General features: G+C 43.4%; 1 protein-coding gene across 5 annotated transcripts; it reads right to left on the reverse strand.

Annotated features, from left to right (window-relative positions):
• Positions 1 to 3275: 3275 nt before the first annotated feature.
• On the reverse strand, positions 3276 to 103877 carry sidt2 (SID1 transmembrane family, member 2). 5 transcript variants are annotated; one of them, XM_060846691.1, is made up of 26 exons: positions 103129 to 103877; positions 96307 to 96428; positions 74394 to 74558; positions 71223 to 71268; positions 67576 to 67677; positions 65659 to 65742; positions 63656 to 63755; positions 62642 to 62707; positions 58047 to 58140; positions 54318 to 54373; positions 42771 to 42848; positions 41098 to 41169; positions 34311 to 34426; positions 31315 to 31388; positions 29802 to 29868; positions 26948 to 27021; positions 26252 to 26375; positions 23726 to 23843; positions 21656 to 21792; positions 18397 to 18505; positions 16177 to 16253; positions 15895 to 15941; positions 11385 to 11490; positions 9058 to 9168; positions 8674 to 8787; positions 3276 to 5864 (listed from the first exon to the last, which is right to left on the reverse strand). In XM_060846691.1, the coding sequence occupies exons 1-26, from the start codon at positions 103375 to 103377 to the stop codon at positions 5802 to 5804; spliced, it is 2571 nt and encodes an 856-aa protein (XP_060702674.1). In that variant the 5' UTR covers positions 103378 to 103877; the 3' UTR covers positions 3276 to 5801. The 5 variants fall into 5 exon arrangements, with proteins under 5 accessions (XP_060702674.1, XP_060702675.1, XP_060702676.1 ...); XM_060846692.1 differs by lacking the exon at positions 65659 to 65742; XM_060846693.1 differs by lacking the exons at positions 54318 to 54373; positions 63656 to 63755; positions 65659 to 65742; ... (3 more) ...; positions 96307 to 96428; positions 103129 to 103877 and having other exon boundaries at positions 62642 to 62709.
• Positions 103878 to 107696: the final 3819 nt, after the last annotated feature.

A 107696-nucleotide genomic window follows, 5' to 3' on the forward strand; every position in this document is an offset into this window, starting at 1 on the left:
AGAAATGTCTCCATATTTTCATTCTAAATTGACCCCCTCTAATTCTAAGACTGTGCCCATGGGTCCTAGTCTCACCACCTAATGGAAACAACTTCCCAGCTTCCACCCTTTCTAAGCCATGCATTATCTTGTATGTTTCTATTCGATCTCCCTGCAACCTTCTAAACTCTAATGAGTACAATTCCAGGACCTTCAGGCGTTCATTGTATGTTAGGCCTACCATTCCAGAGATCATCCGTGTGAATCTCCACTGGACAAAAATCTGTCACTAGTAATCTTCAAAATTAGGTTTGAGGGACAATACAGCATTTTAAAGGTTACTAGTATCAAAAAAGCTGGGAACTAAAAATAAATCTCAATTTGTGCTTGAACTTCACTGATGGAGACTCCCACAGCTACCTAGACTACACCTCCTCCCACCCTGCCCCCTGTAATAACGCCATCCCATATTCCCAATTCCTTCGTCTCCGCCGCATCTGCTCCCAGGAGGACCAGTTCCAATACCGAACAACCCAGATGGCCTCCTTCTTCAAAGACCGCAATTTCCCCCCAGACGTGGTTGACGATGCTCTCCACCGCATCTCCTCCACATCCCGCTCTTAAACCCCGCCCCTCCAATTGCCACCAGGACAGAACCCCACTGGTCCTCACCTACCACCCCACCAACCTCCATATACATCATATCATCCGTCGTCATTTCCGCCACCTCCAAACGGACCCCACCACCAAGGATATATTTCCCACTCCTCCCCTATCAGCGTTCCGAAAAAACCACTCCCTCCGTGACTCCCTAGTCAGGTCCAAACCCCCACCAACCCCACCTCCACTCCCGGCACCTTCCCCTGCAACGCAACAAATGCAAAACTTGCGCCCACACCTCCCCCCTTACTTCCCTCCAAGGTCCCAAGGGATCCTTCCATATCCACCACAAATTCACCTGCGCCTCCACACACATCATTTACTGCATCTGCTGTACCCGATGTGGCCTCCTCTATATTGGGGAGGCAGGCCGCCTACTTGCAGAACGTTTCAGAGAACACCTCTGGGACACCCGGACCAACCAACCCAACCACCCCGTGGCTCAACACTTCAACTCCCCCTCCCACTCCACCAAGGACATGCAGGTCCTTGGACTCCTCCAACGCCAGACCATAGCAACACGTCGGCTGGAGCAAGAGTGCCTCATCTTCCGCCTGGGAACCCTCCAACCACAAGGGATGAACTCAGATTTCTCCAGTTTCCTCATTTCCCCTCCCCCCACCTTGTCTCAGTCCCAATCCTCGAACTGAGCACCACCTTCCTAACCTGCAATCTACTTCCTGACATCTCCGCCCCTACCCTCACTCCGGCCTATCAGCCTCACCTTACCACCCTAATCTTAACCTCCTTCTACCTATCGCATTCCCAACGCCCCTCCCCCAAGTCCCTCCTCCCTACCTTTTATCTTAGCCTGCTTGGCACACTTTCCTCATTCCTGAAGAAGGGCTCATGCCTGAAACGTCGATTCTCCTGCTCCTTGGATGCTGCCTGACCTGCTGCGCTTTTCCAGCAACACATTTTCAGCAGTGATATCTGAGCCCCAGTCAAGCTCATTAAGGTGATAAAGGAAGATCTTTACCTCACAGTGGAACTGTGCTGGAAATGTTAGAAGATCTACAGCACTGAGGATGCATTTTCCATGCCCCTTTCAGTGTTAAGAAAGCATGGACATCACTAACAAGAAAGAAAACGCATTTCTGGAAATTTCAAGATGTTCATGCCTGGTTCCTCACCTGACCATCAACAATGAAAGAAGGAGTTCCATTATCTACCCTTGTTGAGGTTGAATGGTTGAGATCAATGAGTTTTGAACAGTGAATATTGAAATAATCAACTCTGTGATTATTAATTGAACATTGAGCATATGTAACACTTCACTGGTTAAGGTCATGAACCTAAAAAGTTAGGTGGAGATACGGAGAAAGTCCAGGTAAGTGGCATTGAAATGCCCATCATCCATGGTTGAATGGCGGCGTGGACGTTATGGGCTGAATGGCCTTACTTCCACTCCTATGTCTTATGGTCCTCATTTAATTACACAACTAATTATGGATTTTTATGATTGAAGGGAGTTAGATGTTAAAATTCAAATACCAAATTAATCTTACAACATTTGCTGTACAAACCTGACTAACTGCAATCCATCAATGGAAGTGCCATGGTTGTGGGTCAACTCTTAACCAGTACCCTTTTAGCTAGATGAGGTCAGCTCCATAAATCTAGATGCAAGGAATAAGCAGGAGACAGAGTCCTGTACTTATCTCACTGGCAGAGTATCTGCATGTGATCGATCTGGCTATAAATGAACATTGGTACCACTGCCCCGAATAGCAGAGGCCATGAATATAGAACATAGAAAAATACAGCGCAGTACAGGCCCTTCGGCCCTCGATGCTGCACCGATCCAAGCCCACCTAACCTACACTAGCCCACTATCCTCCATATGTCTATCCAATGCCTGTTTAAATGCTCATAAAGAGGGAGAGTCCATCACTGCTACTGGCAGGGCATTCCATGAACTCACGAATCGCTGAGTAAAGAATCTACCCCTAACATCTGTCCTATATCTACCTCCCCTTAATTTAAAGCTATGCCCCCTCGTAATAGCTGACTCCATACGTGGAAAAAGGTTCTCATGGTCAATCCTATCTAAACCCATAATCATCTTGTACACCTCTATCAAGTCACCCCTAAATCTTCTTTTCTCCAATGAAAACAGCCCCAAGTGCTTCAGCCTTTCCTCATACGATCTTCCTACGATACCAGGCAACATCCTGGTAAACCTCCTCTGCTCCCGTTCCAGTGCCTACACATCCTTCCTATAGTATGGCGACCAAAAACCAATAGCTCTGGATCTGACATCGATGTACGACATACATATACTAAAGGGAGAACAAACCTACATTCTTGTCACAATTTGCAATGAGCCAGTCAATGTGACTACTCCAATCATGGAAACAAGTCCTGATTTCCTTAACTGCATTTTATAAATCATACTTGAACCCTTTTAAAAGCAACCACTAAACTAATTCAGTTCTAATGCATTCCCAGTCCTGAGTTTGATTGTTTGCAAACATCTGAAAGAATATATCACAGTCTGCCAAAGGAAGACTGACAATACCTGATGACTGGATCCATGCCAAACCCATCCCTCAGGCCTCTGCTATTCGGGGCAGTGGTACCAATGTTCATTTATAGCCAGATCTATCAAAGGCAGATACTTTGCCAGTGAAATAAGTACAGGACTCTGTCTCCTGATTATTCCTTGCCTTAGTCTAGGTGAAGGAGCTCACTCTCCTCCACACCAAGTCTAGCCAACAAGTTACAGCCCTTACTCTGTCAACCCTCTATGTGTGGTGTTTAGAAAATGGCGATTACACTTAAGACCCTCAATAGGTGACTGCACAAATGCCAGGCACTATAATCTGTAAAATATTCCAAAGCATTGTACTGAACTCAAAAGGAAGATTTAAAATAAAAATCAAGAAACCTGCTATCTGATTCCTTGAGGTAACCCAGAGTAGAATGTTGTTACTGAGTAGCTTGACACTTCACAATGACAGTAGGACGGTACATTAAATGTAGCAGCATTCAATTATGGCAGCAATTATTACTCATTTCATTTAAAGATCAAGTCTAGCTATTTGAATTATGATTAACATTATTGTTCTTTGCAAACAGTAGCTTTATAAGAATCATTTTCTAACACTCTGAATCGACACATTCCAATTATTATGAGTCTAATGTGTGAATATGGATAGGGAAAAAGCAAGTGCCATGGCAAGAGACCTGAAAACACGAACAGGTGATTGCATTGTCCTTGGGGAATGGGTTATCAAATGTTGGGCAACATGTTGTATAACACTTGGCAAATTTGGAAGTTTGAAGGATCTCTTGTCACTTGTCGTATGTTGAACTAGAGATTAAGTGCAACAATAAAACGATATATACATCCAAAAGCACCACTCTAGCCCTTCAGTCACATGTCCTAGTGGGTGAGCTCCTTAAAAATACACTGTCATCGCCATCAATCCATTTCAAATGGAGTTGTATCATCACTAAGCTGAGTAAGCTGGTGTTCTAAGTCTTTCCAAAAGCTAGACTCTGAGTTACAAATGCCTACTACATAAAGCTCAATATGAAATTATCTGCCATTACAGAAAATTAGGGACATTGACCAATTGCAAAGTGCACTTGATTTAAATGGATAAACAGATGTTATTTGTGGTGTAATGTGTGTCTGCAACTGACATATCGACAACATGTAAATATTCTAAGTAACTGGAAAGGTTTAGGGAGGTCACCTGAGCACATTAAACAGTGTACAATGATAAATCCTAGATTAATTATGTGCTTGCTACAATGCAGAATGTACAGAAGGCAATTCCCTTACTGTCCCACACCCATAACATTAAGATGAGTAAGGAAATATTTTCGTACATTACACTGAGTGATAGCACCAAGTATTCCCAAATTACACACAAATCAGATAAAATGTAAAGGTACACTTTCACTATCTGCCAACTGGACATTGGATTTTCATTTACATGAACTCTCAGTGTCGAATTCAGCCTTCATGTCACAACAGCACCAGTAGAAGTTTTTGTTTATTGTGGATCGTAGCTTCCTTATTCCTTTTTAGACACGCAGGAGGCTGGAAGAACACAGGACTGAAGAGGAGTTACACCTGAAAAACTGACTTCTGCACCTCCTGATGATGCCTGGCTTGCTGTGTGTCCTTCCAGCCTCCTGCCTGCCTACTTCGCAGTCCAGCATCTGCAGTTCTTTTGCCTCATTATTCCTTTTGGCAACATTGAGCATTGGTTTTACATCCGAGTCTGGATTGAGATGTTTCACTTTAGGTATAACCCCGTAACCTTCTACAGAGAGGTAATTCTGCCTGAGGTAATGAGTATGCAGGGCTAATGTTGTGAATTTACTATCCTTAACACTAATTCCACGCCCAAATCCCCCAGCAAGCCACCCCTCACCTGTACCTAACTAAACTTCTAGAACTCTGGCTCAATTCCTCTACCACTTCTAAAGCTAGTGCTTCCCCAGCAACAGGAACTCTATTGTGACTTAGCTATGGTGAACAGGGTCATCAGTCTTTCATTTGATGGTTGTATTCAGCACAATAGCGGAGTGTAGTGCCAATCTACCATCAAGACATATGTGCGCAAACACAGGGACATTACCAATGGAGTAGCAAAGCCCAGAAAAAGCAACTTTTTGCTTTCAAAACCAGGGGTGCCTTCCTTTTCCTCCATTAGTACAGTTTTGGGCAGAACTGGCAAAATAAAACAAGTGCAGAAAAATTGTTTTTCCAGCGAAGAGCATTCATTTCCAGTAGCCACTCAAACCTGCTTTTATTCCAAGTAATTATGCACGAAATGAATGTCAAGAGCCATTTCTTAAAAGTAACCTGGTAAAGGAGAGGATGATGATGCTATGCCTTACAGGGTAAGGGACTGATCGAGGCAAGAGAAGCCAATAGGCTCTCCATCTCTTCAGCACAGCGTTTCAAGTTGAAGGCCAGTGCATTGGCACAAACATCACCACTAGCAAATGTTGCTCTCAATGCCAGAGCTGGCAGCTCAAGGGCTACTGCAGTGGGACTGGCACTTGAGGTCTCCCATCGCCTCCTTAGTTCACTCACAGCAGCAATGCTAACCCCATGTCTCCTTTTCTCCAGAGGAACAGGCTTCAGGTGACAAAAGGCAGAAAGTCTGCTGTGCGGTCACTGTTTCCTCCACTAGGAATTAGAAGACATAGATTTTGTCTCTTTGCACGTGATCCAGGTCTTCATCCAGAGTCAACAAGATCTAAAGGAGGAAATGAAAGGCACTAAGACTGACAAAAATGAAACCAGGTTATCACCACCAGGAAAGGCCAAATACTTCAGTCTTAAAAAAAAAGCGAAGACCAAGAGGTGAATTGAAGGATGCATTTTAGACAATGTAAAGCTTGGTAGGAGAGAGAATATTGTTCTTTTTGTGTGGAAGACCAGAAGCAGAGGCTTTAAGTACAAGGAATACACTTTTAAAAATCCAATTGAGATTTCAGAAGAAACTTCTTTACCCAGAGAGTGGTGAGAATGTGGCACTTGCTACCACTGAGTGCAGTTGAGGCAAATCACATGGATGTATTTCAAGGTATGTGTGACAGGCACATGAAGAAGAAATAATTATAAAGTCATGTTAATAGAGTTCGATGAAGATTGGTGAGTGGAAGGTCATGCTGTTGGTGAAACCAGGAACTCTCTCTCTCTCTCTCTCTGTCTGAATTACCATCACCGCCCTCCATCAGAGTAGCTGCTCCCTCATGATTTTTTCCCTTTGTCATCAGTGTGCTAACTCAATCATTCACTAAAGCCTTGGCTTCTTATGTTCCAGAGTTCTAAAGTTAAATTCGCAGCATTAATCAATGCGAGCTATGTCATGCAGTTATCTACACTGAATACCACACACAAAAGGAAAGCATGAGTTGTGAATCACACAGAGATTCCAGGGCAAAGAAGGGGAAAAAAACTTTAAAAAGTTTGATGAGAGTTGGTCACATCCAACAATCGTTGAACTGACACAGTAATGGGAAGTGTATTTTTAGTAGTATCTGAGCAGTTGGGCAATTTACAACAACTTGCAACTATATAGTGCCTGTAATGTAGCAAGATGTCTGCCAGAAGTTTATAGAACATAGAACATAGAACAATATAGCACAGAACAGGGCCTTCGGCCCAAGATGTTGTGCCGAACATTTGTCCTAGCTTAAGCACCTATCCATGTACCTACCCAATTGCCGCATAAAGGTCACCAATACTTCTGCCTCTGCCACTCCCACAGGCAGCGCATTCCATGCCCCCACCACTCTCTGGGTAAAGAACCTACCCCTGACATCCCCCCTGTACCTTCCACCCTTCACCTTAAATTTATGTCTCTTGTAACACTCTGTTGTACCTGGGGAAAATAGTCTCTGACTGTCTACTCTATCTATTCCCCTGGTCATTTTATAAGCTTCTATCAAGTCACCCCTCATCCTTCGCCGTTCAAATGAGAAAAGGCCTAGCACTCTCAACCTATCCTCGTATGACCTATTCTCCATTCCAGGCAACATCCTGGTAAATTTCCTCTGCACCCTCTCCAAAGTTTCCACATCTTTCCTAAAGTGAGGTGACCAGAACTGTACACAGTACTCCAAATGTGGCCTTACCGAGGTCCTGTACAGCTGCAATATCACCTCACAACTCTTGAATTCAATCCCTCTGCTAATGAACGCCAGTACACCATAGGCCTTCTTACAAACTCTATCCACCTGAGTGGCAACTTTCAAAGAGCTATGAACATAGACCCCAAGATCCCTCTGCTCCTCCACCTTACTAAGAACCCTACCGTAAACCCTGTATTCCGCAACCTTATTTGTCCTTCCAAAATGGACAACCTCACACTTGACAGGGTTGAACTACATCTGCCATTCCTCAGCCCAGCTCTGCATCATATCTAAGTCCCTTTGCAGCCGACAACAGTCCTCCTCACTATCCACAACTCTACCAATCTTCGTATCGTCTGCAAATTTACTGACCCACCCTTTGACTCCCTCTTCCAAGTCATTAATAAACATTACAAACAGCAGAGGACCAGAACTGATCCCTGCGGAACGCCACTTATAACTGGGTTCCAGGCTGAATATTTACCATCTACCACCACTCTCTGACTTTGACCGTTTAGTCAGTTCTCTATCCAACTGGCCAAATTTCCCACTATCCCATGCCTCCTGACTTTCCACATAAGCCTACCATGAGGAACCTTATCAAATGCCTTACTAAAATCCATGTACACTACATCCACTGCTCACCACTCATCCACATGCTTGGTCACCTCCTCAAAGAATTCAATAAGACTTGTAAGGCAAGACCTTCCCCTCACAAATCCGTGCTGGCTGTCCCTAATCAAGCAGTGTCTTTCCAGATACTCATAAATCCTATCCCTCAGTACCCTTTCCATTACTTTGCCTACCACTGAAGTAAGACTAACTGGCCTGTAATTCCCAGGGTTATCCCTATTCCCTTTTTTGAACAGGGGCACAACATTCACCACTCTCCAGTCCCCTGGTACCACCCCCGTTGAAAGTGAAGACGAAAAGATCATTGCCAATGGCTCTGCAATTAGCTAACAAGATTTACTGCCAAGGATATTGAGGAGGGCATCAGATGATAATTTGAATGGAAATAATATGCAAGGGAGTGGGGAAAAGACAGGAGATTAGCACAAAGTCATAATGCTCATTTAAAGAGCTAGTGCAGACATGATGGGTGGAATGGTCTCCATCTGCATCATGACCCTTCAGTGATTCTGGGATGTGTAAATTAAGCACAGGAAAGGCTTATGAATATTCATATGTCAGGCAGCATAAGTAGAGAGAAACAGTAGAAGTTTCCAATCTTTCATCAAATTTGTCTGGTCTGAAACATTTACTCTGTTCCTCTCTCCACACATGCTGCTAATCCTGAGTATTTCCAACCGATTCGGATTTTACTGCCAACGATATTAGAAGAAGCCAAAAGTGAGGCAAAGAGGAAGGTCTCAAGGAGAATCTTAAAGGAAGAGAGGGAGATGGAAGGTAGGCTAGGTTACTTACCAGGAAAGATCCAAATAGTGCTATAGAGGACAAAAAATGCCAAATGTCATGATCATCAAAGAAGTCAAGCAGGATACATTCTCTGTTGTGCTCCCTGGACTCTGCTGGGGTTTTCTGTAAAATAGGAAAAGAAACAAATATTTATTCAGCATTAGATAGTGGGAGATGTTAAAATGATGACATTAATTTATTGAATCAATAGATGAAGACAGTTGTAGAAACTGGTGCTCAGTTGTGGAAGTAGCTTGTGCCAAAGGAGAAATGTAGGGATAACATCTCAGGTTAAAGTCCTAATTTCACAATTGGATGCATGTTAGTAGGAGCTACAGGAAAATAAGCGGACACTGAATCATGGCCCGCTGAGCTGATGGAGGATGTGCTTACCTGCCACGTACTGAGGCCCTGAAAGAAGAAAAACAGAGCAAATCCCCAGACGACAGCTGTGCAGATAATACAGATCAGGGGAATGGGCCTGATTGTTTCACCACTTCGGAGCTGGGGACAGAGAGAAAACAGCAGTCAGCTATAAAACATGCAATAACTTAGAAAAACACTCAAAGAAATTGTACCTAGGCAGCTTCACTTTACTGATGTGCCTTAAATTCCAACAAAAGCAACTGTCACAGATTAGACAAATAATCATCTGTTTGGACATGGGGTGACTGCTCATCAGATCTTCATCTTCTTAAACACCCACCAAGCTGAAGATGGGCAGCGTGATGGCTCAGTGCTTAGCACTGCTGCCTCACAGCGCCTGGGACCTTGCTGGTTAGGTGAATTGGTCGTGCTAAAATGCCCATAGCATTAGGTGCATTATTCAGGGGTAAATATCGGGTAGGAGAATGGGTCTGGGTGGGTTACCTCTTCAGAGGGTCAGTGTGGACTTGTTGGGCCAAATGGCCAGTTTCCATACTGTAGGGTGTCTAATCTAATCTTGCTTTGAAAACATATATCTTCTCCTGATTCCTCACCTTTCCTGAGTCATGACCCATCCCAATCAGCTTCCAAGCCTCTGTGAAAGCCTACTCTAGGTCTCTAGTGTATGTTTCATTCATCAGATTTCTTCCCCAGCTCTCTACACAGAGCCATCTGGAGACATTAGCCTAGTGGTATTATCACTGGACTGTTACTCTGAAGACCCAGCTAATACTCTGGGTGCTTGGGTTCAAATCCATCAGGACTGATGGTGGAATTTGAATTTGATCAAAAATCTAAAATTAAGAGTCGAACGATGAACATGAAACTATTGTTGACTGTCAGGAGAAAACCAATCTGGCTCACTCCTTTAAGGAAGGAAACTGCCACCCTTATCTGGTCCACATATGACTTCAGACCCACAGCAACAGTGACCTTTCATCAGAGTGAGATTTCTCCTGATGCTAAATCAGAAATGCGAACTGTCACCCTCTCTCTGCATGAAGTATTTCCAGCACTTTCTCTCTCTGCCTGTCAAAACCCTTCACCATCTTAAGAATATTATCAGGTCACTGTGCAGTTTTCTCTTTTCAGGAGAAAAGACCACTAAACATAGGTGCACACTCATCTATGATTGAATAAAACAAAAATCTGCCTGGTGCCTCCCTCTGGTGACATGGGGTAAATAAGTAACCCATGGTAAAGCTTCAGCCTCCCTATAATTTGCAAGAACAAGCGAGCTGAGTGGTCTGCTTCAGCCCAGCGGGAAAGTAAATAGGATCAGGTCTGATGTAGCATTTTATCTCCCATTGACTTCAGAGGCCCATTTGACCCTCAGTTTCTCAACGGTTGAACTGAGGTAGAGTTACTTTCACTGTGGCAATCCACAGCAGAAATTAACTTAGAACGGTTAGTCAACAAAATACCAACATAACTAAACAAACATAAATAAGTCAGCAGTATAATTGCTTAAGCAAATTGATTTGAAAAGTGGAGATAATAATTAGTACAAAGTGAAGACTATGACCACCTAGTATACAGAGAGGTGCATTCAATAGAGACACCGGACACCTAATCAGAGAACACACTATTTCCCAACAGTGTTCAATGTGAATCAAGCCAACTATTCTGAGTGTTCACGTATGTGGTGGCCTTTTCTCTTGACCTTTTATCAGTGACCTGATAAAATTCTGAAGATGGTGAAGGGTTTTGACAGGCAAGAGGGAGAAAGTGCTGGAAATACATCATGCAGACAGAGGGCGACAGAGTTCACATTTCTGATCTAGCATCAGGAGTAAGCTCACTCTGACGAAAGGTCACAGAAATGGGTCTGGGTGGGTTACTCTTCGGAGGGTCGGTGAGGACGTGTTGGGCCAATGGGCCTGTTTCCATATTGTAGGTAATCTAATCTAATCTAAACTGAAGGATTAAACCTAGTTCTCTTTCCACAGATGCTGCCAGACCTGCTGAGCATTTCCAGCACTTCCTGTTTCTATTTTAAGATTTCCAGCACTTATGGAGGGAAAATTTCCTTGAGGACTGAGCGAGGCTAGAACCAGTTGGAGTAAATCTTTTCGGGAATTTAGGATAAACAACTTTAGCAGACGGCAGCTACAATGTAGACATGCTACACTGGGACAAACAGCAAAGATATGTTTAGAAGAAAGTTATTTAAACACATGGAGGAGATTGCTGAACGAAGTTGGGAAGATGTGGAGCATAGCTATTAGTAGAAAGCTGACGGGGCGAATGGCCTATTTCTGTGTTGCAAAAACACTGGTCAGCCGTTCTCTTACCTTCATGATGATGTAAAACGCGAAGTAGAGGAGCAAGTTGCAGATTCCTATTGCCAGCAGATAGGATGCAAAATCTTTGGGTCTCAGAATTAGTCCGTACGCAGCTCTGAAAAATAAACGTCAGCTAATTGACAGAATGCCAATGTCAGGTGATGAAACCACACAGTGTACTACAACACGTTCAACAGCCAGTGGGCTGTTTCCTCACACAATCACCTTCCTTGTCCCATCTTGGGGATAGGCGTGCCATCCAGAGACCAGAATCAACTTGTGAGCTCCCATCTATTACTGCTTTTCAGGGAGTGAGTACAGACAGGACAGCCCTTCAGTAACCAGAGGAACATCTCAGTTTGAAGTTTTCCTTTTGACAGGGTGCTGACCATGACCCTCTCAACCCAGAGCAAGCAGGTCATTTGTTTATCAACGCTACATTCCAGAGGCTGGAGCACAGAATCCAGGCTGCAGTAGTGTTGAATTGAGGCCGCCTCGGAACACTTCAACCCCAGGGCATCAATGTGGACTTCAACAGCTTCCTCATTTCCCCTTCCCCCACCTCACCCTAGTTTCAAACTTCCAGTTCAGCACTGTCCCCATGACTTGTCCAGACTTGTCCAACCTGCCTATCTCCTTTTCCACCTATCCACTCCACCTGCTCCTCCCTGACCTATCACCTTCATCCCCTCCCCCACTCACCCATTGTACTCTATGCTACTCTCTCCCCACCCCACCCTCCCCTAGCTTATCTCTCCATACTTCCAGCTCACTGCCTCTATTCCTGATGAAGGGCTTTTGTCCGAAACATCGATTTCGCTGTTTGTTGGATGCTGCCTGAACTGCTGTGCTCTTCCAGCACCACTGATCCAGAATCTCCAATTGACATAAGCAATCCCATGATAGTGCTCTAGGTATGGGCAGGGCAGTTTGTTCTTATTCCCAGGACAGTACTAAGCTGCACAACTCAAGCAGTTTACCCGACTGTTAGCTACTCAGTGTTGTATGTTGAATCATAGAATCCCTACAGTGTGGAAAGAGGCCATTTGGTCCATCATGTCTGCTCTGACTCTCTGAAAAGCATCCCACCCAGACCCAGCCCTCCCCACCCTATCACAGTAACCCCCATTTCCCATTGGCTAATCCTCCAAACCTGCACATCCCTTGACAACTCAGACCAATCCACCTGTCCTGCACATATCTGGAGTGTGGGAGGAAACTGGAGCACCCTGAGGAAACCCATGCAGACATGGGGAGAATGTGCAAACTCCACACAAGACAGTTGCCTGACACTGGAATCGAAACCGGGTCCCATGTGCTGTGAGGCAGCACTGCTAACCACTGAGCCACCGTGCTGCCCCACTACTTGTGGGAGCTTTCTGAGTGCACAGGGGTATGCTGTGTTTCCTAAAGTGATTCTGGTTACCATACTCCAAAAGGGCTGTGAAATGCACTTCCTCAGATGAAGAAAGGTGCTATATACATACAATTCTTCTTTTACTTCTACATCACCTTTACTTCAACTAGAACTGTCTCTCCATTTACTCTGCCAACTGACATAGGGGCACATGAGCTGCTCCAGAAGACCCTCTCCTTTGTGATAGAACAGCAAGAGAGAACAATCTCACTTCCTTTCTGTGTCTCCCCACTCGGATCAGTTTGAAATGATAAAATGTTGACACGGGGAATCTGCAGCTGCAAGACACCTCTTTACTAACAAGACATTAAAAGTTTGAGCAAGATTTCCCTGGGGCTGGGGAAAAGGTTTAGGATGAGAAGGGAAAAATATAAAAGAGACCTAAGGGGCAACTTTTTCATGCAGAGGGTGGTATGTGTATTGAATGAGCTGCCAGAGGATGTAGTGGAGGCTGGTACAATTGCAACATCTGAGAGGCATTTGGAGGGTATATGAATAGGAAGGGTTTGGATGGAAATGGGCCGGGTGCTGGCAGGTGGGACTAGATTGGGTTGGTATATCTGGTTGGCATGGACGGGTTGGACCAAAGGGATAAGTGTGCGCTACAGTGCAGGAGTTATAGCTGGGGGCAGGGAAATTATGATGTGGTGAGGCATGACTTAGGATGTGTGGATTGGAAAAATAGGCTTCAAGGGAAGGACACAAATGATATGTGGAGCTTGTTCAAGGAACAGCTATTGAGTGTCCTTGATAAGTATGTACCAGTCAGGCAGGGAGGAAAGGGTCTTGTGAGGGAGCCGTGGTTTAATAAGGAATTGGAATCCCTTTTAAAAGGGAAGAGGGCGGCCTATGTAAAGATGAGGCGTGAAGGTTCAGTTGGGGCGATTGAGAGTTATAAGGTAGCCAGGAATGATCTAAAGAGAGAGCTAAGAGCAGCGAGAAGGGGACATATAAAGTCCTTAGTTGGTAGGATTAGGGAAAACCCTAAGGCTTTCTATAGGTATGTCAGGAATAAAAGGATGACTAGGGTAGGTATCGGTCCAGTCAAGGATAGTAGTGGGAAGTTGTGCGTGGAGGCGGAGGAGATTGGAGAGACACTAAATCAATACTTTTCGTCAGTATTCACTCAGGAACAGGACATTGTTGCTGATGTGAATATTGAGTCACAAGTGATTAGAATGGATGGCTTTGAGGTATGTAGGGAAGAGGTCTGGGGAATACTCGAAAGGGTGAAGATAGATAAGTCCCCTGGGCCTGATGGCATTTATTCTAGGATTCTCTGGGAAGCTAGGGAGGAGATAGCGGAGCCATTGGCCTTGATTTTTATGTCGTCGTTGTCTGCAGGAATAGTGCCAGAAGACTGGAGGATAGCGAATGTGGTCCCCTTGTTAAAGAAGGGGAATAGGGACAGCCCTAGTAACTATAGGCCGGTGAGTCTCACTTCTGTTGTGGGCAAAGTCTTGGAGAGAATTGTAAGGGATAGGATTTATGAACATCTGGACAAGAATAATGTGATCAAGGATAGTCAGCATGGTTTTGTGAAGGGCAGGTCGTGCCTCACAAACCTTATTGAGTTCTTTGAGAAGGTGACCAAAGAAGTGGACGAGGGTAAAGCAGTAGATGTGGTGTATATGGATTTTAGCAAGGCATTCGATAAGGTACCCCATGGTAGGCTACTGTTAAGATTACGGAGGTATGGCATTTCGGGTGCATTAGAGGTTTGGATTAGGAATTGGCTGGCTGGAAGGAGACAGAGGTAGTAGTTGATGGTATAGGTTCATCTTGGAGTGCAGTTACTAGCGGTGTTCCACAAGGATCTGTTTTGGGACCATTGCTGTTTGTCATTTTTATAAATGATCTGGAGGAGGGGCTCGAAGGCTGGGTGAGCAAGTTTGCGGATGATACGAAAGTCGGTGGAGTGGTGGAGAGCAAAGAAGGATGTGGCAGGTTACAGCGGGATATAGATAAGTTGCAGAGCTGGGCAGAAAGGTGGCAAATGGAGTTCAATGTAGCTAAGTGTGAAGTCATTCACTTTGGTAGGAGTAACAAGAAGATGGATTATTGGGCTAATGGTAGGCTACTTGGTAGTGTGGATGAGCAGAGGGACCTTGGTGTCCATGTACACAAATCTCTGAAAGTTGCCACCCAGGTAAATAGTGCTGTGAAGGCGGCATTTGCGTACTGGGCTTTATTGGTAGAGGAATTGAGTTCCGGAGTCCTGAGGTCATGTTGCAGTTGTATAAGACTCTGGTGGGCCCTCATCTGGAGTATTGTGTGCAGTTTTGGTCGCCATACTATAGGAAGGATGTGGAGGCATTGGAACGGATGCAGAGGAGGTTTACCAGGACGTTGCCTGGTATGGTAGGAAGATCGTATGAGGAAAGGCTGAGGCACTTGGGGCTGTTCTCATTGGAGAAAAGAAGGTTTAGGGGAGATTTGATAGAGGTGTACAAGATGATTAGGGGTTTAGATAGGGTTGACAGTGAGAACCTTTTTCCGCGTATGGAGTCAGCTATTACGAGGGGGCATAGCTTTAAATTAAGGGGGCGTTGGTATAGGACAGATGTTAGGGGTAGATTCTTTACTCAGTGGGTTGTGAGTTCATGGAATGCCCTGCCAGTATCAGTGGTGGACTCTCCCTCTTTATGGTCATTCAAGCGGGCATTGGATAAGCATATGGAGGTTATTGGGCTAGTGTAGGTTAGGTAGGCTTCGGTCGGCGCAACATCGAGGGCCGAAGGGCCTGTACTGCGCTGTATTTTTCTATGTTCCATGTTCTATGTTCTATGTCTGTTTCCATGCTGTACATCTCTATGACTCTATATGAGCATGTTTGGATGTAAAATCGACCAAATTACCAACGCCACTGTAATAAACATCACAGAAAGCCTGTAAATATGGGTGGCTGAGTGAGTGGACAGGACTGAAGGTTTGGATATTCTCCCAATGCCTATCACACACACACATTTAGAAAGCAGTACAGACTAATTTTAGAATTTAGCATTCCTAGCACCAATTCTTTTTCAAGGTATTCAGAGATTTCATGATAACAATGAGCAAGATGGACATGGATTAAGAGGCAGTAGACAGTCTGATACTCACAGTGACCAGTTCACAATATTCCCCATAATAAGTAATACCATCCGATCCTGAGAAGAGAAGATGAAAGATTTTAGCAAGAGATGAAAACGGAGAATCAAAGTTCAGACCATTCAAGTCCAACCTCCCACCTGCTGTACTTTGTCAGGAATAGTAATTTCACCGCGTCATCTCTTTTTGTTTGTTTGCTTGTGTAGTGACACTCGTCGCTCTTGCATCACTGCCAAAAGAAAGCAATCCTCTTTGCCAGCAATTGTGAACGAAGAACTCTGAAGAAGCACTTACTATGTAGGCAGGTCCGCTGCACTGTCGGATATGGTCAGTGTAAATCACATGAATAATCCTTCGGCAAATCCCTGTATCTGTAAAAAAAAAGAATCCAAGATTTGAATATTACTGCAAAGAAAGATATACGGCCAAAGCAAAAATTCTGAATTTCAAACTAATACAAGTTTCAAAATTTGTTGTGATTATTTGAAATTTGGCATTATTGCATTTGTCCTGATAATTACAATCCAAGGTGCTAAAACGATCTTTGACGATTACACATTTGTAGGGAATACATACAGAAACAGGGTCAATTACTGAAGTCATACAATCCATGATACTGTCAGTCTTATGGGAATTACACACACTCCTGGCTAACCCCTGTATCTTAACCATTTGCATCTGCAGGACCAAGTGTCCTCTGGGGGACTGACTGGGGTGGGAGAGGTGAACGATTATATGGGGCAAAAAGTCGTTTTTGAGAAGATCTTGGAGAGGAATTTAGGTAAGAAAATCTCAGCACTCCTGGAGGGTGAATCTGCTCAAGATTTGTTTAGCTGCAAGTAAGGTTTCTGCTGAAATTATTATTGAGTGTGCAGCAGCAAAGCCAGGTGGAATTTCAGCTTTCTGGGGCATGTTATAACTGTGCAAGGTGTGTCATCCTTTTGGAATGTTATTTAGATAATTTTACAACATGCTTTTTTGACCATTATTGAGTTGTGCCCTCTGCATTGGCACAACCTTATGCATTGCTCATATCTCTGAATGCTTTATACAAGGTTGACGTAATGCTGCATTTGTAACTTGTAGAGAGGTTTCAGAATCCATATGGTTATGTGCTGCATATATTCACTCCAAAGCAACACAGAGGAAGTAGCATGTCTCGGATGGGAAGTTAAAATAAGATTGTGTTTGTTTGCTCTGGTGCCTCAAAAAATATTAAACATACAAGATAATCATCTAAAGAAGAACAAGGTACACTTCAGAAATCCCCCTGACATTCCCCCTTGCAACAACGTCAAAGTTGCATTATGCTGGGCAGTTCACTGTGATGAAAATATGTTGCTGGAAAAGCGCAGCAGGTCAGGCAGCATCCAAGGAACAGGAGAATCGACGTTTCGGGCATAAGCCCTTCTTCGGGCTTATGCCGGAAACGTCGATTCTCCTGTTCCTTGGATGCTGCCTGACCTGCTACGCTTTTCCAGTGACACATTTTCAGCTCTGATCTCCAACATCTGCAGACCTCACTTTCTCCTCCAGTTCACTGTGATGTCTTAAAAGATAGTTAAGGAGTAACAGTTACTGCATGTCTGTAACAATTGTAACTGCATTTTTAAAATGTATGTAGTTTCTCCCTTCCAGGGAAGTTTGACAATGTTTGAAGATGTCAAATAAAAGCAAATACTTCTTTCTAAATAAAGATTTCTTTTGTGTGTAAAATGGCGGTATCCAGATCGCATCCTCTGTCTGGGAGTACTCAGACTCAGTGATAGTCTGTGATTCTTCACCTGGTTCTGGGAATGCTAGGGGGAAATGGTAGTGGTGTGGTAATATTACTAGACTGGTTTCCACAGGCCTGGGCTAACGGTGTGAAATATAGCTTAAATCCCACTTTGACAGCTGGGAGAATTTCAATGAATTAAAAGGAAACCCCCTGAAAGAAAGTTAACCACAGTCATAGTGACCTCAAGGAACTGTAATCAATTGCTTTGTTAAAACCTATCTGATTTGCTATTGTCGCTTATAGAAGGAAATCTGCCTTCCTCACCTGGTCTGGCCAACATGTTACCCTAGGCGCACAGCACTGGGGTTGATTCTACTATTTTGAACTGAAATTAAAGATGCCTCTAACCTTTTACATTGAAATTAAACCTCACTCTACTCTTTTAAACTGAAAGTAAGGTGTATGGGTTGACTCTATCCTGTCCTCTGTGATGGTCAAACAAGACACTTTATTTAAAGTGAATTAGGGATGAAGGAGCAAACACTGGCCAAGCCAGCATCATCCACATTCCCTCAAAGAATTAAAAAAAAATGAAATTTGTCTTGGATGGAGATGCTGACCGGATAACTGGGCCCAGATCCTTGTTTCACCAGCTGGTAAATTGCAGTAGAAATGACAAGAGGTCGTAACAGCATTCCTCTGGGTTTGACATCAAAAAAGAGACAGAGCAGATGGACAGATAAAGAGAAGATTTATTTTCTGTGCATTCCCAGCGAAAAGGACATAGTAATTACCAAGTTTCCAGCGGCCCATGTAGTACAGTTGTATACTGAGCAAAAGTGTTGCCAGGATGTGAATAAAGGAGAAAACAGCCCAGAACACGATGTAATCCTTCCCGAAGACCTGCACAGAAGGAAGCAAAATTAACCAGAAAGCCTTAATGTTGATGTTTCCTTCTTCCCAGTTTCTGTATTGCTCTGTGAACACTACTCTCTTATCTGACCCCCCCACCACTGCCTTTACCCTTCCTCCCCTGAGCCAGATGGAATCTGCCTCCACTTGGTGCTGATGGTCTGGTCAAATCATTGGCCCTTCTGCAATCTCAAGACTAATAGCCTTATTGGCCATTGTACCTCTAATGTTGGAAGGATTGGTACAATAGACAGCAGGGCCTGTAACAAACTGGCTTTTTAAAAGAATACATATTTGGTCATTGTATGTGAATGTTGTTGGGTTAGCATTTATTTCTCATCCATCCATAATTGCCCCATGAGTGGTTTGTTAGGAACACTTAGAGGGCAATTTAGAGTCATAGAGTTGTACCGCATGGAAACAGATCCTTCAGTCAAATTCATCCATGATGACCAGATATCTTAAATTAATCTAGTCCCATTCTCCAACATTTGGTCCATTACCCCCTGATCTCTTCCTATTCATGTTCCCATCCAGATGCCTTTAAATGTTGCAATTGTACCCACTTCCACCATTTCCTTTATCAGCTTCATTCCATACACGCATTACTGTGTGCGTGAAAAAGTTGCCCCATAGGTCCCTTTTATGTCTTTCCCCTCTCACTCACCTTAAACCTATACCTTCTAGTTCTGGACTCCCCCACCCCAGGAAAAGACCTTATCCATGCCCATCAGGGTTCTATAAACCTCTATAATAAAGTCATCCCTCAGCCTCTGTCACTCCAGGTAATCAGCCTCTTCCTAAAGCTCAAATCCTCCAACCTTGGCAACATCCTTGTAAATTGTTTCTGCACCCTTTCAAGTTCCACAACATCTTTACTATAACAGGGCGACCAGAATTGAATGTAGCATTCCTAAACAATGTCATGTTGAACCGTAGCATGACCTCCCAATTCCCAGTACTCAATGCGCGGGCCAGTAAAGGCAAGTGTACCAAACACCACCTTCACTGTCCTGTCTACCTGTGACTCCACTTTCAAGGAACTATGAACCTGCACCTCTAGGTCTCTTTGTTTGGCCACATTACCCAGGACCCTACTGTTAAGTGTATGAATCCTGTCCTAATTTGTCTTACCAAAAAGCAACACCTAACATTGATCTATTCAAATACATTCAAGTAGCTTAGGCAAGGCCAACAGATTTCACTCCCTAAAAGAGCATTAGTGAACCAGATGGGTTTTTACAACAATCAACTCATAGTTGCACTTGGCCAGCTTTTAATTCCAGATTTTTATTGGATTCAGATTTCACCAACTGCATTGGTAAGAATTGAACTCATTGAAGATTTGAACAAAGCTAAAAAATGGTATCAATTTCTTCACATGAAGGGAAGAGGGAACAAATCAATTGGACACAAGGTCAAAACCTCCAGGAATATGTGCCAGCTGTCAATGACCTCCGCTATTGTTGCATTTAAAAGGCTAGTATTTGGTGAGATTCCTCTAAACTACAGGTTAGCGCACTGTAGGAAGTCTCTGCCCTTTGATCGGTGCCAATGCAAGATGACCCTGGGTGGGAATGAGAATAGATTTTGGGAAGGTGTCTCAGGGATAGCCCAGCACAGAACCATTCACCCAGATACACTCTTGAACAAACACAGATAGTTCCCTTCAGTTTTATATAATGGAATTTTAAAATCAACGTGCTGCTTGACCAAGAGTTCATTTGGTGGTGGTGGGGGGGGAAAGAGATGGGGGAATGGGGTGGGGGCGAGGGTTATGGTGGTGGTTGGGAGGCTTCAACAGCTCCCAGTGATCAGGGCCTAGCACTCAGGCCCAGCTGGACTTGGGCTTGGGCAGACCCAGTCAGGGCAAGTGAGGGTCCAATTCCCTTGGGGTGAGTGAGGTTTGTTTCCCTCAGCACGAGTGAGGGTCCGATTCCCTCGGGATGAGTGAGGGCCCGTTTCCCTCGGGGTCAGTGAGGGTCCGTTTCCCTCGGGGCGAGTGAGGGTCTGATTCCCTCGGGATGGGTGAGGTTTATTACCCTCAGCACGAGTGAGGGCCAGATTCCCTCGGGGTGAGTGAGGGTTCATTTCCCTCGGGGCGAGTGAGGGTCCGTTTCCCTCGGGGCGAGTGAGGGTCTGATTCCCTCGGGATGGGTGAGGTTTATTACCCTCAGCACGAGTGAGGGCCAGATTCCCTCGGGGTGAGTGAGGGCCTGTTTCCCTCAGGCGAGTGAGGGTCCGTTTCCCTCGGGGCGAGTGAGGGTCTGATTCCCTCGGGATGGGTGAGGTTTATTACCCTCAGCACGAGTGAGGGCCCGTTTCCCTCGAGGCGAGTGAGGGCCCGTTTCCCTTGGGGCGAGTGAGGGCCCGTTTCCCTCGGGGCGAGTGAGGGCCTGTTTCCCTCGGGGCGAGTGAGGGCCCGTTTCCCTCGGGGCGAGTGAGGGTCCGTTTCCCTCGGGGCGAGTGAGGGTCCGATTCCCTCGGGATGAGTGAGGGCCCGTTTCCCTCGGGGCGAGTGAGGGTCCGTTTCCCTCGGGGCGAGTGAGGGTCCGTTTCCCTCGGGGCGAGTGAGGGTCCGTTTCCCTCGGGGCGAGTGAGGGTCTGATTCCCTCGGGATGGGTGAGGTTTATTACCCTCAGCACGAGTGAGGGACAGATTCCCTCGGGGTGAGTGAGGGTTCATTTCCCTCGGGGCGAGTGAGGGTCCGATTCCCTCGGGATGAGTGAGGGTCTGATTCCCTCGGGATGAGTGAGGGTCTGATTCCCTCGGGGCGAGTGAGGTCCTGATTCCCTCGGGGTGAGTGAGGGTCTGATTCCCTCGGGGTTAATGAGGTCCTGATTCCCTCGGGGCGAGTGAGGGTCTGATTCCCTCAGGGTGAGTGAGGGTCTGATTCCCTCGGGGTTAATGAGGTCCTGATTCCCTTGGGGTGAGTGAGGGTCCAATTCCCTTGGGGTGAGTGTTAGAGAACATCTTGCTTGGCATGATGGCCAGTGGGACCTGGGGCCTAAAGCAGGGATTTCTGACCTTGCTCCTGCTAACAGGTGAATGAGGTCAGTGCAGGTTCAGACACAGGCAGCAGAGCTTTGGCTGTCCCCAAGTTAGAGTCAGAATTGCTTCGCAGTGAAAAGCTGTACTCACCACTCCCAGCACAGAGAAGAATATGACTAAGGCAAGACAGGCATAAGCAGAATAGGCACTGGCATTAATGTCCGGGTGTCGCTTCTCATACAGTTTCAGCATACAGAGGCCTGCTATCATGTACATGAAAGATGTGTCTGTGTGTCAAACAGAAACAAGGGTCAGAACACACTTACACATTCCTAGATCAATACTCATTCTCAGTAAAACGGATCTGTAGTGGCAATTGCAGCATTCGCGAGCAGGAACGTCGACATAAGCCCTTCATCAGGAGCGAAGAGCTTGGTGAAGGGCTGATGATTGAAACGTTGATTCTCCTGCTCCTCGGATACTGCCTGAATGGCTGTGTTGTTCCATCACCACTCTGACTCTGATCTCCAGCATCTGCAGTCCTCACTTTCTCCCTGTAGTGGTCATTGTTGAGTTTTCTCAAATACACCAAACCTCTATGTGAGTAATGGAAGTTTTATCCAACGTGTCCTAACAGTTGCTCCCTTCTATTGTCAGCATCTTGCCTACAATTCTGTTCCTTTTTCTCTAGGTGACCACACCCAGGCTTAACCAGTTGCACACAGAAAACAAAATACCAGACATACATAATCGAATAACAAATGGTTGAACTCTCCAGTCTTTAAAAGAATTCTCCAAGACTAGGTCCTTACAGTGCAGACCGAGGCCATTCAGCCCATCAAGTCTGCACTGACCCTCTGAAGATCATCCCACCCAGACCCCCCACCTTTTCCATGGCTAATCCACCTAGCCTGCACAGTGTAGGCAATTTAGCAAGACCAGTCCACCTAACCTACATATCTTTGGATTGTGGGAGGAAACCCAGACAGACATGGGGAGAATGTGCAAACTCCACACAGACAGTCAGCCAAGATTGGAATTGAACCTGGGTTCCTGGCACTGTGCGGCAGCAGTGCTAACCATTGAGCCACCGTGCCACCCAAGAACAGAAATGCAGCAGTCAAATTATGTGATGCGCTTAACTAAAAATTTCAACTAAATCTTCAGTCATTAGAAACGACACAAGCATGATAAGGCCAGTGATAATCAAATATTTTAAAAGATGTTATACATGTTAGCCCAAACACAAGTCTCTCTGAGTCTGAGGTTTGTTGGTCCAAATGCTGGTCTGGGGTTTAAGATCAGCAATGAGGGCTGACCCACATAAGTGCAGTGCTGAGGGAATGCTGCACTGTCGGTCTCCCCTCAGGTAGTGGCAATAAACCAAGGCCTTACTTTCCACTTCAAGTCAACATGAAAGATTCTGTGGCTCTACTTCAATGAACAGGCAGAATGTGATCCCCTCAATCAACACAACCAAAACAGATCACTCTCTCATTTATTAAAACTGATTAACTGTTACAATACAACAGTGACAACACTTCTATAGAACTTTACTTTCTGTAACGTATTTTGTGAAGTCGGTGGTCTTGGAAGGTGCTACATAAATGAACATTCTTGCTTTGCTTACTTTGAAAGATATGTCTGACCTTTCTCCAGCCATAGCTTTGTCCAAATATACTGGACCAAGAGTGACCTGTTGTTATGAAGAGCTACTAAAGGTGCATTTCATCAATTAATTATTCTGTTGCAAATACCAAAAAGAAATCTCACCTTTCTTTTTAGACCCTTCAACTTCTGGTCAAAAGCAGGTCACAGAGTCAGAGAGATGTACAACATAGAAACATACCCTTCGGTCCAACTCATTCATATTATTATCTGTTTGGAGACTAATGCAGAGCTGATTGTAACAACTCAAAACCTGACGATGTAGTCGGAACTGATGTGTATTCCATTTCAGCCTTCCTCATTCTAAAGAACTGTCACTTAATCTCTCTCCCTGAGTCCATATGTTCTGGACTGCAGTTTCAACCCATTTGCCCACCAAAATACGCCGAGATAGCAGGTTATCCAGACGATGTTTAAAAACAAGTTTATTCACTTTTCTAATAATTTCTGAACTTCAAGGTGTGCAGCAGTCAGCTATGGTCATTCTTAAATGGACAATCAGCAAAGCTTGAACACACATCTTAGAAACATTAGAAATGGGTGTAAACTCACCAAACTGGAAGTTAGTGTAGTTTGGACAAACATGGTAACAGGCACTGAGTAGCCCTTCCATCATCAGAGCAGTTCCCATCGCATAAAACAAACCAAAATGTTTAGGGATTCCACATTCCTTCAAAGACAATCAGAGACAAGTGCTTAATTAACTGGTGGACTTGCTTGGGTGATTGTTAATCTTAATAAAACGCATAACTGACTGTCAATCAGATCAACGAGATCAGGTTCAATTCCCTCAGGACCAAATCAGGTTGGCGAGATCAGCATTAGAAAGGGAGAGAACCTGTGCATTGGGCATTTGTTGTAATTAAGGGTCACAGCCAAGTCTTCGTGACTATCAGTGATGACTGTCAGTGGTAGCACTGTTATCTTAAAGGGAGATGGATGTAAAAAGTCCCACTCTACTGTCTCCTCACCAACACTTCACACTCAAATAAACCAACTGCTCATTCATCTTATTGTTGATAGGAGTTTTAAATATCTACCCTTCATTCAAACCCCTCCTCATGAGCCCCGCAATTTTCTCTCGCCCCAACTGTTTTCTGAGATATCTGCACTCCTCTTGACCACTTGATTTTAATCATTCTACAATGCTGGTCAAATCTTTAGCAGCCAAGAGTCTAGAATTATTCTTGAAACCTCAACTACAACTCAGTACCTTCCTGGAGACATTTCTGAAACTCCTACCTCTTTGAACAAGTTTTTGATTGTCTGCTGTAGCATCTCCTTATGTGGTTCATTGTCCAATTTTGCTTTATAACATTTATGAGGAACCTGGAGGCATTTTATTACCTTAAAGAAGCCATATAAATACAAGCTCTTGCTACGTTCCTCATTACAACAACTGGTAGGAACAATAAGACAGTAATTCACTTGCTTCTGAGACAGTCTGAGTTATATAAACTGCAAAACAGGTGATGGCTCTTTTGTTCTGTTGTATTAAATCAAGCAACATCCTCACCTATGTCTGTTATTGTAAACCAGGTTCTAAACAATCTTTTTAAGATGACTATCAAAATCATTTTATACTTCGCTTGATGAAAAGGCACTGCAATATTTGCGAGACTATTTATTCATGCCTTCATTATTTACAGTTTTGATTATTCGAGCACATTCCTGTTTTGTGTGTCAAATTCGACCCTCCAGAAATTGAGGTCATCCAAAAGAGTGTTGTCCATGTCTCCAAAGAAAAGTGCTGAAGTGCATGTCACATTAACTCTGGTTTTTCTTTCCACAGAGGGTGCCAGACCTGCTGATTTTCTCCAGCCCGCCTTGTTTAAATTTCAGATTTCCAACATTCACAGTATTTTGCTTTTATCTTAGCAAGCCTAATTCGCCCAGGCTCCTGTTCCCCCATTCTCCTCCATTCCTGTTCCCCTGTACCCCCACTCCCCCGTTACCCCCACGCTCGTTGATGTACATTTGCTCCACATCAAGCAATGTCTTGATTTTAAAATTCTCATCCTGCTTTCAATCGTCTCTAGAACCTTGCCCCTCTTTAGTGCTAAAATCTCCTCTAGGCCAGAACGCTGCAACAACCTGTGTTTCTCTCATTCTGACCTCTTGGAACACCCTCAATGTTAATCACTCCATTGGTGTCCATGCTTTTACCAGGACACTAAGTTCTGAAATTAAAAATCTGCAACACCTCCCCTCTGCCTTGCATTTCTCCTTTAAGGTAATCCCTTAAACCATTGACCAATCTCTGGTCTGACCTAATATTTCAGGGGAACAGGAATGAATGAGAATGGTGGAACAAGGGCACAAGGCTTGCTAAGATAAAAGCAAATACTGTGAATATTGGAAATCTGAAATGGAAACAGAGCATGCTGGAGAAAAATCGCTAACCTCTGAGCCTATAATATTTTGTTTTACAATGATCCTGTGGCGTGCCTTGGGATGTTTTATTACATTAAAGGTGCTGTTATTAAGGGCAATTCAAACCATTAAACCTGCCCTCTACACCACCACCAGTACCCTTTCCACCCTATTCCGGCACATTACCAACTCTATCAATCAACTGGAGGCAGCCCAGGGAAGGGTCACTAGGTTGATCCTGGTCTTGACGGTCTTGTGAGGATAGCTGAGTAGGTTGGGATGTGCTCATTGGAGAAAGAAAGATGACATAAGACTTATAAGGAACTTGACAGGGGAGATGACCTCAGGTCTAGGACCAGAGGGCATCATCTCAGAGAAAGGGGCTGTCCATTTAGGACAGAGTTGAAATAGAATTCCTCCTCTCAGAGTGGAATGTACCTGTGGAAGTCTTTATCTCAGATAGCTGTCAAGTCTAGATCATTTGGAATACTCAAGGTTGAGAACCTCAGATTTTCAATCATTTGGTGAAACAAGGGTTATGGAGAAAGGGCTGGAAAGGGGAGTTGAGAATGATCTGATCAGCTATGATCGCATTGAATGATGGAGCAGAGTCAACGGGCCGAACGGCCAACTTCAGCTCCTACATCTTATGGTCTTATTAATTCAAACCCGACAGCTAAAGAAAACCAGGAAGGAGATTGGTACCAATGCACAGATGTCATTCCGCATGAGGGCCCGTTTGTGCAGAATCTCACGTTGTAAGACAATCAGCAAGAACAGAAGACCCAACATCAGGTATCCAAGGTTACTCAGGATATTGTTAAATGCACTGTTGGATGAAAAGCACACAATTAACTCTGAGCACACAGGCATTAAATGAAGAAAGTGACTGACAAACAGTAGAGTATTGCCACCAAACACCATCTTTTTTATCAGATTGTGCTATACATAATTGTTTATATTTCTTCAGCAGGATGTCCCAAACCCTCAGCAACCACCATCCAGAATAACAATGGTGACAGGGACATGGGATTATCTTTATTTCCAAATTCTCTTCCTAATTTCACTGCGTTTCTTTTTGGGAATGTATCGCTGTTCCTTCATCAAAAGTCTGGAACTCTCTTCCTAACTGCATTGTGCTTGTGCCTACGCCATGTTGACCGGAGTGTAGTTCAATAAAGAAGAACTACCAGCACTTTCCGAACGGCAATTATAGATAGAGACTGTGATGAATTTGCCATTGGCGTCTATTGCAGGAGAATGAAAATAACAAATTGCACTCTATTCCCTGTGACGTGCAGCAGGACAAAAATCAGGGACAGCAGATTCAACTAGGGAGATTAAGTTCTGCCACCACAAAATCTATGTCTTTAACATCATTATTTCAGCATAGTCACTGACCTGAGGACCCCAAGAGGATGAGCACACATGAAATTGTAGTAACAGATGTCTTGATTTCCTGTGATATTGAATACCTGTTGGAAAAGAATGATGAATAAATCTGTCAGTGACTTCCTGCTGACAATGATATTAGGTCAACTGATGTTCTTTGATGTTTAGCATATGGTGAAAGCTTCTCTGTTTCTCAATCTTTTCACAGGATCTGATGAGGAGAGGTCATTTATCAATTGAGCAGTTTCTAAGTTATTTGGGTGACAATTTAGCCAATATTGGTGGAATGTTGCTTGACTCAACTTTTCTCCATTTCTATAGCGGCCTTAATGTAGTAAACTGACCCAAGGTATCGCATGTAAGATAGCGTGAATACCAAGCAGCGACACTTGGAGAGCTAACCAAAAGCAAGGTGGGGAACATAGGTTTCCAGGAGATTTCTGAAGGCAGTGAATGAATGAAGATATTGAGAGTGCGTGTCCTAGAGAGAGGGGATGAGATAGCTGAAGTGTTGCCCTCTCTACATAAGCAGTGAAGGAGAAAGAGACAGATATCGAGAGGCAGAGAAAGCAGGGACACGGCTAGAAGAATAAGTTACAGTGTTTGGGAATCGAGGTAAGGGTTAGTAAGGGAGAACAAGGGCGGGAGAAATTTTGAACCATCTATAGTTGGTGTGAGCAGCAGTGTGAAGAGTGAACGCGAAAGTGTCTATCAGGACCTGACTGGATTAATACTCAGTCTGAGCCGAAAATGTGTTGCTGGAAAAGCGCAGCAAGTCAGGCAGCATCCAAGGAGCAGGAGAATCGATGTTTCGGGCATGAGCCCCAACTTGGCAGCAAGTTAATGTTGTAGGTCAGGGCGGAACAACTTTTCATTTTAGATATCAAATGGCAAATAGAAATTAGCCATTCCTCACATACCCACCCTAACTAGCAATGCAGTAAACTTTCCATATGTATGAGGCAGATACAGTCTAAGATTAGAGTTGACAAAGGGTGGTGCTGGAAAAGGCACAGCAGCTCCGAGGAGCAAAGAGAGTCAACGTTTCGGGCAGACCCTTCTGCAGGACGTCCTGCCTGAAATGTTGCCTGTCTTGCTCCTCGGAAGCTGCCTGACCTGCCGTGCCTTTTCCAGTGCCACCTTTTATCAACTCTGATTCCTCCAGCATCTGCACAGTCCCCATTGTCTCACAGTCTGAGATTGTCTGCACTGTGTGTGGCCCACAAGGACTGAGCCAATTTCATTCCACATTTTCTTGGTTCCTGCTCCTTCAATGAGTCGGGCTGTAACCCCAGTTACTGGCTGTTGCATTCCCAATTTGGAAACCCACTTTGGAGAATCAGCTGTGGAATTCTGCAAAACCAATTCATTGCATCCTCAAAGATTCTGGCTATTAAAACTTTTTGCTTTAAAACAAAAATCACACTGATCTCCAAAGCTAATCTCTTAACTGTGTTTCTTCACAGTAGGCTTGATGTTTCACAAATGTACAGATTGAAATGCTCACTTTTAGTACTGCATTGTCAGACTGTTGCCACCAGAGGGCTAACTTTCAATAGTATCTGTTTTGAAGCACCACCAGGCTATGCACAGTCAACTGAGCGATGAATTTGTGATCAGAATACACCCACTTTGAATCACAATGGACTTTACTCAGATTCCATTCTTTGGCAGTAGATTAAATGAAGATAATTTTTTAGTATGTGGGGAAGAAACATGAGATTAAGCAATTATATCTCATAATGTGATTACCTGCACCTCCAACAGAAGTCCAATCTCAATCACTGTTTTCCTGACACCTTTGATGGCTTCCTTTGACAGCACTTACCAAATCCACAACCCCGTCTACACAGGTTCTGCATGGTTCTATCACTCTATGCCCTTCTATACGAAGGATGTTGTGAAACTTGGAAAGATATAGAAGAATGTTGCTGGGACTGGAGGGCTGGAGCTATGGGGAGAGGCTAAAAAGGCTGGGGCATTTTCCCCTGGAGCATCAGAGGCTGAGGGGCGACTCAGGTACATGGGACCATCACCACTTGCAAGCTACCCTCCACATCACAGTCCATCCTGACTTGGAAATATATCACCATCGCTTCCCCTGTCACTGGGTAAAAATCCTGGAATTCCCTCCTTAACAGCACTGGAAAAGGGTGTCCCTACACCACATGGACTGCAGCGATTCAAGAAGGCAGCTCAAATGCCAGCTGTTTGGGAAAGGGTGACAAAGGTTGCTTTGTCCAGAGATGCTCGTATCTCATGAAAGGATAAAGAATGTTGAAACTGCGACACTATAGTATCTTTCGGTTCTGTTCTTTCCTCAATGAATATATTTCCCATTCAGGTGCAGGCACCTGGAGAACTCCCACCAGATTTCTCTGTGTGCATTTTTCTGCTGTCTGTTAACCACTTACACAGCTCTGATGTGAACATCCCCAATGGGCGGCACGGTGGCACAGTGGTTAGCACTACTGCCTCACAGCGCCAGAGACCCGGGTTCAATTCCCGCCTCAGGCAACTGATTGTGTGAAGTTTGCACATTCTCCCCGTGTCTGCGTGGGTTTCCTCCGGGTGCTCCGGTTTCCTCCCACAGTCCAAAGATGTGCAGGCCAGGTGAATTGGCCATGCTAAATTGCCCGTAGTGTTAGGTAAAAGGGGTAAATGTAGGGGAATGGGTCTGGGTGGGTTGCGTTTTGGCGGGTCGGTGTGGACTTGTTGGGCCGAAGGGCCTGTTTCCACACTGTAAAGTAATCTAATCAGAAAGTCTATCCCAAAACTGTCCTGGTTATCCACTCACAAACAATGAATCACATCATAAACGTTCACAGTATGTGAAACCAGTCTGAATCATTCCAATTCTTACCGTCTGATATGTGATGACCAGTTGAATCACTGGCAGTGCGTAGAAAACTGCTATTGTCGCGATATTCCTGAGAAAGGAAACTATCACAAAGTTAATTCTTGAATAGATAATACAGTCTTCAATCTCTGGAAATTCAGCTAAAAATAAAACAAGTTACATACACATTGGAGGTTTGCCCTTGGTTTTCTACATCCATCCATCCATAAAATATACTCAAAGTTTGCAAGTGCCCTGAAATGTTTGGTGAAACTAAACCTCGACATAGTCATAGAGACGTAGAATCATATAAAACGGAAACAGATGCTTTGGTCCAACCAGATATCCTAAATAAATTTAGTCCCATTTGCCAGCATTTGGCCCATATCCCTCTAAACCCTTCCTTTCATGTACCCATCCAGATGTCTTTTAAATGTTGTAATTGTACCAGCCTCCACAGCTCATTCTGTACACCGCCCTTAATGTGAAAATGTTACCCCGCTGTTTGTTATTAAATCTTTCTCTTCTCTCCTTAAATGTATGCCCTCTAGTTTTGGACCCCTAGGAAAAAGACCTTGGTTATTCACCATTTCTGTGCCCCTTATGATTTTATAAATCTCTATAAAGTCACTCTCTGATGCTCTAGGGGGAAAAGCCCCAGCCTTTTCAGTCTCTCTCAATAACTCAAACCCACCAGTGCCAGCAACATCCTTGTAAATCTTTTCTGTATCTTTTCAAGTTTCACAACATCCTTCGTATAGAAGAGCAGAGAGTAAGAGAACCATGCAGAGCAGAAAAAGGCATTTGGTCCCAATGAGCTAGAAGCATCTGGATGGGTACATGAAGGAAGGGTTCAGGAGGATGTGGGCCAAGTGCTGGCAAATGGGACTAGATTAATTTCGGATATCTGGTTGGAACGGATGAGTTGGGCCAAAGGGTCTATTTCAGTGCTATACAACTGTATGACCCTATAAATGTAATAACATTGAATGCCAAGAAGAGACAGGAAGATTCTCTTGTTGGAGAGATTTATTGACTAGAAATGAGCAGATTAATGTCACTTGCCATTTATTAGCACAAACCTGGATGTAATCCTGTGTCCTATTAGCTATATACCTCTTAATAGCCTGACCTCACTTGAAATCAACAAGAACACAATTTTCACAGTAATCTGCCTTATTTCTAGACTGCAGATGTGTTTCATGGGTTATTGGTTTTATGAATTCTTTGTCTAAGGGTTTACTTAGGAGCATCCGTGCACAGTGAAAGTCAGTGCTAGCTCTCAGGCTGAACTGTAAATAGCAGCAGCAGCAGCAGCATTGTGGAGCTTGGAATGAAGAAAGGGTGATGCATTCCCTAGTTAATTAGCCTGCTCAAATAATGGCTACATGACCTTGTGTCACAGGGCAGACAGTACAATGTCCCAGGTGGTATCAGAGCCTCAGAGAGAGAAGGGGTGTAAAAACTGGAGGAGAACAATTAAAAAAAACAACCATAACATTTGCAGCAAATCTCTGATATTAGAAACTTGACTAACCAGAAATAAATTTTATATTTTTTGCTGAGAACCCGCTTGTCCTTCCGTGCAAGGTCAGAGACGTACAGAAACCTCTGCAAATATAGAAAGAAATGAAGAGTTTTTATTTAAGAAAGGGTTACTACTCTTTTCCTTTCTGGAGGATTGTCCAGGGAACGATGAGTGGCAGGTATTCACCTCAGAATATAAACAAGCACCATGAGGTACAATCAGTGTCCAATTCTATAAATTAGAAGCAGTTCTGACCTGTCACCACTTCCCTTTCTGGTTTGCAGTTAATTCCTTTCTGTGTGTGTGCGTCTGTGAGAGAGAATATGTGTGAGAGAGAGAAAGAATGTGTGTGTGAGAGTGTGTGTGTGTGAGTGAGTGAGAGTGAGTGTGTGTATGTATGTGCTAGAGTGAGTCTGTGTGTGAGAGTGAGTGTGAGAGACAGTGAGTGTGAGAGTGTGTGTGTGTGTGAGGGGGAGAGAGAGAGTGTGTGTATGAGAGAGAGAGAATGTGTGTGAGAGAGAGAGTGTGTGTGTGAGTGAGTATGAGAGTGAGTGAGTGAATGCGTGTGTGTGTGGGATTGTGTGTGTGTGTGTGTGTGTGTGTGTGTGTGTGAGAGAGAATGTATGTGTGTGCAGGTGTGAGTGAGTGAGTGAGAGAGACAGTGAGTCTGTGAGAGAGAATATATGTGTGTCAGAGAGAGTGTGCGTGAGAGAGGGTGCGTGTGAGAGAGACTGTGTGTGTGTGCGCGCGCGCGAGAGAGAGAATGTGTATGTCTGTAAAAGAGAGAATGTGTGTGTGTGAGTGTGAGTGAATGAGTTTGTGTGTGTGTATGTGTGAGCGAGTGCATGTGACTGAGTGTGTGTGTGTACATGTGAGTGAGTGTGTGTGTGTATGTGTGAGTGAGTGTGTGTGTATGTGTAAGTGAATGAGTGTGTGTGTGTGTGTATATGTGTGAATGAATGAGTGAGTGAGTGTGTGTGTGTATATGTGTGAGTGTGTGTGTATATATGTGTGAGTGAGTGTGTGTGTGTGCGCGTATATGTGTGAGTGAGTGAGTGGGTGTGTATGTATGTGTGAGTGTGTGTGTATATGTGAGAGTGAGTGAGTGTTTGTGTATATGTGTGAGTGTGTGTGTGTGTGCGCGAGTGAGTGAGTGAGTGAGTGAGTGTGTGTGTGTGTGTGTTTGTGTGTGGTGGGTTGGTTTGGAGGAGAAAACTTTGGTGAAAATCAGCAGAAACCTATTGGAAGTGGTGGAAGTATAATTCACAGAACTAATTCGATAATGAAAACCAGGACTGAAGAGGTAACGAAAGACTTTCTGCTTCAGACAGTCACGGGTTCAAGCCTCAATCCAGATACTGGAGCAGTTTGGAGCATGGTTATAATTGCTGTCCTTCAGATAAGACATTAAAAGTGAGGGTTCACCTCAGGTGAAGGCAGCTGATCCCAGGTCACCTTTCTTTTGAAATTGAGTGTGAGAGTTTTACCAGTAACCACAGCAACATTAATCCCTCAGCCAGCAAACAGGTTAGCTGCTTATTGTGGGAGCTTGCTATGTGCAAGTTGGTTTCCGACATCATAAGTGAGAACAAACTTCAAAAAGTATTTAATCGACTCATGAGAATTTCATGAAAGTTACTTTATTTTCTCAGGTTAATTTTAAGTGGGTTTGCACCTCAGCTTAAATAATTCCGGAAGACAATGCATTAAGGCCTGTGACACTGCCCCCACATGGTTTTTACATATTACGGCTCATAATTACAGTGTTTAGCAGAATGTTGTTAATTGCAGACCACAACTGACGCGAAAGCCAAGAGCAGGTGATAATGTAACTAAACCTATAGTGAGTATAGTAACTAGGGCTTCAATAGTATAGTGGTTATGTTACTAGATTAGTAATCCTGAAGTCTGAGCTAATAATCATATTCAAAATGTTAGTTCAAGTCCTATCAATGACAATTTGACACTGTAAAGAATCTCAAAAACAGTTCTCAGTAAAAAAAACTTTACTCTTCAAAGAATATAAATTCAAGGGGAAACCAAATGTATACTTTCATAAAGTGGACTTTGATTGGTGGAGGCACTGCCATAGAGAATGCACCCATTAATACTGATTGACAGTCTTTGTTTACATTTTAAACCAGGCAAATTGACTCTGATTGGTCAGGGTATTGCCCTGATGACTGCACAGTGAATGGCTGTCACCTATTTTGTTGAAACAGGTGCCATGTGTGTCAATGTTCTTTCTATTTGCAAGGATCAGAGCCCTGTATATTAATGTATGTAGTTTCTGGTACATGCCAAATGACTCACATTGTGAGCCTGACTGGCAATTCTAAAGTGGCTGTCAGCATTACTTCCTCACACATCCAGGATTATCCAACAAATGTTGTCCAATTACAAATTCTAATGTCAGACAATGTATTGCAGGGGGTTTTGCAAGCACAGGCTGGCTGGGTATTGTCAGTACCTTTCTTGTTACAAAAGACTGAAAGGATATGCTATTTGTACGATCCATCAATCTTTGGAACACACAGTGTACATACCTGGCATCATACCAGCACTGCAATTCATATACCACATCCCTCATTGTCTGATGGGTAAGGCTTTTTCTTGGCTTGGCAGCAGCACCCTGGCGTTGTTACTACATAATAGCAGCATGAAACAGCGAGATACCTTACCATCTGGATAACATGACGTAAACTGGACACTGGTTAGCACCAAAACTGACTGCTTTAGAGACTTGTATGAGTTTATATGATATTCAATCAGAAATGATCAGTGGAGAAAAAGCTACAATATTCAGGTTGCTGTAAAAGCTCCACTGGCTCACTTAGGAAAGGAAACATGTCACTAACTTCCTATCAATGTAGTTGATTTTGACCCCCTTCTGAAGTGGCCTAGGAAGCCACTGAATTGTGAAAGGTATGGGCAAGACAATACCAATGCTTTCAGTGATGGAAATTTTTTAACAGATGTTTTGTGGTGAATTTCAAAGCACACACCTTTGTTCTGATGACATTTTTATCGGAATCAATGTCTGCCAGGGTGTCGTACTCATCTTCCTCGATGGAGCTGAGAGAATCAAGACGTGGGCGGGTCACATTATCCAGAGGCCTTTCTGTGAAGGGACAGTGGGGGGGGGGTTAACGAAAAGATCAGCATGCAAAGTACTCAGTTCACAAGGGAAGACAGAACATGGATCTTTGACAATAAAACACTTTCCAGAGCCAAAGACTGCTGAATGTGAGGGGGTGAGGCAGCGTCATTCAGACTGCGTTGCATGAGAAGTGATAGCCCCAGTCCCAGAAATTAACAGCAGCTTTTGCTGCCTGGCACTAGCTTTTGGCTGGTTCTATGAAGGCATCACATCAAACAGATTTTGCTCTCACCCATCATGGAGTCTTCAAACACTAGATCCTGAATGCTGACTAATTTAAGCCCACATTATTACCCCCCCACACACTAGGGAACTGAGGCCCATTAACCTCCACAGATCAGCCAGCACACCATAAATCTGAGGATTAATGTGGGATCCTTTCAGAGACGTTGAGTCATACAGCACAGAAACAGATAGGCAATTCTAAGTAATGTACAACTCCTACATTAATATTCAGGAGTACGTGCAGCCCATTTAATCAGTTAATAGGAGCTCAAATTGCACACATCTAATATATTAATATTCATATGATTGTCCTCATTTCTCATGTTGACCTGAGAATATAGTAACAATTAAAAATCAAAGCTGCTCAGACATTAATTTCCTCTAATCCAACACTAGTCAAGAAGGATTTCTTTATGCTCTATTTTTATGCAGATATTAACCTGGTTAACTATGAGTTACCATGTTTAACAAAATTTGATTTTCACTAATATGAGGCTACCTAATGCTCTAAGCTCCGCTAAGCTTCTGACTAAGATGTGTTGCTTAATCATCCACCCAGAACTATCATTCATCAACATGTTTTAAAATGTGTTCTTAGCCAACAGATGATAGAGAGACCATTTTAAAATTGATGACTGAAAACCCTTTAACTGTGAACTACAGGCTAGCTGTGTAACACATGTGTTTCACAGAATAAGCTGAGGTTACCTAAATTCAGTCACTAACTAGAAGGGAGGGTTGAGAAAGTCATATAATAGTCCTTGGAAGGAAATTGCTTTCAAGTTTGTATTTGAACTCAAATGTCTATAGAAGTTAGATCATGATAGAAACATTTAAGGAGTGCCGCAACTTATTCAAGATAAATTTTTAAATCTAATTAAGTATGTCATAGAGCCACAGAGATGTACAGCATGGAAACAGACCCTTCGGTCTAATTCGTCCATGCCGACCCGATATCCTATATAAATCTAGTTCCATTTGCCAGCATTTGGCCCATATCCCTCTAAACCCTTCCTATTTATCTACCCATCCAGATGCCTTTTAAATGTTGTAATTATACAAGCCAGTACCACTTTCTCTGGCAGCTCATTTCCTACATATACCACCCTTTATCTGAAAAATATGTCTCTTCGGTCCTTTTAAATATTTCCCCTCTCACCTTAAACCTATGAACTATAGTTTTGGAGTCCCCCATCCCAGGTAACAGAACTTGTGTATTTAGCCTATCCATGCCCCTTTTGATTTTATAAACACCTATAAAGTCACCTCTCCGCCTCCAATGCTGCATCGAAAGTAGCCCCAGCCTTTTCAGCTTCTCCCTAGAGATCAAACCCTCCAGCCCTGGCAACATCTTTGTAAGTCTTGTTTGAACCCTTTCAGATTTCACAACTTCCTTCCTATAGCAGGGAGATGAAAATTGTATGCAGAATTCCAAAACTGGCCTAACTAATGTCCTATACAGCCACAAATCACCTCCCAACTCAATGCACTGACCAATAAAGGGAAGCAAATTGTATGTCTTCTTCACTATCCTATCTACCTGTGAATCCAAGGAACTATGAACCTGCACTCCAAGTCTCTTTGTTCAGTAATACTCCGCAGTACCTTACCATTAAGTGTCTAAGTCCTGCCCTGAGTTACATTTCCAAAATGAAGCAACCTCACATTTATCTAAATTAAACTACTCAGCCCATTGGCCCATCTGAACAAGATCCCATTGTATTCTGTATCTTTGGAAAGACAACAGAATATCACTATAATAGTGTCAGGTAGACTATAACCTCTAATACAGGATTTTATAACCCTTTAAAGTAAGGGGCTTTAAAAACATGATGAGCCCATTTGCCCAAGTAAGTCATACCATTTGGATAGATCAGACCAGTCAACTCAAATCAGTTGTTACATTTAAAAGGGAGTTGGGCTTACTTCAGCATGAAAGTGAAGAGAGAGAGAGAGTGTGTCGTGTGGGGGCGAGAGACAGACAGACAGACAGACAGTCAGGGAAAGAGAGATGGGGGGGAAGAGAGAGAGTGACAGAGAGAGAGAGAGAGAAAGACAGACAGAGAGAGACAGAGCTACAGCGAGAGAGAGAGATAGACAGACAGTGAGAGAAAGAGAAGGAAAATGTTTTTAAAATTGTATTAGTTGCCCTGGCTCACAAAAAGGTCTTTTGTCGTTGGAATGAAAGCTCAGCTCATGTCCTTATGTTTCTCACCATCTTCCTTATCTATTTCACTCCCCAGAATCTTACAATCACTTGAAACCTGTTTATGGCATCTATGGTAATGTTCTTCCACAAGAACATTACTACCCATAAGGGAGGAGTTCCAACAGGCAGTTCTGCTTAGGTAGCAGTAACTGCCTCATTTTTACCCCCTACCCTGGGATCTGACTGCTTCACTGCAGTAACAATTTTGTGAATTCTCTTCTTAAACCTTGATGCTATAATTACATAATCTGCAACCACACATTTTCAAGCAACATAACCTCACCAATTTAGTGAGTTCCCAAGGAAAGCATTACGCAGAGGGTCTGCAAGGTTTATTGCATTTTTGTGACTGAATGATTGGAAATGACAATCAATATAGGGTGCACAGACTTAGCAAGTTCAATTTTAAATGCATTAGTATTCCCCCAAATCAGCCAATATCTCACAGGCCAACCCATACACCAGACAAGTTCATGTGGCTTTTACTTTAGCTTCTCCCCACCATCCGCATCACTACCTCCTCATACCTACGTAACAGCCCTGTTCACATCCATCAACATTAACCTGGCCAGGGAAACATTGACCACACTATTAGAAGAACCAAAGACACATAGACCAAACACCACCAGCAAGGACAATATCATCAAACTAGTGGACCTATGCCTTACCACCCACTTCACCTTCAACAACAAACCAACGAAACACCTACGTGATCTCTGATAGCACAGGCAGTAATGCAGACTTGAACAAAAAGCTCTGCCAACCATCCAACCCAAACTTTGGGTTTGGGATGACACCTTTGTCATCACTAAACAAAACAAATTAGAGGAAACTTTCAAGACTATCACTAATACCCTCATTGGCATAAAATTCACTAAAGAGGAGGAAACCAACAACAAACTGCCATTCCTAGGTGTACTGAAGTGAACAGCCAATGTGGAACTTCAAACAGCGTCAACAGGAAAACAACACATACAGACCAAATATTGAACTACAGAAGCAATCATCCCAACACCCACAAATGAAGCTGCATTAGAACATTATTTCAATTAGCCACCATACACTACAGCTCAGTGGAACTATGAAGAGCAGATGAAAATCACATAAACAGTATATTCACAAAGAATGAGTACCCAATGAACACAGTCCACCAATTTCTCAGCAACAAACCCAAACAAGCAGACAAAATGCGTCCAGAAACCCTAGCCACTCTGCCCTTCATCAAAGACATCTTGGAAATGACTGGCAGACTACTCGGAATCCTTGGCATCATGGTAGCCCACAAACCCACCAACACACTAAAACAGCAGCTAATGAAGTTGAAAGACACTATACAGACAACAAGCAAAACTAATGTCATTTACAAAATACTTTGCAAGAACTGTAACAATCACTACATTGGACAAACGGGCAGAAAACTAGCCACCAGGATACATGAACATCAACTAGCCATAAAAAGACATGACCCTCTCTCACTAGTATCCTTACATACAGATGAGGAAGGACACCACTTCAACTGTGACAACACATCTATCCTAGGACAATCCAAACAGAGACACACATGAGAATTCCTAGAAGCATGGCACTCCAACCAGAACTCTATCAACAAACGCATTGACTTGGATCCTAACCACATAAATAAAAAGCGGGCCATACCACCAGTGCATTCCCGGAGGCTCACTGATGATGTTACCTTGTATGATGACAAAACGTCTGAAATTGAACCTCAGTGAGCTAAGCTACGTCCACTACCTCCTCCCCTCATTCAAATATTCTCCACTTCTGAAGTCACTGAGTTTTACTCGGATTCCACTTTGAGGAAGAGGCTACTCACCAGCATCTGTAAACGGAGAGTGAGCACCAGTTGGCAATTGACCTTTGGAGACCATCATATTTTAGCCCTTGTGGACTGTCTGTGCTCTTTCCAGAGAACAGGGAGGGCTAACAATCAAACGTGGCACCATGGCTGATTTCAATCTGCCCTAGCCCTCCCTTTCAATGTCCAGCTAATCAGCATTATTTTAATCCAGCCTCAAACCCCAGAGCAAAACGTAGTTGGATACAAAAGCGTATCCCCAAACTGATATTACTGAATAAATTACGCCCAAACAAAACTGCCAATTGTGTGAGCATTGGTCGTGTGACACTGCTAAGTCTGTGCTTCAACATGACAATGGGATTAAAGAATCAGGGGCATGTTGATCAAATCATCACTGTACATTGATTGTCTTGTGATTCTTTTTGCGGAAGAGAACTGTTTATGTTCTTATAAAAACACTACCAATATCGAAACCTCTCAGACGAATACAGAAGTTCTGCTGTTTGAACTGGTCTTGTCCTGTTGAGTAAAAAGCAGTTTTAGGGAAAGTTAAACAGTGGATCAGAATGAGAGTACCTAGACACATCCTTGGAGCCAGACAAATCAATAACATGATTGTAGATCAACAGGTTTTAGTATAATCTCCTCATACATTCCATTAACTCTGACAAAAACACTCCAGTGATCTGAATGTGCTTTCCAAACTCAATTCTTAATGCACCTGCTTCTCTACCTCATTACTAATAGAAGATCTTGTGGCACAGTAGGTAGCATTTTAGGACTTGATCTCCACTGAAAGCATATGGTCAAACACTCTGGTCATCAATTTGTAAACCCTTCTGATTATGAGGTAACTGTACATTTCCTGGTCAGTTCAAGTGTGTGGTAGCTACAGTACAACATAATCACAGAATCCCTACAGTGTGGAAGCAGGCACTCCAAAGAGCATCCCACCCCTACCCAATGCCTGCGGCCTTGCATTCCCCAAGGCTAAACCATCTAGCCTGGACATTCCTGGACAATGGCAATTTCCCACGGCCAATCCATCTATCCTACACATCTTCGGACAGTGGGAGGAAGGCAGAGCACCCAGAGGAAACCCACACAGACACAGGGAGAATGTGCAAACTCCACACAGGCAGTCACCCGAGGCTGGTGTAGACCCTGCTCCCTTGCACTGTGAGGCACAAGTGCTAACCACTGAGCCACTCTACCACCCTATGCCTCCCCATTAAAAAACACTTCACACTCAGGGCCCTCATGTGAGCAAGCACCATCCAAGGGATTAGCATATACACACCCACACACATCGCCAAACCTGTCTTCTAAAACCCATGAGATATATCCCTTCTGAACAACGGTCACACTGGACTCGAAATGTTAACTCTGTTTCTCTCTTCACAGATGCTGCCAGATCTATTCCCCACTCCTATCCTAATCACTTCTTCCTAATCTAAACCATCCTGTCAGTCAATTTAACTCCTCAATCAAAAACTGAACAGGGGGAACGAATATTCTCATTTCTGCTAGCCTTGGGGCTAATGCACTTATCTCAGGAGTGATGGAACAGTCACAGATACAGAGGACAATTTGTGCTCCATAGTGGTTTCTATTCAGTAATGAATAAACTGCTGATTAAACGCATCATTTAAAGTAATAAACAGAATATTACAACAGCCTGCTCTCCGGAGTCGATGGAATTTTTCATTGATCAACATTCTCTGCAGTTGCTGAAATGGTCAACTTGCATGTCATCAGGACTTGCCAACTCTAACTGAACGTATTCCTGGAGAATTGCAATTGCATGACCTCCTGCCAAGTCAATCTGCCTTGATCCCACATTTCCAATATTTCTGTAAATATTAATCTAAAAGTATTCGAAGAATGGGAAAGCACATCATTTTGAGGGGCCCATTATTTCCGATCAGTTTTGTTGACATCAGTGTCCTGGAAATTAAGAACATCATAGGAGCAGGAGTAGGCCATTCAGCCCTTCAAGAATGCTCAATGAAATATCATGGCCCAAACTCAGAGCTAGATTGCGTATTGAGATGTGATGATAAATGCTTTAACCAGCAACACATTTTCAGCTCTGATCTCCGCATCTGCAGACCTCACTTTTTCCTCGAAGATTTTAACCTACTGCGAATCCTCTTGCAAGGATGCCTTCCTTGAAGAAGCTCTCTTCCTCCCTCTACAAGGATTTCAGTGAGTCTGTCTTTTATCTTAGCCTGCTGGACACACTTTCCTCATTCCTGATGAGCTTATACCCGAAACGTCGAATTTCCTATTCCTTGGATGCTGCCTGACCTGCTGCGCTTTAACCAGCAACACATTTTCAGATGTGATGATAAATGGCAATCTGAGTTAATGCCTTACCCATGTAACCATAGGTGGAATCGGACTCCATGCTATCTGTGATTGCTTCAGATCCAAGAATGGAACCGTTCTCTGCAAAATCCAAGGAAGATAAGAATTATAAAGTATTACACATATTTACCATACAGACCATTTAACCCAACAGCTCCATGCTCATTTCCATAAGGCTTTCTCCCAGTCTCTTATCTAATCCCATCAAAATTGCAAATTGATTATGTGATCTTTATGTAACTAACCTCAATAACTTATCCCCTTCCTTCCAATCTGGGTCACAGTGAGTAGGGAATACCAGCATTCAGGAATTACTATCTACCAGTGGGATATAGTGAGCCCAGCATTTGTGGGTCCTGATGAAAAGGTCAGTGGAGATGTCACAAAGAGCTATCCACCCACTGCACAATTCAATTTCAGCAGAATACAGCAGATATTAGGAGTTGCTCAATAGAAACTGGTAGCATTTCGGTAGTGGGTGGCACAGTGGCACAGTGATTAGCACTGCTGCCTCACAGCGCCTGAGACCCGGGTTCAACTCCCGACTCAGGCGACTGACTGTGTGGAGTTTGCACATTCTCCCCGTGTCTGCGTGGGTTTCCTCCGGGTGCTCCGGTTTCTTCCCACAGCACCAAAGATGTGTGGGTCAGGTGAATTGGCCATGCGAAATTGCCCGTAGTGTTAGGTAAGGGGTAAATGTAGGGGTATGGGTGGACGGGCCTGTTTCCACACTGTAAGTAATCTGATCTAATGCTTGGATGTTATAAATACAAAAGGTTGTGCTAGTTACTGGACAAGTAATCTAGAGACCCGATGTAATCATCCGGCAGATATGATTTAAATCACGCCATGACCATTTAAGAGATTTAATTCAGAATACAAGATATAGTATCAGAAAACAAATGACAATGAAACAACCAGGTTCACTTTAGGGACAGGAATCTTCTATCCTTACCAAAACGCGACTCTGATTCCAAACACCAATGTGGTTGACTCTTCACTGCTGTCTGAAGTTTAGCCTAACAAGGTGCTCAGTTGTAGCAATCCACAGCTAAGAACACGTTTGAAGAGAAAGGAGACCTATCAAATCCTGAGGGCATTTGAGAAGGTCAAAAAATTGTGGCTTTACCAACGAAGCCCACATCTCAAGGACGGTTTTTATTTTTAAACAAATTGCCAATTCTTGAAGAATCTGCTCCAATGGGCTCAGGACAATGGGAGCAAGGATTAGAAAGTCAACCATTTTAGTGATCGGAAAACTGAACACATTCCAAATCTAACCTCCAATCACAGTGACATTAAGTGAGATAAGTGGGTGGCACAGTGGTTAGCACTACTGTCTCACAGTGCCAGAGACCCGGGTTCAATTCCTGTCTCAGGTGACTGACTGTGTGGAGTTTACAAATTCTCCTGTGTCTGTGTGGGTTTGATCCAGTTTCCTCCCACAGTCCAAAGATGTGCAGGTTAGGTGAATTGGCCATGCTAAGTTGCCCGTAGTGTTAGGCGAAGGGGAAAATGTAGGGGAATGGGTCTGGGCGGGTTGGTGTGGACTTGTTGGGCCAAAGGGCCTGTTTCCACAATGCAAATAATCTAACCTAATAATGCTGTGGGAGCAGAGCTCCCCAAGTCATTCTCAATATGTTTCAGATTAGCTCTAATACATTATTAATCACTGGTCTTACCAAAGGAGCCATAGCTTTGACACGCCGAGCTTCCAGTGTAGAGATCAGGGCTCTGGGGGGTGTAACTACCAGCTGAAACTGAATAGACACTCGGTTTTAATCACTAAATCATAGAATGGTTATAACACAGAGGAGGCCATTTTCTGCTGATCCTCTGTAGGAACAATTCACCCAGTGTCACTTTCCCATCTTTTCACTGTAATTTTGGATTATGATGCAATTCCATTGTGAAAGCCTTAATTAAAGCTGCCTCTACCATATTTTCACAGATCCTAATTATTCGCTGTGTGAGAAGTTTTTCTTTATGTCACCTTTACTTCTTGTGCCAATTACCTTGAATTGGCACCCTCTGGTTCTCAATATGTTCACCAATGGAGACAATCTGTCCCTAAGTACACAGTGGAGAAAGTGAGGACTGTAGATGCTGGAGATCAGAGCTGAAAATGTGTTGCTGGAAAAGCGCAGCAGGTCAGGCAGCATCCAACGAGCAGGAGAATCGACGTTTCGGGCAAGAGCCCTTCTTCAGGGATGATTCCTGAAGAAGGGCTCATGCCCGAAACGTTGATTGTCCTGCTCCTTGGATACTGCCTGACCTGCTGCGCTTTTCCAGCAACACATTTTCAGCCCTCACTACTCAGTCCTGACTCCCCATGATCTTGAATACCTCAATTAGATTTCTTTGCATCCTTCTCTTTCCCAAGAAGAAGTTCCTACTTCTTTTGACCTACTTACATGATTCCACAAACCTCATCATTGTTTGTTCTGCACCCTCTCTGACGCCTTCACAGCCTTTCTGAAATACCGTGCCCAGAACTGGAACATGATATTCTAGTTAAGGATGAGCTACTGTTTTATACGGGTTTAACATCATATACCTCACAGTGATCTTGGCCAACTGCAACTGCCCTGGGTCACTAAAGAGAAACATATAACTTACTACATGTGATTACAGACCCACAGCAATGTGGTTGATTCTTAACTGTCCTCTGGGAAGGGCAATAAATGTTGGACTACCCAGCAACACCCACGTCCCATGAACAAATGAAACTGATAACATGAAGGCCTCCTCTGTCTAAAGATTGAAAAGATGCCCGTGGTGAAATTGTCTTCACTGGTGGCACAAACTAGTGACAGTGAATTAGTAACTTGCCCTTCACCTGAGCCAAGTCATTTTTCCAGTCACTTCACTGGAAAGAGACATTCAGTTGTGGTGTGAGATGGGATCCTGGTTCATTCCCGCCTGTTTAGTGTCACAGGTGAAGGCCAATTTTCTTTTAGTATGTGGCTTGATGCCATGCTATGAGTTCATGCTCGACTGGAGGGTACACAAAGTCAAGAACTGTCTTCAGGCTTAGGCGTCAAAGTAATTCATTAATACTAAATACTAAAAACAGTGACTAACGAACCTAAAAGATCCATTAGATACTACCAGCAAAACTAATGTCATTTACAAAATACAATGCAATAACTGTAAAAATCACTACATCGGACAAACAAGTACGAAACTTGTCACCAGGACATACAAATGCCAACTCGCCACCAAATGACATGACCCATTATCGCTAGTTTCGATATATGCAAACAATGAAGGACACTACTTTGACTGGGATAACACACACATCCTAGGACAGGTGAAAACAAAGACATGCATGAGAATTCTTAGAGGCATGGCATTCTAACCAGAACTCCATCAATAAACATATTGATTTAAACCCCATCTACCTCCCCTTGAGAAAAAGAACTAGAAATGACATCACCCATCTTAAGAAACCAAGACTTATAAAGAGAGAGGTGGGACATACCACCAGCACTTCACCGGAGACGCTCACTGATGATGTTACCTAGTCATGGAGACGAAACATCTGAAAACAAACCTTACAGCTCAGCGAGCTAACTTGCATACATACTAAAAGCTCCTATACATCTTCCTCACTGATATACTAGTCTCTGATTTATAGATACTTTCGGTAAGGTCTGAACTACTTTCCTCATCTGTCCATGTCCATATACTCTCAAAATTTTCTCAGGAGCAGTGTTTTGCAGTGAGAGGATGGTTCCCCTGTCTCGGAGTAGATGGCACAGTCTCAGAATAAAGGTTGAGATGAGGAAGACTTTCTTCTCTCAGAGGGCCTGTGAGCTTTTGGAATTCCTTGCCACAGAGAGCTGTAGGGGTGTGGGGCACAAGCCTTCTTGACTTAAGGTTGAGATAGTCAGAATCAATACAGCAATGAAGGGAAAACACTGGAAAGTGGACATGAGGAATACTGGATCAGCCATGATCCGAATAAATAGTGGAGCAGACCTCCGGGCCAAACAGCCGACTCCTGTTGCTATTTCTTATTGTCTTACAGTCTTACTTCCAAGAGTTCTAACACCACCCACTCCCTGTGATTGCTAGGATTAGCTATTAGTGTATGACCTGCTTTGGCTGTGCATTAAGACAATGAGTTTCTTATCTTATGATCAAATTGGCCAATGAATGGGACATTGAGCTTCTACAAGGACACATCAGATTGAGGAACATGTGCAGGTCCATGTGAGGCCCATCATCACCATCAACTAATTCAATGCTTCCAATAAACTAATTATAAAGGCACAGCGAGACCACACAGCTTCAGCAACAAGAGACACAACAAGATAACTAACCATGTCTGACTGCAAGGCTGAGAAATCAATAAGCATTCCATTACTTTATGCCAGTTTCAAATTCCCATTTTGCAGGCTGCAGCCACCTTCCATTTACCGTGGAGGTGCAATCCTTTTACACGTACATCCCCCACCAGGATGGTCTCCGCTTCTTCCTGGAACAAAGGCCTCAACCATCCCCATCGACCACCACCCTCCTCCGCATGGCCGAACAACTTTTCTTTTAACTCCTCTCATTTTCTTCAGGCCAGCGGGGTGGTCATGGATACCCACATGGGCCCCAGTCCAGCCCATCTCTTTGTGGAATATATGGAACATTCCTTGTTCCAGTCCAATTCTAGCCCCCACCCACAATTCTTTCTCTGGTATATTGATGCTGCTTCCCTCTCTCATCCAGAATTGGAAAAGTTTCTCAATTTTGCTTCCAATTTCTACCCTGCCCTCACATCCACCTGGTCCATTTCTGATCTCTCCCTTCCCTTCCTCGACATCTCTGTTTCCATTTCTGGGGATAGGCTGGCTACCAATATCTAGTACAAACCTACCGATTTCCACAGTTACCTGGATTCTACATCCTCACACCTCGCTTCCTATAAAGACTTTATTCCATTCTCCCAGCTCCTCCATGTCTGTCATATTTGTTCTGGTGATGCCAACTTCAACAAGGGAGCCTCTGAAATGTCTACCTTCTTCCTCAACCGAGGATTCCCCAGCACCATTGTTGACAGGACCCTCAGCTGGGTCTGACCCATCCCCCACACTTAAGTCTCTCTTCCCTCCTGCATCAGCGATAGGGTTCCCCTTGTCCTCATTTACCATCCCACCAGCATCCACATCCTGAGGATCGTAAGCCACCATTTCCACCATCTCCAGCAAGATGCTACCACCAGACACATATTCTCCTCCCATGCCTTGTCAGCCTTTTATAAGGACCATTCCCTTTAGGAGACTCTGGTGCTCTCTTCCTTCACTCTCAACAACCCCCTACAGCCTCCCTGTAGCTTCCCCTGCACATTCCCTTCCTCCCTTCTCACTATCCAAGGGCTCAAGCACACCTTGCAGGTGAAGCAGTGCTCTACCTGCACTTCAGGCAATCTAATCTACTGCATCTGCTGCTCACAATGTGGTCTCCTCTACATCGAGGAAACAAACGGTACTGAGTGACCACTTCACAGAACATCGACATTCTGTCTGCAAAAAAGATGCTGAGCTTAGAATTACCTGCCACTTCATCACCCCACCTTGTACCCTGGTCAACATCTTTGTCTCAGGCTTGCTGTAGTGTTCCAGTGAAGCTGTGTGCAAGCTGGAAGAACAGCACCTCATTTTACGCTTGGAGACCCTGCAGCCTCCTGGACTCAATATTGGGGTCAATAACTTTACAGTTTGAGCTCTCCCTTGTCCTTATCCGCAACCTCCACAAACCAGGCCTTATTAACACATAGCCTGCCAATATGCACTACTTATTGTTAGCCACTATCAGTCTCCATTAACAACTATTCACCCTCCAGCCAGATCATTGTCCACTCCTTTATCTGTCCAACTGTTGTCCTCTCTCTTTGGGTTCTATCCTCACCCTTTGTTCACTTCTTACGCACTCCTCCACTCTATCTTCTATATATAAACTAACATTGGATGTAGATTCGCTCGCTGAGCTGGAAGTTTCATTTCCAGACGTTTCGTCACCCTACTAGGTAGCATCTTCAGTGGGCCTCCAGGTGAAGCACTGTTGAGGCTGAAGATGTTACCTAGTAGGGTGACGAAATGTCTGGAAATGAACCTTCCAGCTCAGCGAGCAAACGTACATTCAGAACCTCAACCTGAGCTACACATCTTCTCAAAACTCGCTATAAACTGACATTTTCCTGGGTACCATCAGTTCTCAGAAAGAGTCACTCGACCCGAAACGTTAACCCTGATTTCTTTTGAAAGATGCTGCTAGACCTGCTGAGTGTTTCCAGCAACGTCTGTTTTTGATCTGTCAGAACAATCTGGATCAGTTTACAAATATTTGAGTATTCTTCCCTAAATTGTTTGGCAAAGCAGGCAAGTTAGATGTGGACCAGGGACCCCTCACTCAAATGGCTCAATAATGGATTTTGACCCAAGGCAAGTCCGTTCTGTCAGGTGTTGAAAGCAAACTAAACAATATATTCTAGAAAAAAGGTGGGTTGATCTTATTGTGGTGTTTACAAATAAGGGGGTGTCTAGCTCATAGATGTGAGTGGAGATAATTTCACTTGAGGTGCGATGAGAGTTGTGTGATATAGACAGTTTGGATTTCAAAATAGTGACATATGCGTGCTGGCTACTTCTATGAAATAAAGAAGAATTATGAGGTCAGATAGTCCTTCCAGAACGTTGTCCTCATCCAATATGGTTCAGGGAGCATGTAATTGTGCTTTCTGCAGTGTTAGTTGGAAAATAAACATTTTATCCCATCAACCTGTTCACAGACATTGTTACACATCTCTGGAGCAAGTGGGACTTAAATTTAGACCTCCTGGGTCTGAGACAGGGCCACTACCATTGCACCGCCAGAGCCCTAACAGGATAGGATGTGTTTACTGTGCTGATTTAACATGGGTGGCTAAACATTGAAGCCATTAGATTGTTTTCAGTTCTGAATAATCAAGGATTCGCTCTAGTTTAGAAAACTCAAGAGGCTGAAACATTTAAAGGCTGTTTGGAGGAGACCGGACTGGGGTCAGAAACAGTTTCGTTTCTCTTTTAGAAACAAGTTTCTTTAAACTATTCAGGGGATTCACCAATACATTAATACTTTTGATTGTGAAACTCTCAAACCCAAAAACGTTTGTTTAAAATTTGCAAGTTATAAACAGCTGTAAAGGTTTAAACTTTCAATTTTGACAGCATTTGTGTGAGGGCTCATGTAGTGCAGTGGTAATGTCCCTACCTCTGAGCCAGGAGGGCTGAGTTCATGTACTAGTTGTATGTAAAACCATCTCTGAACAAATTGATTAGAAAAATATCTGTGAGTGTTTATGTAAGATTATTCCATAGTTTACTGGACAGAAACTGGGAAGTCCATGGAATGGACAATATCGGGAATAGGTTGAAACTACGTTTTACGTGTGTTATCAAACTGTTAACCATTATCATAATATAATAGATTGAAATAGCTTGGTGTTTTATTTACTTCTTCTTTTGTGTAATTTTCTGTTCTGATGTTACAAAATGCCTGCAGTCTTGGGTGACAATATTTCAGTGACTGATCACCACGTTAATCAAAATAACGTAAGTAAATGATTTATCAAACCAGATATCATTCTGGGATCTACCTTGTCCAGTCATACCATGAGCTAGAATGAAAACAGTGGGAAGCCCAAAACTCAGTGACCTATGACCTAACTACACAATAAAACAGAGAATTTCAGTGCTCCCTCCCCTGACGTTTCCACATTATTAATGATAATGTCATTAACTATTTTAGACCCACTCTCTGGAAGTCATAGAGATGTACAGCATGGAAACAGACCTTTCAGTCCAATCTGTCCACATCAATCAGATATCCCAACTCAATCTAGTCCCACCTGCCAGCACCTGGTCCATATGCCTCCAAACCCTTCCTATTCATATACCCATCCAAATGCATCTTAAATATTGCAATTGTAACAGCCTCCACCACATCCTCTGGCAGCTCATTCCATACACGTACCACCCTCTGTGTGATAAAGTTGCCCCTTAGGTAAAGTCCTCCCTGAACTATTCCATCTCCCTCCCTTCCTTAAAATTGATCTGTTTGACCAAATCTTTGGACACCACTTCTCATGTTTCCTTATCTGTCTTGGCATCCATTTGTACCTAATTATTCCTCTGTTAAATATGAACACTGTATACTATATAAGCGTATAAGCAAATGCCAGGAAGAAATGTGTTTCATTAAGTTACTAAGGTTCCCATATTCCTTTCCATTTCTGAGATTCAATAGTAATATTGTGTTATCCCATCCCCTTCATGAAGACATTGGTCTATGCATTGCATGAATGGTGTACAAGGAATTTCAATGAAGATTTATTAATGTCTACAATCTCTCATGACATAATCGTAGACAGATTCCCAGGTATCATTTAGTCATGACACATGAACAGGGCATTGGAAAAACAAAATGCAATCAGAACACAAAGTGTCCTTTCTTGCCAGTAGAATGTTTTTGAGAAATAAAACACTGGAGAGCACATTGGCGGCACAGTGGTTAGCACTGCTGCCTCACAGCGCCTGAGACCCGGGTTCAATTCCCGCCTCAGGCGACTGACTGTGTGGAGTTTGCACGTTCTCCCCGTGTCTGCGTGGGTTTCCTCCGGGTGCTCCGGTTTCCTCCCACAGTCCAAAGATGTGCGGGTCAGGTGAATTGGCCATGCTAAATTGCCTGTAGTGTTAGGTTAGGGGTAAATGTAGGGGTATGGGTGGGTTGCGCTTTGGCGGGTCGGTGTGGACTTGTTGGGCCGAAGGGCCTGTTTCCGCACTGTAAGTAATCTAATCTAAAAAAGTAATCTAATCCATTTCCACTGTACAACAGGAGGGCAAGGAATAGTGTGAGCGTAATTGGTCAATACTAACATCGGGTTACTGTGGGGTATACACCTGCAAATCTCATGAAGCAAGTAACACAAGTTAACTTTTAAAAAGCTCAGTATTCAACTGGATAAGGGTGCTATTGTGTTCTTTGTGTAAAGCCAGCCCGGCGAGTGTAACTTTGTTTATCTGTTTTGCTACACGTGTTACCACAAGTTGTCCCAACTATATCCAGCTCTTTCTGCATTATCTGAACAGCACATTTTAACTCTAACCTCGAGAGAGTACTTATATTGCATCAGTGTGACCTATTCTATTTCCTGAACCATTCACTCTGGTCTTCCTATTTGACAACACAGGTCAATTTTGTGTCAATTAGTGAAGAATTATGGGCAATTCTACCGTACTGGTCTGAGAATGGTCTCCATTATTTCACTTAAACCACTAACAGTCAACAGAAAATCAGAAACGGAAATTACTCTGGGCTGTTCAAATGTGATTAGAATTTATTTCATCTATCTCTTTGTTTTCGTTGGGTGGAAGAACAAGGAATGTACACAGAATATCCTGAAATACAGTAGACTGTTGAATATGAAATAGTAGCATATGACCAAAGCTTTGGGCTACTTCAATAATTTCTAGACTCAGAATAACTGTTTCCAGTTTTGACAAACATCCGCTTAACACATTCCAGTGAGTTTTATTTCTCCATTATTTTGTTGAGGGGTAAAATTAAGTGGGCATATTAAAATAAAAGATCAAAGGAAGCCATTTGAAAACAATTAAATGTTCATTTGCTAACAGCATAGGTAGTGGGGTCTATCTAGGCTTTTATTTCATTTCATATTGGAGTTTGATGTTCGCAACAAGATGTTATAAAAGACCTTGAACACAATAAAATGTTCCAAAGCACTTCACTAGGTCAAATATTAAACAAAATTTGACACTAAGCTACACAATGTGACTCGAGAAAAGGTGACCTGAAGGTTTGAAATACATTAGTTTGGGAACTTAAATGGAAAAAGAGTCGGAGAGGTTTTCGGTGGGATCTTACACCTTACTGCCTTAGAGACATGGTCACCATTAACAGAATGATACAAATCAGGAACTAACCAGAAGCCATGAGGTGCATGAGAAATGTATATGCTTTTTAAATTTAACAAACCTTACATATTTTGACAGAGTAGATTCAGATACATTGAAAAGTATTATTGACTGAAAATGTTTATATGAAAGAGACATGACACTCTCAATATTATGTGGTCATGTTTCAAGCAGGTTTTGTTTGCACTGACAGATAAGAGGGTGTGGTGGAGGTCAGACGTCAGCAAGAGAAAAGTAGTATTCATTAAAATAATGACAATGGGATTCACTGAAAACAGCAAATGCTGGAGATCACAGCAGGTTAAAAAATGAGGTCTGCAGATGCTGGAGATCACAGCTGAAAATGTGTTGCTGGTTAAAGCACAGCAGGTTAGGCAGCATCAAGGGTTCAGTCCAGATTCCAGCATCTGCAGTAATTTATTGTTACAATGAAATTCAGTTTAAACAATCACTGCTTATTATGATCAGTCATTTGTAATGATCATTTCCTCCTCCCTAGCTGTTATCAAAACATATCCTTTCAGTTCCATTTAGTTTTAATGATCAGCAAAGTTCAGGAGCATTGATCACATTAGGAGTCGCATTGCTTTTCTAATTATTCTTGTTTTCTCTTGGGGCATGATTTTGTATCTTAGTAACATCCCATTTACTTGCATTTGCAGGATAAACAACACTGGCTTTCCCTTCATCTTTTTTGGGGGTATGGGGCTGGTTGTAACAAAAAGAGACACATTGGCATTGTCTCCATCTTCCTATTATTTCTACACAAACATGTCTCAATGACTGTTACCAAGATTCTGTTTGGAATTGGATTGGACGTGAATCTGACATGGTAACCAAAGTCCACTAAGCATTATCATTAGGTATTGCGAAGTAAATCTTACCTAATAATGGATCTGCACATAAGAGAACAGCAGCCAGAAAATAAAATGGAAAGAAGAATATAATTATTGCTGAGAATCACCAAGAGGAGAAACCAAACAGCAGTTAATCATCAGCTATTGTGAAGGCAAATGAAAAACAAACAAACCACGAATCAACAAAAGGCAAAGTTCATGCAGAAGAGGAAATAATTAATTTTAAATATATTTGCAGTAGCTGTCCCAGAGAGTTCCCTCAGAGTAGGAGGATGGGGTTTGATAAGAGATTTTCGTATCACTACCGGGATTATTCCATTTTACTCAAAATTCCCAAAAACTCCAAGCATTAGCTTCAGGCAAAAAAAAAAGTTCTAATTTACATTGAATGGGCTTTTTTGTCTCCAATTCGTCACTGTGTATGTTATGGTCAATTCAAACCAAATGCTCTGTCTAGGGTATCCTTGACATCAAAGTGAGTGAAAATTGCCCAAATTTTAACATCAAGTTGGATGCCTGAACATTAATCTGGAGGCAATTTGCTCAAGGACTTCCCATTTGGGTGCATTTTAACCTCAGCAGAAGATCGGAGAAAATTCTGCTTGCCCACGTATCCGTGTATCAACATGCTGGGGTGTGTTATGACATACTTCCAGTGCAGATGGGATTTGAAACCTGACCTCTGGGCCAAAGATAGGGGCCTTACCATTACATCACAATTTAACAAAAAACTTTTTGCTCTGTTTTTATGTTCTTGCCTTAAAGTGGATGCAACAAAGATTCACAAGATTGATTACTGGGTTGTGGGAGCTGCCCTCTTAGGGAGATTGGTTAAAATATGCCCATAATCTCTGCACTTTAGACAAATGGGAGGTATTGTGATTAACATTTTTCAGAGGACGTCAGCGCTGATACTGAAAAGCCATCCTCTTTGGCTAGAGTGGTCTCTAAGATCACACTGTCAGGGAAAGGGGTTAGACTGGGATGGAAAGGAATTCCTTTACATGGTGAATTTCTGGCATCTTCTCCCCCCCAGAGAGCTAAGACATTGACAGAAGGTGAATCCTGGGAATACAGGGACAGCACAGGTAAGTAGAGCTGATCTGAAGATCAACTGTGACTTCATTAAATGGTGGAGAAGACTCGAGGTGGGACGGTGGCCTCTTCAAGTGTGTATTTCCCTGTTCCCAGGTTCAGCTAAAGTGACAATGCGCCAATCAGGAGAACACCATTACCCCCTGCCCAGCAAGAAAAGGTGAAAGGCCAGGACAGTTTGCAAAGGCTTCACCCTCTCCAAAATAAGACAGCCTCCAGATGTATCAGAAACAAAATGAGCAATAAGGAGAGGCTAGAAAAACTCAGGCTGTTTTCTCTGGAGTGGCACAGCCTGAGGGGAGACTTGACAGAAGTTTATAAATTTATGAGATGCATAGATATAGATTGACAGTCAGAATCTTGTTCCTAGAGTTGAAATGTCTAATAATAGGGGGCGTGCACTTAAGGTGAGAAGGAGAAGGTTCAAAGAAGATGTAAGGGGGCAAGGTTTTTAACACAGAGAGTGGTAGGAGTCTGGAACATGCTGTCAGGGGCGGCGGTGAAGCAGATATGATAGGGATGTTTAAGGGACTCCTTGATAAGCACATGAATACGCAAGAATGGAGGGATGTGGACCAAGGGCAGACCGAAGGGATTAGTTTAATTCAGCACAACATCATGGGCCAAAGGGCCCATTCTTGTCCTGTACTGTTTTATGTTCCAAAAAGCAAAACAGTTGGAAAAACTCAGCATCTGTGGAGAGAAAACAGAGTTAACGTTTTGGGCCCAGTGACCCTTCCTCAGCGCTGACTGCAGCTGGGAAAAGATTGTTTATGTTGAAGATGAGGTGGGGGAATGGGGCAGGAGTAAACGATAGGTGGAGATGGAGCCCAGCGAGACAGAACTGCAGATGGGCAGACAAAGGATTGGATAAAGGTCAGACTGGGAGAATCAATAGCTACTCAGGGGAGCATTAGACCTGCTGAGTTTTCCCAGCAATTTCTGTTTTTTTTTGTTTCTGATTTCCAGCATTCGCAATTATTTGGGTTTTTCTTTTGTCTGGTGGATCAGCCTGGGCTTGGCTCATTATGTGCATTTATAGCCCACTGACACCCAGGCCAACAGTGCATCAATATAACTGTAATTCATCCCTGCACACATATCCTGCACATGGAACAGCTACAGGCTGTTCAATCTGCATAGGGGTCTTTGGGCACTTCAGAGTAGGAAATGGTCACCTGACAACAGGTGTGGAGAATGACAGAAAGGATTACCTATTCATATCTGCTGGATGTAAACATGCAGAAAATACAAGAGAAAGTCCCTACTGTCTCTTTTCAAAACAGAGTAATATGTGATTCTTAGTTACCACACTGATCAGATGAGATACTTTTCCCCAGAAGTCTCTCTCTCTTCTTTTGCTGTCTGATGAAAAAAAAACAAACATTCATTAGATATTGGAAGTCCTTATTTTAAAGGAGGAATAATGTTTACAATGATCATTACAGTGTCTCTGGACTACAAGATACTAAAGTGCTGAATATGCTCCAATGTCCCAGTATTATCTACCCAGTCATACACTAATAATATTGAAATAACTCTCCGGAGGCTGGTATCCCATCACCATATCACCCTTTATTTACACGTGTGTAGTATATGCACTCTGACCAGCTACCTCAGAGCCGGTGCCTGGAGTGAGGAGAATCTCTGAGACTCCTATTTCTATCTGTCAGCCAGGGCTCCCTGATTGGGTCTGTTAACCTGGGCCAAATCAGGGAACTCATACTCAATGAGATCCACCTGGCCAACCTCATTCTAACCACTACAAATATAAAAGCTAACAGTCACTGGGTAAACCAGACTAACTGGGACATCAAACTAACTAACCAGTTAGACTGAGATGAGAAAGAATTTCTTCATGGTGAATTTCTGGAATGTTCCACCCCACAGAGCTCAGAAATTGACAGAAATTAACGAGGGTAACAAAGCAACTGAGGCAGGTATTGTTCAGGTATTAAGGGACAGATATTCTGTCTGGCAAATTCAAACAAAACCAGATTTTCTCTTCCTTGAAACTGCTGATTGCACAGCAGTTCTCTGAAAACGGAAATCATCCTCTTAAAAATGTGGGTCAGTGACATCCACTCAGACATTAAAATATCTTTTTGAGACTTTTTCTCTAATATTTTCTCCTTGCCATTCCAAAAGCACCATGACTCTATGTGTGAACACACACACAGGGAGTGTCACTGTAGAGAAATAGACACATAGGACTTCGGGCTTTGCATCCATGAAAGGGCTTCCATTATATCAGACAGCAGCTCCAATGGCAGTGAGCGTCTGGTAATAGCTGAAAGAGGACAAGATTTTGAGATAAAATGGATGTTTGAGAAGTGGTTTGTGGTGGAGTAAGGGTAAGGTTCCAATTGGTTGTGAGAGAGCAGTGGCCCCAGAAGTGGGGTGCAAACCTGTTCCTTCCTTCCAACTCGACAGTCAGAGGTCTAAAAATAAAACCAAGAAATGCGAATGTTGGAAGATCGAACCAAAACTAGAAAATGCTGGAGAAACTCTGCAGGTCTGGCAGCATCTGTGGAGACAGAAACTGAGTTAACACAGGACTTGAGAAATTAATTCTGTTTTCTCCCCTCAGGTGCTGCCAGAATTGCTGTGTTCCCCCAGCACTCCCTGTTTTTGTTTCCGAGGTATTATATTTACTTTGGGATAATTCCAATAGTTTACAGGCAGTACTTCCTCAGGCCTGTTTCATCCTGCTTCTTTCCCCTCTGCTAAGTATAATCAAAAACTTATTGTTTCACTGACAGCCTGCAGATATCATGTTAAGGAGCACAAGTTAGGCTAGAGGTCAGTGTGATTTACCTGAACTAATGTTCACCAAAATCACAGGGAGCCTCCAGGAACCACTGGAGCCTCATTTATTTATAGATAGGGCTTTAGAATGGACAAATATAAGTTTCAGATGTTTCGTCACCATGTCTAGGTAACATCACCAGTGAGGGTCTCTGGTGAAGCGCTAGTGGTATGTCCCGCCTCTCTATTTATCGGTCTTGGTTTCTTAAGGTGGGTGATGTCATTTCCTTGTTTTTTCAAGGAAAGGTAGATGGGTTCTAAATGGATGTGTTTATTGATGGAATTAAGGTTAGAACGCTATGCCTCTAAGAATTCTCGTGCATGTCTTGGTTTCGCCTGTCCTAGGATGTGTGTGTTATCCCAGTCAAAGTGGTGTCCTTCTTTGTCTGTATGTAGAGAAATTAGTGATAGTGGGTCATTTTTTAATTGTCACATGCATTTGGAAAAATGCAGTGAAAAGTGTTTTGTCCTTACAATCTGGTGCCATTTTGGATTATAAAATGATTAAAAAGAAATTACTTAAATGGAGCTTGACCATCTGTTTAATTGACAGAAAAATATAAAGGCAGAAATGTAAGAAATATCGTTCAGCTTTAGTCCTTCTTGGCTCCAGGTTTCCTAAGGTCTCCAGGGTTTCTGTGAAGTGTTCCAGGCCACAATAAGTCTCCATTCTAGGTCCAGGCAATGCCCCAAGAGACCCAGGCTCTGCAGCAGCTGCTGCCTCACTGTCATCACTAGGCGTCGCTAGTCTGGGCCTACTGCTTCCATGAACCACTGCTACCTCACTACTTTCGCCACGAGTCCTGCTGGCAGCCTCCTCCACCATGACACCTCCTCAATATCATAGCAAGAAGGAGTATCTTCAGGTCATGTTCTGTCAGCTAAAGGTTCTGTAACTTTGACCGCCATAAATCTTTCCACTGAATCCTGAAATTCTGGTACTATTCCACGCTCATATCGTTTCCCATCTTTGACATAATTTGCCTGTATCTTGATAGAACGTAGTGCTACATGATAGCATAGCCGAGATCTGAACATTTTATGGGTAAACTCAGGCCCCACATTGCCATTCATGGACCACAATGCTGGACTCCGACTTTCTAAAAATTTGTTGAGAGTCATGCAGCACGGAAACAGACCCTTTGGTCCAACCCATCCATACTGACCAAGTTTCCCAAACTTAACCAGACCCACCTGCCTGCGTTTAGCCCACATCCCTCTAAACCTTTCTTATTCACGTATCTATTTCGAATGTCTTTTAAATATTTTAACTGTATTTGCACGTACTACTTCCTCTGACAGATCATATGAACCACCATCTGTGTTAAAAAACTGACCCTCAGGTCCCTATTAAATCTTTCTCCTTTCACCTTAAAAATATGCCCTTATTTTGAACTCCCACCCACCCTAGGGAAAAGACCTTTAGTATTCCCCTTACTTATGCCCCTCATGACTTTACAAACCTCAGTAAGGTTACCTCTTGATCTCCTAAGTCCAGGGAAAAATGTCCCAACCTATCCAGCCTCTCCTTATAAATCAAGACCTTCTGTCCTGGCAACATCCAGGTAAATATTTCCTGAACCCTCTCTGATTTAATAAAACCCTTCCATGACTGGGCAACCAGAACTATACACAGTACACCAAACGTGGCCTGACTAATGTCCTGTGCAAACTCAGTATGTTGTCCCAACTCCTACATTCAATGGTCTGAACAAGGAAGGTAAGTGTGCTAAATACCTTCTTAACCACCCTGTCTTCCTGTGACCCAAATTTCAAAGGACTTTGTACCCGAATTCATGGACCAAAAGCGAGGACCCTGAATGTCTATTTTCTTGGCTACACCAATAAGATGGATAAGAATGTGTATTTCCTACATACAGTCCCACTCACTATATTGCAGGTTTAAATGCAAATACAATGTCTGGTAAATGAGTGTGGCTCATCAAATTTCTAGACCAGAGAATCATAATAAGAGGCAGTGTTGCTCTTGCCTTGTGACAGTAAACACACTCATTTCTAGAAGGATCTCTGCCCAACAACAGATTTCAGGGTGTGTGGAGCAGGTAGTGGAAAGGAACAGAAATATCTTGAATAGGCGCAAGTGTTATTCTCAATGATTTACAGACGCATATTTGTTCTCGGGTCTGGAAACATCGTTTGAAGCAGCTGCATGGGAAAAATGGACACTGATTGTTCTCTAAGCCAGCAAAAGTGTTCCAAAGCCTCTTACCGACTGTGCTCCCAGCAAGCAATGAACAATGTGAGCAGGTAAAATGCCAGGAAAATTCCCAGACTGAACAACGTCCCTTTAACATAGGCCACAGCTGTCAAAGAGGAAAGCAGACTGAATTAGAAAGAGCCCTGCAATTACAGACCAATTTAACATTCCCAAAAAATTTGTATGATGTATAGAGCATCTCAAGATTAATGGAGATCTCAAACTGCTTTACAGCCGTTGTTGTGGTTCTGCTCGCCGAGCTGTAAGTTTTTGCTGCAAACGTTTCGTTCCCTGGCTAGGGAACATCATCAGTGCGGTGGGAGCCTCGTGTGAAGCGCTGCTTTGATGTTTCTTCCGGTATTTATATTGGTTTGTTCTTGCCGCTTCCGGGTGTCAGTTTCAGCTGCAGTGATTTGTATCTGGGGTCCAGGTCGATGTGTCTGTTGATGGATGTTCTTGCCGTTTCCGGGTGTCAGTTTCAGCTGTAGTGGTTTGTATATGGTGTCCAGGTCAATGTGTCTATTGATGGAGTTTGGGGATGAATGCCATGCTTCTAGGAATTCTCTGGCTGTTCTCTGTCTGGCTTGTCCTATGATAGTGGTGTTTTCCCAGTCAAATTCATGTTGCTGGTTGTCTGAGTGTATGGCTACTAGAGATAGCTGGTCGTGTCGTTTTGTGGCTAGCTGATGTTCGTGGATGCGGATTGTTAGCTGTCTTGACAGCTAACAATCCGCATCCACGAACATCAGCTAGCCACAAAACGACACGACCAGCTATCTCTAGTAGCCATACACTCAGACAACCAGCAACATGAATTTGACTGGGAAAACACCACTATCATAGGACAAGCCAGACAGAGAACAGCCAGAGAATTCCTAGAAGCATGGCATTCATCCCCAAACTCCATCAATAGACACATTGACCTGGACACCATATACAAACCACTACAGCTGAAACTGACACCCGGAAACGGCAAGAACATCCATCAACAGACACATCGACCTGGACCCCAGATACAAATCACTGCAGCTGAAACTGACACCCGGAAGCGGCAAGAACAAACCAATATAAATACCGGAAGAAACATCAAAGCAGCGCTTCACACGAGGCTCCCACCGCACTGATGATGTTCCCTAGCCAGGGAACGAAACGTTTGCAGCAAAAACTTACAGCTCGGCGAGCAGAACCACAACAACGGATACCCGAGCTACAAATCTTCAATCAGATTTTGCTTTACAGCCATTGAAGTGTTTCTGAAGTATAGTCCCTGTTGTAATGTAGGAATGACGCCAGCCAATATGTACACAGCAGGCTCCCACAGACATCATTGTGACAGTGTCGTTATAGTCTGTTTCTGCAGTCTTGATTGAGGAGTAAATATTGTCCAGGAAACCAAGAATAACTCCCCTGCTCATCATTAAATTAGTGTCATGGGATCTTTACATTTGCTTGGAAAGGGCAGAATGAGATTTCCATTCAGCATCCCCTCTAAAAGACAATATCTCTGATAGTGCAGCATTCTCCGGGTACTGCATTAATTGGTCAGAGTGGATTTTTATACTCAACTCCCTGCAGTAGGACTTGAAGCTGGAAACCTCTGACTCAGAGACATAGCATCACACACTAAATAACGTAGGACATAAACTCAACAGCAACCAGGACCTGGTGCGTATTCATTAATTTCCTTTAACAAAGAGCCACAATGCAATCCAATGTTTTTCTCAATATCATGCTCTGATGCACAATGAGGGATGTGGGTCTCTTTGAGCGCCCAGACACTAATCTTCTTTTTTAATAAATTCAATTGGACAGACCCAGTCAATTTGCCACACGCAGAGTAAAAGAAACAAATGGTTTCTCTTAAATAATGCCATTTTGACTTGCTGAGCAGGAGCTGGAATAATCGAACTCTTATGTCCTCACCAGCTCATAAAATGAGGAAATAGAAGGGAGGGAGAAACTCAGGAAAATTACACTCACCAGAGAAATGGTACTGAACAGATTGCTGGAGTTGTGATCTGTTAAGTCCCCCACTCCAGTCCATTCAGAGTTCATCTTTAGGTGGCCAGTGAGATAGTTTAATTTTCCAAAGCTCCACTAATTTAGGGAAAGATCCATTAGATTGGAAGATAGTGAATGAACTCTTTTATTTAAAAAGGGAGACAGGAACCGAGAAACTACAGACCAGTCAGCTTTTCGTAGGGGAAATGTAAGAAGCCATTTTTATAGCAGTTATTGAAGGGAGCTTAGAAAAGTTCACGGTAACCAGGCAGAGTGGACATGGCTTTATGAGGAACAAATCATGTTTAACCAATCAAAACTAAAAGAACTGCGGATGCAGGAAATCAGAAACAAGAACAGAAATTGCTGGAAAAGCTCAGCAGGTCTGTGAAGAAAAATCGGAGTTAAAGTTTCGGGTTGAGTGATCCTTCCTCAGAACTCAAACTGAAAGGTTAATTCTAATTTCTCTCCACAGATGCTGCCACAACTGATTAACTTTTCCAGCAAGTTCGGTTTTTATGTTTAATCAAATGTTTGGAATTCTTTGAGGAAGTCACGTGTGCTGCCAATAAAGAGGAACCAGTGGATGTACTGTACGTAGGTCTCCAGAAGGCATCTGATAGGGTGCCACATTAAAGGTTACTGTGGAAAAGACAAGCTCATTGTGTAGAGGGTAGCATATTAGCTGGGTCTGAAGATTGACAGACTAACAGAAAGCAGGTGTCTTTTGCAGGTTGGCAAGATACTAACAAGCAGTATGCCAGAGGGATTGATACAGGGACCTCAACTGTTTACAGTTTACAGTTTATAAAATGACTTGGATGAAGCTATGGTTACCAAATCTGCTAATGATACAAAGATAGGTAGGAAGGTAATCTGTGAATGGAACATAAGATAGCAACAAAAAAAGATATAGATAGGTGAGTGGGCAAAGATCTGACAAATGAGTATAATGTGGAAAGATGTGAAATTGGCCATTTGAACAGGAAGAACAAAAGAAAGCATTTTATCTAAATGGTGAAGGTTTGAGATACAGAGGGATCTTGGTGTCCTACTGCATGGTGCAAAATGTTAGAATGCAGGCACAACAAGCAAATTGGGAAAGCTAACAGAACAAAATTATTGTGAGGTTACACTTCAATCATACAGGGCACTAGTGAAATGACATCTGGAGTAAATGTGTACAGCACTGTTCTCCTCATTTAACGAAGGATGTAACTGCATTGTAAGCAGTTCAGACGAACAAACGGAATGGGTGCGTTGTCTTACGAGGAAAGATAGTCGTGAACAACTGTGGGCTCTCTCAGTCAGTCAGGCAATTATCAAATGCTCAGACACAAGACACAAAAGGAGAAATTTAAGATTGTTTACCTTAAAGAAAGATAAATTGAGAGATCTCAAAAAGTTAGTACGCATGTAATCAGGAAGGGTAACTGGATGCTTTCCTTTAATACAAGGGGAATTGAACAGATGAGTGAATGTTATGCTTCAGGACATTGGTGAGACCACAGTTTTGGTATCCTTATTTAAGGAAGGATCTAAAATGTATTGGACGTTTACTAGTCTGATGGTTGAAATGAGTGGGTTTTCTTTTGAGAGTAGGTTGGACAGACTAAGCTTTCTTCCAATGAAGTTTTGAAAAATGGGAGGTGACTTAATCAAAGGATCTTAGATACTGAATGTTCTGGATTACATGGACTTGGAAAGGATGTTTTCTCTTGAGGTTCAGTCCAGAGCTAAGGGGTTACCATTTTAAGGCAGTGATGAGAAGGTGCCTTTTTGTCTCTATGAGGGTTGTTAAACTTGGGAATTCTTTGCTTCAGAAGGCAGTGGAGGTGGAGTCATTAATACATTTAAGGCAGGGCTTAATGGATTCTTGCTAGTCAGGGAAATCAAACGTTATTAAGGGTCGATGGGAATGTGAAATTTGAAACACATATATATCAGAAATGACCTTATCGACTTGTGGAGATTTCCACCATCTGAAGCATTGTTTACTCTTGAGGTTGAATGGTCTACTTCAGCTCCTATTGCACATGTTTCTATGTATTCGACAAGAGTTATGCAAAATCATGTGCGTTGGTACAGAATGCATAGGGCGAAACTGTTCCCAATTGTGAACGCATTGGGAGCAAGGAGGTAGAGATTTTTAAAGCAATTCATAAAAGAAGCAAAAGTAATATGAGAAAATTCTTTCTCACACAGTGAGTGGTTAGGATCTGGAAGCACTGGTGCTGGAGGCAGATTGGATTGAAACTATCAAAAGGAAGTTACATAGTTATCCAAAAAGGAGGAATGTGCAGGTTAACTAAGAGAAAACAAGGAAATAGCATTAAGTGAGTTGCTTATTTGAAGCACTGGTACAGACATGATGGGCCAAATGGCCGTAATAAAGTCTGTGACTTCTGACTCTAAGAAGTGAAGGGAAGAGAAGCTGCAAAGTGCTGACAACTCATTATCAGCACCACTTGCTTTGCTCTGACCGTAAGAATTTGGATTATTAAAAAGCTGGTCAAGTAAGAATCCACTGACACTCAAAACATTACTGGGGATTGGTGACAGAAGCTTTATACTCTAGGTTAAGCATTCCAAGCTGAACTGCTTACAATTCACAGCAGGCATCACAGTCACATTCAGAATCTTACTCCGGTTCCCTCGATCTACAGGCTCATCTGAAGAGAGATCAAAAGAAAGTAACACTCAACTGTTGGTATCAAAGCATCTGCAAAAGCAGCAACAGGGGATAACATGGGGTTTAGATATGGACTTGCCAGAACACAATAGATGGCAGAACAGGCTCAAAAGGCTGAATTGCTTGCCATTAGTCCTGTATATCAGAGTATCGCTTTTATTCATGGGTGGGATTTGAAGGCCATTGGTGAACTGTCTGGAAACACCAATTGTGTGCTGCAGCTACACCCACAGTGACTCCTTTCTCTTCCACGTTGGAACAACTGGGCTGTTTTAGAGGATCCAGGAAGAGATGGAGGCCATTCAGCCTGGCTCTACCACATAATACAATCGTGGCTGATCTTCTGCTTAACTCTTACTTTCCCACACTGTCACAAAACCTTATGGCAGGGACAGCCAACCAAATTGTCGTGGGTCAGGAGTCACGTACAGGCCAGATGGCAGACTCTCTTCTCTAAACTGAACTGGACTATTTTTTGTTAAACAGTAATCCAGCAGTTTAACAGTATGCATGACTGACACTACCACTTTATTCCAGATTTTTGGAATTATCTGAGTTTAAAGAAGGATAAAATGTTGAAAGCGGCCTGAACCCCTCTTGTATATCTTGAAACGGAGTGGTCAGAATGGTTATTTCCATGTTTTAATTTTTTTTTAATCTAAACTCATTGTACTCAGATCATTAGCCCAAGCCTATGATCCACTGACATAACCACTGCACTACCACAGCAAATGTGTGAGTTCCCTTCACTTGTTTAATCAGACACCCTTTCTCATAGTATTTTAATCTATCAAGATGAGCTATGTGCTTTTCTCGGTCATCTTTCAGCGAGCAATGAGTCTCATTGTTTTTTATGGATTTTAATGTTTTGATACCCTTGACCAATGACAGGGGAAGGGCAACGTGGTGATGGATGCCTTCCTCATACCTTGTTTTAATGGGTAAAAAGGCAGTGCTCCACCACAGGCCTCATCCTCCGTCTTCACCACCACCACCACATAAAAGCTGCTGTTTGGGAAATCCTTTTTCTGTCAGGAAGTGAGAAAAAAGAGTAATAAATACCTCATTTTATCAAAAGGAACTCTATATGTTCTGGATAAATCATTGGATGCAACTCAGTTTTCTGCCTTCTTTCCCTATAAATATACTCTTTCCTAGTTGATTCCTCAGATCTCACTCACTCTCTCTCTACATGTGTGTATGTGCATGTGAGTGAGTGAGTGAGAGAAAGAGAGAGACACTCTGTTCTTTTGTTGGCTCAAGGAACTTAGCAAGTGGATCCCAAAACTCAGCCCAACACACACTGTATGACCCCTACGGGCTAGTGAGTGAAAAGGACGATTATTCTGGAACATGTAGCATTCAGCACTTAACGCGCTCAGTGGATGAAATTTGAAATGTTCAGAAGGGAGCATGGCTTTGGGCAAACTTCGCAATTAATTTTGCACGACGTTCAGCAAGGCTTTATTGCTTGGGCATCCGAATAGCTGAGGTGTGTAACATAACTGGAGCTCATCAAATCCAACAACATAGAGCCTTGAATAGAACTATATCGATGACTGCTAATGCCAGGCTTTTACAAATATCAAATACTGTCACATTTGTTGTCTCTTCTTCATAGGAAGAAACAAAGATTATATTTATAAAACGACATCTCAAGTTCAGAACAGCCAAAGCAATTCACAACAACTGAAGTATTTGAATATGGTCACTGCTGTGATGTGAGAACAACAAGATCCCATTAATAGCAAATGAGGTGAATGGTGTATTACAAGAACTCCTACTTTGGTTCTGTTATTCTGGGTTGAGAGAACAATTTCAGTCAGGGACCCTGGAACAACTCTTCAACCTCCTTCAGATTAGTCTAACCAATCATTGGTTTAACAATTCATCCAAGTGGTGGCATCTCTGACAGAGTAACAGTTCATTCAGTCATGTCACTCTCAACAAAAATGCTCAGGAGCAAGAGTGAGACTCCTGATCACAACTTTCTGATTCAGAGGCAAGGAATGTTGGGACTTCAATAGATTCAGGAGGGATTTATGCATTGCCTAATTCAAATTAAGTGAAGGGGTGTGAGGCCTGGTCTGCAGGTGATTGATGAAGATTGTGTGTCATTAACCAAAACGAACCTGGGATTTTATTTCAAAGATTAGTTCACAATGTTTTACTATTCAGCACCTTCATTAAAACTAGCGAGCAAGTATGAAATGAGGTATTTTACTGATATTTCCAGAGCAGAGTTGTCAAGAGGAAACATTTTCAGGGCTATGGGGAAAGTATGGAGTGAGTGCTACAAGAGGAATTACTCCTGCCAAGAGCCAGCGTGAACAGGATCCGCCAAATGGCCTCTTTTTGTGCTGCAACCATTTTGCGATTCCATTCAATGCTTATCCCAAGCTCCAGGTCTAACATATGAGGAATGGCTGAGGATGCTGGGATTGTATTCATTGGCGTTTAGAAGATTAAGGGGAGACTTAATAGAGACGTACAAGATAATACATGGCTTGGAAAGGGTGGACGCTAGGAAATTGTTTCCATTAGGCGAGGAGACTAGGACCCGTGGACACAGCCTTAGAATTAGAGGGGGTCAATTCAGAACAGAAATAAGGAGACATTTCTTCAGCCAGAGAGTGGTGGGCCTGTGGAATTCATTGCCGCAGAGTGCAGTGGAGGCCGGGACGCTAAATGTCTTCAAGGCAGAGATTGATATATTCTTGTCGTCTCAAGGAATTAAGGTCTACGGGGAGAATGCGGGTAAGTGGAGTTGAAATGCCCATCAGCCATGACTGAATGGCGGAGTGGACTCGATGGGCCGAATGGCCTTACTTCCACTCCTATGTCTTATGGTCTTATTCACAGACACTATGGAAGACACACTGGTTATCTCTAAAAACAGACTACAGTTGGCATGCGCAATACTGAGCTTACCTGTACAGTAATCGCTGCTTTTTTAGTCATTGTTTGATAGGTGCCAATAAATGCAACGTTATTATCCAAATCATTGACTGGACACTGAAAAAAAGTTGAAAGTGAGGAACAGAAGTAAGTCCTCAGTGAATGAAATTCAGGTTTCTGCAGAAGGTCCACACCTCTTTGCAATCTCTTAATTATAAAGGTTCATTGTATCCTCATGTAAATTCTCAATAAAGAATCTTCATTTGTTCAAAAAGGCAGCAATGATGATACAAGGTAAACCAGCTTCTCAGCAACAGACGAGTTCTAGTGAGTGATCATGTGTTTGGGAGCTAGACATGAAACAGTGAGCCACTGCAGTCTAAGAGGTTAAAAAAAGTGACCAGTTATAGAGTCATACAGTCATACAGCAAGGAAATAGGCCCTGTGGTCCAACCAGTCCATGCCAAATATAATCCCAAACTAAACAAATCCCAACTGCCTGCTCCTGGCCCATATCCCTCCAAACCTTCCCAATTCATGTACTTATCCAAATGTTTTTTAAACATTGTAATTGTACCCACATCTTATCACTTCCTCAGGAAGTTCATTCAATATGCGAACCATCCTCTGTATAAAAACTTGTCTCTCATGTCTTCCTTAAACCTCTCTCCTCTCACCTTAAAGATGCCCCCCCTTGTCTTAAAATTCCCCATCCTAGGGAAAAGACAACTACAATTAACTCTATCAATATCCCTCATTATTTTATAAACTGCTATCAGATCGCCTCTTAACCTCCTATGCTCCAGTGAAAAATGCCTCAGCCTATCCAGCTTTTCTTTATAACTCAAACCTTCTATACCTGGCAACATCCTGGTAAGTGTCCTCTGAACCTTCTCTAGCTTAATAATATCCTTGCCATAACTTCTCCCTGGCCACTGCCACCTTCAGGTTGATTTTACATATGATTCTATGAAGTTGACCTTGGTTGCTACCATAGCTCAAAGTGTTCCACTTATGCAATGGTAGCAACCAAGGTGCAGGCATTAGGTTGGTATTTAAGTAATTAAATGTTACTGCACTAAATCCTATTGCAACAACCGGAGGAATTTAAATTCAGTCAATTAATAATTTGGAAATAAAATGCTGGTGTCACTAATAATGATCATGAAACAACTGTCTTAAAAAATTCATCTGGTTCACTAAGCCATCTTTATCTCATCTGGTGTCAATGTGATTCAGCAAGGCTTTATTGCTTGGGCATCTGAGTAGATGAGGTGTGTAACATAACTGGAGCTCATCAAATCCAACAACATAGAGCCTTGAATAGAGCTCTATCGATGACTGCTAATGCCAAGCTTTTAAAAATATCAAATACTGTCACATTTGTTGTCTCTTCTTCATAGGAAGAAGCAAAGATTATATTTATAAAGCGACATCTCAAGTTCAGAACACCCAAAGCAATATTGATTTTTAAATAGCCTAACAATACACTCTGTTATATCAAACAGCACAGTGGGTGCATCTACACCATTTAGATGATAGTGTTGCAAGAAGGTGACTCACTTTTGAAAAGGCTGTTCAAGATGAACAATAAATACTGGCCTTGCCTGCAATGTTCTCATCCCAAGAGTGAATAATAAAAACGAAATGCATGGGAAATTAATAACAACACAAAAATATTATAGAAAAATTAAATTATTTGATATATTCTGTTGCACTTTAGCTGTTACTTCTTTCCTGAAGAAATTTCTTTCAATCCAATGAACTAATTGACCCTCAGGTTGTAACTCACTCCTGAAGGAGCCTAAACTGCACATTATATCATTCGCTTGCATCGAGAATGTGCCAAATAGTTTTGTCTCAATTCTGAAACAGAAACTGGTATAGCTTCTCACAGTCGAGTCCCCAGCGTACAAAATAATGCATCTCCAATTTATATATCGCACTTACCAGGACATCTTGTATGGAGATAACTGAACAGGGAAATGCTGAATCAGATGTAACCTTCACTATTACTGAGTCCTCCCCATCAGGAAACTTGTACTTAAAGTACTATAAACAACAGAGATAGAGAGAGTCAATAGGAGTTTCATAGTTCGTCTCAAGCTCCCATACACCACATCATTCGGGCATGCATTCTTATTATCACAGAGAGTGCTCTAGAGTATATAATGTAAATACTCTAACCGGGATAACTCAGACTGCATGAGGTCTTTGCAATATCTTTTAGTGTCCTAGCTTAGGTAAAGGAATTCTGGATCAGTGGTGCTGGAAGAGCACAGCAGTTCAGGCAGCATCCGAGGAGGAGCGATATCGACGTTTTGGGCAAAAGCCCTTCATCAGGAATAAAAGCAGTGAGCCTGAAGCGTGGAGAGATAAGCTAGAGGAGGGTGGGGGTGGTGAGAAAGTAGCATAGAGTACAATGGGTGAGTGGGGGAGGGGATGAAGGTGATAGGTCAGGAAGGAGAGGGTGGAATGGATAGGTAGAAAAGGAGCTAGGCAGGTTGGACAAGTCCGGACAAGCCATGGGGACAGTGCTGAGCTGGAAGTTTGGAACTAGGGTGAGGTGAGGGAAGGGGAAATGAGGAAACTGTTGAAGTCCACATTGATGCACTGGGGTGGAAGTGTTCCAAGGCGGAAGATGAGGCGTTCTTCCTCCAGGCTTCTGGTGGTGAGGGAGCGGCGGTGATGGAGGCCCAGGACCTCCATGTCCTCGGCAGAGTGGGAGGGGGAGTTGAAATGTTGGGCCACGGGGCGGTGTGGTTGATTGGTGCGGGTGTCACGGAGATGTTCCCTAAAGCGCTCTGCTAGGAGGCGCCCAGTCTCCCCAATGTAGAGGAGACCGCATCGGGAGCAACGGATACGATAAATAATATTAGTGGACGTGCAGGTAAAACTTTGATGGATGTGGAAGGCTCCTTTTACCTCTTAGGTAAAGGAAAACTGACTGGGTTTTCTGCTCTCACTAGTTAGCCAGTGACCCCTGTGAACTGTACAGCGCATCAATAATAAGATGCTGCTCATATTTATAATGGAAAATTAACATAAAGTAATGTCCAAGGTTCTTTCACAAGCACGAGTATGGAAATGGTGTAGTCACTGAATGAAGTCAGTGTTGGAATGGCTGCAATGTCCTCAGTCAGAGAGCTTGTTATTCAATGCTCATTATCATGTCAGTTACAGCCTTTGGCTATGGATCCCACTCTCAGCAAGACAGTCAAAAGCCTCAAGAGATGTCAGGGACAAACTCTAAGGAACTTACTGTGGAGAAAGACATGAACACTTGCGAACTTGGGGAAGTTAGAAGTGATGTCTTGCAGACAGGCCATGTTGAGGTAGAGGGGGTGTTGGACATATTCAAATGTATGAAGGTGGATAAATGTCCCGGTTGACCAGATAGAGGAACCTCAATTATCCAAAGGACACAGGCGGAGGAGCATTTCATTCAGTTAATCGATGCTGGATAACATAGTGAGCCAAGCATCGGGACCTTGCGATCTTGCTCAGATATTCTGAAATTCAGTTACTTGAATGCCGGATAATTAAGGTTCCTCTATTTATCCAAGAACACTGCAAGAGGCTGGAGAAGAAATTGTGGGGTTCCTGGTTGATATTTTTGCATCATCATTAGCCACAGGTGAGGTCCTGGAAAACTGAATGGTAGCGAATGTTGTGCCCTTATTCAAGAAGTGCTGCAAAAAAAACCTGGGCACTGTACAGCAGTAAGTCTAACGTCTGTGGGTGGTAAGTCACTTGAGAAGATTCTGAGAGTTAAGATATAAATGCAATTGGAAAGACAGAGTTCGATTGGGAGCAGTCAGCATGGCTTTACGTATGGGAGATCATGCCTCACAAATTTGTTAGTGTTCTTTGATGAAATAGCTAGAAAGGTTGATGAGGACAGGGTAGTAAATATAGCCCATATGGATTTCAGTAAGGCCTTTTGATAGGTTCTACATGGTAGGTTGCCCTGGAAGATTAGATCGCACGGAATCCGGGGGGAGCTGGCAAATTGGATACACAATTGGCATGATGGTAGGAAGCAGTGAGTAATAGTGGAACAATGCTTATCAGACTAGAGGCCTGAGACGAGTAGAGTGTCTCAGGGGTTGTTGCTGGGCCCATTACTGTTTGTTATCTATATCAATGACTCAGATGAGACTGTACAAGGCTGGATTAGTAAATTTTCGAGTAAAAGGTGAGGTCTGCAGATGCTGGAGATCAGAGCTGAAAATGTGTTGCTGGTTAAAGCACAGCAGGTTAGGCAGCATCCAAGGAACAGGAAATTCGACGTTTCGGGCCAGAGCCCTTCATCAGGAATGATTCCTGATGAAGGGCTCTGGCCCGAAACATCGAATTCCCTGTTCCTTGGATGCTGCCTAACCTGCTGTGCTTTAACCAGCAACACATTTTCAGCTCTGGATTAGTAAATTTGCTGATGACACTAAAATAGATGGTATTGTGGATATTGAGGAAGGCTATCAGAAATTGCAGCAGGTTCTTGATAAGTTGGGGAATTGGGCCAAGAAATGGCAAATGGATTTTAATATAGACAAGTGAGATAATTTAATAAAGTTAAATTAAGGTAGGAGTTTCATGGTGAATAGTAGGGACTTAAGGAGTGTAGTGAAATAGAGGGACCTTGGAGTTCAGGTGCATGGTTCTCTGAAAGTGGAGTCCCAGGTAGACAGGGCAGTGAAGGAGGCTTTTGGCACACTGGCCTTCATCAGTCAGGGCACTGAGTATAGAAGTTGGGAAGTTATGTTACAGTTATACAGGATGTTGGTGAAGCTGCACATGGTGTATTGTGTTTAGTTTTGATCACCTTGCTAATGGAAGGATGTTATTAAACTGGAAAGAGTGCAGAAGAAATTTACAAGGATGTTGCCAGGACTTAACAGTCTGAGTTATAGGGAGAGGTTGGACTAGCTAGGACTTTTTTCTTTAGAGCTTAGGAGATTAGGGGGGATCTTTGAGAAGTGTATAAGATCATGAGAGGCATGGAGAGGGTGAGTGCACACAGCCTTTTTCCCAGGGTTGGCGAACCGAGGACTAGAGGGCATCAGTTTCAGGTTAGAGGGGAAAGAATAAAAGGGAACCTGAGGGGCAACCTTTTTTACACAAAGGATGGTATGCATATGGAATTAGCTGCCAGATGAAGTGATTGAGGCGGATACGTTAACAACAGTTAAAAGACATTTGAACCATTACATGGATAGGAAAGGTTTGGAAGGACATGCAAGGAAATGGGGTTAAGGTCATTTTGGGCGGCATGGACCAGTTTGGGCCAAAGGGCCTAACTCTGTGCTGTGAAACTCAAAAATAACTGAGGTGACTGTTTCAGTTTCTCATCCCTATGATATATCCCAACCTTTGACATTTGTCTTCTCTTCCTCACTTTCACCCATCCTCTCCCTCTATCTCTGAAGATTTCCCACCTTCCTGACTGAGACAACATGGGACCAGCCGCCACTGGTCGTGTAGGCAGAGCCTTTTCACATCAATACCCACATCATACAGATACATTTCTGAAGGAGCTGACAGATCCTCCATGCGGCAAGAAACCTGAGCATCAATATTTAAGTCTCAGCCCTTACCTGAGGTTGTGCAGGTGTTGCATTGAATCGGAATGGTTCTGCAGTTCTGTGGTAGACAGAAAAATATTTGAAATAATCATTGCAGAATTAAAATTCAATTGCCTCCACCTGTTTTTTTTAAAATAAGGAAATGGAAGATTTATGATTGTTTCTGCCACTTGGGCAGAAGAATTATGCTTCTTCTGATTTGCTTTTTACTTTATTCTTTCATGGGAATTGGGCTGGGCTTTGCTAGCAAGGCCAGTAGTAATTGTCCATTCCTAATGCCCTTAAGTGTCAACCACATTGCTGTGAGTCTGCAGTCACATGTGGGCCAGACCAGAGAAGGACATTAGTGAAAAAGATGGACTTTTATGACAATAATTTACTATTTTATGGTCACTATTACTGAGACTAGCTTTGAATTCTATTTTTTACTAAAAACGCTTCACAGAGCTTAAATTTCACAAACTGCAATTTGAACCCATGACCCCCGGCCTCTAAATTACTTTTCCATTGACATTACAATTATACCACCATCGCTCAATCAGAAAATGAAAGACAGCAGCAATGAATCAGAACATCAGTTGTGAATTGAGATCTTCACCGTTTGCCAGATCATGGCTGTGTTACAGACCCAGGTATTCCAATTACCACATCTAGCTCACTATGAATTTGCTGTTCAAAACATGAGCCATTATTTCCTGACGTTTCTGCAGAAAACCAATTACAAGGAAGACTTTAACTGGTTTGTTGCAAATAAATCATAATAAAATATCATGAGATAAATTCAGATGAAAAGGACATTCACTCCAGCCCACCTTATGGAACTGATGATTGCATAGGGAATCAACAAGAGCAGCTCCAATTTCATCTCCTAGCTCCAATAAACAAATTATTCAGATATGAACCTGATAAGAACATTTAGAGGAAAGGCCGAAATGTTTTGGAAGGAGTGTATGGAATGAGTTGCCAAAGGAAGTGGTGGAGGCTCGTACAACTAGAACATTTGAAAAGGCATCTGGATGGGTTTATGAACAAGGTAAAAACAATGACTGCAGATGCTGGAAACCAGATTCTGGATTAGTGGTGCTGGAAGAGCACAGCAGTTCAGGCAGCATCCAAAGTGCAGCGAAATCGACGTTTCGGGCAAAAGCCCTTGGCTTTTGCCCGAAACGTCGATTTCGCTGCACTTTGGATGCTGCCTGAACTGCTGGGTTTATGAACAGGAAAGGTTCAGAGAGATTTGGGCTAAATGTTGGTAAATGGTCCTAGATTAGGTTGCGATATCTGATTGGCATGGACAGGTTGGACTGCAGGGTCTGTTTGTGTGCTGTACATCTCTATGACTCGAAATTGAGGAGAAAGTGGTCTCCTCAAAGTCCTCAGAACACGTGAAGAAAATTGTTATCAACTCACTGATTGCAACATCGTTGAAGGATCCTCCATTATTTTTACCGTTTTCTTTCACCTCTCTCAATTGCCCTCCTCCCAGCTCCACCTTCGGTCTCCTCTCTGTCATTCAGCTTGGCCTCAGCATCTTCATGTTTCTTGCTCCTGGTTAGTCACAATACTCCTTCTTACCCATATTCTGCTCTTTCCCCTTCCCTCTTCACTTTAATTAGTCTGTGAAGCGCTTGAAATCTCTACCCTGGAGAGCTGTCGAAGCTCTCGGAGAAAGTGAGGACTGTAGATGCTGGAGATCAGAGCTGAAAATGTGTTGCTGGAAAAGCACAGCAGGGCAGGCAGCATCCAAGGAGCAGGAGAGTCGACATTTCGGGCATGAGCCCTTCTTCAGGAATGGTTGTGGAAGCTCAGTCATTGAGTATATCAGCAATAGATTGCTTATACTAACTTAATTGAGGGTTATGGGGACAGCTGGGAAAAATTACATGAACTAATGATCAGCCATGTTGCAGTCAAATGGTGCAACAGGCTTCGGGGACTGAATGGGCTATCCCTGCTCTTAGGTTATTATATTCACCACATCCCCATATCTCCACTTTTTGTCATTTCTAGAGGGCCTCTTCTTTTGTCCACTCCCCATGTCCTGTAACTTTGCCTCACTCCAACTCCCATCTCTCTCCTCAAGCGTTTTCATTCTGTCTCCTCTCTGTCTCCCTTCACAGGGCGGCACAGTGGCTCAGTGGTGAGCACTGCTGCCTCACAGCACCAGGGACCTGGGTTCGATTCCAGCTTTGGGCAATTGTCTTGTGTTACGTTTGTACGTTCTCCCAGTGTCTGTGTGGGTTTCCTCTGGGTGCTCCAGTTTCCTCCCACAGTCCAAAGATATGCAGGTTGGGTGAAGTGGCCGTGCTAAATTGCCCATATGTTCAGGGATGCCCAAAGGTTAGATACATTAGTCAGGGGTAACTGCAGAGTAGTAAGGTAATGAGTCTGAGTGGGATACTCTTCAGAAAGTCAGTGTGGACTTGTTGAGCTGAAGGGCCTGTTTCTACACTGTCGGGATTCTAATTCTAAAATATTGCTCTCCCCTCCTTTCCTCCTCCCATGTACTTCATCTCCCTCTCAAGTACCCTCCATTACCACGGACCCTGCTTGATCTTGACTCCCACATTAAATATAATTTTAAAGATTAATTTTAAATTTATCTAGGGCTGCATGGTGGCTCAGTGGTTAGCACTGCTGTCTCACAGCACCAGGGACCCAAGTTCGATTCCAGCCTCGGCGACTGCCAGTGTGGAGTTTGCACATTCTCCCCGTGTCTGGGTGGGTTTCTTCCAGCTACTCTGGCTTCCTCCCACAATCCAAAGATTAGGTTAGGTGGATTGGCTATGCTAAATTGCCCATAGTACCCAGCGATTTGTATTTTAGGTGAATTAGCCATGGGGAATGCAGGGTTACAAGGATAAGGTGGAGGGCTGGGTCTGGGTGGGATGGTCTTCAGAGGGTCAATATGGAATTGATGGGCCAAATGACCTGCTTCCACACTGTAGGGATCCTGTTCTATAAAAATTACACAATCAAATTGTCATGTAGATAATTTGATTTCAATATTTGAGGGAGAGAAGTAACATTCATCCTTTGTTCAGAACAACCAGGCCCTTAGTCTATAGAGAGATTATAAACATGGTAAAAACGTCCTGGAGAAAGACCGTCAAGACCTTATTTGGAGAAGCAGATCTGAGTAAGGAGGAAGGAGCTGAATATTTCACCAGTCATTTCACCTACCTCAGGACGAAATGTTCTATGCGTTTAACAGAAAGTTGGACTGAGGTGTTTTTCTTCGATAACGTTGAGACATCCACATAAAAATATTGCATCTGTGATTCGCTCTTTATCTCTGGTTGACAAAGCGTGCGACTCACATCCTGATAGGCGTAATTCCTCTGGTAACTGCAGAAGGAAGAAAGGGGTTGTTTTGAGCTTTAGCTGAAAAATAAAATCTGTAGCAAGCAGCAGAGTGGTCCCAGAGAAAGGTGCAGTTATAAGTTATAAGCAAACAGAATACTGTAAAGTTCCATTATCCACATCTTCACCATTCTGAATTTCACTTACATAATATGAAGCATTATCTGTATCATATCACCCACTATGCCTTTAATGTTTGTTTAATCATGACCTTTGGAGTCGAATATGCCACAAACACATTTTAAAAATGGAATAGCACCTGGGAATAAAATGGATATAATGATGTAGTACTGTCTTTTGGGAATGGAAATTGCACACTGTGCATGTATTACCTCCCACGTTGTATGTGCATATTATTTTAACTGGTGAGTTATACTTAAGTGCACCGTATTTAGCTGCAATAATGTAATGGCACTATGTCCTCCTATGCACTCGTCTAATTACATTGCACCATTTTTCTGCAAACAAACTTCTTTATATTTAACAAAAATGTTGTCTTTAAATAATTTTATTGAATTTTATCTTCTACTTGTGTGCTTTAGATCTCAAAATATTGGACAGTTTGAAACTATGCAATTGAGTTCTTTTATGAAACATGTACACTGTTTATGAGATATCACAGGGACACAACCACCTGTGAATGTCAGACTTTTTAGTCTGCTATGCAGTTAGTTTCGCTTCCTCTTTTGATGATACAATTAGAGACATTTTAATAGACATTGGCCATATTCTGCTTTCTCACCAAAGTTACCTGCTTCATGTGTGAGTTCATGCAATGAACATGTGCAAGCTGATAGATTGTGGAGGCCATCACAACTGAGCTCAATCCTGACCTCACCCAGATACAGATCTCAAAGCAGTTTAATGGTTAGGACTCAGGAGGGAGTGCACTGTCTGGTCTATTCCCCACCCTAGTAACCTCAGAGTTTAAGTCCATTTGCCACATTCACTTGACCAAACAGCCAGGTCAACTATTCTCAGGGAAGAAGGCTGAGATAACACCTAATAGAGATCATTAGAAAGGTTTTGATAAAGAAGGTATAAGAAAACATATTTATACTAGTGGAGACCAAAACTAGTGCCAAAAAGGCTGCCACTAATAAGCACGATCGGAAATTCGAGAGAAAGGTCTTTTCCAAGAGAACAATTCAAATGTGGAACTTTATTAACAACATTAATAATATGACTAGTTGTCCATCTTGGCAAAAAGAATTTTAAGAAGCATTAACCTCAATGGAGAGAGATTGCAGAGCTCTGAAATGCAAAGGGATCTGTGTGTCCTGGTGCATAGGTCGTAAAAGATTAGTATGTAGGGGGTACAGCAAGTATTGAGGAAAGCTAGTCAAATACTTTCATTTATTGTGAGGGGAATTTAATGCAAACATTGGGAAGGTATGCTTCAGTTATCCGGAGCATTGGTGTGACTATATCTAGACTACTGTGCACAGTATTGATCACCTTATTTAAAGAAGGATGTAAATTCCCTTGAGGCTGTCGAGAGAAAGTTTACCAGACTAATAGCTGGAATTAGTACATCGTTTTAGGAGGAAAGCTTGCAGAGGCTGAGCTTATATCCTCTGCAGTTTAGAAGAGAAAGAGACAATTTGATTGAAACATATAAAATCTTGACAGGTCTTGACAGGGTAGATGTGGAGACAATGGTTCCTCTCACAGGTGAAACGAGAACTAAGGGACACTGTTTATAAATAATGGATTGCCCACTTAAAACAGCGATAAGCGGAATTTCTTTCTCATGGAGTCCTTGGGACTCTCTTCCTGAAAAGGCAGTGCAAGCAGAATATTTTTAAGGCAGGGGCAGATCAATTCTTGGTAAGATTAGATTCCCTACAGAGTGGAAACAGGCCCTTCAGCCCAACAAGTCCACACTGACCCGCCGAAGAGCAACCCACCCAGACCCATTTCCCTACATTCACCCCTTCACCTAACACTACGGGCTATCTAGATTAGATTAGATTAGACTTACAGTGTGGAAACAGGCCCTTCGGCCCAACAAGTCCACACCGACCCGCCGAAGCGCAACCCACCCATACCCCTACATTTACCCCATTACCTAATCTGCAGGCAATTTAGCATGGCCAATTCACCTGACCCGCACATCTTTGGACTGTGGGAGGAAACCGGAGCACCCGGAGGAAACCCACGCAGACACGGGGAGAATGTGCAAACTCCACACAGTCTGTCGCCTGAGTCGGGAATTGAACCCGGGTCTCAGGCGCTGCGAGGCAGCAGTGCTAACCACTGTGCCACCGTGCCGCTATTTAGCATGGCCAATTCACCTAACTTTTGGACATTTTTGGACTAAACTAGGGAATGAAAGTGTATCAGGGATTAGCAGGAATGTGGATTTGAGATTAGCCATGTTCTTATTAAATGGAAAAGCAGGCTTAAGGGGCTGAAGGGCCTATTCCTTTACTTGCTTACACAGTAATTCCTCAGTATCTGCAAACCCGTGAATCGCGATTTCACCCATCCGCAACAAAAAAAAGCGACAACAACAATCAACATCCGCGGGCGAAAGTCACATATCGGCATCTTTTAATGAGCTTCGCATTCTCAAATTTCATCATTCCCAGGAGCTCTCAGGAAGGAACCCTCCCAAAAATGGAGGAATGATTGTCGGGGTAAAGACTGTTCTGTGTGAGCTCAAACACAGCTCCTTGTGAAATTTGCTGAAGATGTTAGTGACACTTGATCTTACTAACAAGACTGAACAAGCACATTTTTGTAAAATATTAGCCTACAGAATAAACGCAGGTTATTTATAAACTGGAAGCATACTGCACTGACAGGGTTAGCAAGTAAAGACTAAAAAAAAAGGCAGGGATCATTAATAATATTACACCCATAAAACTCAACATTAAAAGTACAACTCCCTAACAGGGAAATGAACATGGAATCATATACATTTAGTCAGGTATAGAGACTCAGCTGCAGTTAATGTTGGTAAAACTCAAAGCTGGCTCTTGGGCCTTTGAGGGTCCCTGAAAGGACCCTATGAGTCCTTGATGTCCTTAAGATCCCTGTACTGAATGAGTGAACAGTACTTCTCCTTCCTGCAATAATAACACTTTTTTATTTGTGTTTTTCCATGCTGACTGAACTCACAGAGTGTCCACCAGAAAGATACAATTGAAATTCTCTGCTGTCAGGTGACAACAACTACCTACATGCGCATAGCATCCTAAATATGGTAGGAAGATCCAAGACACTTGATAGGCTCAACTCAAGTCATCGTGGCTTTCCAGTTTCCTTCACAATCTTGCCATCCTTCACTGAAATGACACATCATAACTCATACTTCCTTCTGTTCGAACTCTAGGTTAATGCTCAAAGTTCACTTATTGATCTCTCCAATTGGAGCACAATTTCTCAGTTAACAGCCCTCCCCTTTACTCTGTAACTATCTTGCAACAGTATACCCCACCTCTTGCGAATGACTTTATTTCTTAAAAAAGTCTGGAGAGAAAGGGAGGATTTGTTTTTCTTTGAATTTTTGAAAGAAGATTGAGCAGCATCAAATCCAAAGTAAAACAAATCCTCTCTTCTCCTTTACAGTTTTGTAAAAACAAAGGCATTTGTAAAAGGTGAGGTCACAGGCAAGGTCAGCAATTATTGCCAGACCCTAATTTTTTTCTCTAATTTGTGGGATATGGGCATCACTGGCTGGACCCAGCATTTATTGTCTGTCCCTAGTCACCCTTGAGAAGGTGGTGGTGAGCTGCCTTCTTGTACTGCTGCAGTCCACCTGCTGTTGGTTGACCTACCCTGCCATTAGGGAGGGAATTCCAGGATTTTGACCCAGCGACAGTGAAGGAACGATGAGATATTTCCAAGTCAAGGTAGTGAGCGGTTTGGAGGGGAGCATGAAGGTTGGTGGTCTTCCTATGTACCTGCTGCCCTTGTCTTTCTAGATGGAAGCAGTCATGGGTTTGGAAAATGTTCTCTGAGGATCTTTAGTGAATTTCTGCAGTGCATTGCCCTTGAGAAGATGGTGGGCAGCTAGATTTTACACACAACTGAAAGGCTTGGTTGCCCATCTCAGAAGACAGCTCAGGACCAACCTCTTGCTGTGGGCCTGAAGTCACATATGAATTGGATCGCATATCGATGGCACATGTAACATTTTCCACTTTGCTGATCATACAAAATAAGGTGGAATTATGAGTGGTGAAGACAAGAGGCCTTCAAGGTGATTTGTTAAACTGAGTAAGTGGGAAAATGCATGCTCGATGGGATATAAAGGGATAAGTGTGAGGTTATCCATTTTAGCAGGAACAACCAAATGGCCAAGTATTATTTAAATGGTGATAGATTAGGAAATGTGGATCAATACAGCAGGATGTCCTTATACATTAATCACTGAAAGGAAGTGTGCAGGTGCAGCAAGCAGTTAAAAAGACAAATTGGTATGTTTGGCCTTCATTGCAAAAGATTTTCAGTCCAGGAACAAGTCTTATCGCAGCTATACAGGGCCTTGGTGAGACTACATCTGGAGTATTGTGTGTGGTATTGATCTTTTTAAGAAAAGCTTTACTTGCCACACAAGGAGTTCAGCAAACACATTCCTACAGTGTGGAAATAGGCCCTTTAGCCCAGGTCCACACTGACCCTCCAAAAAGTAACCCACCCAGACCCATTTCCCTCTGACTAATGCACCTAACACTATGGGCAACTTAGCATGGCCAATTCACCTGACCTGCACATCTTTGGACTGTGGGAGGAAACCGGAGCACCTGGAGGAAACCCACGCAGACACGGGGAGAATGTGCAAACTCCACGCAGTCACCCCAGGCTGGAATTGAACCTGGGTCCCTGGTGCTATGAGAGAGCAGTGCTAACCACTGAGCCACCTTGCCACCCCACGAGTTGGCAGATTTGTTGTATGGGAGAGATTAGGTTGAATGGTCCTGTGCTCAAAGGAGTTTACAAGAACGAGAGAGGATCTTACCAATAAATATAAAATTCTATCAGGGCTGAACAGACTGAAAAGGGGACAATGATCGCCCTGGTCAGACGGTTCACGAATAAGGAGCCATAGTCTCAGGATAGGCTTTGGGCCATTTCAGATTGAGATGAGGAGAAATGTTTTCACTTAGAGAGTGGGCCAAAAGCGCTATGTCAGAAAACTGTAGAGGCCAAATCCTGATGAAGGGCTTATGCCTGAAACGTCGATTCTTCTGTTCCTCGGATGTTGACTGACCAGCTGTGTTTTTCCAGCACCACTTTCAACTCTAGCCTACTCCTACTCCCACTTTCTATGTCTAGTTTTCCTTCCCTGAAGGATATTAATGAGGCAGTTAGATTTTTATAACAGTCTAGCAGTTTCATGGTCTCCATCACTGAGACTATCTTTCAACCCAAGTTTTAATCAACTATTTGAATCAGCTGCAGTCACTGAATTTGAATCCATGTCTTCAATTCATTCGGTTCACTTTTCCATCTTCTCAACTCACCCTGTCACACTTGAAAAACACAGAAGCCATTTCCACCTACCAGGTGTACTGCGAAGGGGCAAGTTAGTAATGGAATGTGTTTGAGGACAAATAGAGTGGAGTCGGAGAAATATCCTGGCTACCAAGTTCAAAACGGTGTTAAATATTAACAGAATAGCATTCATGGTCAGGATCCTGTCCAGAGGAAACGTGGCCAGCCTGAAACAAAAACTCCATTTCTCACTCTGCAGATGTGCTTATTTTCAGAATCCCCTGTTCTTTTTTAACAACAGGACAGAATCATTGAATCCCTACAGTTTGGAAGCAGGCCAATCGGCCCACCTAGTCCACACTGACCCTTCGTATAGCATCCCACCCAGATCCATCCCCCTACCCTATTCCTATAACTCTGTATTTCTCATGATTAATCCACCTAGCCTGCACATCACTGCACACTACAGGCAATTTCCCATGGCCAGTCCACCTAACCAGTACATCTTTGAAATGTGGGAGAAACTAGAGTACCCGGAGGAAACCCACGCAGACACGGGGAGAATGTGCAAATTCCACAGACAGTTGCCCGAGGCTAGAATCAAACTTGGGTCCCTGGCATTGTGAGACAGCAGTGCTAACCACTGTGACACCCTAGGATCTGACCTGCTCAGGATTTAACTCACCAGTAGACTTGTGTCACTTAAAAGTTGTTGATTTGGTTTACAACTTGTGTTTCCTTTATTCTGGTGATAGGAATCACAATCAATGGTATTTTTATTTTGATAGACAGGTCAACAACAGGTCAATATCAGTGGTGGAATTAGACTAATGCAATCAACAGGGAGGCAGTGGTACAGTCACTGGACTAGCATTGCTGAAAAATACCCAGAAGAACTGCAGATGCTGTAAATCAGACACAAAAACAGAAATTGCTGGAAGAGCTCAGCAGGTCTGGCAGCATCCGTGAAGAGAAATTAGAAGTAACGTTTCAGATCTGGGATCACTGGACCCTAAACATTAAATCTAATTTCTCTTCACAGATTCTGCCAGACCTGCAGAGGTTTTCCAGCAACTTCTGATTTTGTTTCTGACTTACAGCATCTGCAGTTTTTTTTTATGAAATTACCATTGATGTGGCAAAAAAGATATAAGGGAAGGAAATCAGCCACCCTCACTCAGTCTATGACTTCAATCTCACAGCAATGCAGTTTAGTCAGGGATGGTAGTAGTAATGTTACTGGGCTTGTAATTCAGTACCCAGGTTAATGGGGCCATGAGTTCAAATCCCGCTGTGGCCAATGTGAAAATTCAATCAAAGCTGGAAGTAAAAAAAAATGAACTAAAAGCAGTCATGGAACAATCGTTGTTGTGGTTTTACTTTTTTAAAAAAACTACTTCAACAATGTCCTTTACCACAACAAAGCGGTTGACCCATTACTAAATTAATGCTAACAAGTGACGCTCATAAAAGAATATCAAAACACTTTTAAGCCACTCAGTTCAGGGGCAATGATGTATTGCAACAATGCCAGTGAGGCCCTTGTAGACAGGCAGGAGGCTGGAAGAACACAGCAAGCCAGGCAACATCAGGAGGTGCAGAAGTCGACATTTCGGGTGTAACCCTTCTTCAGGACTGGGACAGTGGGTGTGGAGGGAGCTGCAGATAAAGGGGGTGGCAGGGGCAGGGTGGTGAAGTGGGGATAGGTGAAGAAAGGTAGAGGATATTGGTCAATGGGAGAAATCAAGCCGGTTGGTGGCAGGGAGCAGAAGAAGGAAGGGGGAGGGGCTGGGAAGGGAATTGGGGGATGGGAAGGGAGGTTAATTGAAATTGGAGAACTCAATGTTGAGTCCTCCAGGCTGTAGGGTGCCCAGGTGGAAGATCAGGTGTTGTTCCTCCAATTTGCGGTGTGATTTGTTTTGGCAATGGAGGAGGCCAAGGTTGGTCAGGTCGGAAAGGGGGTGTTTGGGGGAATTGAAATGGGCAGTGACTGGGAGGTCCAGTTGGCCCCTGAGGGCCCAGCTGTGATGCTCAGTGAACTGCCCCCTAAGTTTATGTTCAGTCTCCCCAATGTAGAGAAGACCACATCGGGAGCACCTGATGCAGATACCCTTGTCCCATGAAGAAAGGGAAAACCAACATTGCCTCATTGTATGGGTGAGCAGTTGACAGAAGCTAATATTGGGCACACTGGGGCTTCAGTAACCACATTTTCTCTTCCTTTGTCCTAATATTGCTTAATGCCAAAATAAGATACCACAGATGATAGAAATCTGAAATAGATTTCTGAAATCTGAAACCAAAGAATGCAGCAAAACGTTTGATCATGGATAAAGTGAAGACACAAAGGTTGTATCCAAACGAGGCATGAATTACCACATAAAAAATACCTCTTAAATCTGCTGCGGTGCTAAATTTTATTTGATAATGTCCTTATGACGCATCCTGAGACATTAATACTTTGCTAATGATACCATACCACAATGAGCAGTTGTTGAGCAAACTCAATGAATTCAGAATTTAAGTGACAAGGCTACATTCTGCCACCAATCTAGATGTTGTCCAACAGAACACATGTCTCAGCAGCAAAAAAAAACCCAAAAAGAACAGCACATTTCAGCGTAAATCTTGCCCCTGCTCTAAAAAAAAGGGAGAGGTGGTTTGCTATCTTCTTCCAAAGTGTTGACTCACTTACCCTCCCTACTGGTTACAATTCTGACTGAAAACATATAGACTACTAAAGAGAGACAGCGAGATAACACGACACAGGCTCAAACAACAAACAGGAGCATTTAGGACTGCAGTCAGAAGATGAACATCCCGTGAGTTAATGTCAACAGTGCAAATAACTTCTCTGGGGAGGATTATGGGGGAGGAGTCTGACAGAGGTGGAGAGGAGACGTCAGTTCAGAATGGAGGAATGTGACCTCGAGAGGGAGGAAGCAATTGGGAGGATTGTATTCAGCAACTGTCAATGGTCAGCTGCAGTGCAGTGCAACTTAGAGAAATATAGAATACTAACTCTAACTCTGAGCTCCAGGTGCGTATTTTTAAGAAGAGTATGCCAATGGTGGTGGTTCTCCAATGGTTTCTTTAAGGATCTTTGGTGATATCACACAGAGACCTACATTTCATGCGCATCAACGTGCAAAGGGGGCTCCAAACAGGTTTTAGAACCTGTGCCCAGTTGCATATGTAAAGGGTGCTGTGTCTGTTTTGGGAAATAAGCCTTGGACACATCTATTCCTACCATTCCCAATATAGTAGATAGGATTCTTTTGATCTGGAATGTTGTTCAAATGTTACAAATGATGGATGCTTTGGACCTCAAAAATAAGTAAACATGAATTTCTAGACTATTATGCTCTACTTGGGATATCATTCGTTCTAGAGACAAATAACTTAAGTTAACCTGGGGCAGTGTTTGTAGAGGAATAAGACGGTGTTATTTTCTGGGTCTGTAGATTGTGAAGGAGCAAAAATGGCCTTTGCAGTGATATGTACTTCTTGTCAGATGTGGGAGTTTAAAGAAAGTTTAAGGGTTACTGCGAATTATATCTGCCATAAATGCTGTTGGATGCGAATCTTATCAGATCGAGTGGATCGGTTGGAGAGACAATTAAAAGCGATGAGGAATTTGCAACAGCTACAGTATGTGATGGATGGCAGTTATAGGAAGGGGGGGAAGTCTCAGATACAGTCACATAGATGGGTTAGCTCCAGGAAGGGTGAGAGAGGTCGGCACCTAGGGCAGGAGTCTTTTGTGGATATACCTATTTCAAACAGGTATGCCGTTTTGGAAAATTAGATTACTTACAGTGTGGAAACAGGCCCTTTGGCCCAACAAGTCCACACCGACCCGCCAAAGTGCAACCCACCTATACCCCTACATTGACCCATTACCTAACACTACGGGCAATTTAGCATGGCCGATTCACCTAACCCGCACATCTTTGGACTGTGGGAGGAAACCGGAGCACCTGGAGGAAACCCACGCAGACACGGGGAGAACGTGCCAACTCCACACAGTCAGTCGCCTGAGTTGGGAATTGAACCCGGGTCTCGGGCGCTGTGAGGCAGCAGTGCTAACCACTGTGCCACTGTGCCACCGTGCCGCCCACAGGGAAAATGTAGCGGGTGATGGTATCTCAGGGGAATGCAGCACGAACAGCCAAGTTTCTGATATTGAGACTGGCTCTAAGGCAACGGGGGGCACGTCGGCTTCCAAGAGATCAATTGTGTTCGGGGATTCTGTTGTCCGAGGTACAGACAGACATTTCTGTGGCCAGCAGAGAAAAAGCAGAATGGTGTGTTGTTTCCCTGGTTCCAGGATCAAGGATGTCTCAGAGAGGGTGCAGAATGTTCTCACGGGGGAGAGGGGCCAGCATGAGGTCATTGTCCACATTGGAACCAACAATATAGGAAGGGAAAAGGTTGAGATTCTGAAGGGAGATTACACAGAGTTAGGCAGAAATTTAAAAAGGAGGTCCTCAAGGGTAGTAATATCTGGATTACTCCCAGTGTTATGAGCTAGCGAGGGCAGGAATAGGAGGAAGAACAGATGAATGCATGGTTGAGGAGCTGGTGTATGGGAGAAGGCTCACATTTTTGGATCATTGGAATCTTTTTTGGGATAGAAGTGACCTGTACAAGAAGGATGGATTGCACCCAAATTGGAAGGGGACTAATATACTGGCAGGGAGATTTGCTAGAACTGCTTGGGAGGATTTAAACTAGTAAGGTGGGGGGGGGGGGGGGGGGGGGGGGGAGGGGGGGAGTGGGACCTAGGGAGATAGTGAGGAAAGAGATCGATCTGAGACGGGTACAGCTGAGAACAGAAATGAGTCAAACAGTCAGGGCAGGCAGGGACAAGGTAGGACAAGGTAGGAGGTTATTTGGGTGGAACTGAGAAATAAGAAAGGGATAATCATCTTATTGGGATTGTATTATAGACCCCCTAATAGTCAGAGGGAAATTGAGAAACAAACTTGGAAGGAGATCTCAGCTATCTGTAAGAACAATAGGGTAGTTATGGTAGATGATTTTAACTTTCCAAACATAGACTGGGACTGCCATAGTGTTCAAGGTTTAGATGGAGAGGAATTTATTAAGTGTGTACAAGACAATTTTCTGATTCAGTATGTGGATGTACCTACTAGAGAAGGTGCAAAACTTGACCTACTCTTGGGAAATAAGGCAGGGCAGGTGACTGAGGTGTCAGTGGGGGAGCACTTTGGAGCCAGCGACCATAATTCTATTTGTTTTAAAATAGTGATGGAAAAGGATAGACCAGATCTAAAAGCTGAAGTTCTAAATTGGAGCAAGGCTAATTTTACGATATTAGGCAAGAACTTTCAAAAGTTGGTTGGGGGCTGATGTTCGCAGGTAAAGGGACAACTGGAAAATGGGAAGCCTTCAGAAATGAGATAACAAGAATCCAAAGAAAGTATATTCCTGTCAGGGTGAAAGGGAAGGCTGGTAGGTACAGGGAATACTGGATGACTAAAGAAATTGAGGGTTTGGTTAAGAAAAAGAAGGAAGCATATGTCAGGCATAGGCAGGATAGATCGAGTGAATCCTTAGAAGTGTATAAAGGAAGTAGGAGTATACTTAAGAGGGAAATCAGGAGGGCAAAACGGGGACATGAGATAGCTTTGGCAAGTAGAATTAAGGAGAATCCAAAGGGTTTTTACAAATACATTAAGGACAAAAGGGTAACTAGGGAGAGAATAGGGCCCCTCAAAGACCAGCAAGGCGGCCTTTGTGTGGAGCCACAGAAAATGGGGGAGATACTAAATGAATATTTTGCATCAGTATTTACTGTGGAAAAGGATATGGAAGATATAGACTGTAGGGAAATAGATGGTGACATCTTGCAAAATGTCCAGATTGCAGAGGAGGAAGTGCTGGATGTCTTGAAACAGTTAAAAGTGGATAAATCCCCAGGACCTGATCAGGTGTACCCGAGAACTCTGGGAAGCTAGAGAAGTGATTGCTGGGCCTCTTGCTGATATATTTATATCATTGATAGTCACAGGTGAGGTGCTGGAAGACTGGAGATTGGCAAACGTGGTGCCACTGTTTAAGAAGGGTGGTAAGGACAAGCCAGGGAACTATAAACCGGTGAGCCTGACTTCGGTGGTAGGCAAGTTGTTGGAGGGAATCCTGAGGGACAGAATGTACGTGTATTTGGAAAGGCAAGGACTGATTCGGGACAGTCAACATGGTTTTGTGCGTGGGAAATCATGTCTCACAAACATGAGTTTTTTGAAGAAGTAACAAAGAAGATTGATGAGGGCAGAGCAGCAGATGTGATCTACATGGACTTCAGTAAGGCGTTCGACAAGGTTCCCCATGGGAGACTGATTAGCAAGGTTGTGAGTTCATGGAATGCCCTGCCAGTAGCAGTGGTGGACTCTCCCTCTTTATGGTCATTTAAGCGGGCATTGGATAAGCATATGGAGGTTATTGGGCTAGTGTGGGTTAGGTAGGCTTCGGTCGGCGCAACATCGAGGGCCAAAGGGCTTGTACTGCGCTGTATTTTTCTATGTTCCATGTTCTATCTCACGGAATACAGGGAGAACTAGCCATTTGGATAGAGAACTGGCTCAAAGGTAGAAGACAGAGGGTGGTGGTGGAGGATTGCTTTTCAGACTGGAGGCCTGTGAGCAGTGGAGTGCCACAAGGATCGGTGCTGGGCCCTCTACTTTTTGTCATTTACATAAATGATTTGGATGCGAGCATAAGAGGTAGAGTTAGTAAGTTTGCAGATGACACCAAAATTGGAGGTGTAGTGGACAGCGAAGAGGGTTACTTCAGATTACAACAGGATCTGGACCAGATGGGCCAATGGGTTGAGAAGTGACAGATGGAGTTTAATTCAGATAAATGCAAGGTGCTTCATTTTGGGAAAGCAAATCTTAGCAGGCCCTATACACTTAATGGTAAAGTCCTAGGGACTGTTGCTGAACAAAGAGACATTGGAGTGCAGGTTCATAGCTCCTTGAACGTGGAGTCGCAGGTAGGTAGGATAGTGAAGAAGGCGTTTGGTATGCTTTCCTTTATTGGTCAGAGTATTGAGTACAGGAGTTGGGAGGTCATGTTGTGACTGTACAGGACATTGGTTAGGCCACTGTTGGAATATTGTGTGCAATTCTGGTCTCCTTCCTATCAGAAAGATGTTGTGAAACTTGAAAGGGTTCAGAAAAGATTTACAAGGATGTTGCCAGGGTTGGAAGATCTGAGCTACAGGGAGAGGCTGAACAGGCTGGGGCTGTTTTTCTCTAGAGTGTCGGAGGCTGAGGGGTGACCTTATAGAGGTTTACAAAATTATGAGGGGTATGGATAGGGTAAATAGATAAAGTCTTTTCCCTGGGGTCGGGGAGTCCAGAACTAGAGGGCATAGGTTTAGGGTGAGAGGGGAAAGATATAAAAAGAGACCTAAGGGGCAACTTTTTCACACAGAGGATGGTAAGTGTATGGAATGAGCTGCCAGAGGATGTGGTGGAGGCTGGTATAATTGCAACATTTAAGAGGCATTTGGATGGGTATATGAATAGGAAGGGTTTGGAGGGATATGGGCTGGGTGCTGGCAGGTGGGACTAGATTGGGTTGGGATATCTGGTCGGGGGCATGGACGGGTTGGACGGGTCGGCATTGAAGGGTCTGTTTCCATGCTGTATATCTCTATGACTCTATGACTTGAGTCATTTTCCAGTCAACAACTCAACAAGATCACTTCTTATACTGATCACAGAACCATGGACTTAATTGCAAATCCAGTCCTCAAAATCCCTGAAAAGGCAATTTTAAAAATGAAATTGCCTCTTACTGGAAGAGAAAGAAATTACCCCAAGTAAATCATCTCCTCCTGAAACACCTTGAAGTCTATAATGAAAAGTTGAGAACCAGTAGTAAGATCAAATTTCTTGACGCATAGTTTTGGAAATTAAAACACAACTAGGCTATTTTTGTTACACACTCCCATTACAAATATCCCCAAAACTAGGAGTATGAATTTGACCAATTCTATCACTCTGAATCACTTTATTTGAGAATCAGTTAACCTGGTAAGGGAATACTTCACACTTGTGCATTAGCCCTCTCTTCAAAGGTTGCCTAATCATGAGGAAAATGAGAAATTGGAAGGAGAGAATGGAAAGCACAGGGATGAGAGACAGTTACAGTTGAGGAAATAGGTCTTTAAGAGGTTAAGTGGCAAGACAGAAAGTGGTTTAGGAAGAGTTGCAGAGGAAAGGCATATGGTAACTGATATGTCTCAGGCTAATCATTAGCAGAGTAGACGGGTTATGATCCCATGCACTGTGTAGGAAGCCTGCCTCATTGGGAATACATTGTCAGAAAATTGTAGACAGTGTTCCCACAATCCCAAAATTTGTTCCCAGTTGAGGCGGCTTCATATTAGGAGCATATACTCATACATTTGCCCCACTGATTACTGTATATTTAATTTAAATCCTAGATAAAAACACACAACGAAGAGTTGTGACAAAGCATACAAGCTTATCAGAATTCTATTCATTGGTTTAAACATCACCCAGGCAAAAGAGAGTACTGCAGATGCTAGAGATCAGAGTCAATATTAGAGTGGTGCTGGAAAAGCACAGCAGGTCAGGCAGCAACCAAGGAGCAGGAAAATTGACATTTTGGGCAAAAGCCCTTCATTTTCTGCTTTTCCTGCTCCTCGGACTCTGCCTGACCTGTGCTTTTCCAGCACCACTCTAATCTTAAACATCTCCCAGTCTATTCCTGTCACACAATGGTTGCAGTGTGCACTAAATACAACAGACACTGCAGCAACTTGTCAAAGCACCTTCAGCAGAACTTCCCCAACCAGTAAAGCTCCCTCATCTAAAATTACAGGGTGGAAGGTGTACGAATCACAGATTCTCCTACAGGATGGAAACAGGCCCTTCGGCCCAACAAGTCCACACCAACCTTCCAAAGAGTAACCCACCCATTTCCCCCTGACTAATGCACCTAACACCATGGGCAATTTAGCAAGGCCAATTCACCTGACCTGCACATCTTTGAACTGTGGGAGGAAACCGGAGCACCTGGAGGAAACCCAGGCAGACACGGAGAGAATGTGCAAACTCCACACAGACAGTCGGCTGAGGCTGGAATCAAACCTGGGTCCCTGGCGCTGTGAGGCAGCAGTGCTAACCACTGAGCTACTGTGCCACCACACTACAGTGCGGAAACAGGCCCTTCAGCCCAACAAGTCCACACCAACCCACTGAAGATGAATCCACTCAGACCCATTCCCCTACCCTATATTTACCCCTGACTAATGAATGCAACCTACACATCTCTGAACACCATAGGCAATTTAGCATGGCCAATTTACTTAACCTGCATATCTTTGGATTGTGGAAGGAATCCAGAGCACCAGGAGGAAAGCCACACAGACATGGGGAGAATGTGCAAACTCCACACAGACAGTCGCTCGAGGTTGTAATCAAACTCAGGTTCCTGGTGATGTGAGGCAGCAGTGCTAACCACTGAGCCACCAAGCCACCCATGACACACTATTGTCTCCAACCTACCCTCCAAACCACACACCACCCTGACTTGGGCATATATTGGGCATTCTTTCATTGTCACAGGGTCAAATTCCAGGGACTCTCTCCCTAACAATGATGTGGGTGTACCCACACCACATGGACCACAGCAGTTCAAGAAGGCTCATTACTACCTCCTTAGGGGTAGGTAAAGATTGATAATAAATGATATCCTTGCTAGTGGCACCCCCAGAAATGAACAACAAAAGAAAAACAACAGGCATGTGCGGCAAAAATAGATTCAGTTTCCAAAATTCTGCACCAAGAAATTCGACCCAACTCTTGGATCTCAACTGTTGTGAGTGGCACGGTGGCGTAAAAGTTAGCACTACTACCTCACAGTGCCAGAGACCCAGGTTCAAATCCTGACTCAGGCGACTGACTGTGTGGAGTTTGCACATTCTCCCCGTGTCTGAGTGGGTTCCCACCGGGTGCCCTGGTTTCTTCCCACAGTCCAAAGATGTGCAGGTCAGGTGAATTGGCCATGCTAAATTGCCCTAGTGTTAGATAAGGGTGGGTTGCGCTTTGGCAGGACGGTGTGGACTTGTTGGGCCAAAGGGCCTGTTTCCACACTGTAGGTAATCTAATCTTTATCATCCACATCAAGCTGTTAGACAAATCAGCTTCACAGCTGATTCATCACCTTGAAGTCATTTCTTTCTGTCCTCGTAGAAGCCAATTTCCTTTTTTTATATAATTGACGACTTTGGGGTTTCTATTTGAATCCAAAAAAAAACTTATTTAAAGAACCAGAATTATTGCATCTTAATGTTCTTTGAAAATATGATCAAACAAATGCTTAACTACATAAAAATCATATTTCTTAATGAAATTTTCTAGTAATTAGATCAGAACTATAATATATATTTATTTCTGGAAGGGGTTATGATCTTATTCAGCAATCTTTATTGGTGTTTCAAAATGGCAAATTTTCATTGACAGAACAAAGTTTATTTTTATCCTTTTATTAGATATGGGCATCACTAACATTTGTTGGTCATCCCTAATTGCTCTCAAGAAGGTGATGGTCAGTTGGCATTCCTTTTGCTTTCACAAAATAGAACATCATGTGCACAACGTTAATCTAACTCAATGAACAAAGAAATCATCAGAAAAAGTCAATATCTACTTGTAGTGTTTTGTGATCATCTCCCTGTTGAATAAAGCCAGATGATGATGTATATATGCCATCCATTCAATAAGTATCCATGGAGTCACAGCTACTGTAAACATTACACTATCTGATTCCAGGTGTAAACCTGCACATTGTGTAGGGTCATGCTCCCCGGAGGTATTAGATACAGCACCATTGCACAAACATTAACAGAAAACTTGGTCAGAACAATGTGTTTTTTTCTTAGCTGGAGGTCAATTTCTCGATGGTGTTAATAACTGATAAATAAGAAGGAACCTATCATCTGTTTTACAGCCAATGATTACCACAAACAGACACACACACACACACACACACACACACAGCAACTGGTCAATCTGCTTGGGTGGGGATTTAGTATCACTCATTATTCAAAACACTTTGACAGCATAAACTTTCTCAGTACTATAGGATGCTGCCTGAACTGCTGTGCTCTTCCAACACCACTAATCCTGAATCATCAGTCTGGAATGTTTTAGATTAAGTGCCTGAAACGTGGAGTAGGTGTGAACTGCAGTCTTCTGATAGAGACAATAGTGTTACCAATGACAATCTAACAACTAAAGATATCTTATTATTATTTTCCTTGAATATGCTGAGTCAAGGTGGAATATGTTAGCACGTACACATATTGAAAGGGGAGCAGACCGGATGGGCTAAATGGCCTACTCTAGCTCTCACTTCTCATGTCCTTATATTATCATCCAATTGTTCACGTATGACTGAGGACAATGGCTATAAGACCAAAGGAAACAGGAACAGAAGGAAGCTGTTCAGCTCAAGCCTGCTCTGCTAATCGATAGGTCATGGCTGATCCGACATTCATGTCCAGTTTCCTGCCCATTCCCCAAAAACCTTGATTCCCTGAATGATCAACAATTGATTTATCTCAGCTTTAAACATAACCAAGGAGTCTGCTCCCACAGCTCTCTGTAGCAAAGAGTTCCAAAGACTCATAACCCTCTGAGTGAAGAAATTACTCTTCATCTCCATCTTAGAATGGCACCCCTTTATTCTGAGACTATGCCCTTTCATCCTAGACTCGCCCCTGAGGAGAAAATATCCTCTCAGTATTTACCCTGTCAAGCCCCTTTATGGTTCAACAAGATTACCTCTCATTCTTCCATCAAGTACCATCCACTATGCAACATTTAATTGCAACAAAAGCCAGTGAATAGGAACAGGATTTCCCCTCTGATGGGAGTCAATGGTCAATTGTTTCACCATTGCAGCTCACCAGGACAAATTTAGCTGACTCGTGCTTTCACCACTGATTCAGGAAAATTGTGGGTTCAAATCTTTAACACAAAGCTTGGAATGTTATTTCAGTGCAAAGTCATTGAGTTATACAGTCCGGAAACAGACCCTTCGATCCAACTTGTCCATGCCAACCAAGTTTACCAAATTAAACCAGTCCCACGCACCTGTGTTTGGACCATAATCCTCTAAACCTTTCCTATCCAAGAACCTATACAAACATCTTTTAAATGTTGTCACTATACCTGCATCTAATACTTCCTCTGGCAGTTCATTCCACACACAAACGTTGTCCATCAGGTCCCTTTTAAAATTTCACCTCTCACTTAAAAATGTGCTCCCTAGTTTTGAACACTCCCATCCTAGAGAAAAGACCTTTAGAGAGTTTTGAGATTTGTAACTCAGGTTGCAGTTCGAGATGTAGGTTTGCTCGCTGAATTGGAAGGTTCATTTTCAGACATTTCGTCACCATGCTAGGTAACATCATCAGTGAGCCTCCATATGAAGCACTGATGGTATAGCCCACTTTCTATTTATGGGTGTGGGTTTCCTTGGGTTGGTTATATCATTTCCTGTGGTGATGTCATTTCCTGTTCTTTTCCTCAGGAGGGGTGATAAATGGGATCCGAGTCAATGTGTTTGTTGATAGTGTTCCAGTTGGAATGCCATGCTTCTAGGAATTCTCATGCATATCTCTGTTTGGCTTGTCCTAAAATGGATGTGCTGTCCCAGTTGAAGTGGTGTTCTTTCTCATCCTGGCTAAGGAAACACTGACCACACTGTTAGAAGAACCAAACACCAAGCACCACCAACTTCATCAGAAAGGACAGTATTGTCAAGCTAGTGGACCTATGCCTTACCACCCACTTCACCTTCGACAACAAAATCTGCAGATAAACCAATGGAATGCCCATGGAATCTCCAATATCAGGGTTCTTAGCAGAGACAGTAATGCAGAGACTTGAACAAACAGCTCTGCCAACCAATTATCCAAGCCAAACTGGGGGACCGCTACATGGCTGACACCTTTGTTATCACTAAACAAAACAAGTTAGAGGAAACCTTCAAGACCATCAATAATACCCTTACCGGCATATACTTCACTAAAGAGAAGGGAAGCAACAACAAACTGCCATTCCTAGATGTCACAGTAGAGCGAACAACCAATGGGGAACTTCAAACCAGCGTCTACAGGAAAACAACACGTATGGCCCAAATATTGAACTACAGAAGCAATCATCCCAACATCCACAAATAAAGCTGCATAAGAACATAATTTCAACGAGTCACCACACACTGCAGCACAGAGGAATAATGAAGAGCAGAGGAAAATCACATATACTGTGTATTCAAAAGGAATGGGTACCCAATGAACACAGCCCGCTGATTTCTCAGTAACAAACCCAAACAAGCAGACAAAACACGTCCAGAAACCCTAGCCACTCCCCCCTTCATCAAAACATCTTGGAAATGACTGCCAGATGACTCGGATGTCTTGGCATCATAGTAGCCCACAAACCCACCAACACACTAAAACAGCAACTAATGAATTTGAAAGACCCTAAACAGACAACAAGCAAAACTAATGTCATTTACAAAATAGCATGTAATGAACACTACATTGGACAGTCACCAGGATGCATGAACATCAGCTAGCCACAAAAAGACATGAGCCACTCTCACTAGTATCCCTACATACAGTTTAGGAAGGACACCACTTCGACTGGGACGACACATCCATCCTAGGACAAGCCAAACTGAGACACACATGAGAATTCCTAGAAGCATGGCATTCCAACTGGAACAGTATCAACAAACATATTGACTTGGATCACATTTATCACCCCCCTGAGGAAAAGAACAGGAAATGACATTATCACAGGAAATGACGTTATCACAGGAAATGACGTTATCACAGGAAATGACATCCCCAACCCAAGGAAACCCTAACACATAAATAGAAAGTGGGCTGTACCACCAGTAATCTGGAGGCTCATTGATGATGTTACCTACTATGCTGATGAAACATCTGAAAATGAACCTTCCAGCTCAGCGAACAAACCTACATCCAGAAAAGACCTTATTTATGCCCCTCTTGATTTTATAAATGTTCCCCTTCAACTTCCTTATTGGAGAGGCCACTGTTGGAGATCGTTTGCAGAGGTTAAATTAAAACTGTGCCATTTCCTATGAATTGATAAGTTCCTGTAGCAACACTCTGAGAAGAAGAGGTGAGTCCACCTGGTGCTGCTGGTCAGAATCCCTTCCACCATCAAAATAAAGCATTTTGTTATTCACGTTACTGTTCGTGCTATCTTGCTATGGATTCAATTCAAATTAATCATTAGCTATTACTGATATTGAGAGAACATGATAAGATTCTAAATGACTATATTCCACAGGTTTATAGCCAAGAAAAGTTTGCTTTTATATAACATTGTATCCTCTCCTCGGGACATTCTAATTTGCTTTGCACCCAATGATTCGTTAGGAACAGTGTTCATTTTTGTTCTGTCAGTAAATATGTGAAAGAAAAACCAATTTGTGATCAGAATGATCCCAAAATCAACAAGGATAAGAATGGTGATATCTGTTGACAGATAAATGTCAGCGAAGGGTGCTGGGAGAAACTCCCAATTCCTTGTTACATAGTTCTGATAAACTTTTCACACCAATGTGAGACAGGGGTATAAGGCTTCAGGCTAGCACTTACCCAAAAGAAGGAATTAGCAATAATGTGACACCTCTCCAATATTCCATTTAAAATGTCCTTCTACAGGATATATTAAAATCCTGAGCCAAGTCCCTGCGATGTATGAACTTTGGCTCAGATGGTAGAGCATCCCTCAGTCAGAAAGTTGTGGGTTTGATCCCCATTCTGAGGAACTAAGCTCCTCAGCTAGACTGCAGCATCAGTGCAGTGCTGAGAGAATGCTGCATTGTCAGTGGTACTGACTTTTTGATGAGCCATTAAGACTAGACCCATCTGTCCTCTCAATGCATGTAAACGATTCCAAGGTACTAAGAAGGACAGGGACCTAGTCTCTGCATTCAGATGGAATATGTTTAAGCCTTGTGTCTTTTTGGAATTACCCAAGTGTTTGAAGAATCTATCATTCCCCATTGCTTTCTCCATAGCAATGCCTCAGCCAATCAGTTGCCTTGGCACTAATCAACACTGTCTTTTTTTTAGATTAGATTAGACTTACAGTGTGGAAACAGGCCCTTCGGCCCAACAAGTCCACACCGACCCGCCGAAGCGCAACCCACCCATACCCCTACATTTACCCCTTACCTAACACTACGGGCAATTTAGCTTGGCCAATTCACCTGACCCGCACATCTTTGGACTGTGGGAGGAAACCGGAGCACCCGGAGGAAACCCATGCAGACACGGGGAGAACGTGCAAACTCCACACAGTCAGTCGCCTGAGTCGGGAATTGAACCCGGGTCTACAGGCGCTGTGAGGCAGCAGTGCTAACCACTGTGCCACCGTGCCGCCCACACGGTGGTATAATTTGTTGTGACCATTTGAAATTTAGCATTCTCGTGGATGTCCTGAGGAGTACAAGATGGAAAGACTTTGCCATCATGGCTCTTTTTCAGCAAGAACCAAGAATAGGAGTCTTCTCCTGGTATGTTACTAGAGATGAATCACTGAATCACAGGCTGCTTATTCAAGTACATAGGTTGTAGATCACAGTATTAGGTCTGTGCTTACATTCTTCCTATACACAAGCCTCCTCCCAACCTCTTCATCTATTATAAGCAATATAACTTTCTAGTCTTTTCTGCATCATGTACTTACTTAGTTCCTCCTTAAATCCAATGCATTAATCAACACAACCATTCCTTGTAGTCACAAATTCCATTCTAACCATTCTGACCTCAATTTGATAGTGTTATGGTCTCATTTACTGGTACCAGTTTTTCATTGCTTTTGTTCTGTTGTTGAGCGAATTTCAGGTCAACTCTCACTCTCTGGATTACTATCCAGTTGTAGGAGTTAGCTGGGTGCAAGCTAGCAAACTGGGTGCATTTTCTACACTACTAAAGTGACCTCAGTTGGGCAATTACTTAATTGGCTGCAAAACACTTTAGGACATCCCGATGTTGTGATGGGCACTATATAAATGCAAGTATTGAGTGGGAGACTGGAGAGACATTTTTAGTGGGTTTGAGGTGCCACTTAAGAAACAGGAGGAAGGAGATACTGGGGTTTCAAGCATCAATGGGCTCCTCATACTAGCAGCTGGGAGTTGTGTGATGATCTGAAGGTCTTGTGATACTCACAGCCCCCTGAGGATCAACGGCACCTGGAAGGAGAGCACTGCTTTCTGTTGTCGGATGACAAACAACACCGGGTTTTTGGACTGCTCGGAGAGAACATTCACATGGACGCGGACCCCCTCTGTCTGCAGAAAGAACAGAAAACAATTAATTCAAATAGTTAGGCAGAAATTTTCCTACTATAGGGTGGAAGGTTTATGTGCAACACTGCATCCATCACAACGCTGAGGACCCGGGCTCAATTCTGGCATCAGGTGACTGTCTGTGTGGAGTTTGCTCATTCTCCCAGTGTCTGTGTGGGTTTCCTTCGAGTGCTCCGGTTTCTTCCCACAATCCAAAAGATGTGCCGATCAAGTGGATTGGCCAGGCTAAATTGCCCATAGTGTTAGGTGCATTAGTCAGGGGGTAATAGAGGGTAGGGTAATGGGTGTGGGTGGGTTACTCTTTGGAGGGTCGGTGTGGACTTGTTGGGCTGAAGGGCTTGTTTCCGCACTGTAGGGAATCTAATCTAACCACACTTTCTCACCTTTATATAAACCAGGAGCAGAAGTAGACCATTCCATTATGACTGATCCTTTATCTCAAAATCATAACCCTGCATTTTCCATTTGCCTCCTGATGCCTTTAAAATCTAGAAAACTGATCTCCTTCAAACATTTCCACAGAATCTAAGACCTCTGTTCAGGAAATGCTGATCCGTTTTAATAACGAAAAGTCTAAAAAAGGAACAGGATGTTCTTCTCAATGGATTGACTGTCCATGAGGCTGAAACAGTAGCTGCACTCACAGAACTGGCCACAGCAAGACAGGCTGCACCAGGGGTCCGGAGCCCGGAGCAGGGTGGGATGTTTGACGAGAACCTGGAGTCCAGAATAGGTGGTGGGGAAGAGGCCTGCACTGGGAGTGAGGGAGGGAGGTTTGCACTGGTAGTGAGGGAGAGAGGTTTGCATTGGTAGTGAGGGTGAAGCCTGGAGCAGGATGAGGCCTACCTCAGGATCGAAGTATCCAGCCTCTGTTTGCCTGTTTTGTGCATTATATTTTCATTTTTAAAAATTCAAAATCTGAAGAACTTATCTAAAATCACACGTCCTGTAGTGCCATCTTTGAGACTTTCCATCGATTACCAATGATATTGGCTTCTCAGAGACCTAAGGGGCAACTTTTTTTCACGCAGAGGTGGTATGGGTATGGAATGAGCTGCCAGAGGAAGTGGTTGAGGTTGGTACAATTGCAACATTTAAAAGGCATCTGGATGGGTATATGAATAGGAAGGGTTTATATGGATATGGGCCAGGTGTTGGAAGTTGGAACTAGATTGGGTTGGGATATCTGGTTGGCATGGGCGGGTTGGACCGAAGGGTCTATTCCCATGCTGTACATCTCTATGACTCTTAGTCATAACAACTACATGCAGAACCTATGGGTGATGGTTATACGAATCACAGCCTTTTCTCAATGCTAATCTCAATCATTTGCATAGCTAACTTTCAAATGCATTTCTTCAGCTTAATGCAGCCATTTGGATTTTTTTCAATCAACTGGATTCTGACCATCCGCTGACTATTATCAGAATTTCTCCGAAGCCGTTATGAGAGTTTGTCAAAGAAATACAAATTAGGAGTGGGGGTAGGCCATTCAGCCTCTGACCTGCTCAGGAACGAATATCTGAACAGGTGGTGAAAAGAAAGTCACAGATGGAGCAACTGATGCATTGAGTCTGTGTCTCTGTCAAGATATCTAATCAGCCCCATTCCCCTGTTTCCCTGTCCTTCTATTTCCCTGAAATGCCCATCTAATCTTCCACAAGCACATGGGGAGAAAGTTTAAAATCGATTTAAGCACAAATTGAGAGAAATAAAACAGAAGTCAAATCTGAAAGACCACAGGAAGTGAGACAGCTCATTCAAAAATGGCTCTCCACTCTCCAGGCAAAATTATAGACAAAGTAACAATGGAGCACACACATGATCGTCCTGCTACAAACCTTGTCACCTGCCCTCTTTGGGGTTTATCTCTTCTCCATGAAGAAGAGGAACTCACCCTGATCTATGTGGTACAGATTACTCAATAACAGAACTGAAATAAAGACTTGCATTGATAAAGTGCTTTTCACAGCCACTGGACATCTCAAATCACTTTGCAGCCAAAGCAGTATTCTGTTTGTGATGTGTAGACATGATTGTATTGCAGAAAAACAAGGCACTAATATGTGCACAGAGAGTAATACGAAAACCAATCAACCACTTGCCAACCAATCAGCGCTCTCCTCTCACAGACTATAAAAGTTGTTTTCCCTTTACATTAGCAATTCTTGCAAATTGCCCTGACGAATGCAAGACAAAACGCTTCCAGAAAATGCATCTTGTTTCAGCAACACAGTTAATTATCTGGATGAATGCAGTCCCACCAAAACTCAAAAAGCTTGACATCAGCCCCACTCCAGGTAGATCCCAGCCCTGCCATGTGTTCACCGTCCCCCCAGACCTCTTCCTTACAGAGAACGAATGTTTAGTCCTCATCAAAGGCCTCACTTTTATCCCTTTATCCTCAATAGATTAATGAGTGTGACACACGCTGCGACCTTGAATGTTTCTTCAGCCGCCTCCGGGCCTACTTTTTCAACCAAGACACCAGCCCTCCCAGCAAGGACCCCTTCTCCCACCCCCAACACAACCATCCACTTGGACACCCCGTGCCATCCTGTTACTCACCCTTGATCTCTTCATTTCAAACTGCCACTGTGACATTGACCACCTCAACCTGTCCACTGCTATCCCCCACTCCAACCTTCTGTCCTCGCAATGCGCAGCCCTCCACTCCCTCTGCTCCAACCCCAACCTCACCATCAAACCAGTGGACATGGGGGGCGCAATAGTAGTGTGGCGCACTGACCACTGCACCGCTGAAGCCAGGCGCCAACCTGCAGACATCTCCTCTTACTGCCTCCTTGATCATGACCCCACCTCCCATCACCAAACCATCATCTCCCAGACCATCCACAACCTCATCACCTCTGGTGATCTCTCACTCTTAGCTTCCAACCTCATTGTCCGTGAACCCCCCCACTGCTTGATTCTCTCTCCTATCGAACATTCACAAACCTGACTGCCCTGGTCGACCCATTGTCTCAGCCTGCACCTTTCCCATTGAACTCATCTTTTCCTGTCTCGACACTGTCCTGTTCCTCCTTAGTCCAGGAAGTACCCACCTACGTTCGTGACACCACCCATGCCCTTCACTTCCTCCAAGATTTTTATTTCCCTGGCCCCCAATGCCTCATCTTCACCATGGACTTCCAGTCCCTGTACACATCGATCTGCCACAACGAAGGCCTCCAAACCCTCCATTTCTTCCTCTTCCACCGTCCCAACCAGTACCCTTCCACCGACACTCGCATCTGCCTGGCTGAACTGGTCCTCACCCTGAGCAACTTCTCCTTCTAGTCCTCCACTTCCTCCAAACCAAAGGGGTAGCCATGGGCACCTGCATGGGACCCAGCTATGCCTACCCGTTTGTCGGATATGTGGAACAGTCCATCTTCCGTAGTTACAATGGCACAACCCCCCCACCTTCCACCCCACTAACCTCCGCATACATCACATCATCCTCTGCCACTTCCAAATAAACCCCACCACCAAATATATATTTCCCTCCCTACCCCTATCAATGTTCCAGAGAGCCCATTCCCTCCACGACTCCTTCTAGAGATCCAAGCCCTCCACTCCATTCCTGGCACCTTCCCCTAACACCGCAGGAAGTGCAAAACCTGCGCCCACACTACTCCCCTCACCTCTGTCCAAGGGATCCTTCCACATCCTTCAGAAGTTCATCTTTACCTCTACCAATGTCATCTACTGCATCCATTGCACCCGGTGGGGTCTCCTCTACATGGGGGTGACAGGACGCCTTCTTGCACATCGTTTTAGAGAACATCTCTGGGACACCCACACCTACCAACTCCACTGCCCAGTGGCTGAACACTTCAACTCCCCCTCCCACTCTGTCAAGGACATCCAGGACCTGGGCCTCCTCCACTGCCAAACCTTTACCACCCGATGCCTGGAGGAAGAACACCTTGGGACCCTGCAACCACATGGGATAAACGTTGATTTCAACAGCTTCCTCATTTTCCCTCCCCCAACATCACCCCAGTCCCAAGCTTCCAACTCGGCACCACCCTCCTGACCTGTCCATCACTTCCCCCTCTGACCTATCACCTTTCCCTCACCTTCATCCACCTATCGCTTTCTCAGCTACCTTTCCCCAAACCCCACCCCCTCCCATTTATCTCTCAACCTGATGAAGGCCTTATGCCCAAAAAGTCGATTCTCCGGCTCCTCAGACGCTGCCTGACCTGCTGTGCTTTTCCAGCACCACACTCTCGACTCTGATCTCCAGCATCTGCAGTCCTCACTTTCTCCAAGGTCAAACTTCACCAAGGCTCCTTCCACAGCACCTTCCAAAGCAATGACCTCTATTCCCATGTGAACATAACAGGTGCATGTGAACATAAACACCTATGAATTCATCTCTGAGCCTCACACCATCTTGGCTTGAAACCATAATACCATTCCTTCACTGTCACTAGGTCAAGGGTCTGGAACTCCAATGTGATCTCAATACAGGTACATAAGAACTGAAGTCAGCCATTCTGTTCCTGTTCCTTTATTCAATAAGAAAGTGGGTCATCTACAAACATGGATTACCACTCGGGTCTTGCCCATTTGCAGCATTTACTAATTTCAGTCCTGATTTACTCTTTGTTTAAAATCTTTTTGCCAATTTGACTGTTCTCTTGCCTCATTTCCATTGAATTCCCAGCCCTGTACCACAGAACTGCTTGATTCAGTACTGTGTGGATACTGTCAGATCTATGGAATCAGGAACATATCGCCTCACAGTCTGCTGGGTGAGTTGGATGCTTGCTATCCACAGAGTGGCTAAACATCAGGGACTGAAGTTTCTTTCTTGGTTGCAACATGAAGGTAAAATTCTGACCAAAAGTGAGGCAATTATGCCAAAGTCAAGTTACACCCAAGTATCCTCCTAATCATATTTGCATATACTCAAACTGAAAATGGATGTAAATAAGAATAAACAATCTGAAGTCAATGTAGTGCCCAAGAGCAGCAACTTTGGATTGAACCAGCACCTTTAATCTATTAAAATATCCCAAAGGTCCTTCACAGAAATATAAACCAAACAAGGAGATATTAAGTCAGGTGACCAAAAACCTGGTCAAAGAGATGAGCCTTTTGGGGATCAGTTGGCTGGTTGGTGATGCACAGTGACATCCAGAGCATGGGTTCAATTCCTGAACTGGCTGAGATCAACACAAAGGCCTAGCCTTCTCAACCCTGCTCCTTGCCTGAGGTGTGGTAACCCTCAGGTTAATCTCATCACCAGTCGTCTCTCTTTCTGATGGGACAGCAACTCTCTAGGCCAACGGTGCCTTTTACATGCATTTCTTCTCAGCTTGAAATGAAAAACCTCAATTCATTTCACCATCATTCATTCATTCATTTCACCACTTTGCACTCATCTCAGGTGCTGCTGTGCCAAGAATCTGTAATTATTCTTTCTTAAAGAAAAAAATCCAAAGAAACAACCAACTTAAAGTAAGCCCTCAAAAATTCCAATTGAAAAATTCCTTGACGATCCCGTTGCAAAGTTGCAATCCCCTTTGCAAGCTCCACACAAACAAGAATAGCTGGAGGGTATTGGCATTCGAGAGTAAAGTGCACTAACAGTTTTGTTGCTTAAGATTTGTTTGGATTGAAGGTTTGAAAGATGAATGTAAAAGGTACAGGAGACTTGTACACACTGTCCTTACATGTGCAGCTCACTGATACCCAAAATTACAGAATCTTTTTAAAATGCCTCGTTAGTTTTCACTTAATTAGCCTGCTCCCAGATTACATGGGTGCTCCTGGTCGCAAATGCATGGGACAGGCAGGGTCCAAAGTGACCAGGAGTTGACTGGAAAGGGAGTCTCTTGTTCTCAATGTTTCGTTTCTCCACTAGTGCCAACATGGCCTGTTTGGCAGTCATTCATGGCTCTAATTCTTCAGGTTCGAATCCCACTCCTGGGCTTATGCAGTACAGTGGGAATGCTGCATTTATTCCTCAATCGATATCACAAAAGCAGATTATCATGTTGCTGTTAGAGGAAATTTGCATATGCAAATTGGAGACTGCTTTCTCTGCCTGCTTTCATTGTATGGAAATCACTTGGAAAAGGCCAGTGGTCATATGAGGCAATAAATGAATGAAAGGCTTTGAGCTATTTTCTAAACAAAGGTGTTTTCACACCTTTGCAGCAAGTCGGATTTGAACCCTTGACTCCTCAAGAGACAGGGGCACTCCTACCTCTGCACCACACGAGTCCCACCACATAGTGTTCCCCTTTTACTGACTGCTTTAAGCTTAAGGTTAACATGAAAGTGAACCTGAGAGATTTTAAACCAGAAAATGAGCAGCCCTAGCACAGCTTTGATTTAATATTTGTAATTTTTAGAGGGTCTGAGTATTTCTCTTTTTCCCCCTCACAGAAATAAAAATCAACCAACACCACGATTGCAGAGAGATCAGTCTGCAGTTGGTTCTGTATAAACTGTGCAAGATCCGGGTCGGTATTGGGTAAACGCTAGGATCCGGTCCCCTTCAACAGTTTCCTGGCCTGATGTTTTTACTGTCACAATATAACATCGGCTCACGTCTTGTGACTTCACCAAACAAGAGGGGGATGGGCAACACAAACTTTCCTACAGATGACACCGGCGATTGCAGCAACTCGAAACATGAATGGTTTGATTTTTGTTTTACCTTGTTCCGTGAAACGGTGTGATTGAAAGCGAATATATTCTGGACGTGGCTGTTGACAATCACCAAATAGGCACGATCGAAGGCACCGTCCACTTGGATGATCTCTTGGGCCAGGGCTCCCCTTCCATTTTCCGAAGGGAGGAGGCAGCCCAGGAGAAAGGCATTCCACAGAAACACCCGGCTCGCCCCTGCCCGGCTCCAGAGCCGCCGCATCGACCCGCCTTCCGACCTCGGGGAACCCACCAGCATTGCAACAGCAAACAGCCACACACACACGAAACAAAAATAAATGAATAAAAGCCGGGCTGTGCGGGGTTGGGAGCAGATCACCGGCCGGTCTGTACAACGGGGAGATTTCTAGCTCAATAAAAAAGCCATCTCACCGACAAGAGTCCAGAGGTTAGCGAGATAGGAGAACAAAATGTGTCCAACCTCTGAACCCGCTACATCGACCGAAGAATGTTACATTTTGTCCCTTGTATCCAGCGCTGGTTACAATCGGCCTCCCGCTGTCACCAGTTTCTCAATGAACCTGATCAGTTTCATGTCTCTGGCCTTGTTAATTTCAGCCTGGCTTGCCCCTCTCTGTCTGTAATATTTGACCCCCACCTCTGACTCTCCGTCCACCCTGCCTTTCTCCCTCTCTGGTATAAATGGAGTCTTGTTTGATCTCACAGCCGGGATGGTTGAGCTACAGCAACAAGCGGCCCCCCTCTGTAAACAAATACTGACTGGGGATGAGTTGACGTCACCCACCAACCAGCCTGTCCTCCTCCCTCCCTTCAGTTCCAACCCTCGGTGGAAATATCTTCCTTTTTTATTGGTCCAACTGCTGCAGCAGCATGAGCTTTCTCCAAGGACAGTTCTGGTGCTTTTTTTGATTTTTCTTTTGCACCCGGCTCATATGTGATCCCCTGAAAATAAAAAGATTTGGATTTTTTTTAACATCACAATATTGATTTGTGATGAATTTTGTTTTGACCTGTGTTTCTTTCCAGTTTGCGTCTATCAATCGTTAAGTTGAAATCCAAAATAGGAATTGTGGATTTCTCCACATACAATCCCTTCCCTTTCTAATGAGGAAAATCCTGAATGGGACAACATTTACTCCAGACTTCAGTTCACCAAAGTAATCACTGTCTCTCACTCCCTAAATTCTATGCATCTATATTGATGCCTTTAGTATGCATGCTGAGTGCATGTCTTATCTTAACGATGCAACCTTCACGACTTTGTCCCTCTCTATCGTTGTAATTTCCTCAGCCCTGGCCATCTGAAGTAGCTGGTCTCCCCAGTATCCCTCATTTCACCACGTGCGACTGTGACTTCAGCTGTCAGGACCCTACACTTTGAAAATCTCTCCACCAACCTCTCTGCCTTGCCTCCTTAAAGGTTCTGTTTAAAACCTTTCTCTTTAACCGAATCTTTGATTGTTTAATTGAGCATATTCAAGACAGAGTTGGATAGATTCTTGATTGGTAAGGGGATTGAGGGTTTTAGGGAGAAGGCAGGAGAATGGGGTTGAGAAATATGATCGAGTAAAAAGTGAGGTCTGCAGATGCTGGAGATCAGAGCTGAAAATGAAGGGCTTTTGCCCGAAATGTCGAGTTCCCTGTTCCTTGGATGCTGCCTGACCTGCTGCGCTTTAACCAGCAACACATTTTCAGCCATTGAGAAATATGATTGAATGGCAAAGCAAATGCGATGGGCCAAATGGACCAACAGGTTCAAGAACAGCATTTTCCCTACCATTATAAGACTGCTGAATGGACCTCCCAAATTTCAAATCTAATGTTAATTTTGCTTTTGTGCAGCTTCTTTGCAGCCGTAACTTTGTATTTCTCATTCCGTTCATCTTTGTATGGTATGATCTGCCTGTATTGCACACAGAACAAAACTTTTCACTGTACTTAGATTCATGTGACAATAATAAATCAAATGGCCTAAATCTATTCCTGTATCTTATAGTTTTATAAGTCTCCAGTTTTATGGAATATTCCCCACTTGCCTGGAAGGGTGCAGATTCAACAACACAGAAGCTTGTCACCATCCCAGACAAAGCAGTTGGCTTGATTGGCACCACATCTACAAACATCCATTTCCTCCACCATCAGTGCTCAGCACCAACCGTGTGGACGATCAGCACTGCAGAAATTCACCAAAGATCCATAGACATCACTTTCCAAACCAACGGCCACTTCCATCGAGAATGTCAATGGCAGCAGATACATGGTAACACTATCATTTGCACGTTCCCCTTCAAGTCACTTACCATCCTGATGTTCAAATTCATCTCTGGTCCTTCACTGTCACTGGGCCAAAATCCTGGAACTCCTTCCCAAAGGGCATTGTGGGTCAACCTAAAGCAGGTGGACTGCAGTGGATCAGAAAGGCAACTGACCACCACCTTCTCAAGGGCAACTTGGGATTGCCACAAAATGCTGGCCTAGCCAGTGATGCTAAGTCCCATGAAAATATAAATCTACCATACCATCTCTTTTAGTCAGTAAGTTTTAAATATTATTTGATAAAAACTGTGAAGCATCTTGGATATCCTACAGCGATAAAGATGTTATATAAATAGAAATTGTTGAAACAAGGGCTGGGGAACAGGCTTTTGAATGAAGTTAGGACAAGATCCTATGAACATAGGAAGTAAGAGTAAACACAGAGCATTCAGCTCTTCGAGCCTGTCCCACCATTCAATAATCTCATGGCTGATTTATTGGTATTTCGAATTGCAGATTCCAATCAACCTCAATAACCCTTGATTTTCCTACCAAAACAAAACTATCCACCTGTCTCTTAAAATATTCAATATTTCAATATTCAATATCTAGCTTTCACTGTCCTCCAAGGCAGAGAGCTCCAAAGTTGGATAACCCTCTGAGTGGAAAAAGAAATTAACTTTATCTTACTCAGTGCTCTTTGTGGTATGGAGACCCTTACTTTTATAGCAGCATACATGACTGTATAATGAATTACCTTCAGTAAAAGAGTTTGGTTGGAGATGTTGTAGGTTAATGGCTATGGAAGCATTAACGTTGAAGTTGCAATAGCACTACCAATTCTATTGATTCTACAGAGACAGTGAATTTTACACCAGCCTTCATGGGGAGCAGATGTGCAGCTTTATAGAATCCCTACAGTGTGGAAGCCAGCCCTTCGGCCCAACAAGTCCACACTGACCCTCCGAAGAGTAACCCACCCAGACCAATTTCTCTACCCTATATTTACCGCTGACTAATGCACCTAACCTACACATCCCTGAATACTATGGGCATTTTAGCATGGCCAATTCACCTGACCTGCACATTTTTGGATTGTGGTAGGAATACGGAGCACCTAGAGGAAGTCCACGCTGACACGGGGAGAATGTGCAAACTCCACACGGACAGTCGCCTGAGGCTGGAACCGAACCCTGGCACTATGAGGCAGTAGTGCTAACAGCTGAGCCACCATGCCACCCCACTTAATTTTGACTTACTGCTACCCAAGAACAGTGCCCCTTCTGTAAAGTTTCAATGCTGATGTATGTTTTACCTCTGATTATGAGATAGGACTGAGAGACAATATAGCTGAACCAGATGGTAGTATCATGGATATTTGGCAGCAAACAGCTCTTATTCTGAAGCATATACTGGTAGAGATGGCAGATACCATGAGATGCCGTAAGATACAATTCCAGTTTCCCATGGAACAATCCAGTCTGTTCCATTCCCCTGTTCTATCCTCGTGATCTTGTAAGTTTATTTCCTTCAACAGTCCATGCAATTTTCTTTTTAAAACATCGATTGTTTCCATTTCGCCGACCTTTGCAGATAGTGAGTTCCAGGTCATTACTATCCCACAGTGAGTAAAAATGCCAGGGATGAATGGTAGAAGAGGCTGGAAGGGCAGAAGGGCCGGATCCTGACTCAGTAAGATCCTCTGTACTGGACAGTGGAATAAGGTACCAAGGAAGGTGTGATTTTTAATTTTGCTAAGAAGATCTATCAATACAGATTATTGCTTGCATGCTCTTAATTTTTTGTGAGAAATATAAACCAGATTTTCCACCAATCACACGAAGTATTCTTTTATCCTACTCAGTGCTCTCTGTGGTTTGGCTCATGGGAAACAAAGCAGCTTACAAATAATATGTCTTCTGACAGATTGAAGAATGTGTATAACACATAAAGATCCAGTCCAAAACATAAGATCCTGTTACCACACCAGTACAGACATGCAGTGTCCGAAAGAAACAAGTGAGCTGGCAACTGAAGGGAATAGCTGATACCTCCTGATCTAACTAGAAATCGGCGGCAAACATTATTGTTGCCTGTACATGTATTTTATTCTGTGTTGCAGTGGTTCTGACAAATGTGAAAAGACATTAGATGCCAAAAGCCTTTAACTGATATATTTTTTAGTTACACTACTAAGAATACATGCATAGATTATTACTTATTAAAATTCTAAGATAACAGGATGATGTAACATCACAGAAAATAAAATATTTGTTTGTCAAAATTTTAACATGGCAGAACACTTTCAAGGGTGAGATATTGCTGGGTGATACATGACCT

This window comes from Hemiscyllium ocellatum, chromosome 29 (assembly GCF_020745735.1).
Source record: "Hemiscyllium ocellatum isolate sHemOce1 chromosome 29, sHemOce1.pat.X.cur, whole genome shotgun sequence".
Classification (NCBI taxonomy): Eukaryota; Metazoa; Chordata; class Chondrichthyes; order Orectolobiformes; family Hemiscylliidae; genus Hemiscyllium; species Hemiscyllium ocellatum.

Coding starts and splice junctions, on each gene's coding strand:
- sidt2 (XM_060846691.1), bottom strand. CDS start 103,377: ATGCTGGTGGGTTCCCCGAGGTCGGAAGGCGGGTCGATGCGGCGGCTC. Junction 74,559..96,306: donor CCGTTGATCCTCAGGGGGCT/GTGAGTATCACA, acceptor TTCCTTCTGCAG/TTACCAGAGGAATTACGCCT. Junction 42,849..54,317: donor TATCTCATCTGATCAGTGTG/GTAACTAAGAAT, acceptor GTGTCTATTCAG/TTTCAGCTGGTAGTTACACC.